Below are 128671 nucleotides of genomic sequence, written 5' to 3'. Positions count from 1 at the left end.
GGTTGTTTGTGGGCTGATTTTGAATATGGGTGTCAAATTTTCTGTTGCAGGGTTACCGTAAACCCCAAATCCATGATTTGGGGGTTTCGGATTTCCCTTGTGAAGTAGGATTTTGGTTACCTGGGGGGTTTTCTGTCAACCCCAATCCGAAAACCCCAAATCCATGATTTGGGGGTTTCTGATTCCCATCGTGAAGGGGGGGGTGGGTGCTCGATTTTGATTTCTTGCTCAAAAGGCGATTGGTTCAGGATGTCTAGTATAAAAGTTGTTCCATTAGTTCACACTGCTAAGGGTGTCCAAGTAGTGTGAGTTCCTGTTCGTGGAACTCTTGTACTACTTTTATAGTTTATTTCCCGGGCTTGTGTTTAGTATAAACCCTTACGATGCGGAAAGTGTGTATCCTTGTTTCGTTTTTGGATAAATCTTTAAACAATATCATGTTGTTGTGATTCTCTGTTGTCAATTCCACGTTGTTTTTTCTTTTTCATTTCATACACCTTATTTGTCTGGGGTTAGATCAATGAATCTTGTCCTAGTATGGTGCCTTCAGGTTGCAAAACATAATGCTTAATTTATGCTAACTGTTTCAACCACGACTACCAGTCATGGTGCTTGTCTGCTTGGTTATGTTAGATATGGTCCATGCTATCTACGTTTAGAATGCTTTCCTTTCTTGTATGGATCCATAGCATTATGCAAACCAAAAATGTTTATGAAAGCTTATGCATAGTCGGCTGGGATTGGTTGACAGGCTTAGTCAGTTGGACTGAATTGACTATTTAGCTAGGAGGATGGCGGGTCCGGGATTGGTAAGCCCGACCAACTTCTCTAGGAAATGTAGAATCATACACTTTTAGACAGGTGGAGATGCAAAATGATTATCTTGGCATTGCATCATTCTGATTATGCAATCATTAATGCAATCATGTGTTGGTTGTTGGTATTTTTGTGAGCATGTATGCTTGATGAGTATATGTAATTTATGTGCACACTCACACAGTCAAATGAGATATGCATTGGTGAATACACGTATGTGATGTAGGTAACACACATAATAAGAATGCATATGATTGAGAAATGACATGCATATGATTGGGTTTATTTTGCATGAGTGCACATGCATTTGGCATTTTGGCCTAGTGTTATGAATGAAACACTACTTTGGTTTAGTTATGTGATGCATTGATGACCTAAATATACCATTATCGGCCTAGAGAGTCGTGGGTTGATTCCTTTTCATATATGTTATGATTGCATCACTTAAACCACACAAGTCGGTATGGCACACTACTACATTGTTCTAGTTGTCTTCACGGGCTGGAGTCCTGCAAGGGAGGATGCAAGTCTTCACTTTACTTTTGCATATGGTGTTGCAGACTTAAAGAATTGACTTTAATAAAAATATAAGAAATAAGAACAATGTGATATATGTTTTAAGATATTCCATCTGGAGAATGGAGATCTTAGAGATCCGGTCTTGGGGAGACTGTGAGGATACAAAAACTCTATGTGCTGAAATTTTATCCCTTGAACCCGATATTGAGGTTTCTTCTCCTGGCCACGGTTTTAGGGAGAGTCCAACACTTTACCTGGGGGTGGTGTGTATGACACAACTATTGTTTTTAGTACCAAGGAAGTGACACTTGTGGGTATGAGGTGTCTCTTGTGTCCCCGACATTAAATGTGGAGGTTTAATGTTTCGAAGGTGATTCGGTTGAGGATTAAGTTTGGAACCCAATAATAAAATATAAATTATGTGTTAAGCTACCCTAGGAACCTAACTTGACCTCAGGGATTGTATCCGTTTGGTGTATCCGCGGACAATGGTAATTAAAAAAAAGATAAACTTAAAGTTGTATGTATTTAATAGGGCATGCATATGGAAAAAGGGAAACTTAAATGAAAGATAACAAAAGAAATTATGCATTGCACATAATCATGCATTTTCCTGCTATGTACTAGATCATGCATATTTGAATTGTTCTCTAAATCATGATATGATGGTCAGTGTATGTTATTTACTTCCTAAATGCATGTTGAAAGACTTTGTTACTTAGTTCTTGTTATATGCTAATGCTTTATTGTTCCTTCATCGTGAGTATACGAAACCTATTGTATATATGGTTACTTAAATTCTGCAAATTGTGATATTTTGCACTCACTTAAATTAGCACATAAAATCTTATCCATGTTCTTTGTCTCACTTGGTTTATTTAGAAGTAGCTGTGCTCAGAATTTTGGTTTTGACACCCTACTTTATTGGATTTTCGCAGGAACAGGTGATCAGTGAAGTCGACAGTTGTTTGGAGGCATGAGAGTCACACTTGGGTCTTGACAATTTCACGAGTGGACAGAGTGGCTCTTTCGTTTTGTCTTTCAGTTCTATTTTTGCTTTCCAATTCTTTTATTTCAGTCAGTTCTTTGACTACTTCCCATTGAATAAACATTGTCTGTGAAATTGATTCTTAATTCTTCAATAAAGAATTTGATTCGGTTCTTATGGATGATGATTGTAAGTTCATTTGTGGTGTGTGGGCTATCCAGTTGGAATTGAAACTGTGAGGACCCCGGATCTCTGGGAAGCTTTTCGTACTATAAAAAAAAAATCTGCATTTTCAAGGGGTATGAGTTGGGGTTGTTACAAAGACATACATGATAAACAAACAATAAATCATGCATTCAATCATATATTCATAGTATACATCAATCATGATAACATAATGCATTCATTTTAACATATAAGGGCAGTGTGCAATCATGTTAAATTACTTAAACAAGACCAATCTATAATCTTACATATGACTTTTATAGGAGTCTTTTAATAAACGTGTTTGACTCCGCATTTCAACATAATATCGAACGAGTGCAACTCTGCATTCCAACATAATAGCAAATGGGTGAAACTCCACATCCCAATATTTTATCGAACTTTGAATAACATGTCTTATATATCTGATCGGGTTCTATGAACCCTAAGCTCCAATATGAGCCAAAACATTTATCGCATGCATACATAACTTCACATCATGCATGAACACATCATAACATGCATTAACATCGCAGTCGAGTGTATCATCGTATTTCAACATGCATTAAATACGAGTATTTAGGTTTTTTGAAAAGTCAACACACTCGTATTTGAAAACCGACAAGTGTATAACTGAAAATCAGTGTTGTCAAAACATTTATCTTAAACAATACCCGAGCCTCAAGTCGAGATAATCCAAATTTTTTTAGATGCATATTAAAGGACTCAATTTACGTCCAACCTCGATCTACATAATCGAAGTCTGCAATTTCTCAGTCAAACTATACAATTGCATATTTTAGAATTGTTTATTGCATCAAAATTCATTTTTTAACAACTTAAAGTTTGAACAAGCATGATTATTGTTTTGCAACATGGCGCATGCATATCTAACATTTCATAACGTTCAAAAATCATGTATATATTCATCGAATTTAAGTCATGCATGCGTATTTCATATGTAAATTTTATAATTCAAGTCATGCATGCATATTTTATAAATATATGCAATTCAAGTCAAACATGCATACTTCATATATAAATATATGCAATTTAAGTCATGCATGCATACTTCATATGTAAATATATGCAATTCAAGTCATGCAAGCGTACATCATAAATAAATATATGTAATTTAAGACATTTTTATGTACTTCATACATAAATATATGCAATTAAGTCATGCATGTATACTTTATATATAAATATATGCATTCAAGTCATGCATGCATGCATACTTGATAAATAAATATATGTCATTCAAGTCATGACACACTTCATGCGTAAATATATGCAATTCAAGTCATGCATTTTGTCTTCATACGTAAATGCAGGTAATTCAAAGCATACTTGTGCACATCTTAAGTAAAACTCGTAATTAAATATTATGCATGCATGATTCATATGTAATTTAATAAAAAATCATGCATTTTCAGTATTGTATATATATAGATAGATAGATAGAACATATATTTTACGCATATAATTATATATTTTAATATTATATAATTGCTATATAATTGACGTAAACCCCTACACTAACTTGCAGAACTTTACAACCGTGAGTTATCATATTTTTCTTATCTCATAATGCAAAAAATGTGAAAAATACCAAGAGATTTTTCTACGAGAATGTACTATATGATATTTTTCTCTGTATTTGTGTGAAAAAACACAGAAAGAGAACATCGATCAAAACTGTGAAGAAAATATGCACACAGGACCTATACTATCGATCGTACAATTAGCAAGGCCGCCGACGTGAAGTGGCAGTAGTGGAATACATGCTGACCAGCGCGGGGCTCGACTAGACTGAGCCACTATCAGGTGCAGGTGGCAGAGGTACAAACAGGCAGCATCGACGCTGTCCTGGCAGCGTCTGCATAAAACCAGCAGAAGGAGCGAAGATGATGGTGCTGGGACAGGAGGCATCTGCAAAAAACTCGAAGAGGAAGAAGATGGATGAGGAAGGTGGGGGTGCAGGCGTCAGTGGCCTGGTATCTACAAAAAATAGGAAAAGAAGGAGAAGGTGACATCAGGTGTGGAGTCTGCAGGAAAGCAAAAAAAGGAGGGAAGATGGTGGTGTTTTGGTGAGTGTGGGTTACGCAGGGTGGCAGTGGGATTCTCAGGTGCTGGTGGTGCGACTGGGCTTCTGCAGCGAATAGAGGAGGAGGTCTGAAGGATCGATATAGAGAGAACAGGAGATTGGGATCGGTTTATGTAAACGGCTTGCTTCAAAGGGGGTTTCTACTCACGGTTCATTGTATCTGGTGAGTAATCCCTCCTCCTATATATAGAGAAGGGTTCCTGTGAGTTTACCTCCTTTTGAGTAGCCGTTTACCTCAACAACTGATATCTGTTTCACCTAGAGCTTATCCAGAATGAGGGGATCATTCTGGATAAGGCCCTGATTCAGGGCAGTTTCATCCGTCAAAGGAAGAGTGGGCACTCCTCTCTCTTTAACGGGCAAAAAGGTCTCCGTGAAACATGGCCACGGTTACTAACATCTCCCACTTGGCCATGTGAAGCAAAAAACTAGATCTAGGATTTGGCCTCCCACTATTGAAGTGTTTTCCTTGCATCAATATCCTAGAATGAGTTATATATTTGAGTTTCTCATCCAGACATATATCTATATTAGACATATCTTAGTCCCATACAGGATACATGTTTTGAAAACATTTCCTTTGATATACCCTTTGTTAAAGGATCAACAATCATATCAGATATAGGTAAGTAACTGACTTTGATTTCATTTCTTTCAATCATATCATGAATGTAATGGTATTTTATCATTATATGTTTACTTTTTGAATTATCAGCTCCACTCTTTATAAGTGAGATGAGAGCCTAATTATTATAATAAATCTAGACTGACCCGTTGGTTATTTTCTGCTTCAAATCATTAATGAAGCGGCTTATCCAAACGACAAATATGGCAGCTGCATTGCATATAATAAATTCAGCTTCTTGAGTATGCTGATCTACACAACCTTGTTTTTTATAAGACCAGAAAACGGCTCCTCCTCCCAAGAGGAAAACATATCTAGAGGTGGATTTACTATCATCCCTGCTGCCTGCAAAGTCAGCATCAGAATATCCAATTAATTCTAAAGAATCACCTTGAAAACATAATTTTATGTTTATAGTCTATTTTAAATATCGAAATATTCTTTTTACTGCTTGCTAGTATGGCCAACCAGGATTACTCTGGTAGCGACTAACGAGGCCAACAACAAAGCTGATATCTGGCCTGGTGCAAAGCATAGCATATATCAAGCTTCCGACAACTTGAGCATAAGGATCATTTAGTCTTTCATGTAATCTGGACTATCATTTTTACTCAACTTAACACCTTTTACCAGAGGTGTTCTAACTGGTTTATAATCACTCATTTTAAATTTCTTGAGTATATGATTTAAATATCTTTCTTGACTCAAGCTTAAAAGTTTGGAGCTTCTATCATGAGTGATTTTAATTTCAAGAATGTAGTATGCTTCTCCCATGTCTTTCATTTCAAATTATGAATTTCACCATAACTTAGTTTTGACAATCATATCATTATCGTTTTCAGTCAGAAAAATATCATCCACATATAGTGAGAGAATAACAAATTTATTCTCACTTTTTCAAACATAAACACAGTGGTCAAACTTATTTGCCACAAACCCTAATGACGTAATAGCCTTATGAAACTTTAACACTATAAGAAAAATGCGCATTAGCGACGGACACTATCCGTTGCTACACCATCGCTAATCCGTTGCTAAATATGTTAGCCATGTCTTTTGCGACGTATTAGCGATGAATAACGTCCATCGCATAACCCTAGTCGCTAAACTACGACAGAATTTATCTATCGCCAATCCATCGCTAAAGAGCGACGAATTGGCGACAGATCATGTTCGTCGTTAATTTGTCTCTAAATAGAGACTGATTTGGTTATGCGGTAGAATTTAATCTGTCGCTACTATTTAGCGAGGGATACGTATCCATCGCTAATGTCTGTCGCTAATTTGGCAACAAACATTAGCGACAGATTTAATTTTGTCGCAAACCCTCGACTGCTTCAATTTGGCGACAGATATTATCCGTTGCTAAGTTTAAAAAAAATAAAAAATAAAATTTTTTGAAACTCGAGAAAAATTTCTCGTTATACAGTCATATAACCTGCTTATAAAAACAAAATACACATAAAAAATACATATGCAGGTGGAAAAAATGTAACACAAGTTCTAAGTTAGGCAAACTTTAACAACCAAATACAGTCATTGCCAAGTTATAATTAGTTACAAGTATGTCAAAGAAATTAAACAAATGAATCTAATCCTCGTCAAGATTTTGGGCATCATCCTCTTCATTTTGTCGATCTGTGCCTCCCTCCATGCCGACATCAGCTCCTCTACGCTGATCATGTCTAGCATCCTACAAGAGAAAAAAATTGTTAGTATTTATAAACAAAATATAATGAAATAAATTATATGCAATGCACCTAATCTAATGCAACAAAGTAAATGGCTGAATGACACAGAGAATAGCAATAAACTGAAGGACATTAACATAATTCAAATATGTGTTCTAAGACTGAAAAAAATGTACAACGACTCAATCATGCAGATATGTGTTTTAAGTTTGTCAAAGAATTTCACAGTGATTCACGCATGCATATATAGTTTATAAGGCTGTCAAATAAATGTGTTATGTATCACAATCATGCATATATGTGTTGCAAGACAGTAAAAAAAATTTCATAGTGATGAAATCATGCTTATATGTGTTCTAAGGCAGTCAAAAAACTTGATATGTGATTCAATCATGCCTATCATGTTCTAAAGCAGTAAATTTTTTTTATAGTTATTCAATCATGCATATATGTGTTATAAGGCATTAAAAAACTTTCTTATATGCTAAAATCAGGCTCATATGTGTTATAAGGCATTTAAAAACTTTCATATATGCTAATATCAGGCTCATATGTGTTCTAAGGTTGTCATAGTGATGAAAGCATGCTTGTATGTGTTCTAAGGTTGTCAAAAAACTTTTATAGTGATTAAATCATGCATATATGTGTTATAAGGCACTAAGAAAAATTTATAGTGATGAATTCATGCATATATATGTATTGTAAGGTTGTAAAAAAACTTTCATAGTGATTCAATCATGCGTATATGTGTTATAAGGGTGTCAAAAACATATATAGTGAATCAATCATGCATATATGTATTATAAGATGTCAAAAAAATTTATAGTGAGACAATCATACATATATGTATTCAATCATGCGTATACTAGCTTGAAATCTAACGACATAAAACAAATAACATGAATCTTTATACCTGACGGGCACCGGAGCTCATGTTGAATGCAGACAAAGTTCCCCTGTCCTGAAAAAAGTTGCACAACTCATTACGGACAATGTTGGGAATGACTTCATTTAAAAAGTATTGCATTTTGTCCTTAAGACGCTGACATACACCATCCCAAGACATAGCAGGGTCAATCGGACATTGGGAGTTGATGCTGGCGGGAGAACTCTTAGAGTCGTGGCTGCAGAAGGCAACGACTGGTGTGGTGTTCATGTTACTTCCAAACCCAAACACAAGACCCTTTTTTGGGTTCACCAGTTGCAGTCACCCATGCTGCAGGATCAAAAGGCGGATGCTGAGTGGAGTCATCGCCATATCGCTATACCATTTACTGCTCGTATGACTCCTACAAAGTAATGATTAGAATATGAATTAATAATTTAGAATTACAATGTTTATGATAACGTAATTCAAAGTAACTTGTATATTACAATATTTATTAATAGAATAAATACATACCGATGTCGCTCTCGCCTTCTCTGATACAAAATCTTCCGTGCTCTTACATTTATGTGTTTTAACAAACACATCCTTGTAAGACACAATGTCTCATTTTTCTACTTTCTGTAATGTTAAATGATAAAAAAATTGATTAATAAGTATGCCGAAATACTTACAAATTTGACAATATATATATATATAGATGAGTTACCATTCTCTTTTGGTGGCTCCCAAAAGTCCTAGATCCACCTGTGTGTAGATGGACATCGAGCATCTTCACTCAGTTTTGTGCAACCTTTGCTGAGCGGTTTTGAAATTCATTGTTCACCCACTTGTTGCACATGCCCTCCCAATAATCTCTCCTGATAGTAGAAGGCCCATGGCCCTTCCACTGCAGTGGATCATCTATCTCACCAGCTGCTTTTTTTGTTGCAGTCTTCATATTGTGCAGCATGTTGGAAAATCGATTGGCAGTCACCTTCTGCCACACTACCCTCGCGTCTTTCTCCTCGTTTGCAGTTGTGAAGTGATGGAAAGCCTACAAATACTTTCAGAAAGTTAACACACATAAATATGAAACACTTCTTGTTATGATAAACGATTGCATACCATGAATGCAGACATTAATCTGTCCAACACCTCTCTCGGGTATTCTTTTCATTGCGCTACCGGTCCTGGAAGATGATGCAGTAATGACTTCGTAATTTCTCATATTATTTCTTGCTGCTCAAACCTCGCACTACACATGAATTGATACACATTAACAATCGACTGTCGATATACACTTTTTATAAGTTAAGTATTGGACAAGCGACAATGAAATACTTACGGTCGACTATCGATATACACTATTTGAATTACTCGTCATGTGTCACACTGAGAAGACCCTGCATCAGGCGTAGGTGGGTCATGTGTAGGCGAAACAACATCTACAAAACAATGAGTTAGAAGTTCACATAATATACATTTAAACTAATCAAGTATATAATTATTTAAATGATATATCTGTCGAAGCAGCCCGTGAAGATGAAGGCTAAAACTGACTACCACTAGGTGCTCGACGACTGTGACCTCCACAAACCATATTCTAACAAATAAAAAATGTCATGCAATACATTCAAACATTGCAATACATTTCAATACATTCAAATCATTCACATCAAATATTGCAATACATTAAAACATAAGATATCAAATATTGCAATACTTATCCTTAACTTGCAATACAATTGGATCAGTTACACAACTCTATATCTTCATGGATACATAATCAAATAAAAAAAACTTCATGCAAGACATTCAAATATTGCAATACATTCAAATAATTCTAACGCGTTACAATACATTCAATTCAGTAGTTGAAACCTATCGAAGATACATAATCAAATAAAAAATAAGTTCATGCAATACATTCAAACATTGTAATACATTTCAATACATTCTAATCATTCTAATCATTCAGATTAAATACAGGTATGTATAACAAGATGTATTTCACTAGCTCGAAAATGATTCATCATCGCTTGTTTGACTTTCATACTCTTCTTCTTCCTCCTCCTCCTCTTCATCATCATCTTCTTCATCTTCATTTAGCGTCCATCCACTTGGTATATCATTTAGATCACATTCTTTCATGCATGTGCCATTGGACAATAGAGATATGACATGCATACCATGTACGACATCGTGACCATAAGAGAAGTCATACATATTATCTGATTGATAGTAATCACCTTCTTCAGCAATCTTGTCTTCCTGTAACTGATCATACTCGGGGTATAGTTTAGACTTCGCCTTACAAACTGCCCACCATTCATTTCTATCTGACTTCCTTGTACTCGGATATGAAGTATAGTAAACTTGTTGAGCTTGCGAGACTAATATGAATGGTTCATATATTCCAAACCTTGATTTATGATTCACCTCTACAATGCCTGAGGCTTTGTCGACTCTTGTTGCTGTGGGATCAAACCAATGACACATGAATAAAGTTAAGCTATTATTTGTGCCTAAGTAAGTCAACTACATAATTTCTTCTATAACACCGTAGTAGTCATGTTTATTTTCACCGTAGCTGCTACCCTTGATGCACACACCACTATTCATTGTTGACTTGTTAACATCGTAGTCTTTTTTGTATGGAATCGATAACCATTTACGATGTACTCGTTGTAATATTGCACAACTTTGGATGAACCATTTTGTAAATCACATATTTTTTTATCTTTAACATCACAATGACGGACCTACAGGCATAAACAATGACTGTGATCATGACCAATTAAGTATCTTATTGTTGTTTACAGGGAAAGAATGTATACAATCGTCCTTACCAACTCTTTCAACCATGTCACAAACTTATTTGTGCTGGTTGAAAGAGTTACATATTAAGTATACTTACTCGATGTATGGGTTGATTGCTGAGCAATAAAAAAGGATATAGATTTGTGCTGCGTCTTTCTCTCAATCTTCCAAGAGTCTTGAGCGGCAACTGCCAAATGCATGCCCAAGTGGTTGAAATATAGACAATTTGTCAATTACAGTTAATTGTTCTCTATCATCATTACGAGGTGGGCATGTGTAACGTGTTGGAATGTGAGGTTCAAAGTACATAGATGAGAAATTTGAAATCTCTTCTAAAGTGTATGCCTCACAAATAGAGCCCTCTACTCTTGCTTTATTCCGAACCTTTTTTTTTGAGGTCAAACATGCATCTGTCAACAATATACATCTCAGATTATAATAAATTTCTTAATAGCATTGAAAATTTTTTTTTTTAAAAATATATACCTTTCAAATAGGTACATCCACCGATATTGCACAGGTCCATCAACCCTAAGTTCATATGGCAAATGTATGATCACATGTTCCATAACATAAAAAAATGCTGGTGAAAAAATCTTCTCTAGTTGACAAATAGTAGTTATGACAAATTCCTCAAGATTCTTTACCTCAGATACTACGACTTCTGATGCGCACAATGTTCTAAAAAATCTACTCAACTCCGACAATACCCCCCATATAGGTTTGTCTAACATATCATGGAATGCTAGGGGTATCAATCGTTGCATAATGACATGACAATCATGGTTCTTCAACCCATATAATTGTTCCTCGTCTATCTTCACAGCCCGAGCAATGTTAGAAACGTATCTATCTGAAAATCTCAACTCCTCAACCATTGACATACCAGCTTTACTTGATCTGGTTCAAACACGTACCTTGTCTTTGGTTTCAGTACTTTGTCATTGTACTCTTTGAGTTCCAATTCTGGTCTTTTACATATTACTTTTAAATTTATACAGGTCTTCGGATTATCCTTCGTTTTCCCTTTCACATTCATTACTGTATTAAACACATTTTTCTCCATATGCATGACATCCAAATTATGTCTTATCAATAAGGTCGGCCAATATGGTAGTTTCCAAAATATAGATTTCTTTGTTCAATTGTGATCCTTCCCAAATCCAATAAAAGGCATTGGCCTACGGGCATCTGTCAGTCCACATGGAAAGTATCACAATCTTCTTAAAATCTCTATGCCAAACAACCTTGTGGGTGGACCTTCCGTTTCAGTTGTGCTTGCTCGAAACACATTCTTTTGTCATCAAAATGGATGATCGCTGGGTAGAAATCGATGGTGACAATCAAACTAGCACGACTTCCTTCCATGCGTCAATCTAAACGATTTTATATCCTCCATGCAGTACGAACATGCCAACCTCACATGTGTGTTCCAACCAGATAACATACCATATACAGGAAAGTCACTGATTGTCCATAGAACAACAACCTTCATATTGAAGTTTTGTTTTTTGTGGGCATCATACATGAGAACACCGTCATCCCACAATATTTTCAGTTCATCAATCAATGACCTTAAATATACATCAAGATTTTGGCCCGGAGACGTCGGGCCAACGATCAATAGAGACAAGAAAAGATTTTGACACTTCATACACAAGCTTGGAGAAAAGTTGTATGGGTGACAAATACCGGCTAACACGAGTATGGGGTTGATCTACCCTCAAATGGATTAAATCCATCTGTAAATAAACCTAGCCTAACATTTCTCACTTTCAAAGCGAAGTTCTGATGAATACGATCAAAGTGCCTCCAAGCTTCTGCGTCAACAAGATGTGTGATCTTATCTTCATCATGTCGAACTTTATTTGCATGCCATATCATTTGTTTAGCTGTCCTCAAAGACATATAAAGTCGTTGCAATCTAGGGGTGAGAGGAAAGTAGCGGAGTGACTTATATTACACTTCTTTTGACCTTGTGCTACCATTGCCTCTTGTCTTTGGCTTGAACCGAGGATGCCCACATGACGGGCATGATATGTTGTTTTCCTGATCTTTAAAATACAACATGTAGTGATTGGGACAAACATCTATCTTTTGATACCCCATACCTAGAGCATTGACCATAACTTTTGCAAGGTAGAGATTTTGTGGCAATTTCTCATCTTTGGGCAACATACTCTTCACAATGGAGCACAGACGGTCAAAACATGATTGACTCAAATTATACTTTGACTTCAAATTCAGTAGTTGAAGAACTGCATACAAGATATTGTGACTCTCGCAACCATTCCACAGTGGCTCATCAGCATCTCTAAGTCATAAAATGTACTAGCTGCATTGTTTATGGCTTCTTCCTCTACCCCAGTTGATGTATCATTATGTCCCATAGCATAACCCATTTCTGGTCCTACGATATCAAATATCAAATCCATATATGGATTATCGTGCACCACATTTACCCGTACGTCAAAAATATTCTAAAATTCTTCACCATGAAGCGTCCAATTCTGATAACCACTAACAAAACCCTTCTTGTATAGGTGATGTCTAACGCCATGAGGTTCTGCAAATCGATTGTTCTTACACATCATGCAGGGGCATCTGATCCGACCGGTACGATCTACTGTACTGACACTTGTCGTTGTGAATTCAATAAAACTGTCAATATCATCCATATATTCATGTGACACCTCATTATCAACTATCCTACGGTACATTCATTCATGGTTTGCAGCCATTTTGTCCTATAATATTACAGATATTATCATCACCAGTTAAAAAAGAATCTTAATAATCCTATGATAAAAAAATATCTAATTTATCTATTAATTCTTGTTTGGTGATTGTTTGTTAGCAACTTTTTGAATTCATAAATTTTCGTGTGTAACACCATCATATCATTTTGATACACATCACGAGGATATTTAGAAATATGAAATCACATTTCATAAAATGATACATTTATTTGAAGCATGTTTTCAGGATACAATTTTACATGGAAGGCATAATCAAATGGAAAATAACTTCGTGCAAGCATGGATACAGACACATCAAATATTGCAATACATTCAAACCATTCATATCAAAACATATATCAAACATGTACCTGCAGAAAACACACTCTAATATCCCGCTAACTACTACCATGTTGAGCATGAAATTCGTACTCTAAAAATAAGAACACTTCTATTCTCATACATTAAAATCATGCTCAACATGATCTCCAAACTCCATCAAAGCAGTCCTAGATATTCACAACTAAGTAAGTATGTGAACAGAAAAGTGTTGCATCCAATAAATTAAATAACATGTGATGTGCTTGCATCACTTACTCACCACGGGTATTTACTCGATTTGAATTGCTTATATCTTTGCATTTTTTTTTCTGTTTGCATTGCATTTTTAGCCACATGTGATCCTTAGCACTAAGCATTACGCAATTAGCTCAGCAACATACCTACGAAACACAAATATATAATATAATACAGGGAGGCAGGCCAGAGAGGTTACCTGCGAGGTCGTCGAAGATGGGGGTACGACGTTGGGGATGTGCGGAACACGAGCAAAAAAGAGGGGAAAAGGGAATGTCAGGACGGGGGTGTTGGCCTAGGTCGGGTGCGCGGCGGAAAGGGGTCGGCAAGGCTGCCAGAGAAGGAGGGGGTAACAGTGAGTTAGGTAGGAGAGTCGACGGCGATGTTGCCGGGCCGGGGGGCGACAGGAGGCGGGCCGAGGGGCGACACAAGGGGGGCCGGGAGGCGACAGAAGGCGGGTAGGGGGCGACAAGAGGCAGGCCGGGGGGCGATGGGACGCGGGTCGGGGGCGACAGGAGGTGGGCCGGGGGCGACGAGAGGCGGGTCGTGGGGAGATAGGAGGCGAGCCGAGGGGTGACAAGAGGCGGGTCGGGGGGCAACAGAAGGCAGGCCGGGGGCGACCGGAGGAGGGCCGGGGGCGACGAGAGGCAGGCCGGAGGGCGACAGGAGCCAGGCCGGGGGGCGACGGGAGGCGGGCCAGGGGGCAATAGGAGGCGGGCTGGGAGGCAACAAGAGGTGGGCCGAGGGGAAACAAGAGGCGGGCCAGGGAAACACGATGGAGACGAAACAAAAAAGAGAAATAAAGGGGGGGAAATTAGGGATTTATGGGGAAATTAGTGACAGATTTGCGACGGCCAAATTCTGTCGCTAAGTCATCACTAATTGGCGACGACTTAGCGATGGAATAGTTCTGTCGCTGATCCATCGCTAAGTTGCGATGGATATAGAGACAGAATAAAATCCATCGCTAATCCGTCGTAAAGTAGCAACAGATTAATGACAAAATATTTTTCATCGCTAAAATTGTAAATAAATGATATTTTAGCGATGAATATCTTTCTTTCGCTAATCCGTCACAAATTTGTGATGGATTTTGTCTATCTCTAATTAGTGTTTTTTTTTTGTAGTGTAAGTACCACTGACATGGTGATTGCTTGAGACCGTATAGGAATTTTTTCAACCTATATAATTTATGTTCTTTACCTTTTTTTGTATAGCCTTCAGGTTGCTCAATAAAAATGGTTTCCTTAAGCTCACCATTAAGAAAAACGGTTTTAACATCCATTTAATGTAGATCTAGGTCATAATGAGCTACTATTGCAAGAATGATCCTTATTGAGGTGAATTTTACAATCGACGAATATGTATCAACATAATCTAATCCTTCTTTCTAAAAAAAACCCTTAACCTCTAATCTTGCTTTAAATTTGTCAATGCTGCCATCAGATTTGAATTTCTTCTTTAATACTCATTTACAACCAATGGCTTCCCTTTCTTCAGGTAAATCAGCCAATTCACAAACCTGATTTTTCTCAATGGACTCAATTTTCTCGTCCATAGCTTTTACCCAGTTTGTTGACTCACGTGAGTTTATTGTCTCAACATATGACAGGTTATCTTTCATGTTATCCATGTCTAAAGCATAACACAATTCCTCCGATAAATAGACATAATAGTCATCCAAGTAAGACGAAGAAGCTCTAGACCTTTTGTATTCAACCTGAGACTGTTGAAAAGAAGGAGTGATTTCAGAAGGTTCATCCTTACTTATAGGTTCTTGTATGTCATCAAAATCATACTGCAGATCAAGAGGATCATCTTCATTTATTTTTGGAATAACTTCTTCCATGTTTTGATCTTCCAAGAAGATAACATTTCTACTTTCGATTAAACCCTTATCTAGGTGATAGAATCGATAGCCGTTAGATCCTTTAGGATATATGATAAAAATACACCTTATAGATCTTGTATCCAGTTTATCCCTTGATCGTTCTATAACTTTTTGTATGAGCTACAGAACCCCATCTTCGAAGGTGACTTAGACTAGGTTTTCTTCCTGTCCATGACTCATAAGGGGTTGTGACAATAGCTTTATATGAAACTCTATTTAGAACATATGTTGTTGTATATAGCGCTTCTCCCCAAAATACTTTGGGTAATGAAGCGTTAGATAACATACATCCAACCATATCAAGAAGAGTCCTATTAAATTTTTCAGCCATACCATTTTCTTGAGGTGTGCTTGGAGTAGTAGTTCGCGGTCTAATCTCATTGACTTTGTAATATTCCGCAAATTTATTTAAGGTATATTCTCCTCCCCGATCAGACCATACAACTCTAATATTCCTACCAAGTTGATTTTTGACTTCTTGACGATATTCTTTAAATTTATCTAATGCTTCAGATGTATAAGTTACAAGATAAACATAATTGTATCTAGAAAAATCATCAATAAATGATATAAAGTACTGGATTCCTTTATGCGTTGGAGTCCTGAAGGGACCACATATGTCTGTGTGTATGATTTCTAATAATTCAGATGCTCTAGTGGCATTTTATGGAAATGGTTTTCTTGTCATTTTTTTATAAATACAAGGTTCACATTGATGAAATGATGATTCATCAAAAGTCAGGTATTAATTGTAATTCAACAAGTTTTTAAATCTTTTTTAAGTTAATGTGACCAAGTCTTTGGTGCCATACATTTACATCCACATTAAAGACAATATCAATATAAGCAGAAGTCAAAGTGATTTTATTCATATCGGAGTCATAAATTTTGAACAATCCCTGCTTCTGATCAAAGACCCCATCAAACAGGACTTGACCATGTTTTCCTATAGTGACCTTCCCTGATAAAAAAATGAACTTCAAAACCCTTAGCAATAAAGACCAGGATAAACACTAGATTACGTCTCATGGATGGTACAAGCAGGATATTAGACAATAAAACATTTTTTTAGAGGTTTCAATCTGATATGTCCCAGCACCCATAACATTAGAGTAGGTGTTGCCCATGTACACTCGATGTTCAACAGGTTTATAGTCAATCATGTCCACCATCCCCTTCTTTGTCATAGCAATATGTCGAGTTGCCCCAAAGTCCACCCACCAACCAGAAAGAGCTTGGTCCGCATAAGAGCATTGCAATATTAAGCAGATAATATCTCGCCTCTTCTTTTTTTGATTGCTTCCATTGTTTCTGCTATTGTGATTATTTGTCTGGCTCCTGCAATCTCTCTTTAAGTGTCTAGGTTTTCCACACTTGAAGCACTTCACCTAAGAGGCGACTGACTACGGCTTGCGAAATGTTGAACCATTTTTTTTATAAGATTTGTCATTTCCTTTAAAGTATTTCTTTTTGAATTGTGGGCGTCTTAAAGGGTTATAGCTCTGAGAAGGTCCATCTTTAACGAAGTGTAATTCACTCTTTTTGTCTTATTGCATGTGTTGTTGCTCAATTTTCAGTTAAGCAGGAAGTTCTTTGAATGTTAGGTTTTTTTAATTTAACCTAAGAGCAATTTGTACCATCTTCTAAGATGATGGTAAACTATGCAGAATTGTAGATATTTGCATCCGGTCATGAATCACATTTCCAACAATTGCCAGGTCCTTGACCATAACTAGCATTTTGTTGACATGGTCAACAACATTGTCATTCTCTTGCTTACGGCATGAATTGTATTGTTTCAAGAGAAGTTGAATGTGTGTTTCTAAGGTTGTGTCATATTTCTTGGATATAGCGTCAAACATAGATTTTGTTGTAGGGTAATCCTCAAAAACCCTAATGAGATCATCATTCATATATGTTAACAAGATGGTTGTGGCCAACATGTTATCCCTTTTGTATTTGGTGTATGAGGTTTTAACCTCGTCAAAAGCAATAGGACTAGGGTCACTCATCTCAGTAGTAAGGGCATTTTTGATGCCCTCCAGAGTCAGGACAAGAGGAATCCTCCTCTTCCAAATGTGAAAATTTATGCCATTGAGTTTATTAGTTTTAGCTAATTCAATAGCACAAACTCTACATGTTATTTTTCTGTTGTTGGTTTTTTGAATATGGCATAACATGATAAGTTTAAGTTCAACAATCAACAAGCAGAATAACAAAAGAATATAAGTCATGAATGCATAAAAGAACATGTTCATAATCAAAAGAAAATTCATGATCAATATCACTATTTCATGCAACAAAAAAAGTGTATGGCAATCAAGCTCTTTGATTTTAATTGAAATTGAGCCAATTTGCACACTTTGACCACTTTTTTGTAATTTTAGAAAAGTCAGAGGAAAGATTTGCAAGAATAATCCCTCAAAAATAGGAATTAAAAGAAACATGAGGTTTTCTGCAAAAACTGACCCTATTTCAAAAAAAAAAAATCTAAAACTGAGTCCTTTTCTGGAATTACTAGTAAAAAATTAGGACTACTGAAGTAATTAAGGGACACAAAGGTAATAATCAGGAAAAGTAAATGGTCTAACCGTAATTTACCACAGAGGGATATACAAAGAAATTAAACTAAAAGCAGGGGCTGTAAAGTAAATCAACTGCTATAGGACAGATCCATCTTTAAATTAAAGTACAGGGTCAAACATGTAATTCAGTCAATCAAGGACTTGATCGAACTTTCCAAAAAAGATTGGGGGTAATAACATCTTTTGACCTAAGAAAACGTTTATAAACATATATTTTTTCAAAAACTGGCAGAAGCTTCTCGATGAAGCTTCAGTTTTTTTTTTCTAGCCGGCGAGTTTGTTGTTTGTTCATTCGCCGGAGAGAAGAAAATCGGCGATGGCGTCGAAGCTGCCCAGAGGTCGCCGGAGCAGGGTCACCGGTGTTGCAGCGGTGGAAGACGCAGCGAAAAGAAGAGAAAAAAAAAGTTGAACCGTTCTCTGACTTTCACCAAAAAAACCCACAGCAACGTCAGACGGAGAGAAAACCTCCGGTCATATGCCAAAAAAAAAGAAAAGGAAGAGGGGCAGATTTGTGCTTTATCCCTTCTGTGTGTATTTTTTCTTCTTCTTCGATAGTGAGAAAAGATACAGTAGATCACCGAAAAAAGAGGCTGGTCTATCTCGGATCTTCAAAAAAAAAATGCCAGAAAAAATGAAGAAAAAGGGGCAGATCTGTCGGTCTGCTGAAACAAGGTTAGTTTTCATGTGTTTGTTGTTGTTTTTTAAAGAACAAGGGTCGCCAGATTTGGGCGACCCACTGTATGTCACTTTTTAGTGATCTGTTGATGAGGTTGCCAAAAAAATCCCCTTTCTAATGACGGTAGATGCAGGCCCCGGTTCGGGTCTGTGATCTACTTTAAAACCCCTTTTGTTTTTGTTTTTTATTTACCGAGGTTGCCGGATGCCGGCGACCCTTTTTTTTTTTAAAACGAAGACCCACTTTTTTGTTTTTCCTTCTCGAGATCGCACGAGACCTTTTGAAACCTGATGCAGATCCCGGATCAGATCTATTTTTTTTTTATGCTTTGCAGAAGAGAAGAAAAAAATGATCTCTCCTGCTTTGTTACATAGGTCGGGAACATAGACCTCCTTGAGAGATTTGCTAACAGGGGTCGCCGAAATCCGGTGACTTGCCTGATATCTAAAAAAAAAATAGCACTAACCTTTGATATTTTTTTTCTCGATCTGATTTTCCCGATGATGGTGATTCAGAGTCAGTCTTACGCACACCACCGAAGCTGACTTTAATTCCACTGAAGGATCAATATGAAGGAGAAAAGAGGAGATTGAGATCCGTTTATGTAAACGACCTGCTTCAAAGGGGGTTTCTACTCACGCTTCACTGTATCTGGTGAGTAATCCCTCCTCCTATATATAGAGAAGGGATGATGGGAGTTTACCTCCCTTTGGGTAGTTGTTTACCCCAGCAACGGATATTTGTTTCACCTGGAGCTTATCCAGAATGAGGAGATCATTCTGGATAAGGCCCTGATCCAGGGCAGTTTCATCCGTCAAAGGAAGAGTGGGCCCTCCTCTCTCTTTAACGGGTGAAAAGGTCTCCGTGAAACATGGCCACAGTTACTAACATGTGGTGTTGGTGTCGGCTCAAGGAAGAGATCGACCACCACAAGGATGAGGTTGATGGCCTCGTTTGTGTGTTATGGTAGCAGGGTGCCCCGACTGCGGGTGCAGCCGGGTGTCGCTGATGTCAGAGGAAAGGTAGCATCCGGGTGGTGCCAGCCACTCAGGCAGTGGTGGTGGTCCTCACCACCCCCTGCGGCAGTTTGGAGGAAGAGAGAGACTCGAAAGGACTTGGTGGTTGAAAGATAAGAGGGTGTGAGAGAGTAATGAAAGAGTCATGTGAAGGCAATATTTATAGGGGTGATAGGGAGTGATTCCATGCATAAATGGTGGGATGTGAGGGAGAGAGATTTATAAATTAAGGAAGTGGGAGGGGGCATGAAAGAGGGGATTTAAGTGGGTCTTAAATGAGGTTTGTGAGTGCATTTAATTATTTGGGTCCTTGGACCCAAATCCAAACCCACTTTCCTAACTTGTCCTCTAAATCCAAATAAAGATCTACAAAGTGTAAGGATCCAAATTATGGATCCATCCGAGCTAGGTCTAACACTAACTCCATATGGGTTGATCCATTAGGATCCCAAGTCAAAAAGGGTTTCGAGATCTAATGGGTCCAAGCATGCCCAATTGGATCTTTCTCAAAATTTCGTGGGTCTGTTTTTTATTGGATCTTTATTAAGATCCAAACTTAATTACTTCGTTCAAAACCTTGTAAAACCAATGTTTTAATTATAATTGGGTATTTTTTATTTTTATCGGATCCTTACTAAGATCCTAAATACCTCTTTCGATCTCTAAAAATCCAATGTTAATAATGGTATAATTTAGATTTACTCTCAAATCCTTAAATAAATTATTTAAATTTGTTAATTAAATAAAATTGCTGAATAATAGTTAATTAATTATCGAAAAATGACAATTTATGATAAATTGAACTAAATGCCGAAATAATGGCCACATCATCAATAAAATTTCTTTTTTTATTTATTTAAAAATTCTGAAAATTTTGTGAATGTTAGAATATACGCTCATGTTTATCACTTCTCTTTCTCACTTTCATGCGTAAATGTTCTTTTTATTGGCTTTATTGAGTGGTCACCTCCTATTGATCTTATTGAATGGTTACGGGTTCGAACAGGGCGCAACCATGCCCAACAAAAGGGTGAGCACCTGGATTCATCACGATGTAATAGGGAGACTGCGGGTCGGATGCAACCACACACAGACCCGGTTTGTGGAGTGAAAGTGGTCCGAAATCAAAACATGTGGAGGGATTACAAGGACCTAGATCTTGGAGCGGAAGTGGTTTGAGATCCAAAGACGTGTGACGGGACAGTAGGGCAGGCATTGGATGCCCTACATGCACGATGCACAAGGGCATTACGCTCCCATGTGGTGCGTCGTGCGCGGCTTTGGCGCACTCAGGCGTGGTATGTCCTTGCAGTGGAATGCACACGCGTATCATGCATCGTGTTGCACATTTGGCACAACAGGCACACACTTGCGCATCATACGTCGTTTCTCCCACCCATGCATCATACGTTGTTGCGCACACATGTGCTTCATACGCGGGTGTGCGTAGCCATGTTGCAGTGCAAAGGTTGTGCGCCCACATATTGTACGCCACACGCAGATGCAATTGTGATGCATGCGTGCTGCGAGTATCATGCACCCGCATGACAGGCGCATGATTGTGCATGTTTTGTGCAGCAGCTTTTTACGTCTTCAGCGATGACATGCGTGCATTGGTGGAGAGGGAGGGTTGAGGGACGACCTGGGGCAGGTCGTGGGACTCCCTTGTATATATTCAAGTTCCAAAAGCCATAAAAGGGATGTAAGCTCTGTTACTCAAGTCTTGTACTCTTGAAAGATAAATAAGAGGAAATGGGGGTTTTGGGGCCCAAAATTCATTGTGTGGTGAGCATGAGTGAACTTGTGAGAGATTGACTAGCGTGAGATTACTAGAAAGCATGGGGTGGATCCAACAGAGAAAAAATTGTCCCTTGATAGTTGGTATCAGAACAGAGATTCATGGCAGGCGGGACTCTGACGGAACGGGTGACGCGCCTGGAGGAGAAAATTAGAGCCTTCTACCCCTGGATTCTCTTGTTTGTTTGGGCCATCAAGGCTGGCCCAAGCTCAATATTTCTAATCGTTCGACCATCTTTATGGCTTTTTATTAATAGTTATTAGGTTGAGGCCTATATTCGGTTTGGTTTGACATTTTTTTGGAACTTGACAGTTTAATCAGAAGTTTAAAACTGACCTATTTTGATCTTTGACCTAGCTTTTATTGGATTCTTTTTGGACCTTAACCTGCCTAACATTGTTCCATGGGGCATTTATAGTCAAACGATCCATAGCCGCCTTTTTTGTTTGACCATTGACTCTGCTATTATTTCTAAACGGATTTAACCTTGATGTGTCCCTTTCTTGCTCTGTTGATCGAGACCTTCTACCCCTAGCTGTTTGGCCAGCACATGCTTAATATTTCTAATTGTTTGGCTCTCTTTATACTCTTTATGGCCTTTTATTGATAGTTGTTGGGTTGAAGCTTATATTAACCCCAACCTTCTCTCATTCTTCTTACTACTCACAACTCCCTTCATTCTCTTGCTTTCACCAGCTTAATCAAAAGGTTTTTCAAGGTAGTTCGTGTCGAATTACTCTGTCTCACCCAATGTAGGGTGTAGTCAGATCTTTGCGGAAAGGCAAAAACTCAATTGCATCCTCAAAGCATAGTTTCACAAATACACATTGCAACAAAGACTTGATCATAAGCGGGACAACTATCGCTTGAAAGATAATGTACGTAATCCGTGCCTCTGAGCTCGTCTAGTTCAAGCTCAGTTGTGTTACCCACTAAGTGAAGTATTTTTCAATGTGATATATGTTACTATGGGTCAATCGAAGTCACTCCTTATTCCTGTCCAGCCTCTAGTGCAAACCAACTCCTTGCCAAGGTCAAGTCCCGCTACAATGCAACCAAATACGTCTTAAAGATGCCACACAATCACTAATTGGCTGAATTTTGGCATATAAGACTATGATGATGCTCACCAAGACAACATTGTTTCTTCAAGAGCAATAAATTGCATCATCCAAGAAAGACATTGGAGGCCTTTCAATATTCACTTGATATGGACAAATACTTGACCATTTTCATGATATATTTTACAAAGGTGCCCCATGAAGAGGCTGATGCCAAACATTAGTTTTGTATTACTACCAAGAAACACACTGACAATGGTGAAAGAGGGTATGATCTATTTAATAGTAATAGGCCTGGTATTTTGATTTCACCATCTTCACTTATTACGTATTTCACAAAGGGGAGACAGGTTTTCACCATCTATGTTCCTAGTAGTAAACAGTACCATGACGTACTAGGGTGAAACAGGGTTTCACCATTTTCAGTCATTCATGCCTGTTTGGATTTGTGGAATTGTGGGGAATTCAATTTCAGAAATTGAATTCCTAGGATTCCCATTCCATTGGATCAGTTAATTGATTTGGAATTGGAAACTCATTCCATTCTCTTAGTAACAGAAAACCCAGCAAGCAGGTTACAGCTATCTCAGGCCATCCATTCCCTTAATCCACCATTTTGGCTCTTACAAGGCAGAACCAGGTCAAGCCCCACGGCGATGGTCTAATCCGGCGACAGCCCCGGCGAAAACCCACCCCCTCCCCGGCGACAGGTAAGGGTTTAAATATATATATATTTATTGTCATTGCCGGTTTTGCAGGTTCCTTCGGCGATGGGGTGGGTGATCCGTGGCACCGGCAAGACCACCGCTGTCACTTGCAGTTTTCCGGCAAAAGGCCCAGACGCCAGCCATCCTCGTCAACACCTCCGGCATATGCCGTCCACCCTGCAACCCGACGGTGCTGGGGATTACAGGTGACGGCTCCGGCGATGGGAAATGGAAGTCGTCCTTTAAGGTGACATTTGCTGGTGATGACTGTCGCCCCACAGCGACAGTCTGCCTGAAACTCAATGTTGTTTGCAAACTGTTTGCATCTGCCAGGATGTCACCCTAGGGTGACATGCGTTCGCAGAAATCAGGCAACGGGGTGAAAACGCCGAATGGGTCTACACGGCCACGCGCAGCGGAAATGCATGGCATAGTGGGCCCATAACCCATTGTTGGGCGAAACCCTGTAAAAACAACAAGAGAGGGAGCGTACCTGGATTCGCCATTGTCCGTGTAGGTAGTTCGGCGTTCTCCTCAGCCGGTCGACGCCCACAATGAGCCCAGACCTTATGTCGATGGTGAGGAGGACCCTATTATGCTTAAGCCTGAATGCAGAACTGAATTTTGGGCAGGGAAGTGTTACGAATCCTCATCAACTTAGTAACCCCTAACCCCTTATATAATGGAGGAATTGGGCAGTTACCTGAATGTGGTCTCTCCACATTCACGTAACTCCCACCCACTATCTCCATTAATCATCCACTTACATGACCCAGACTGTGGGTTGGACCCGTAACCCAAAATGTCCAACACAGGTGACCTTGATCATGCAAGTCAAGTGTGTGTTAAGGTGCATAACATTTCAATGATTGGATCAAATGGCCTTTGATCGATCTCTAGGGATGCCGAGGAGAGAGTGACCGTAAGGTCCGGTGCACGCGCACCCACCGCATGTCTGTATCCCGAACAGATCATTCATGAGCCTTGTCATGAATCAGCAGTGCAGGTGCCACTTGCCTGAGCCCACCCCGAGCTGGTAGACGAGGAAGGAGATGACGGGCTGGTGCGCCAACCCAGTGTGACCAGCACGTGCACGCGGTCATTCTTCAGCAGCCTGTCCACGCACATGCAAGTGAGGGAGCTCTCCCTCTAGTAAATGAGGGTGTGCCCCCATGTAGTCCTTCACCGCGAAGGCAAGGGCCGCCCGTATCTTCTGCACGATCCCCGGAGTGCCTGTGTCCTCTCGTGCAGTACGGGGTGTCCTGTTCCATTGATCCAAAACACAGACACAATGGATTTTGATCGTTGTATCAGAGAAAACAAATTGGATCGGAGCAACTTCAAGCTTTGAAGGGAGAAAAGGGAATTAGTCAAATCAGTTCCACTCATCCCCTATGTCTTCCCTATCTTCGTACCCCTCTTTGTGATTTCATTGATGTAAGTTGTTTTGATCAAATCGGACTCCATATATGTGATCTACGTCGCCCATTTAGTCAAGATCAACATTTAAAACACCCAAATCTGACTTGTGTGCAGGATTATTTGGCAACTCAACAATCAATGGTTGATAAAACACAAAATTTTGTGATCTAGAAAATCATATTTTTTTCATAGGATTCTTATTAAACTGACCATGTTGAATCCATCTATAAGGTCAGATTTGATCAAAACAACTTACATCATAAGATTTAAGAGGGATATGAAAATGGGGGATGAGCCAAACTGGACTCTAATTAGCTGCTACATTTTGTTTTCTTTCTCTAATGTGTTTGTTTATGTGGGAAAAAAATATTCTGAACTAGATTGGTAATTGAAATCTTTTCAGATCCAGTAGGATTCTTTTTTACAAGATCAAGCCATTTGGTCATGCCAGTCAATGGGTTGGGCAGTCCGAAGCAAAATGGATTCGGGTCGAGCCAGGAGCTCAGCACTTTGAGAGAAGACGGCCACCCATAGTATGGCTTAAGTAGGCCAAGCCTGGGCCTGAGTTTTGGGCTACAACCAAGCCCGTCCAGATGGATTGGGCAGTTTTAGGGGTGGCAATCGGGTCGGGTTGGCGGGTTGGCGTGTCAGCATACCTCAACCCGAACCCGACCCGTTTATTAAACGGGTCGGCTGTGGCAAACACGAACCCGACCCGACCCGCCAACCCATTTAATAAATGGGTTGGGTCGGGTAAACAGGTTTTCAGGTTGGCGGGTTGACGGATCGGGTTGGCAGGTAGGCAGGTTGGCGGGTTGACCCACCCGCCTAACCCGTTTATTAAATGGGTCAGCCGGGTTGGCGGGTTGGCATACCCCCAACCCGAACCCGACCTGTTTAATAAACGGGTTACGCAGGTCGACCCGTTTATTAAACGGGTTGGCTTAAGCCCAACCCGAACCCGCCTAAGAGGCGGGTTGGCGGGTCAGGTTGGCGGGTCGTGTCAGAAATTGCCACCCCTAGGCAGTTTGACCAGACTGCAGCCCCAATAGCCAAGCCAATCCGATGAAAAATAGGTTGGGCTAGAGTTCGGATCCCATCATACCCTACATCCAACCCTAACCGCCCAAAAAATGGCTAAGATTAGTTCGCATTCTCACCTGGATGTGAACTGATCCTAGCCGTCCAGATGCATCAGTTAGAATCAACATAGGATCATTTTTGGCTGGAGTGGGCCGTTGTGCATGTTACAGTTTGGATAAAACATAGAAAAACATGGGATGGTGTTAAAGTTCCACTTAAGGGTCTGTTTGGTAGGTGGCATTTGAGAGTAATTGACATGTCACAATAAATATCTCCTAAAAATCTCCTTCAAATTTCATGTTAGATCCAAAAGACCATCATGGTTGGCAAAAGGAGACAGACAGACCCGCACACAAGTTCAGCTGAGCCTGCTTTAGGGTCGTTTGAGCTCTGGCTGGTTAACAAGAGCTGCTCAAGTTAGAGTTAAACTAGAAGAGTAATACCACACTAAAAATTTTGGTCCCTATCGGAAAAAAAAGGTCAAAAATCTCGTTCTTAAGAAAATGTCAGGAATCGCATGATATTTTCAAAATTTTGGCTGTATATATTTAAAGGCAAAATAATAGGAGTGTCAAAATCATGATAATTTCAAAATATTTGCAAGATTTGATACCATGAGACTTACAAACCAAGCCAACGGAGGCATCAAAATATAAAGGAAACGTGGTTCTTGTTCTTGCCCACTCAGAATTTGGGCAGAAATATGATTTTACTACAAAAAATTATTGTGTACGGGTAATTTGATGTCTAAAATCGCAAATAGCCAACATTGAAATGTCCTTTTTACCCTTTGCATGCGCAAAACTGATGAAGTTCGAGTGATATATAGCTCCGCTCCTCGGGTGCTGATACGCCCACTTAAAATGAGGTCAGCAAGTTTTTTTGTGGACTTCATGAACTTTGCATAATTATATGTGAACTTTCTGTTAAACTTGAACAAAATGAAGAAATTTGCATATATTTTACGTGAACTTTCTCAAGTTCTCATATTTTATGCAGAAAGTCCTCATATTTTATGAGGACTTGAGGAAGTTTGCACATATTTTATGCAGACTTCCTCAAAACCACATATATTTTATGCTCCTCATATATTTTATATGGACTTTCTCATTCTCGTCTACGGTCGTTGTTTGCATGTTTAGGATAAAAAGTCTAACTTTAAGATGATGTTTATTCTCAACCGCTCATGAGATCTTAGTAGCACTGAAAAGCTAACGTCTGGATCTATCTCTTTCTCTCTTTTTTTTTTTAAAAAAAAATTCACCCTAAAAGGAGAAGAGAATGTTTTTATTTCAATTTTAGAATATAGAAATGAAAACCCTGGTTTTCATTTCTAACTCAAAACATAAAAATTATAAGCCTGTCTTAAAAACATAAGCTTCCGAACATTTGATAGAAAAGATATAGATATGACAACATAAATTGTTATGCAAAAGTCACATATTTGGAAAAAAGTTTGCATGTGTGAAAGGTAAAAATGTCTTTTTAAATCCAAATATTTATGATTTTGAATATGGGGAAAATATAAAAAATTGTAGGACTCAAATTATGCGTACAATACGGTCATTTTCCGATTTTGCGATATATGCGGGTAAGTCATGCTCATCTATGGAGCTCTCTTTTTGTTTCCTAAAATAGTTCTCAATCCGTAGTAATTAGTAAAACCAAATCTCTCCCTCTCATCAAAAGCAGCTAAATACTGCAAAAAGAAAAAGACAATGACAGAATAACCATAAAGATTGCATATAGAGATGGGAACCTACATAATGAAACATGCAAACAGGACTTTCGAGGTTTTTAGTTTTAATTTGACTATACAGATGAGATTTACATGTTTGATTTCGTAGGGATCAGCCCTTGGATCATCTAATTCCAACATGTGGGCAGGTTTTTATTGGTTTTAAAAACTCAATAGCGGAAAATTTTCGTAAATTTTTTAGGCTAAAAGTCTTTTTTTATCGAACAAACATTATCCAGGTGAGATTCTCAGCAAATCAACCGAACACATCTGCAGAGTCAGAATTGCAAAAGAAGTGAAGGAAAACTTATCTAGACTCATTTTGCATGTTCTTATCATTCAGGTTACATATACACAGCACTTGCATTTCTGTGGGGTTACCAACCTACGAGTTCTAAAAGTTAAAGGCCTCATTCATATGATTGGATGTTTTAAAACTTTTCAAAGCAGCAGCAACAAAACCTTCCCAATTCTACTCACGTAAAAAAACAAGGTTCATGCTGCACACTTGCCAACAGAACCAAAAGAAAAATGAAAATCCTACCTTATTTGCTTTTAGTGGTCAAGCATGGATCATGCCAGACCACTATAGGCTCATTGATGAAACCAACACAATTATGATTCAGCAATCAGATATAGACATATAAAACAATAATGGATTATAAGTCGTATATAGTTAATTCACTAAGAAAAAAGTTACGTAGTGCCAATATTTATCTCCAGACTGGGTTACTGGAACAACTGTGTAACTAATACAAAACAATTTGTTCTAGTGTGTGAATGGACTTCCAGAAGAAGGATGGCTTAATTCTTTTCAAATGATACCTAAAAATGTGGGCACCGTCCTCCAACAGGTTTTGTAAAAGCCTTCCTCGTTCTTGAGCAAGAAAACATATCTTGCCTCTTTACATCAGAGGGATATTACCTCGTATTCATGATAAATCTGCAGGGGAGCATTTTCTGAAACTGGCCTTCCTACAGACAAAAGCTCCAAGTTACAGGTACCATGCCCCCAGTGGATCAAGCATGTGTGCACTTCTCCTAAATCAAACCTATTCACCAGACAGAAACCCGCACATCGGTCGACCAACATCCATTCCCCTGTCGAAATTGCAGGAGTAATTAACAAAATAAACATGAAAGTCTGCAAGTTGTGGTCAAAATAATGAAGGGTGAAGTTTAATAAAAGAAATGCACACAGGAAGATATCAACATTCAACACACAAGGGTTGCACAACAACGTACATATAGAATTCCATGCAACAACGTTCGAGGTTCGACCCACTTTATGGTTACAGAACTCAAATAGGAACAAATAAGGAGAATGGTTAAATATTTACATGAACACCCTTAATATGATTATGCTTTACTTCATACTCACTCAGAAAGTTTTACTGTAGTTTCAGCCATTCACAGTTTGACCTTCAGGTATCAACATTTTTAGTTTATTTTTCATATATCTAAAATTTGTTCTTTTGCACTAATATCTCAAATAGATGATCAATATTTTTTTCCACGAAGCGCTGGATTCATTTCATTGGTATTGGTTCAGTGTGTTTATTGAAACATAACATGGCTAAACTTTGTGCAACATGATTGACTATATTGTTCATACAAGTAGCATTTGAATTAATAATTGTCATTCTTATCAATTTTCTACTTTCTGTTATACAATAAATCAAGAATGCTTCTAATAAAAAACTCAAGTGTCAACTAATCAAACTCCTGAGAATAAAAGATGAGAAAAGAAAAAGTGGAGAAAAAATAAAACTTTGGTCCATGCCTACTGTAAATAAAAGGTAATTTTCAAATAAGGAACAAATTTTTTCATTTTACATTTTCAAATACCCTGCTAACACCCCCCCCCCCCCCCCCCGAAAAAAAAAACTCAGCCATACGACACTAGCACTAGACTAGTATATTGAACTGGCTAATTTATCCTTACTAAAGCCTATTTTCTTCAACTCCATAACTTGTCCTTGTCTTGATTTCTTCATGTCAAACAATCAAATATCAATAAATGGAAGAAAAAAAAAACTTAAATTGCTCTAGTAAATTTGACACTTGACAACAATGAATATTTTATATTGTTAACGGTAGAAAAATAAATTTATAGAGCACAAAGAACAAAAAAACTCTACAAGCCTTCTATCATGGTAGGATAGCATTTTTACTTGTACAGTCAAGATTAACTCCAAGATTAAACTAAGGGTGTGCTTGAATATCTGAGGGATCTGCTTGGACGAAAGATACTCTTATCTCTTGTCCGACCACCTAGGTCGGACAAGAGAACCAAGTATCTCTCTCGCTCTTCCTTTGTTTCAGGGATTTGAAATCCCTGAAATGGCCCTCGCCATAACAGTGAACCCAACCCCAGCTCAGATCGTCGGATTTGAGATCCAAGACATTCAAATGCACTGTGACAGTAATAGAGACATAGAGGTATTTGCTTAGGGACAAAAGTGCCATTTGCAAAGTAACTAGATTCAATAATAACCATTTCATCCGAGTGTTCTTCAAGACAACAAATCAACAAGTAATGTGGGAAATGTGATGAATATACCATTTGGACGATTATTTCCTTCTAAAGTTTGTTCACCAGAGTCTGGCCAAATATCACATTTAGAGCCATTCACAGAAGTGAATGCAATGTAAACCTCTGTTGGATGAAAAAGAGTGAACGTTGGATGCACGCGCAGACAAACCACCCTATTGTCAAGAAGGAAATTGTTCATTATTTTGGTGCCATTGCTTGAGTTAGTCCACGCTGTTATCAATGGGAGATCAATTTTCTCATACCTTGAGAAACCTCCAGAACCAGGACCAACACTCCTGGCTAAAATTCCAGATTCAATTCGAACAACCTCTGGCTTATCCTTTGGAAGTGAAATGCATCGCTGAAGCACCAATCCACCACCAATGTCCCCTTCTAAACTGACGAAATCTTCCTTCCCAGGATGCTCAAGCTTCCTCCTAATAGGATATAGGAACAAAAAAGTAAGCAGTCCGATTCAGCTAAAAAGGTCTATCCACATGAGTAAGACTTTTGACTAGCGTATCAAACAGGCCATTTTGAGCCTGATTCTGACCAGACCTGACGTTATATGTGGAAGTGGTTATAGATCTGAGTCCGACATTACTTAACCATGTACAACCTTTATTCGGATATGAACTACCCATATCCAGTAATATAGTCCAGAACCAGTTTAGACACTGGCCAGGACACAAATACCCAATACCTGCGGCCCTTCATGTTTCCAACTAGGAAGTTAAATAGAATAAAGGTTGCCCTGAGGGGGTTGGTATAGGGGGTAGGCTGGCCCAGTGTGACCAGGTCTTTGATTCTGAACATGGTTTCTTTGAGTTATATATATATATATATATATATATATATATATATATATATATATATATATATATATATATCAAAGTTCAGGTTATGTATCAATTCAGTGGAATAAGGAGCCAATAGGAACAACCAGGATTAGAGTCAAACAGCAGAAACCACTGGGCAGGTTCATCAGATGTTTAAACATACAACTTGTACATTAATACACATTTTGTAAAATGTTAGCTACTATTGGGATTTGATCATTTGAGACATATACAACAAAATGGCAGTCTTTGAATTACAAGTAGAAGAGGTAAGACAACTTCAACTCACTCAATTACGGAATATTCCTCTGTGCAGCCAGCAGACCGATATTCAACTCCGCTGTATTCTTCATACCCATTAATTTCAAATCTGCTGTGAAGCCATTGTGTCCCTGTAGCAAAAAGATAATTTATCAGAAGCCAAATAGGAGCATGAATTTCATATCTCTGCAATATTACCCACAGTTAAAAAGTAAAATGCAGTGAAATGTCGAACAAAATTTTCAGAGGCAGAGAAATGCACTAAAACGTTTGAAGTTGAAGAACAAAAATATTCCAGCTCGACAAAAGTAAAAATTATGCTTAAAACACAAAGAACTGTTACCTAGAACTAATTAAATAAAGAACTAATAACACTATCAAAATATAAATGAAGAAGCAAAAGTAGAAATAAAAACCAAAAGCAAATCAGATATAATTGCATAATTTTTACTTTTCAGTTGAAATTTAGCTGAATAAATGATGTATTCTAAATTGGATAAAAGCTACCCCTACAGATACTGAGTAACTGGCAATAAAATCAATGTTCATTTTGATACAAGCAAAACCCTTAAAATCTAATGATGAACACTTGAACTTTTCTTCTCCATTTCCTTTAATATTGAACCCCCAGCATAAAATGTATTTTTAAATAAATATAAACAAAGAAAAAACCAATTAAATTTATTAAAAAGGGTATAAAGAATCTGTACCCTTCTGTGATCATACAGCATCAGCTTTGGCATGCAAGCTCATACAAGGTATAGGAATGCACAGTTCACAAGTTTTCAAGGGAAAAAAAATTCTGAAGCCTTCCTGTGCCTACACAAAACATGAATTCATGGCAACCCTACTTCATTTTTGAGGCATGAAGCACCAGGAATGAACCTTGCCCTTGAAACACAAATCTCAGCCTTTGATGTGCTGATCTGAGAAAAATGATGAAGCATCACAGGGCCAGGTTGCACGAAATCAGATGAGGGTGATCTACCGTGACCCAAGAAATCTACAACAATTTCACAGGACGGTCATTTTTAGTAGGATTACTTAAAAAAATTCTGCAGAAGTTTGCATCAGCAACAGGTTTTCAAAGTCATTAATTGTTGTGCTATCCATGACTTGAGAACTGAAAAACTGTAATCCCTGCCTACTACTTCTTGGCCGAAGAAATGACAGCACTTGTTCTGTTTTCTTTCTACATTATTACTAGTCTTCAATGGAACTTGTGGCTAGGTGTTGATATTTATGCAGTATCACCAAGTGTGCATCCAGAATAGGTACTTAGATGAACGATAACAACATGAATATGCAATATGGATATAATCAACAATTAATATACTGAATGTACCAAAAAGGAACACCCAAACAGCAGTAAAAATGCAATATGGATATATTCAGAAATTGATGGATATATGAACATACCAGATGGAATGTGCAACATAGAGATTATTCTGCCCCCAATCCAAGGCACTACTTTAAGAACCCAATGGGTGCCCTTCAATTCAACAGGAGTCCTTAAGAGGTCTGCTCCTTTGTGTGTAGGAAGGACAAGTGCATCTGGGATTTGTTTGGCATTTTCTGCATCAAGAGCCAAGTTCAAAGTTGAACTCAAATAAAATAAATAGCTACAGTGTCAGGCTTCAAAAGAAAAAAGAAATTGCAAAACATGTTCTGCAGGTGCACAAATCTAGTTCAGCATGAAGCACATTAAAACAAGCATGAGCTGTACAAACCTTAAAACATCTTTTGTTCTTTTCTGCATTGTCATTGTGTTTTCTCTGCATGTTTAGGGTTTTATATCATGTGGATTTTTTTGTCTTTCCCAAGTGATCTTTCTGTGCTCTCTGCATATTCTGTGTTTATTTTTGTTGTTTTCATGTTTTATCTGTATTGTCTCTGAATTTTCTGCATGTTTAGGGTTCCCTATTCTCCATGTTTTCTCTATGCATCATTATGGTTCTCTGTGCATCTATGAATTCTCTACACGTTTAGGGTTTTCAATTCTCTGTGGTTTGTCTGTGCATGATTATGGTTCTGTGCGGTTCCTTTTTTGTAAAATCTCATTAATAGTTTCTGACCTTTTGAGAAAGGCTGTGCATGGTTAATACAATGCCAACAGTGATAACTACTCTTGTATATTACATTGTAATGCCCATGTCATTCAATGAAAGGAGTGCGCAATGAGGTCAAATAAACAGAAGTGCTGTTAAGTACTTTTTTTATATGAATTTGGTGGGTTGACTGTGTGATGAAATGTGGTCAACATAATTAAGTGCCTCTTAAGGGTAAGAACAACATACACAAATGGAGACCACTTATTGGTCAAGATAGAATCACAAACACATGCCACTTATGGGCATGAGAAACAACATAAAAAAAATATAAGGATTTTATTGAGATTGCATGAGAACAAGCTTAACATACAGGGGTTACACCCCTACTTATACACAAAAGGAAGCAAAGTCATTAGAAAGTGCTCCCAACAAAGCTCTTGGGAGCATTCCCAACAGCTCTATTTCAAGAGCATTATAAGGACTATAATGCCCTTGATAAAAAAACAAATTACAAAAATAATAAAAACCTAAAGCGCCCATAATGAACACAACTAATTATATAAGAGAAATGACTAAAATACCCCTAGTAAGTTTTACTTATTACATCAAGAAATATATATATATATATATATAAAACAATAAGTATATATACATATGTTAACATATATATACTTTAAGACTCCCTTTCAGACTTACGATGTAATCACCAAAAGTTTGTCAAGCAAAAAATAAAACCGGAGAAAAGGAAGAGCTTTCATAAGAAAGTCGGTCAACTGAAATTCCGACGCTACATAAGGCAGGATGATGGTCTTCTTAAAGTACTCTTCACGAACATAGTGGCAATCCATTTCAATATATTTGGTTCACTGATAAAACGTATGATTGTCGGCTATTTAGATAGCACTTTTATTGTCACAACATAACCGTGAGTGATTGCATATGCACCCCATGTCTTTCAATAATCTTCTCAACCACACAATTTTAGATGTGGTGGTCATGTCATAATACTCGGCTTCGGTTGACGACAATGACACCTTTTGTTGCTTCTTGCATTTTCAAGACACCAATAAGTCACCTACAAACACATATAAACCGATAGTTGAGCATCTATCACTAGGATCTCCTCCCCAGTTGGAGTCAGTATAAGCAATTAATTCGAGTGAAGAGGAGGAAGACAAAACAATCCCCTTAGAAACAAAATTTTATAAATATCTAATGATAGCATAACGGCACTCATGTGCACAGTGGTAGGGGAATGCTGGAATTGACTGACAGTATGGATTGCACGTGAGATATCAGGTCTGGTAATGGTCAAATATGTGAGGGCTCCAATCATTTGACGGTAAGGAATAGGATCATCCATAGGTGTGACATTATCTATCTTCATTTTTGCATTTATCACTGAAATGAAGTGAGGATCTTCCATAAAAGTACTTAGATCTGCAAGAGAGAGTGTCTAGAGAGACACTTGAACATAGCCCTTAAAAAAGGGTATAATGGGAACAAAAATAAATAAAAATAATCTTTATTGAAATGATAAAATGCTTAAGAAGCATTGAGTGTGTTTACAAGAGGGGATACACCCCTTTATATACAAGTGAGAAAGGAGAGCTCTTAAGGAGCTCTCCTTGTAGCCGTTAGACTAGTCCAACGGTTATAAATGTAACTGTTGAACTAGTCCAACGGTTACTTTACTAGTTAAGTTCCAAGTGAAACTTAACTAGTTAAAGTTGTCTAGTTCTATTAGAACTAGACACTAAAAAACTAAAAAGAAAATAGAAAAAAAATACAGGAAAAATAAAGAATAAAAATACATAAATATATATAATAATAATATGAATATTATTATTATTATATATATATATTACATTTTAACACTCCCCCTCAAACTTACGGTACAATGAGCGAAAGTTTGTCTAAGAGGAAGTGAAATCTGAGAGCAGTGAGAGTCTTTGTAAAGAAGTTTGTTAACTGATATTCAGAAGTAACATACGGTAGATCAATTGTCCCATGTAGATATTCCTCTCTGACGTAGTGACAATCCATTTCAATATGTTTGGTGTGTTCGTGGAATGTTCTATTGCTTGCAATGTATATCGCACTCTTGTTGTCACAGCACATTCGTGAAGCTTTTGTTGCTTCAGCTCCCATGTCGGCAAGCAGACGTCGGAGCCAAACTACTTCCATGGTCGTGGTTGCCATGGCTCGATATTCGGCTTCGGTGAATGAGAGAGAGACCTTTTGCTACTTTTTGCACCTCCACGAGATTAAAGATTCACCTAAGAAATCACAGAAACCAATGGTCGAGTGTCTGTTATTGGGATCACCTCCCCAATCAGCATCAGTATATGCAATTAAATCAAGAGAGGAAGAGGAAGACAAGAAAAGTCCTTGTAAAAAGAGAGGATAGAGGACTTGATGTATCTGATAATACGCATGACTGCTCCCATGTGAACAGAGGTAGGAGCATGTTGGAACTGGCTTGCTGTGTGAACAACATGTGCTATCTGGTCTGGTAATGGATAGATAGGAAAGTGCCCCGACAAGCTGTCTGTAAGGAATAGGATCTTCAAGAAGTTTTTCATTATCAATCTTCATTTTAACATTGACAACTTCTAGAGTATCTACTTTCTTATCATCTGTAATTCCAGACCTGAAAACAATGTCAAAAGCAAATTTAGTCTGAGATAATAAATATCCCCTAAGAGAATAGGCGACTTCAATGCCCAAAAAGTATCTCAATAAACCTAAATCAGTCATTTCAAAGTGAGATTTGAGAAGTGTTTTGATGGTTTCAACTCCCTGTTTATCGCTTCCAGTGATGATCATATCATCCATATATAGAAGAAGCACAATAATTCCTACATCAGAATTCTTAATAAACAAAGCAATGTCAGTCAAACAGAATTGAAAACCAATATCAAGCATAACACGACTAAATCTATCATACCAAGTTTTTGGTGTTTGTTTAAGGCCATAAAGAGCTTTTTTTAAGCGAAGAATTTTACCCTTAGGAATACTAAGACCTGGAGGGGCTTCCATGTACACTTCTTCAACTAGGTTTCCATTTAAAAATGCATTTTTGACATCTATCTGAAATATGGACCATTTCTTGATGGAAGCTAAGGCAATTAAGGTTCTAACTGTTGTCATACGAGCAACAGAGGCAAAGGTTTCTTCATAATCAATGTCATATTCTTGGGCATAACCTTTGGCTACTAATCGGGTTTTATATCTTTCAAGAGTGCCATCACTCTTGGTTTTAACCTTATAAACCCATCGACATCCTATAGGTTTCTTGCCTAGAGGAAGGTCTTGAATAGTCCATGTAGAAGCCTTTTCAAGTGCATCTAACTCAGCTTTCATGGCTTCTATCCATTTGATATCATTTTTTGCTTGAGAGTACGAAGATGGTTCCTCGTATGAGTGAATTAATGCAATGACTGCCCTATATGTAGGTGAGAAGGATTCGTATGACACGAATTTTTCTGGAGGCCTCGAGACTCGGGATGGCCTTCTGGTTGGAATGTCAGAATATCTTTCAAGTGCATATGGAAGATTAGGTTCTCTTCGTCTGGAATATTGTATATTTGTATCTCTATAGACTTCTTCATTGTCAATATTATGACCAAGATCAAATAATACCTTGATCATTATCAAAGCTATAGTCAAGATCATATTCATCAGATTTAGATGTCAGATCTAACAAAAAGGAGTACTCAGTAACTTCCTTTGGTTTTTCAAAATCAAAGAAGCTTTTTTTTCTAAAAATGAGACATTTCTTGATACATATAATCTATCATTCTTAAAGTCAAAACACTTTTAACCTTTTTTATTTTCTGCATATCCTAAAAAGGCACAGGGAATCGCACGAGGAGAAAGTTTATCATTTTTGTCCGTAAATATAAAACACTTGCATCCAAATACTCAGTCTAGAGTAATCTGGAGAAAAGTTCACAAGTTTTTCAATTTGAGTTATATTTTGCAAAGAAAATGATGGCATTCAATTAATCAGCTAGGTGGCAGTTAAGGCAGCTTCTGCCCAAAAATCTTTTGGGACTTGATTTGCTATTAGTAAAGTCCTAGTGGTTTCCATAATATGGCAATGTTTAAGTTCTGTCAGCCCATTTTGTTGAGGTGTGTATGGGTAAGACTTTTGATATGTGATGCCATGTAAGTTAAGGTAATTTTTAAAATCTGTGGACAAAAATTCTCCCCCTGAATCTGTGCGAAAAATAAAAATATCATTTTGAAACTTATTTTTAACAATTTTATGAAATGTCTGAAAGTATGAAAATACTTTAGACTTATGTTTAAGAAAATAAATCCAAGTATGTCTGAAAAAATCATCGACAAAGATAACATAATAGGCAAATCCACCTTTAAAAATTATTGGTGCAGGACCCCAAACATCCGAGTGTACTAATTCAAGTGGTCTTGAAGAAACAAAAGTTCTGTTCTAAAATGGTAATCTTTTTATTTTGCCAAGAATACAATCTTTACAAGTAAATTTTTCAAAATTACAAAATTTTCCTAGATTTAGAAAATGTTGGATTTTGGCTATATATGGATGACAAGTCTTTTGTACCATAACTCCAACTTAATTTTCTTAATGTTATAATTAAAGACATTTTTCGGCATTTCCAAAAAATCCATGTAATAGAGTCCTTTTTCTCTATGGCCTTCCCCAATCAGCTTTCCTGATTGGCGATCCTTTACCCAGCAACTACGAGAAGAAAAGGAAATATTACAACCATGGTCGGATATTTGAAAAACAGATAAGAGATTCAAATTTAATTTGGGAATATATCTAACTTCTGGGATAAAAAAATTTCTCAATTTTATGGATTTTTTCAAAATTTCCTATTCCTTCTATTTTTAGAGAAATTCCATCAGCTATAAATACTTTTGACACACTTGTTTTATTTTTAACACATTCGGATAAACTTTTATTATTTGGAGTCATATGGAATGAAGCACCAGAGTCAAGAAGCCAAGGGAAGTTACCTGGATCGGAAAAAGATGAAGCAACTGCCCCAGTCGAAGCTTCAAATGAAGAGGAAGCTCCTTTGATGAGTGGTTGGAGAATCTCCATTAGTTGAGCCATATAAACAGGTGCACCTTGATCTTTGGGCTCCAATCTAGCAATTGCAGCTCTCTTTTTCTCTGAGTTCTTTAAGCTTGGGACACTTAGGCCTATAGTGTCTTGGTTCATGACAATGATGGCAATAACCTTTTTCTTGTCATAGTCACTACTTTGTCAGTTAAAGTGAGGTGGTATGTACGAACGTACATGATTAGCCGGTCTAGATACTGCTAAACCGGAATCATCTTCAGACTTTAGAGTATTCTTCTTCATTTTGTTTTCCTCCATAGTTAGTTCCTCTATAGTATCGACAATGGAGGAAACTTTTTCCCGATGAAGGAGCCAATTTAGTCGACTCGAATTCCGGTCTTAGACCGTTTACAAATTGGTAAAAATGTTCCATATCAAGTTGCCTTTGACGGAGCTTAATGTCCTCAGGACAATGCCATTTTGGCTAAAAAAGAGCCAATTCTCCCCAAAGTTCGGACAATTCATTGTAATACTCTCCTATGGTTTTGTCACTTTGGGTCATAGACCTAACTTTTTCTTGAAGATTGCACACGTGTGCAATATCTTTGAAGGAATACATATTTTTTAGGTATTCCCAAGCCTTATCAGCATGCTCAAACTTAGCAAGACTAGAGCATTTTTTTATGTCAACACTATTGATTAGCCATGACATGATTTTGCATGCCCTATCCGCCGTTCCTTCCAACTTTTTTCATAGTTGGCCAAAACTTTGCTTTTCTCTCCTTCGGTTAGGAGAACCTCTTTATCACCTTCCATTTTGGTGAGGACTAGTTTTGGTTCCGAATCGGAACCATCTACTATTCCCCAAAGCCCCTTTCCCCATATGTGGTGCTTCATTATTGAAGCCCACATTACATAATTTGTGTCATTTAATTTCATGGGTATGATGGTGATTTTATCATGATCATCAATCTCTTACAAGGGTGATAAAGAAAGAAAAAGATGAAAAATAAGATAAAGAGAGAAGAAAAGAGAGGGTAAGAGAACACAAACTCAATATTTTGGTGCAACGAATCTTCCTTTCTTCAAAAGGAACTTTAGGAGCCTCAACCAAGGTGATGAAACACCTTTGCAATCTTGACACGGAAAACAAGGCAAGAAATCTTCACGATATAGGATGAACCTTGCTTTGATACCATGAAATGAAGTGAGGATCTTCCATAAAAGTACTTAGATCTGCAAGAGAGAGTGTCTAGAGAGACACTTGAACATAACCCTTAAAAAAGGGTATAATGGAAAAAAAATAAAAATAAAAATAATCTTTATTGAAATGATAAAATGCTTAAAAAGCATTGAGTGTGTTTACAAGAGGGGATGCACCCCTTTATATACAAGTGAGAAAGGAGAGCTCTCCTTGTAACCGTTGGACTAGTCCAACGGTTATAAATGTAACCATTGGACTAGTCCAACGGTTACTTTACTAGTTAAGTTCCAAGTGGAACTTAACTAGTTAAAGTTGTCTAGTTCTATTAGAACTAGACACTAAAAAACTAAAAAAGAAAATAGAAAAAAATACAAGAAAAATAAAGAATAAAAATACATAAATATATATATATAATAATAATAATATGAATATTATTATATATATATTTTTTACATTTTAACAATCACTTCAAGAGTGTCCACCCTTTTTCATTAGTAATTCTAGACTTGTCTATGATGTTAGAAGCAAACTTAAATTGAGTTAGAAAATAACCACGAGCGGAATATGCATCCTCAAACCCTAAAAATATCTAAGAAAACCTAATTCAGTCATTTCAAAACTTTGTTTTAAAACATTCTTAATAAAACTAATTCCCTATTTATCTCCTTCAGTGATGATCATGTCGTCAGCATAGAGAAGGAGGATAACAATACTTGCATTAAATTTCTTAATAAACATAACAGTGTCATTATAACAGGAAGTAAAGCCTAATTTTACCATAACATAACTAAAATGATCAAACTAGGCTTTAGGTGCCTATTTCAAACCATAAAGGATTTTTTATAAGTGAATCACCTTTCCAACAGAAACCTCGTATCCAGGTGGTGGGTCCATATAAACTTCTTCCTTCAATTCACCATTGAGGAAGGCATTCTTGACATTCATTTGATAAATAGGTCAACATTTAATGACAGCTACAACTATAAGAGTTCAAACGAAAGTCATCCTAGTAACGGGCAAAAGTTTCATCATAATCTATACCATACTCCTGAGAGTAACCCTTGGCCACTAATCTAGCCCTATGTCTCTCTAAAGTTCCATCACTCTTGGTTTTAATTTTAAACACCCATCTACAACCTATTGTCTTCTTTCTATGAGGAAGACTTCTTATATCCCAGGTTTTTTATTTTTCTAGAGCTTGTATTTCAACATTCATAGAACTTTGATTGTGTGAGGAAGGTTCAAAGAAAAAATACTGGCTAGACAGGCTCTATATTGAGGAGTGAAGTTTTCATAGGATACAAATCTATCTGGAGGCCTATGTATTCTAGTGAATTTCCTAAGAGTGTTTGGTTCTATGCTAGAATATTGTTCTAAGGCATTTGGATGTCTATCACCGGTTCTTCTTCCATATTGGATAACCGGAGGTTCCTCATTAATGTCATTAGACTCACCATATTGGATGTTGGACAGAGGTTCATCATTAACAACACCAATGTTATTTAATATATCAATATTAAATTTAGGAAGTAACTCAAGAAAAGAGTAATCATTTTTTTCTTTAATAGGCACATTTAAATCAAAGAAATTCTCTTGCTCTATAAAGGAAATATTCCTTAATATATAGAGTTTATCATATTTTAAATCACAACATCTAAATCCTTTTTGGGTTTCTCCATAACCAAGAAAAACACAAAGAATGACTCTAGATGAAAGTTTATTATTTTTATTTATAAGGACAAAACATTTGCATCCAAAAGTTATTAGTCTAAAATAGTCAGGAGTAGTTTTATAAAGTTTATGAGAGGGAGAAATATTTTGAAGTTTGATTGAAGGAAGTCTGTTTATGAGGTAAACCGAAGTAAGCACAACTTTAGCCCAAAAGTGTTATGGAACATGTTTAGAAATAAACAGGGTTCTAGTGGTTTCCACTTTCCACTATATGCCTATGTTTCCTTTCGGCCAAACCATTTTGCCGAGGCGTGTTTGCACAAGATCTTTGATGTAAAATGTCATGATTCTCCAAATAATTTACACATACTCTCCCCCTGAATCAGACCGAGAAATATTATTTTTAAGGAGATTTTGACCAAGGTTGTGAAAAGTTTTGAAAGTTTCGAAAACTTTATATTTGTGCCTAAGAAAGAAATTCCAAGTGAAACGACATTAATCATCTACAAATATCATATAATAAGTAAAACCTCATTTAGAAGCAACAGGAGCAGGACCCCAAACATCTGAGTGTATTAATTCAAGCGGTTTGGAGGCAACAAAAGTTCTCTTGATAAGGAATGACTTTCATTTTCCCAATACAGTCAGTACATTTTTTCATTACAAAATTTTCTCAAATGAGATACATTGGATAATTTAGAAATGTTATGATGGCCTAGTCTCTAGTACCATAGAAAAATATTCATTTTTTGTAAATTGAAACAAACAGAATCTTTGAGAATGATCAACTGATACATGTAGTAGAGACTTCCTTCTCTATGTTCTTCCCCAATCTGCTTGCCGGATTGGAGATCCTGTATTAAACAATGGTCAGTTGTCAAGGAGACCTTACAACCATGGTCGATTATTTAAGAAACTGAAAGAAGATTTAATTTTCGGAACAATTTTGATTTTTGGAATATAAAATTTTGAAGAGTTTGAAAAAATTTCAAGAGAGGATCCATCCATGGTAAAAACATTAGATCTACTTGAGTAAACAAGATAATCGGAGAGCATGATACTGTTAGAGGTCATATAAAATAAAGCATCGAAATCTAAGAGCTAAGAAATTTTACTGGGAGGTGAGCAAAAGGAGACTACGGCACCAGTTAAAGAGGATGAGCCTTTGAGGAGCAGTTGTAGAGCTTTCGCAGGTTGAGACAAGGACATGCCTTGGAAATTGGAGTTGAAGGCTTTCTTGTTTTCTTGAGGAGCCTCTAGGGCAGCTACTCTTTTTTCATCCTTTTTGAATTTTGGGCAAAAGGTTTTATATGCCGGTTCTCCACAGTTATGACAAGTAATTTTTTTTTTGTATCATTTCACTCATCATACCTTTTATCATTGCTCCTTGACTTTCAATAATTATTATTATTATTGTAGAAGTGAGGAGGCCTATAGGAATAAGTATTGGCACAGAGTCTAGAAACCGTTAATATATTGTCCTTAGAATATCTAGATTCGGCAATGGATTTTAGCCTTTTTTCATGCAAACTTGGGCTAGAATCTCATGTAAAGGAGAAAGTTCCTCTTGATTTTTGTTCCGGTAGATGATAGAACCACGAACATGTTCAAATTCGGGCCAAAGCCCTCTCATAAATTGAAACAATTGCTCACCATGTATTTGATTTTTCCTACGACGAGCATCATCAAGGGTATCCCAAATAGGCTCTATTTTAGCCATTTGGTCCCAAAGTTTTTTTAGGGTACCATAGTACTCTCTAACACTTCTTTCTTTCGGCTTGAAATTGTGAATCTTATCTTGCAAGTCTCATTTATGGGCACCATCATGTTGGGTATAAACCCATGTTTCATCGGCCCTCTCAAATTCCAATATATTTTCGCATGATTCTTCACAATACTCTCCATGTATAGGGATAAAACTTTGGCATGTCCAACATCCCATGTTTTTGTTAAAATAAAATCTATATATATCATATACTTCTTGTAATACCCTATAAGGGTAAAACTATCATTTCCTATTATACGCATATTCCCTTTTGAATATGCTTGTAATTTTTTTTCTTTTGTTTTTTTATTTTCTTTTTAATTTCTTTCTTTTTCGGCCTTGGGCCCACTATATAAACGTTGGGCCCCTCCAACGGTCACAATTGTGACCGTTGAGCCCCTCCAAGGCCTCCATTTATGAGTGTATAAATAGGGGTCATACCCTTTTGTAACCTTTAAGCTTTTCAGCAAAAGCTCTCTCCTCTTTAATAAAGATCCTATATTATTTTTATGTCTTTGTGCATTTGTGATCTCTTATATGTGTTGTGCCTTTGTGCATACTTGTTCCAAGTGTTCTTCTTGTGCCTTTGTGCACACATCACACATTGAGAACTTAGTCTTCTTGTACATATAGTCTCTTTGAAGACATTTTCACATGGTATCAGAGCAAGGTCTCTAGAAGAAGAGCTCGGGTATTGCGTCATCACAATGGTCACCTCGAAGAACATGCTCATTCCTCATTCTCATTCTTTTAGCATAAAAGCTCTTCCAAATCAATTCAAGTGAAGCGCAATACATCAAGTAAGCTCAAAGAAGATCTATTGTAGTAAGATTTCATATTTTGAAGACTCTTTCTTTCTAATAAAGGCATTTCTATGGGGGTAAAGGATTCTCATTTTTCCCTCGAATTTAAACTCAATGGGTTCAACTATCATGTTTGGGCCAGCAATATGGAAGACCATATTAAGAGAAAAGGCCTTTGGGGCTATGTCAAAGGCATTATTCCCGAACCCAAACCAAAAAACATCATTATTGAAAAAGGTGAAATCAAGGTTCTTGATGAGGAAGAAAGAGAGAAGGCATTTGAAGAATATAATAAGAAGCATAAAGAGTGGGAAAAGAAGAATTACAAAATCCTTTCATGGATTTTTTCCACGGTGGAAACAAAGATAAATGCCAATATTTTGAAATTTAAAAAGGCATTTCAAGTTTGAGATTATCTTGAGAGAATGTATACCTCAAGAGAGTTATCCCATAAATACTATTTTCAAAAAAAGGCATTGACCCTCCAACAAGAGAAAATGTCCATTAGAGAGTACTTTGCTTAATTATCATCCATTTGGGATGAATTTGCACTCCTTGAACCCAAATGGAGTGGAGAAGCTATTGAACTAAGGCATAAGCAATTAGAAGATGATCACTTTTTCAATATTTTGAATGTGCTTAGACCCGAATTTGAACAAACTAGATCTTTGCTTTTATCTTTCTTTACATCACCTCTAGAACATATTCTTACTAAATTAAGTGGAGAAGAAACTAAATTGGGAATGAACAAAACCAATCAAAGTGTGTTGGCCGTTCCTTCTAAAGATGAAAATGAAGGAGCCTATGTCGTCTCTAGACCGGGGAATAATGTAAAAACATACAAACCCCCTCATTTCAATAAATTTCAAAATCAAAATCAAGGAGCAAGAGAAAATGGTGGCCAAAATGGAAGATACCAAAGAAGAGACTATAGTAAAATTATGTCATTTTTGTAAAGAACCGTGATATATTAAACCAGTGTGTCCTAAATGTAAGAAGATGGTGGCTATGTCGACAACATTTCAACCACATAAAGAGGATGGTTCATCTACCTCCAACAATGGAGCGTTGTCTCTAAGTCAAATCATGGAAGCTCTTCAACCACTTCTCAAGGGATCCATTTTCGGGGCCGTCATGTCAACCTTCTCTCATCTTGGTAAAACTCCTTGGCTTTTAGATTCGGGTGCCTCTTTTCATATGACTCTAAATATTTTGGCAATTTCCGAATACACAAAAAATTTATCTCATTTTGTCTCAACCGCGGATGGTGCTTCTCTTGAAATTAAAGGAATTGAAAATTTTGAAAAATAAAGTTTTTTATTCCTAAAGTTAGATTCATTCCTAAGTTAAATTTAAATTTTTTTTCGGTCTCTCAACTATCGGACCATGAGTGCGATATCAAATTCTCATCAAATAAATTTTGGATACAGGATCGCCGGTCCGAGAAGTTGATTGGGGAAGGCTCTAGAAAAGGAGATCTATATTACATGAAATTTCTCCAAATTCCAAAACACTCTTTTTGTAACATTGCCCAATATAAAGATATAAATGTTTGGCATAAGCGTCTTGGGCATCCCAATATTGTCAAGCTATGTCACATGAGTGCGAGTGCGAGTGCGAGTGCGAGTGCAGGGGTGCGGCACTTTCAAAAACCTTGGGTGCGGGGGTGCAACAACAACAACAACTACGCCTTCATCCCAAAATAATTGGGGTCGGCGATATGAACCAAAAAAGAAAATCATTATGGGTCTTCCACATGAACCCTTCTCCTCCAATCATTTCTATCCAATGCCATGTCCTTGGTGAGGTTCAAAGCATTCATATCCTTTCCTATCACCTCCATCCATGTCTTCCTAGGCCTACCCCAACCTCTTTTAACTAATATATTTTCCCATTTCTCCATCCTTTTAACTGGAGCATCATTAGGCCTTCGCCGAATATGTCCAAACCAGGGTTACCGGAAGCGCCTAGCTAAAAGGGGAAGCGCGCTTCCCCGAGACGCGCTTCGGAAGCGCGAAACACGGTGCTTCCGAAACGCACAGGGAAGCGCACATAAAAAAGAAGAAGCGCGTCCCCCTTTAAAGGGAAGCGCGTCCTCCTTTAAAGGGGGACGCGCTTCTCTTTATAGGGGGACGCGTCCCCCTTTAAAGGGGGACGCGTTCCTCTTTAAAAAGGGACGCGTTTCCCTTTAAAGGAAAACGCGTCCCCCTTTAAAGGGGGACACGCTTCTCTTTATAGGGGGACCCGTCCCCCTTTAAAGGGGGACGCGTCCCTCTTTAAAAAGGGACGCGTTTCCCTTTAAAGGAAAACGCGTCCCCCTTTAAAGGGAATCGCGTCCCCCTTTAAAGGAAATCGCGTCCCCCTTTAAAGGGGGACGCCTTTACGAAATACCAAATTTACCCTTTTTTAAAACGAAAATTGACACGTGAAAAACAATAAAAAAAAATCTGAATAAGGGTAAAACAGACATTTTACAAAAAATCGTGAAAACTTAAGGGCGAAGGCAGGGTTTTTCTTTTTCACCCGACTCCTCTCTCTCTCTCTCTCTCTCTCTCTCTCTCTCTCTCTCTCTCTCTCTCTCTCTCTCTCATTTTCGGCCACCGGCGACCTTCGACGACCGGCGATCGAGCAATGTCTCTGTTCAGGTATGTTCCTCTCTTCCACTGACGTCCGGCGACCTCCTCCATTGCTTAGCAAGGTTGTAAATGCGCAGGCTTAACACCTAGCTTCGCCTCTGAGGCTCACAACACTGCCCCCCACATGAATCCTAGCTACGCCACTGTACTGAATCAATGAGGCGAAGCACCTCGCTTCGCCTCTGAGGCGTACGCCTCAGGTAATGAGGCGCACGCCTCAGGTAATGAGGCGCACGCCTCAGGTAATGAGGCGCACGACTCAGGTAGGTAATGAGGCGCACGCCTCTCACAACACTGCCCCCGAACTTCGGGGGCAGCGTCCCCGAATTTTTTTTTGACATAAAATAAAAAATGGCTACAATTATTAATAAAAATCTATTTCATATGGACAAATCGAACTATTTGCTGCAGTCAGGGCTGGGTAGGACTGGGCTGGGCTACAAAAATGAATAAAAATCTATTTCATATGGAATCAGGGCTGGGCTAGTCGGCTAGGACTGGGCTTTTAAAAAAAATAAATAAATAACTGTTACGGTAGCCTCCCGAAACAGTTATTTATTTATTTATTTTTAAAAGCCCAGTCCTAGCCAAGCCCTGATTCCATATGAAATAGATTTTTATCCATTTTTGTAGCCCAGCTCAGTACCCAGCCCTGACTGCAGCAAATAGTTCGATTTGTCCATATGAAATAGATTTTTATTAATAATTGTAGCCATTTTTTATTTTATGTCAAAAAAAAAATTGGCGGATTCACAAATTTTGCTATATTCATTGAGTCTTGGACTCTTGGCTGATTCATGTACTGATTCGTTAAATTTGATTTGATAGGCATATTCTGATAAAAATAAATAGAACTAGTCTGCAGTTCTTTTTAGATTGGATTTATCAAGCTTCTACCTATTTGTGATTTCCTGGGTTAAATTAAATCTGTGGTGTTTCAAGTTTCAACTGTCATGTTTGTTTGAGATTTAGTTTGATTAAACTTGAATTTTAAGGCTTGATGCTTTCCTCTGTATTCATTACGGGTGTTAATGCTATTAGAAAAAGGAAATCTGATTGGTTTCATAGTTCTGAAATTTAGATTGTGACTGCGAAGCTGTGTGATACATATTGTCTGGATTATTTTAAGAAATGAGCATGATTAGTTTAGTAAACCCCACGGTATTTTACGGGAATTCGATTGCAAGTGGCGTTCATGGTTCACTTTGAGTCTTTTTTTTTCCTTTTGTTTTCGCATTCCACTCTCCATCTTTTGCTGTTAATAATAGTTTTTTTAAAGTGTTCTAAAATGATTCCTATACTTTTATGATGCAGATATATTTGCCTGTTCTTTGCTTCATTAATGACCATCACAAGCTATGATCTAGATAATTATGATGACGATGATGATTCTTTTTACAATTTGGAGCATGAATCGTCTAGTGGTGTTGGGAAGGATAATGCAAGAAAGGGCAAGATTCCATATGAGTTTGAGAACAGAAATGAAAATTGTTTTAATGGGGAAGATGAAGAAGAATATGACTACTATTCTGAAGATGACCAAGATGATGAACCACCTAGCATGTATAAAACAACAGTGCTATGGCGCCATGTATTGAAACAAAAGAAGAGTGGGCAAGGAAAACAAGGTGGAACCCAAGTTTTTATGTGCAGGCACTGCAAAAATATTTATCATGGGTCATATACTCGAGTTTTTGCACATCTCATGGGATCTCCAAAGGGACAAAGTGTTGGGATTGTCTTTTGCCCTGTAGTTGCAAAAAATGCAGAATTGGCAAAAAAAAAAATAAGAGGCAAGTTCGTCGAGTGGAGGTTTCATCAAGTGCATTTGAGTTGAAGAGATCAAGAATTGATACTCCGAAGAAGCCTATTAGTATGACTACATCATCTAGTGGAAGCCGACAAACAGTTGATATTCGTGATACCTTTAAAAAGGTAGAAAGAGATGATGTAGATCACAAAATTATCAGATTTTTGTGTGCAAATGGCATACCTTTCAATGTGCTTCGATCACCATATTGGGAAGAGATGATATCTGCAGTTAGTAAAGTGCCTGGATATAAACCCCCATCATATGAAAAAGCGCGAACAACGTTGCTTGACAGTGAGAAAGAGTGTGTTCACAGGGAGTTAAATGAATTTCGAGAAAAGTTTGAGGAGTTTGGAGTTTCCATTGTCTCAGACGGTTGGACAAATATCAAGAACAAACACTTGATAAATATACTTGCCTCAAACTGTTTTGGCTCGATGTTCTTATATGCAAGCGATTTTTCTAATGTGCAACAGTCAGCTGCAAACATTGCCGAGTTTTTGAAGACCGGATTTAAACTTGTAGGGCCTTCTAATGTAGTGCAAGTGATTACAGACAATGCAGCAAATTGCAAGTTAGCAGGTTAAGAATTAAAACAAACGTACAAGTATATTTTTTGGTCACCTTGTGTTGTGCACACACTTAATTTGATCTTCAAGGATTTGGCACATGAGTTTCATTGGTTGGGAAAAACATATTTGCAGAGTAAAGAAATTGTGAAGTATATCACAAATCATTCAAAAGCACTAGCAATCTTTAGAAGTAATGAAAAATTAGAATTAATAAAGATTGCAAAAACAAGGTTTGCTTCACATTATACTACTTTGAAACGCTTGCTTGATGTGAGGGAGAGCTTAAGGCTCACAGTAATTTCAGATAGATGGAGCGATTGGAAGCAATCATGCACGGATGACACTATGAAAAAAAGGGCTGTTACAACAGAAACAACTGTTCTTGATGAAGAATATTGAGATTCTGTACGTTTAGCATTATTGATTACAAAACTCATCTATAAGATGATTAAATTTTGTGATCAGGAAGGCCCTATAATTGGTGAAGTGTATGAAGGCATGGACAACATGTTGGGGGAAATCAAAGACAATCTAAAAGGACAACCAGATTATATGAAAAGATTCATAAGATTGTCTAAAATAGATGGGATAGAATGAATGTGCCTCTCCATAGTCTAGCCCACATGCTTACTCCAAAATATTACGAGTCGGAGTATCTCAAAATCCCAGCAGCAGGAGGGGTCAAACGAGTTTCTCCTGGTAAAAATTTTATTCTATCAATTTAATAAAGTTTAATGATTTAATTATTTTATTATTTCAATTGCATTTTCTTGTTATAGTTACTAAACATTTTTTTTTGCAGAAAAGGATAATGATATCTTAGACGGTGCAATGCTCGCGCTTGAAGTCATATCTTCTGGAAATGAAGAGCTATCTACACTTTATAGGTCACAACTTATGGCTTTTGCATCAAGAAGTGGAAGATTTAGCCGAAATACAGCAAGAATAGATGCACTGAATCCTACAATGTCGGTGCTTAATTGGTGGCGTTTTTATGGTGGTGATAAACATGAGTTGAGAGCATCAGCCATTAAAGTTTTATCTCAACCTATTAACACATCTTCTGCAGAAAGAGTGTGGAGCACCTATAGTTACATTCACAATGTTAAAAGAAATAGACTCAATGAAGATCGTGTTGATACCTTAGTGTATATTCATTCCAATCTTCGATTGATTGACAGGTATAATTAAACTGTGTTGTACTTTTGTTTTGGTATTTTTTTTCTCTTTTTTTATCATTGATTGTTTATTAACATTCATATTTTATATTCTTGTTATAAAAGGTGCAACGATCGCTACAAAGAAGGGCCTAGTCGAAAATGGGATATCAATCCAGAACTTCCTATTGTAGAAGAAAATACGTTGAGATTAGAGGATATGCGATGGAGAGATTTGGATGATAGTGCACAACAATCAAGCATTATTTCCAAATCCAAACATAAAGATGCACAACCAAGAGCTCCATTACCTCCAATAATCATACGTACAAATGAAGTTAAAGATGATACAAATCAATCCAAAAGATCTAGTAGAACTGCAGATATACAAGAGCGACCATCAGTTCCTCAAGGTCGGATTGATCGTTTCTTTAGCAGGAGACCTAGGCAAGGTATGTTGATATTGTGTTTTTTATATTTTAAATTATGGTTTTTGAACATTTTAATTTTTTAAGGTATTCATTATAGGAAATGAAGGAAGGAGCAGAAGACATGGTCGTGGAGGACAAGACGCACGTGATGATGCAGAAAGTTCACGATCTATTGCTGACTTGAAGGGGAAGAGAAAGATGACAGATTAATGAACTCTTGAATTATTAATTGTTTTTTTTATGATGTAGTTGGAGTAGTCCAACTTAAAAACTTTTATTTTACTTTTTTGTCATGGTCTTATAATACTTTTTTGGTATACTTTTATTTTGAATCTTGCATGATGAAGTGAAGTAGTGGATTATGTTAATTTTAAGGTTAAACTTAGAGTTTAGAACTTTGTAGCTTATAATTTACAATTTAGAAATTTATAGCTTCTGAGGTCGTTTTCGGTTCGCTTCCTATGTCGCTTCCGAGACGCTGCCAATGTCGCTTCCGAGACGCTTCCCGGTTCGCTCCTAAGTGGTCCCACGCTTCCCGCTTCCTAAAATTTTGAAAGTGCCTTGCTTCCCGCTTTCGCTTCCCGTATCGCTTCCCGCTCCCGCTTCCTCGACTGGCAACTCTGGTCCAAACCACCGTAAACGATTCTCTCTCATCTTATTTTCAATGGGTGCAACGCCTACCTTCTTACGTATCTCCTCCTTCCGAATCTTATCTTTTATTGTATTTCCACACATCCATCTCAGCATACGCATCTCAGCTACACTCATTTTTTGAATATGATGTCTCTTGGCAGCCCAACATTCCGTACCATATAGTAAAGCAGGCCTAATAGTCGTCCTATAAAACTTTCCCTTCAACCGCAATGGCATTCTACGATCGCACAACACTCCAGTTGCACTTTTCCATTTCATCCACCCAACCTTTATCCTATGATTTACATCTCCATCAATTTCTCCATACTTTTGAATGATAGATCCCAAATATTTGAAACAATCATCCACCGGTATTTCTTGCTCACCAAGCTTCACTACACTCTCATCATTACTTCGTTGCTTACTAAACCGACATTCCATGTATTTTGTCTTACTCTTACTCAACTTAAAACCTCTTGCTTCCAATGTCTGTCTCCATAATTCTAACTTAGCATTAACCCCAGCTCTAGACTCATCAATCAAAACAATATCATCAGCAAACAACATACACCACGGCACATTTTCTTGAATTGATCTCGTAAGCTCATCCATCACTATAGCAAATAAGAAAGGGCTTAAAGCAGATCCTTGATGTAACCCAACCGTTATAGGAAAATTGGTTGTCACCCCTCCACAAGTGCGGACATTGGTTACTACTCCTTCATACATATCTTTAATTATTTTAATGTACTTGAGAGAAACACCTTTCTTCATCATTGTCCACCAGAGAACGTCCCTAGGTACTCTATCGTATGCCTTCTCTAAATCAATAAAAACCATATGCAAATCTTTATTCCTCTCTCTATTTCTCTCGATAAGTTGTCTAAGAAGATGTATAGCTTCCATAGTTGATCTTTCAGGCATAAAACCAAATTGATTCTCCGATATCATGACAACCTTCCTCAACCTAGACTCAATCACCCTCTCCCAAAGTTTCATAGTATGACTCATGAGTTTTATACCACGATAGTTTGTGCAATCTTGTATATCACCCTTATTTTTATATAGAGGCACCAAAGTACTCTTCCTCCACTCATTAGGCATCTTATTTGTCCGCCAAATCTTATTAAAAAGATTTGTCAACCATTCTAAACCTTTCTCTCCCAAGCATTTCCAAGCCTCGATAGGAATACCATCTGGGCCAACTGTCCTTCTTGATTTCATTTTCTTCAAAGCCTCTGCAATTTCTTTCTTTTGAATCTTGCGCATGAAGTCACGATTCATCTCATGAAAAGGAATAGAGAAGTCTCCAAGATCCTGAGCATGACTTTCATTAAATAGCTTATCAAAATAATTTTTCCATCTCTCCTTAATCTCCTCATCTTTGACTAAAACCCTTTGTGTTTCATCTTTGATACATCTAATCATACCCAGATCCCTCGATTTCCTATCTCTCATCTTTGCAAGCCTATAAATATCCTTCTCGCCTTCTTTGGTATCCAACTTGTCATAAACCTCCTTATATACCTTATCCCTCGCGTTCCGAACTACTTTTTTAGCTTCCTTCTTTGCTATCATATACTTCTCCAAATTCTCCTTATCACGACTCTTACTTAGATTTCTATAACACTCTCTTTTAACCTTAATAGTTAATTTGACATCCTCGTTCCACCACGATGTATCCTTACCTAGCGGTGCATCGCCTTTAGACTCACCCAATACCTCCTTAGCCACCTTTCTCATGCCACCCGCTATCTTATTCCGCATTGATTCTGAATCCTCCTCGAGACACCAATCAGCTTCCTTAACTACCTGCTCTACAAACATTCTTTGTTTAGCTCCTTTCAGTGCCCACCACTTAATTCTAGGATCTATCATATGTCTATCCCTTTTGCGGCATTGTCTAATTCTAAGATTTCAAATTAAGACTCTATGTTGTGTAACTACACTTTCTCCCGGTATAACCCTACAATCAATGCAACAACCCCTATCTCTCTTTCTAAGAAGGAAAAAATGTACCTGACTCGTATTAACCCCACTTTTAAATGTTACTAAGTGAGACTCTCACTTCCTAAATCAAGTGTTTGCTAAGATCATATCATAGGACAAACCAAAATCTAAAATCCTTTCTCTACTTTTGTTTCTTTTTCCTATACCATAGCCTTCATGGATACTCTCAAATCCATCCCTACTAATACCTACATGTCCATTAAGGTCACCGCCGATGAAAAGCTTTTCTCTATAAGATATCCCTTGTACTACTCCATCTAAATCTTCCCAAAATTGACGCTTAATGGAATCATCTAAACCTACTTGAGGTGCATAAACACTAATAATATTAATAATATCCGTACCTAATACTAATTTAATAAGTAAAATCCTATCACCCTTCCTACGAACCTCAACTACATTATCTATAAACTCACGACTCATAACAATCCCTACTCCATTCCTATTCCTATTTATTCCTGTATACCAAATCTTATATCCCTTTTGCTTTTTCACCTACCCATTTGGTCTCTTGTAGACATAAAATATCAATCTTTCTCCTACACATAACATCTACTAACTCTACCAACTTACCAGTTAAAGACCCTATGTTCAAAGAGGCTAACCTAAGTTTATGGTCTAGCAAAAAAAATTATATATATATAGGAGGGTCCGGGTGTTCCCCCGTCGCGGGTCCCGACTTCCCTGTGTATTTTTTACTAAAATAAAATACAAGCAGACACGACACGGGAGGTTAATTTTTTTCGGACCAGACTTTGGTTTGGACACACAGTAGCGTACGGACCGTCCGGGGGGTAGGAGCCGAGTGGCGCCGAGCGGGAAGGACAGCAGGCAGTCACGTGACTCAACGGTCACATCAACAACCACAGTCCCTTTAATTTCCGAATGCGCCAAAATTCCCCCCCCCCCTCGCAACCCCGCCTCTTTGTTTCTCAATACTCAATAGTTATTATTCTTGTTTAAAGTTAGGAACGTCATTTCACTGACTTCCTCTGACATCCATTACCCTTTAAAAGTTAAGTCATGACTGCTCTGAAGCAAAAATCGAATGGCTAGATTTATTTCGAAAAGGACTTTTATACCAAATTCAATAAAGGTGGCAGTTTACGGATTAAAGTCTTGACTTTAATGTTCAATCATTGTTTACCGCATCACTCACTCGACGCCATAAAAAAATCCCTCGATCACGACGCCTACCTGACCCCATATAATCAAGAAAGCGCGGCCTCCTAAATTTTCCTCCAAGCCCTAATACTCTCTCTCTCTCTCTCTCTCTCTCTCTCTCTCTCTCTCTCTCTCTCTCTCTCTCCTGGGGTTAGAGGGATGGCAGATTTTGCTCCTAATGTGGAGGGCGGAGAGCTCTGGCTGCCGTCTGATGTGTTCACAGACGAAATCTACTACTGTCACCCTCCCTCCAAATTCGAGTCGGAGTTCTGCGAGCTCACGTTCTCCATGGAGAAGCTCGCCCACCAACTTGCGTTTGCCATTCTGGACGATTCCCACCACCGTTCTCCCCACCTCTTCCCCACCACAACCCCTTATCTCAAGTAAAATCCCAACGTCCCCTCTCTCTCTCACACACACACTATCGTTTTTGTTGTTTGAAGGTATTGATCTCTCTCTCCCTCGGGTTCAGGTGAAGCCCCAAAGGAGCAATAAAGGGTACGCGTTTTGGCTACTCCAGTTTTCAGGTAACCGATTTTGCCAACAAACCGGTTCAGCAGAGCGTCTCGAGGCCGGTTCTCGGTTCTACTCAGCTTCTGATCAAACCGGGCCATAACCAGGTAAAAGAAAATGGACCAAAATGACCCTGGGTGCGTTGACCGCACCCAGGGTCGAGTTGACCGCACCGGGTGCCGCACCCACACCCGCATCCACGTCGCGTCGACGCGGGTGCGGCACCTGTCTGGCCGAATCCCTGTGACATAGTTGTCAAGCTTTCTTATTTGCATTTTGCTAAAGATCTATGTAAAGACAACTTCACTTATAATGATTGCATTCTTGAAAAAATAAGAAGCTTACATTTTGGACAAAGAACTATGTTTATAACCAAACCTTTTCAAATTAAGCATTTGAATGTATGGGGACCGGCACTTGTTGTATCTAAAAGAGGATTTTCTTACTATGTTATTTTTGTTAATGATTATTCTAGATTTTGTTGGATATACTTTCTCAAGCATAAACATGAGGTTTTTTTGCAGTTTAAGACATACTACATGATGATAAAAAATCAATTTAATGGTAAATTAAAAATTCTTAGGACCAATTCCAAAGGAAATTATCTCTCAAATGATTTTAAAAATTATCTTGAAACTAATGGGAATTATTCATCAAAAATCATGTCCCAAAACACCTCAACAAAATGGCTTAGCCAAAAGAAAACATCGACATATAATGGAAACCACTAGGACTTTACTTATCTCTCAAAAAATTCCTAAAAGATTTTGGTCCGAGGCGGCTCTTACATCATCCTATCTTATAAATCATCTTTCTTCAAAGAACTTGAATAAAATATCACATTTTGAAATCTTGTATAAAAAAAACTCAATTATAATAGACTAAGAATTTTTTGATGCAAATGTTTTGTTCTTACCGACAAAAATGATAAACTTTCACCCAAAGTCATTCCTTGTGCATTTCTTAGATATTCGGAAACACAAAAGGGATTTAGGTGTTATGACGTCAAAAATGATAAACTATATGTTTCTAGAAATGTAACATTCTTAGAAAACTTAAGTGGTTTTGAAAAATATAAACCCCATGAGGATAATACCAATTATTCCTTCTTATTTGAATTATTGTCTAGAAATGAGGATATTTATAGTGATAATGAAATGATATTTGATGCTTCTAATGATATTCAAGAGAGTGAGCATTTTCCACTTCTTGAGCACACTAGCAAAGAAGGAATATCTAGTGAACCAATTACATATACACATAGAGATAGAAGCACTTTTAGAAGCTCAATTGAAAAATATAGTGAATCTAATGAACCCTACTCAATAAACAATCCTCGTAGAATCGAGAGAACTAAGAGAAATCCTTCTAGATTTATATCCTATGAATCATTCTCATCTAAACATAGAGCATGTCTTAGTGTTATTCATTCATACGTAGAACCTAAAAATTTTGAAAAAAGCTAAGAAAATGATAGAATGGAGGGATGCAATGGATAATGAACTTGGAACCCTTAGGAAAGCTAAAACTTGGGAATTCCAAAATTTACCTAAATGAAAGAAAACAATAGGATGTAGATGGGTTTTCAAGGTTGAAACTAAGAGTGACGGGTCACTTGAAAGATATAAAGCTCGTCTAGTCGCCAAGGGATATAGTCAAGAATATGGTATAGATTACGATGAAACATTTGCCCCCGTTGCGCGGATGGTTACTATTAGGTGCCTAATTACAATTGTCTCTATTAAAAAATAGAACATACATCAAATGCATGTTAAAAATGCATTCTTAAATGGAGATTTAAATGAAGAAGTCTATATGGATGCTCCTCCGGGTATGGATGTGCCTAAGAGTAAAGTCATGCACTTACGAAAAGCTCTCTATGGTTTAAAACAAGCTCCCAAGGCTTGGTATGATAGATCTAATAACTTAATAATAGAAAATGGTTTTATGTCATGTTATACTGACACTGCTCTATTTGTCAAGAAATTTGATATAGGAATTGTGATTTTGTTATTATATGTTGATGATATATTGATCACAGGTGATGATGCCAAAGGGATCAAGAGTATCAAGTCTGCATTAACAGAAAATTTTAAAATGTCGGACTTAGGTTTTCTGACATATTTTTTAGGCATTGAAGTTGCCTATTCTCACAGGGGTTATTTTTGTCTCAAACTAAACTTGCTTGTGAGGTTATTGACAGGTCAGGAATTACAGATGATAAAATCTGTGAAACTCCTCAAGTAGTAGGAATAAGAATGAAGATTGATGATGGGATTTCCTTAGAAGATCCTACTCCTTACAGGCAACTCGTTAGATCATTGGTGTATCTTATCATTACCAGGCCAGATATCACTCATGTAGTTCATGTTGCAAGTCAATTTCAGCATGCCCCTACATTGATTCATATGGGTGTCATTCTTCGAATTATCAGATATATAAAGGGGACCATAAATACAGGATTATTTTTATCTTCATCCTCTAATTTAAATTTAATTGTGTATACTGACTCTGATTGGGGAGGTGACCCAAATAACCGTCACTCTACAAATGGTTTTTGTGTCTTTTTAGGTGAATCATTGGTTTCTTGGAGATGCAAGAAACAACAAAAGGTGTCTGTGTCTTCTACCGAGGCTGAATACCAAGCCATGGCAACTACAACCATAGAAATTGTGTGGATTTGGCGTTTGCTGAAAGATATGGGGATTCGTGTTCAAGGACCTACAAAGCTGATACAGGGCAGGATGGAGACCAAAAATATACCTCGTGACCTGCTGGTGGGCGGTCTCCTCGATCTGCATGCGTAGGGAAAGACGATGGAACTCAGCAGTGTAATCCACCACAGTATTAGTGCCATGACGCAGGGTCAGGTATTTCTTGTAGGCTCTTTCGACGTGACCGGACGGCACAAACTTAGACTGCATCAACCGCTACATTTCTTCCCAAGTCTGTACATGCTCTAATCCCTGTCGCTCCCTCGACCTCTACAACTCAACCCACCATGTCTGTGCTAGACCTCTCAACCGAGTAGAGGCTAGGGAGACACGACGGTGCTCGGCGACATCGTGGTAGTCGAAGAAGAATTGGGCGGCATATGACCAATCGAAGAACTGCTCTGCATCGAACCGAACTGTGAACTCTGGAAGCTCCAACTTCACCTCATACGTGGAGGGGCGCTCTGGTGCTCTCTGCTGTCGGGCCTCCACCATTCCTGTAGGATGCTCGTTCCAGAAGGTGTCATCATCCCATACTGCTTCATCATCATGGTATTGTTCGCCTGGCTGCTGAGGTTGATGAATTTCGACGACCTGTTGTTGGCGCTCTGGTCACGCCAACAACAGGTCGACTTCAGTTGTATCACAGTCGAGTCATTGGATCAGGTCAGTAGTTATGCCATGAATGTGGAGGAGAAACTGAAAAAGAAGCAAGAACATAGGACATCCCGTAGTGATCAGTCCAGTCAACCCAAGTCGAGTTTCCCAACCAAAGGAGCGAGCTCCCCTAGGAAAGAAGACTCAAAGTCCACCCCAGGAGTCGACCCTAGCAAAACCGATTCGTCTGAACCCGCATACCACACCAGATCCAAAGGTAAACCCAGCGAGTCCACCGTGCGATGTTTTAGATGTCAAGAGTCGGGTCATATTGCGTCCAAGTGTCCCACCGTAAGTAAGAACACCCATTTAGTAAAGGGCATTGTCGAGTCTGCATCCGATAGTGAGAGTGAGGGTGTCACCTGTTGAAGAAAATGACGGGGTGACAGTCGTAGAGTTCGATGGCAGCCTTGAAAATTTGTTAACTACCCATCATGTTTTCACCACCTCCCGAGAGTCGACCCCGACAAAATGGTTGCGGAACAATATTTTCAGAACCCGGTGCAATTGTGAGGGGCGTGGATGTAATGTTATCATTGATACTGGGGCGTGCGAGAATATGGTGTCCGAGGGTCTTGTGTCCGCCTTGAACTTGAAGACAGAAAGATTGTCACAACCCTATAAAATGGCATGGTTCAAAAAAGGGAACGAGGTACCTATCACCCTGTGTTGCATAGTTCGATTCTCCATAGGGGAGCATTACCATGAATAAGTGTGGTGTGATGTGGCCCCTATGAGTGTGTGCCACATCCTTTTGGGGCATCCCTGGTAGTTTGATCGTAAGACCATTCATGATGGTCGTAGGAACACGTACACATTTGTTTTTCAGGGCCACAAGATAATTCTTCTTCCCACCAAAGAGCCCGGGCTTTCCCAGCTCGCGAACCTATTAGACCAATCTTACCTCCTTGAGCTGCCCGAAAATTGGCACTTTCCTCCTACATTTACTGTGTATGATCTAAATGCTTACTGTGAGAACAAGTCGTCGGAGCCGACTTTTTCCCAACCAGGGGAGAATGATGCAGGGCAGGATGGACCCGGGTTCAAACAATGTGATTCACGTAGGGGACTGGATTTGCACTCCGGGAATCGGATCCAAGCAGTGGATCCAATTCCCATATTGGTTCCAAAACATGGAGGGGAGGTTCCGCTATGTACCAGTGCTAGGCAAGCGAAGAGAGTACGGATCGAACAGCTCCAGATCCAACATCATGCCCCGGACCCGCTACCCGGATCTAGCCAAAGTCTTTAAAAACTCAGGGGTTTTATGCGCAGGCAGAGAATATTGAAAAAAAAAAACAGCCGCTTTTCATTTTCTGAATTCTTCTTTTCAGTCGTGTCCTTTCCATTCATTATTCCTTTGTTTTCATTGTTAGTTACTTTGATCTACAGTTGTTGCATTGCTCATTGAGATTTAGATTGAAATAAAATACAAACTCATCCTTTACGGTGGGTATTATTATTCCTCCTGCATAACACACGACCGTGAGGGTCGTGCCTTCATCAGCCAACGTCAAACGCAGAGGTCCCTCCTCCCTCTCCACTATATCAAAAGTGCAATATACATTGCAAAAAATCACATATTTCATGAGCGCATGAAGCATATCAAGATAGACTGTCACTATATTAGAGAAGAATACCTAAAGTCATCGATCTTCCTTACGTGACATCAGAATATCAACTGGCTGACTTCTTTACTAAGGTGCTTTGTTCTCCTACATTCAATTTTCTTCTTGGCAAGCTTTCGGTCATCACACTGTAAGTTTGAGGGAGGTTGTTCAAATGTAATATATATATATATATATATATATATATACATATATACACTTCTTGTAATACCCTATAAGGGCAAAACTATCATTTACTATTTTATGCATATTCTCTTTTGAATATGCTTGTATTTTTTGTTTCTTTTTTCTTTTTAATTCCTTTCTTTTTCAGCCTTTGGGGGGGGGGGGGCACTATATAAACGTTGGGCCCCTCCAACGGTCACAATTGTGACCGTTGGAGGGGCTCCAACCTCCAAGGCCTCCATTTATGAGTGTATAAATAGGGGTCATACCCCTTTGTAACCTTTAAGCTTTTTAGCAAAAGCTCTCTCCTCTTTAATAAAGATCCTATATTATTTTTATGTCTTTGTGCATTTGTGATGTCTTGTATGTGTTGTGCCTTTGTGCACACTTTTTCCTTTGTGCACACATCACACATTGAGAACTTAGTGTTCTTGTGCATATAGTCTCTTTGAAGACATTTTCACAGTTTTAATAGACTTTTTGTAGTATAAAAGAGCTTTTTCTCTCTCTTTATCTTTAAGAGGCTCCTCTTTGGTAATATTGTCTTCCCCACAAATAGATTTTGTGAGAATAGGTTGAGGTTCCGATATGGAGCCATCAACATAGTCCCATAAATCTTTACCAACTAAAATTCTTTTCATGAAAGTGGCCCACATATTATAATTTTTTCCATCAAATTTTAAGGAAACAATCGTAACCACTTCTTTTTTGGCCATTGTACCAAGAAAAGAAAGAGTAAGATAAGATAAAGATAGAGAGAAAAGAAGAGAAGAAGATTGTAAGAAATGTATTGAAGAAGTTTGATAATGCTCTTTTCTGAGGCAACGAGCCAATGCTTCACCAATCTCACGATCCACCGCTTGATCTTCATGTACAAGTTACAACCTAAGAGCACCAATGCTCTGATACCATGAAATGAAATATGATCAAAACAAACAAGTGCCTCTTATGGGCAAGAACAACATACACAAATAGAGACCACATATGGGTCAAGATACAATCACAAACACAATGCCACTTATGGGCATAAGAAACAATATAAAAAATATAAGAATTTTATTGAGACAATGCTTGAGAAAAAACTTAACATACAAGAGGGGTTGCACCCCCTATTTATACACAAAAGGAAGCAAAGAAGAGCCATTAGGAAGTGTGCCTAATGGCTAAAAATATAGTTATTAGCAGCAACGTTGTTTGTATCGTACGATACTTATCGTATTTATGAAGAAAATTGATATGATACACACTTGTATAGTGATACGAGTGTGTACCATATTGTATGATACGATACGACTTGTATTACATGATACGACCTATAACATACGTTACCGTCTCGGTGCACTTTAAAAGGGCCAAAAGTCATTTTTCTTTTTTAGGTTTTAAAGACCTCTTGAGGGACGACTCCCTTATTTGTGTAGAGACCATTAGAGAAGTATTCACGCATTCTTAGCCAAACATGTAGTGCAAGTGGATGCGAAAGAAACTAGAGTATCTTTGAGTAAAATCATACCAAAAGAAGAAATAGATTGGAGCACAAAAAGCTCAATGACCTTGTCTACGTTCGCTACAACTTACAACTGAGGCAGAGGTATATAAAATTATAAATTTTATTTATCATTTTCATTCAAAAGCCAACTAATTTTAACTTTTTCATGTCATCTTTTTAGGCAAATCAAAAAATTATCAGCAATGAAGTACAAAGAGCAATTTGATCCCATCAATTTGGAACATTTTGATGAATTGGATGCATAGGTTGAAGAAGAAGCAAAGACTCTTTTGAATTAACATGGAAGGAGCACAAGAGGTAGATGATAAAGACCCGTAGATGATAAAGACGATGTGAATATCGAAGGAAGACAAGAAGAAGAAGAAAAAGATAATGATGATGAAGATGATTATGATTATTGAGGTTTTATGTAATATGTTTTAAAAAAACTTAATTTGCTTAACACTTAATTGTTCATAAATTTGGTTATTTTGTTTTTGTTTATGTAATAGGAAAGTATGAGTCTTGTGTCATGTTCTTAATTGCAAGATAATTAATATTTTGCATTGCTCTTGTGAGATATGCATGCAATATTATCTATAATTCTATATTAGTTGATGTTTGATGATGTCTTATACGGCTCATAGAGACATAAATAATTCATATATGATTTTATGGTTGTGTTTTATGCAATTCATCATTGTTTCATGTGATGTGACTTTTTTAGAATTTTGGCTAAATTTTTCTGATTTTTTTGGATTACGTTTATGATACGATATGATATGATACGGTATAACTATGGGCCCGATCGATATGAGTTACGATATGATACATACAACCTTGGTTGGGAGCACTCCCAAGAGCTCTATTCCATGAGCACTATAAGGACTATAATGCCCTTGATAAAATGAATAAATTACAAAAATAATAAATACCTAAAGTGCCCCTAATGAACACAACTAATTACATAAAAGAAAATGACTAAAATACCCTTAATGAGTTTTACTTATTACATCGATATATATATAGAAAGAGAGAGAGTGGGTGATAGCTGCGCAACCCTTAGGTGTGCAGCTACCTGCACAACAATGCTGGTTGTTCATCACAGACTGTGATGGACGGCAAAAGAAAATGCGAAAAGGTGCAAAAATGCGCTTTTTCACGTTTTTGCCCCTTTAGCGGAGGTCAAAAACCTATCACTAGAAACTGAGGCCTTTAGTGACAGGTTTTCAACCGCTAAAGGTCTCATTCCCCCATTGGGACCTTTAGCGGCGGTCAAAAACCGCCGCTAAAGATGCTAAAACGCACTTTTTAACTTTTTTTCCACTGGCCGTCCATCAAGCCCTATGATGGATGGCCAGCGTGATTCTGCTGCTGGCTGTGCAGCTACCACTTTTTCAGCATATATATATATATATATATATATATATACACTTTAACAGATTGAACCAAAGGAAAGGCTGCAATTTGGACTATTACCCATGCCAAATATAATAAGTATCTGTGCCAAAACCAAGATGTTGTTCTTGTCTTGATCTTCAGTTAGTACCCTTCAGTTGGTTCCAATATGGTAAGTCACAAAGAAGTGCAGGCAAGCTAACCAAGGCCAATGGTCGCCAAGTATTGGCAGCCATTACATAGGCCAACAGATTTTCTTAGTTTTTTTTTCCTTTCAAATTGCTAATTTTTTTCCTGTAAATGCTAGTCTCACCTTCCATTGTATTACTCGATGGCTCAAGAGAAGGCAAATCTGCCCATTGGTTATATTTTCTGCCCTTGTTGAACTGTCATCATCATGCATTTCTAAGAGGAGCACATTGACAAATTTTCTTTTGTACTGCATGCAGATAACAGAGTAGGAGAGTTCCAGAAATATGTTCACTATTGGTGATATCTAAGAGGTTATAGTGGGAGTGGGAACCCAGGCCCATTAAGATGCTGCAAGAGATAGTTTGTGTTGTCTGTAATTCTTGATGAATGAAAGAATTGCTTTTGTTACCGAGTATGCATTACATTGTAAATGCCATGACATTTTTGGTGAAAATTACTTGTACATGTAATGAAACATAAAGTGCACAACAATATGCCACTAAGGGATTACAAGATTACAAGAACGTGCACAAAAGTAACAAGCCTCTTATGGGCCAATACAAACAACCACATAAGCCACCTATGGGCAAGAACACATTTAAAATAAATATAAAATGTTATTGAAAATGCTTAAGAAAAGCATTAAGAAAAATATGGGAAAACTCCCATATTTATAGAAGTTACAATGTACACAAGGGCCCAGGGGACTAGACGTTGGGCTAGCCCCAATGGCTAAAAAGATTCAAAAAGATAAAACATAAAAATAAAAATGAAAGGACAAAAGTGACCCTAATAGGCACAACCTATTACATAAAAGAAAAAGACCAAAATACCTCTAATGGGTATTACCTATTACAAATACAAAAAATATAGATACATATCTATATTATATATACATACACATTATATATGCATATAGCTTATGTATATACAACTTTAACAGTACAAACAAATGCAAAATTGTCACAAAGATTTCAACTTTTTTCTCCGAAATACTTTAATGTGAAGTTACCTATTATTAGCCTTTAAAGGGTTAACATTGTGATGCTAGCAAAATACTTTCTTAATGTTCAAATACTTTATTGGCTTGCATGTATTTTCAATGAAATATTTCTATCAGATATTAAGAAATTTATACACCAATTTGTTGTTTGAAAACTCTTCCTCTTTCTTGTTTGAATTATTTCTAGTCTTATTGTTCATGCATGTTATGTACATGTTTGAATTATCTCTGATCTTCTTGTCATGCATGTTATGTAGTTTCCCACACTCCTTTCCTCATTGTTTAATGTGAAGGACTTCCATGAGTTTGCCAAGGCAATTCATGCAGTTAAACACAACGGAGTTGTTGCAGTTGCATCTACAAATGTTGTTATAACAGCATTTCAACTGACCAATCATATGCCCTGGAATAACATCATACATACATACATATATAATATATATATATATATATATATATGATCAGACAGTAAAAACAACTTTTTATTAAGAATGGTTAATGAGAAACAAATCATCCTCTTTTTACTGGAAAAGTGTCAAAAATAAATTGAAGGGTAAATTTGACTTTTTACTAAAAATAGAGTCATTTGTGATGGATTTTCCAATCATCCTTATAGGATTTTCCAAAGACATTGTTATGTTAAGGGCATTTAACTGACCATTGACAGTTTCCATCAAGGTTTTTGACACGAGTTAAGCTGATGGGCTATTATGGCCAGGTTAAACACAAGACGGATGATTTTGGAATTTGAAATGAGGCAGAGACAGATTTGGGATTAGCCTATAAGACGGACTGATTAGGAAAAAAAACTTTTTAAATATTATGCATTTTTAAAACATCTCATGAAGCTAGTAAACTATGTCACATCGGTGAGGGTGTGGGTGCGGGAGGGTATATATATATATATATATATATATATATATATATATATATATATATATATATATAACTTGGGGGGCAATGTGGGGGGGGGGGGCTCGAGGTAACTCCCCCCTCCCCTTGAGGTACCCCCCCCCCTATTTTTTTAATGTGGGAGGGGACTCGAGGTACCCCCTTTCATAGGTTTTTTTTTAGTCCAAAATGGACTCGGTCAGAGTTGATCGAGTTCATTTTGGACAGATATGATCTTGGTGGTTGACTGCACCCAGGGTCATTTTGACCACACAGGGTGCCGCACCCGCATCACCTCAATGCGGGTGCAGCACGCTATTGGGTGAATCCCTGTGGCATAGCTAGTAAACCTTAAAAACTGCCATATACTGCCATAAAAGATTATAGTTGAAAAAACACTTTCATAAATAAGCAAAAAAATGCATACAAAAACAATGAGACCAGAATAGAAAATTCCATCATTAAAATAACAAAATGACAATAATGCAAAGGAAAACAAGAAGAAGAAAGACATAAGACAAGGATCAATTTCATAACATCAAAAGCCTAAAGGTCATCGTTGAATCATAACCTCAAGAAACTTAAGATTGTATGAAAGTAGAAGCATACCAATAGCTGCTTTATACTGATTTTCACTTTCAGCTAATAAATTTGACACCTCGGATAATGATGGCATGACAATTTGCAATTCCTCTCCATCAACACCAACAGCTTCAACCTTCAAGGAAACAATGGGGGCATTAGGTTTCTTGAGATAAAAAAAAAACAAAGATTTTGTACCAATCCATTTACTGCTGTTGACAAATGGTCACTAAATACCTTTGCTCCACAACCCAATAATAAATGCACATGCAGAGCTCGTCTTGGCCTTTTCCATGATCCTTCGCTTCTGGATACTTTGATTGTAGCAACTGAAGATTTAAGTTCAGCTTCATAATGGGACAAAAGATATCCACCCTCATAGAAATCATATCCATCGCCATCATCCTCAAATAGAACACCCTTTGCTTTTCCTGTGTGAAAATACAGTTACATTCAATAACTATAACAAGTAATCTTAACAAGGCAGAAGCAGCACATATGACCAAACACGCACAGATAAAACTATGCTCCTGAATGCATTCGTCTGATAAACCATCCTGGGCTTTCTCAAATCTTTCTGGATGAAATATAACACAGTGATTCTAAGACCAGTAGCATCCATTTATACTGTTTTCTCCAATCTTTCTGGATGAATAATAACAGTGATTCTAAGACCAGTGGCACCCATTTCTAGCCTGAACATCTTGCTATGATGATATTCACAAATGGGAAGAACAACAAAATCAAAATTTTCAATAAGCAATACATAAACAACAATGCAAACTATAAATTAAATCCATAAAAATGACCTCAAAGAGATCTCGAGTTTACCTAGTTCATCTAACGCTACAATAAGAGTCAGGTCATCAGATGTCTTTGCTTCCCCCACACTTTGAACAGGAGAACCTACAGGAATAATTGATCCACCTTGCAAATACAGGACAGGCAAATCCTGCATTGTTCAGACAAGGCCAGAAAAATATATCACAATTATCCATGGTGATTTAAGACATATCAACTCAAGATGACTAGAGATGCTTACAGGATGTGAATCTCCAAAATCAAATCTCAACCAAATTCCCTTTGGCAAGACAAACTGTAATTCATCTGATCCTTTGTCTGGCACAGTGCTGAAATTGTTCCAAGAAAAATAATGGGTATAGGATGTCAATATATACTCTATTTTTCTAGAGAAACAATGATGGACGGGACCATTCAGCATATTATTGAAGCTGAAAAAGGGTTGCCATGTGTAAAAGAAGCATTCGAGCCAAAAAATAAATTGCAAATCTGTTCTGAGAGCTTCCCAAAAAAATACTAATCTATTATCAAATATCAAGGAAGACCTTATTTTGTCAAAATAATCAAAGAGGAGTACCTAGCACACACTAATATAGATCCCAAAAGGAATTCATTTTCGACTTTCCTCAAATTCTGATCCTTGGAGTCTGCAACAGAACCAACAATTGATGAGATAGACATTCTCTCTGAGCACCAATAAGTACCAAGAGAACTCTTTAGATTAAAGGAGCATGCCTGCAAAAAAAATGGGAGCAGCCACAGGAGTACCCATTTTGTGAGCCATATAAAAAAGAGTATAAATGTATGGTATAAGCCGGTAGCGTCTCAAAAGTGACAAACGGCACAGTTCTTCACACTAGAAGAGAATTCGCTGAGTTAGTATTGAACATGAAAACATAGGAAACTTATTCCACTGAAAAAAGAAAGCACATAAACATAGGCATGGATACACACACACACAACAAACAAGTACAGAAAGGAGGAGAGAGAAAAGGGTAGATCGAACAGAACTATAATGAACTTTCGTAAAGGTCATTATACAACGCAACAATGACACAAGCAAAACTATGATGCAGGACAAAAATATGTACTAATCCAATATGACTAAGAATAAAAATAGATGTCATGAGAGTTGCTGCACCAAGGTTATCTAGGATACTCAGCACCAGCAGATATATTTATTTGTTTCAACCAAGTTGATAGCAATTGGGTCAGCTTTGATGTTATTTTTGACAAGTTACTAACAAGGACCATATATAAACTGAAAGGAACCCCTAGCTGGTTCATTTTAGTGCAGACATAATTCTAAACTAATCCAAATGATATCACATCTGCAGCCAAGTGTTTTCACCAGCCACAGATTGTAACAAAGACAATTTAATTATTTTATTTGGATTTGAGTCTATAGAATTTTACAATACTATGTTGATTGAAAGGTGTGAACTTGTGATAATCTAGTTTTAGAGTTTTCATAGTTATGCATGAGCAATCATGGAGCCAATGCGTTATGATTTTGATAGGTGGCTGAAGCATTAGGTAAAGTACTTGACAGGCCAATAGACACTTGTCAAGGATGAGCCAAGCAAAGGCAAGTTATGACTGAATCTAACCAAACGCAAGTCTGATCGTGCCTAATAACTAATCAGTCTGGGTCAGGCCTAGATAAAGATCCTTTGCAACAGGGCCTCGTTTAGAAACCACCTAGTGAAAACATGTCAAACATATATTAAAGCCCCGTAACTTGGGAATTTAAATTTTAAGCTTCGGGTTTGTTTAATTTTTCATATTAGGGAAGTTTTCAGGTGTTTTGTTTTTTCCTTTGTTTTTATTCCTCAAATGATCCAATGCATCTTGAACATGTGCATTCTGTCTAAATAGAATATCTTGACTTCACTTGCGTGGTACAATCTGTCCCTTAACAATGAGTTTGTACACATAAAGATAGACACATTTAGTTAGTTTTATAACTCTCCATGTGTCCAAACAATGGAGAAATGGAGAAACAGGACTCTTAAAGCTGACCATATTGATGATTGATGATTGATGATTGATGATGATGATGTCCAAATCCGACCATTTATCGATATGCAACATAGGTTTAATTTTTATTCAATAATCTGTTAGGAGATGAGAGGGGTGATGGGAGTGGAGAAGAAAATGGGAGATGAGGCTGGGGTTGTAAACATCTTTGTGAGGATGTACTTGAAATGGCCTATCTCCACTCCCATCACCATTCTATTCTCCCAAAACGGGGTTCCCAAGCACCTGTCAGGGTAGGTGGCATTTATTAAATCTTCATTAAATAACATCTCCCCTCTCATCTCCAGCCCCCAAACAGAGCCTTAACTGCATTCAAATCAAATCCTACCAACAGACCTACACTATTCCTATAGGCACGTATGTACAATTTAAAAAGGAAAGCAAGAATAGTAACAATATATACTAATATATTGAGATGAGGAAACCTCTTCGCCGAAAGCCCATGGCTCATGATCGACTGTTCCTGCCTCTGAATGTCCACGGCAGAATGGAAACATAGTACCGATTCCCATCCATCTACCAAAAAGCTTTGGTGTTGCATTCCCAGCAAAACCACCGATATCTGGTCCTGACAATGGCTGTCCACTAAGACCCTAAACAAGACAGCGAATATTAAATAACAGTCAAAACACTAAAAGCAATGGCTTAAATAACAATTCTGAGAATAAGCATGCAACTATTCTGAGAATAAGCATGCATAATAAGATACCTCACAATTAAAGGCCCAGTAAATGAAATGCAGGAGATATCTAGTAATGTTTAAGCTCCCAAAAGAAACAAGATATTAACATGAAGATTGCAAATTATGTGATCTTGAAGGTCTCTTTTAGCCTGTCATAGAATTCTTTTCTAGCACTCATTTTTTTTCTTTTTTTTAAAAGCCTTTAGCATGTTGGATTAGGTGGGAAGAAGAGGAGGATAGATTAAAGCTATGTCACATGGATACTCCATTTTGACTCTTGTTCCCAGTCCCCTTATATATACAAGTCATACTAGAACCTCATAAAAATAGTCATATCCCCAGATCCACAGCCCTATCCATGTGACGTAGGACTAAAGTTGGTAGGGCAAGCAACTTCATGGTTTTCATGAACTGAAACAAATTATGAAACAAAAGTACAGTAGAGCATCCTGTCAAATCTTTTTTCTTGTTTTAGGATATATATATATAGACTCATAGAGAGAGAGAGAGAGAGAAAGTGGTGAATAGTTTGAATTTCATGGTTTAGAGAGTATTTTCCTGTGGATAAGCCCTTGCATTTCCTGGTATCTTATGTGATGGCAAGCTACTACAAATCATAGGAATGAGGCACCAGAAGCATGCATGCACAAGTTTCACCACACTGAATGGATCAATTTCTTAAAGTGGGCTAATGGTGTGGGAAATCAGAAAAATCCTTGTCTGGCAACAAGGACAACAGGGATGAGCTTTCAGCAGTTCCTCCACTAACATGACAGGCATAGCTTTGCAGCATTGATGGTAGTGCAGGACTGGCTCATCTATCATTCTCCCGAAGCAAATTTTGTTCTTCATGATGGAACAACAGTACAACAAAAGGAGGTTGACAATCATTCCTATTTCAGAGATTAAAATTGTTGAAATTGAAAAGTAGAACTTCAAAAAGGAACTACCTTAAGAGAAACTTGAAGTTTAGATTCCATATTGTTTGTTGCAGTATGCTAGAATTCAAGTATATCTGTATATGTGAAAGGTCAATTGTGAAATTATTAATACAATAATGTTAGTTTAACTTTAATCTTCTGTTTCTGGATTACTTTCTATCATAATCATTGATGAAAATCATGTGAAAGTTATATGATAACCTTTCAAATGTTGGAACTTTGTCCTAGGACAATCATATTGCCAGATATCACACTAATGCATATAAAAAAACTACTTATGCTTGAAATGCTACCCAATAATCTCATATTTAGAAGAGTATTCCATGAGACAAAACATTGACTTCTCATAATGTCATTACTAATAAAAAATAACATGAAATTTATAGAATTGGACTAGTAATTGTGACACATGTGCCTTACTTACCAAGGAAAGTACCATTGGTATACTCATATGCAAGTGCTCCCATGTTGACAGATTGTCTCCAGTCCATGTTGCAGCATACCTTTGGCTGCCGATGTAACCAGCTCTTGTGAGAACAAAAGGGCGTCTCTTTTCAGTAGCCAACTTCATTCCTTCATATGTAGACCTTGCCATCAGCATCCCATAAACCTATAAATAACTGGCTTGTCAAGAAAAGAGAAATAAAAAAAAAACGAAAAAGATCTTGTACCAGCATTAAAATTCATCTGTGAATAATTATTAAATGTCAAACGAATTCAGAAACATATAAAACAAATGAATTGGTCAGCATATAAAGAAATTAGCCAGTGCCTCTCAGTGCCACATATTGAATAGCACAGACAGAAAACAAGTAGATGGATCATGAGATTAGAGAAAATTACATTGTGATAATGTGAGTGGTTTTGGCATCCACCAAGCTCACTATCCCCTCTATGAATGTTGCTCTCTGGCATTGTTTTTGTTACAGCCTGAAGGAAAGGCAAAGTTGATTTTATGAGAAGATAACATTCTGAAAACCAAAAACCAGTGGAGAGAAAGGACAGATTAAAAAACCTGATGATCCATATTACCTTAAAAATGGCAGGTTCATTCATATCGTTCCAGATACCATCAACACCATTGGATATGAAATCCTTGACCAATTTCGCCCACCAGAGACGAGCCTTTTGTTGTGTGAAATCAGGAAAAACACAAGGTCCAGGCCACACCTCCCCTAAAATAGCACGAGAAAGGGAATTTAGAAGATTAGCAGTAGAAGGCTTTCCAATGTTTCCATCCACTTAGTACAACAATAAATTGTATTCTTAAGAGAAGTTACCAACAAAAGGTTTCCCATCTGCTTGTAGAATCCAGACATCACTCTCAGAGCCGCTATCATAAACGAAGTAACCATTTTCATACTTAATGCCAGGATCAAGCATCCAGATAGCATTGAAGCCATTCGAATGAAGATCATCAACCAAAGATTTTGGATCTGGGAAATTCTCCTGACAAGAAAATTGGAATAAATCAACAATTTAGAAATTGAAGCTTCGTAAGAATTCCCTCATAACTACAACTTAATGGATCCAACTAGAGTATTCATTTGAATAAAATAACTTATTCTTATTTTCCACATGCAAATATATGATTCTGCATTAGAACATGGATATCTTTTGGGAAAATTTACAAGAACACCTTCATAAACTCCACATATAAATACCTACTGAAAACAAATACCAGACACATTCTTAAAAGTAAAAAGCAGAATTAACAAAAAAGGCCCATCACCCAAAACTTCGCTATTAGTAATGTGGTTCACATTTGGGTTGCTAAATTGATCAAATGATACTAATGTAACATGACTATCAGTGCCAGAATGAATGATGGCTTGTCCAAGCTCATATGCAGAGTGATTGAAGTCAGATATTCAGATATGACTGGCATTAAGAACATCCTATATGAAAGTAGGATTTTGACATACTGCTATAGAATTTATCAGAAACCATTCAACATTTTAACAATCTTGTACATGCTATAAAGGGCTGGAAAGTGAATCATTCTAATTTTGAAGCTGCTGCATTCTATAGTCTGAAATATTGTTGTGTTGTAATATTTTTCCTTATGATGTAGTTTACACACTCCTGTTTGCTTTGCACAACTTGGAGACTCATTCATACAGAAGGACAAACCTCCACACAGGGAGGGTGTATGATCATTTTTTGCAGTGTTGATCTTCAAACAAATAATGAAATCAAACAGCAGAATAGAATCCAAGCTGCTAATTGAAAGTAAAATCAGAAAAAAAAGGTAAGAAAAAAAAAACTTTCATTATTAGACCTGAATGATTGATGCTGTTATCTAACAGTAAATTGCACATTAGGCTCTGGTGGATGAACTCCATAGACTGACTTCATTGTCAAAAATAAGAAACACTATTTTGAAAAGAAATCATATGAAAAGAATGGCATACTTGATCAAAGGTGAAACAGCGGAAGCCATCCATGTAGTCGATGTCCATCCACATGACATCACAAGGTATACCCTTTTCACGAAATGTTTTACCCACCTGTGCAAACAATGCCAAGAGGTGAGTGAATATGTTAACTATTCTAATAATTAGACATAAGGAAGTCCAATCTGAAGACAGACTTGTGGTAGGTTAAAGATAAAGACCAAGAATATGCACCCAATGAAACTGCCAGAAAGCATTATCTGAACCAAGACCAATAGTTACTTAAAATGGTTTCAGAAAAGTAGGTGGGCTGAGCATGCTTCAGAAATGGTTCATACTAGATGTCTAATACATAAGAAGCATAAAAGCTTGCCTACCTTAAGAACTTTTTCAGCTGAGTCGTAACTCCAACGGCATTGATGATAACCTAGCGACCATTTTGGTGGCATAAACACGGTCCCTGTAAAAATGGAGGGGTAGTGTGGGGTTTGATCAATTGGAGAACTTGCACACAAAATTGAAATGAAAAATTTATCTTCTGACCAGATAAGCCAAAAATCAAGCAGGTCCCCAAATTCATTAGTATAGCAGGTACAAATTCAACATTGACTTCAGCAAATTAGACCAAGTTTCAGGTGAATCCAAGTTCAAGATGACCTAATCAAACCTACATCCAAACAGAAGTGGTAAAATTCCTCAGGTGGTGTGGTTACAACCATCTGAAGGCAGAGAGCCAGAGAAAACCTATGACTCAACTCATGGTCAAGTCAAGATAGGTTATCATCCATGGCATTTATTAGTTTACCAAGTTCCCAAAGATTGATTAGAATAATGAAAGAACAACCATATTTCCAAAGGCATGTTATTGAAGAACAACATAATTTCTTCAAATGTTTCATGCAAAATCATAAATCATATTCAAAGAGTACAATCATGTAAGAGGTATTGAGTAACTCATAGAACAATATATGCCTTGAGTAAAATCATGGAAATGATTAAAGATTAAAAAACTCAAGGATTTACCAATTGCAAGAGAAAGAGATGCCAAAACTTCAGAAGGAGAACGAAACGGGCCAAATGTCATGACAGGATACACAGGAGGAGCTAGAAATCTTATTGTTGACTCTTTGCGCAGGTCAACCTGCTAAGAAAATTGTACACCAACTAAGAAATGTGTATCTGAAGAAAGGACTAAACCAATGGATATGATTCTTATCTACAATCTTGGGAGGAACAAAAGGACAAATAGACCTCACAACGACGGGTTGTGTCAGCAAGAATCCCTAATGCATCACCATTTGGCAGAAGAGCTAGAACCCAAGGATGTGATTGGTACAATGATGTAGTTCCAGGTCCATAACCCCAAGCATCAGTATTCCAAGTAAACACCTGAAACAGAACCAAATGGGTTTAAATACATTACACAAAGTCAAAAGTATGATCCAAAAAAAGAAAAAAAATTGTTTACTTACTCTTGTGCCAGTCCGTTCAAGTTGCCCACTTACTTCTCCAGTCCCATAGAAAGAAGTTCCTGGAGGAAGCTAGAATAAAATAAAACAAATTAAATCTCATTAAAGCATACAAGCATATATAGTCTGAAAGCAAATTCAGTGACAAATAACTGATGAATGAGGTTCAATTACTAGAGAGAATAATTACAAACCTCAATTACAACAGTTTGCTGACCATTTGTACATTCACAAGAAGGAATATATTCAGGTGACCTGTGGGTTGTGACAGCCAGATCTCTATCTTTAGCACTTGAAAATGAAAGACTGGGATATGTTGCATGCCTTTCATCCCCAGAACAATCAAATCTGAAAACTCCCTCCTCAATAACAGGCTGAAAAGTCATCTTCTGAGTCTCCATTGTGCATTCACGTTCAGCCATCCTGGACACAAACTGATCCCCGCTCATATCTTTAACAGTCTCCTTTTTGCTCTTTTGAAATTTGGTTCTGCACGCCAAAATTCATATTAGGATCTTTCTTCATCTGTCATGTATCCTGTTGTTTGAGATTTGATCACGTATTAGTAATGTTAAAGCATGAAGCAAAATGACACACTTTGACACATGACAAGGGATAAGCCACTTTAAAAAACACAAGGCATTAAGAACCCAAGATATTAAAAAATTTAAAAAGGTTCTGCATGCTTTCCCACTTTCGAAAAGTAACTTAGAGAAGTCTAACTTATGCTTCAGAAGTCAGAACAAGTTCCAGGATTTCATTCAAATGACAAATTCTTCAATGAACTGTTGATGGCAATGCCAGCTAGTTGAAACAGACTAGGTACACATGCATCTTTAGTCTAGGCATCAGCAACAACAATAATCTAGATTCGCTTATGTACCAAACCAACTTGTCTTTTTCTTTCGCAGTCAGATGGCTAAGTTGGACCCAAAAAACTAATTTTAGCAGCTTGTTGTATAAAATCAATATCAGATAATAGTTATGATTTTTGAAGTGTTATACCACAGGCTCAAATTTCAAACATGGCAAACATCCTAACAAAGCACCACACACAATACATATGATAGATTGTGTTCATTTGTGAATGTGTACACATAAGTGTGCATGACTATATACATATCCTTGTACCATTATGTTTTATTATATAAATTGAAATTTTGTCTACAAGGTTATACAGAATTCAACTTAATGAAAACTGTTAGAACAAGCTGTTAACAACCTATGAGCAGCTGTTCGGCAGTATCGTATACAAGAGAGATAGATATAGTCTATACTGTCAATATTCCATAAAACAATCCTACAACTCATGAATCAATTGCACTAGATTGCATTAAACAGTGCCTGACATATGGTTTCATATGAGAACCCTGATTTCATTTAATGTGATTTGGAAAACACTAAGTGTTGAGCACCTCCTTGCTTTATTTAGTAAACTAACCTCTTTACCAATTTTAAGCAAATGGTTGAAGTTTTTGGGTGGTAGCATTACTGGATTGGTGCCTCATCGACCTGTGGTAATTTGCCTCCCTGCATTTGCATCACTGCTAGCTGGTTAAGGTCAATTAGAGCAATTCTGTCACCTGGAATGATAGGCTGCCACTGACAAAGGCTCACGACAAACACAACCCTACCTCATGGCCTCTTCATTTTCTCATAGAAGCATTACATTGCCTCAAGTCTACAATAATCAACATAATAAGGAATAATCTCTCATACAACAGATCCTTTTCTCAGAAGGCTTATCATGATATATGGCATGTCTTGGCACAACTATGAACTAAGATGCATCAAATGATAGTTCATCTCATCTCAAAGCATGCAGATGATTTCTTTTGGAGTGCCTGATACGTCATAACCTATTTTGATCCTCTTTGAACTTAGTCCCATTTTTCAGGCTGCCCCACCAGGGCTGTGGACAAAGAAACTTATAACTGACTAGTCATATTCACGGAGAATAATTTGGCTATTGCCCATGAAAAATAGTATGGATGTAAGAGATTGTAAAATCTCTAAGTGGTTTATTGCATATAACTCTGACTATGCATGTTAACAACCTTGTTGCCCTCTAAAGAGTGAGCAGAACATAGTGCAAGAACACAGCGTGTCCAATTTTGTGGATAAGTAGATGAGGTATGAAGCCTTCCACGTTAAATAATACTCTCAAGATTAAGAACTTCGGATTGCATGAATCAAGCCAATTTAAAGTCCCCTCACCGTCTTGGAAAAACTGAGTCTTTACTCATTAGTCATGCAGGAATATGTAGCTTGATCCTATTCTGACTCATAGGCTATCTGTGTTCTTTTGCTGAATATGGCCCAAGTCAAGGCAGGAGGCAAAGTCATCCACTTAGCCAGATCAATGCAACTAGGCTTCCAAAGAGAGGTGACGATGTTCAATCATTTGATTTCAACCTAAGTAGTCCTTTTGCAAATCACATCACTATGAAGGCCAATTACATCAAAAGAATGACAGATGATGAGAGCGGCTAGTCCACACAATTCACTCCTTTTGTTACTTGCTCCACATAATGGTATTCTTCAAGGCCAACATCACCAGATCTCATTAACGAGATTTGTTATCATGGGAATATCTCACTACAAATTTGAAAAAGAATTGTTTTCTCCGGAAATCCAGGAAAATTATTGTCATATATAAAAATGTAAAAAAAGTAGGAAATATATGTAATATAAATAAAAAATATAACTAAATATAATTTTTTTGAAAGATTAGTCTCAATAAAGCCATGGTATGCTAAATACCTCCTGAAAATATGGCAATCGTTCAGTTATAACCATAGTCACAGATATCAGCGGTATTTTCGAAATATCGCAATATTATCATCGTATTTTCGGCAAATGATATCATAGGTAAAATATTGCAATATTTTGAAAATATCACCAATTTGATCATATCACGATATTAGCAATTATTGTTACTGTTTTTATTGATTTTCTACATCTTAAATGTGTTTTTTCTTCTTTATTTTGCAGTTTTTACTTATTTCTTTTATTATATATGTATTTTATTATCTAAACATGATACTTTCTTACTTATTTTTGTTATTTTTTTTATTTTTTTTAAGCCCTGAGAATTTTTGGAGATTTATCACCAAACCTATAATATCGTGAGAAATAGCCTCACGGAAATATAGCCGATACTGATATTTGTGACTATGGTTATAACATTGGTTTCTGAAAATACTGCCATAAAATCGCAATTTTTTTCAAAATATCATTCGATATTTGTTACTATGTTCAGAAGGTTTCAAGGCTTCGCTCGAGCTAAATGAACCTTCAGCTTCATGAAGTTCATCTCCAAGGGTTAGAACTTACCAGCAACCTTACACCAACGTTCCTATAATGGGCAATCAAGGCATAATATCTCTAACACACCAACATTGTGGAACTATTATATCAATCAATGAGAACGGTATAATTAGTGCTGAAAGACCACGATATCTTTTGTTATGCAGCTGGTTGCCTGGTGCACAACTCCAAATTCATCACAAGCTTAAAATGCTTGTGAATGAAAGTGAAAAAGCACCTCAGTTTTGCACCAGTCGTAGCAACGCACAGTCAACAAATTCTTCCAAACAGGCAGTGCCATAAATAAAGTACAAGTTGCAGAATCATCTTTTATACAGAACTGACTCGGACTAGAAAAGTAAAATATAAACAATAAAACGAAACTAATCCATCAACCGATGATCTGAACTGCTCGAAACCAATCGGACAAATCGCAAACTACAAAAGGCTAAAAAATAAGCTAAAATGCACTTCTCCAATTGATTTAGGCAGACTCAGACGGACCCCTAAATTCTTCCAAACGGACGTTACCATACACAAATGTATAAGCTACAGAACCATCTTCAACCAAAACTCACTCAGATTACTAAAAAAAACTCATAAAGAGGAAATCGGTCCATACTGATCAGAACCACTCGATTCGATCAGACCAATCCTAAGCTTCAAAACCGCACCCTTCACACAGTAAGCCGGAGAAAAAAATCCACACAAACAGCGAAGAGTAACTGTTTTGGAATGCAAAAGTACACACCAGAAAGATCATAATCTCCGGGAAAAAAAACAGCAAAATCGAGAAGATACAAGAACGCGAATTCACGCAACGATACCAAACAAATCGAACACGAGAAAACCGGCGACTCTTTCCACGGGCTAAAGTTTCTACCTGAAGTGCGGAAACGGAGTGAAGGAACGACGGAAGAGGCCGATGAGTCCCCCCGAAGAAGAAGATGAGTGTGTGGAGTTGGGGAGTAGAGATCGATCGACGAAGATGGCGACTCCAAGGGATTTAACGACGCCCATTTTCCGATTCCAAACCGAACCGTCCCGAATCGAAGCGGCTTTTTTTCCGCTTTTTTGGCTTTTTCTTGTTTTAATTCTGATTTGTTTGTTTCTTTTCCTTCCCAGTGCTTTATTTTAAGCAACCATGAACGCTGATTGAAGCAGAGCTGCCCACTTCATAGCTAAACAGACGGCTGTCCATACGTAGCACTCTTTTATTGCTTGCCATTTATGAGGACGAAATGTGGGGCCTACGTGACCAAAATTTTGGGCTCTGTCGTTCCTTGGCAGGGTCGCCTTGAAGTCGATGTGTGCATCTTGGTTTTCAGTTCTCCATTTTGTTGTTGTTGTTGTGTGTGTGGGTGTGGGGGGGGGGAGAGCCTGGCTGGAGAAACGAGTTTTTTTTTCTCTTGCTGGACTGCGAATGACTTTTTAGGTTTGTGGCTTTATTCAAAGCTTCTTTGTTATTTTCTTCATCGAAAGTAACAGTGATGGGAGGGTGTTGTGTGTTTCCCGGGAACACAAATTGTCTGTTTAGGTGTGTATTGAGGAATATTTTGAGACCTACAATAATTCATATGTCAATGTTGCCCATGATGACTTTTATTATAAAATAACATATAAAAAAGGTAGATTTGCTTTTTGATGGAAATGTTTTCTCATAGGATAGATATGCGTTGGACGAAAATGTTCTTCCGCTCCCCGTAAATATATTTGCATGTTTCGCCTTTGTTTTAATTTTTTTTACAACACATGGCTGCCTTCTCGTTCCTGCCTTGTGTTAGATAGAAAAATTTTTCGGGTTCTTCCTACCTCATGGAGATAACTATAAATCGAACGACTGGTTCGATCATTGGTGGGCGTCATAGGGGGATTTGTCGGTCATCTCTTTTTACAGTTTTTTCTTCTTCTTCGTTTTCATTAGGCAATATGAAAAAAAGCAATGACGCACAAACATTCCAACAAGTGTCATTAAGGTCACATCGTGAGTATCTTTCCATGTCATCATGCTATTGTTGAATAACGTATGTCGGCGTGAGTGTCATTAAGGCGTTGTTTTGTTATTGCAGGTAGATTTTATCATTTCAACAGTTCGAAACTTGAAGACATTTGTAAGACGTTGGGACCTGTTGACAAGAATGCTTGGTTACAGATGCGAGCAAGGGCCTTTACCCCATCCGGTATCGTCCATTCACTCAGTATATTCAATATAACGCAAATCGCGGTTATAGTAACATGTATATCGATTTGTGAGATTTTTTTTGTTTATTAATATTGATTTGTAATATATTATGCTGAAATGTCGTATATTGATTTGTAATATATTATGTGTTTTCTAGTGTCGAATTGTGAGATATTTTTTTTTATTAATAATATCGATTTGTAATATATTATGTTGAATTATCGTATATGGATTTGTAAGATGTTATGTATTTTCTCGATTCATTTATGAGATATTGTTTCGGTTGAAAATCTTGATTTGTAATATATTTTGTTGAATTTCCGTATATCGATTTGTAAGATGTTATGTGTTTTCTAGTGTCGATTTGTGAGATATTGTTTTGTTTCTTAATATCGATTTGTAATATATTATGTTGAATTGTTGTATATCGATCTGTAAGATATTATGTGTTTTCTAGTGTCGATTTGTGAGATATTGTTTTGTTTGTTAATCTCGATTCGTAATATATTATGTTGAATTTTCGTAAATAGATTTATAAGATATTGTTTGTTTTTCAGTGTTGATTTTTTAGATATTGTTTTGATTGTTATTAGCGATTTGTAATATATTTTGTTGTATTGTTGTAAATGTATGTGTCGGCTAACGCAAACTGATGTTTTTCTCATGACAGTGTTGAGCATATCAACTGGTTGTAGTGAAGATGATGTGTCTCAATCACTAGAAAGTCATGGAGCAACGAGCATCCGTACTATCGACGCACCTGAAGAAGTGAATATGTGCACTATTGATGCACATGATAATAATGGTGCAGGCATTGGATTCACTCTAGACTTGAATATTCCAGCAGACAAAATGCAATTCGATAATGATATTTCATCAGACGAAATGCAATTCGATAATGAGGTAGACGATCATGACAGTGCACTCGACAAAGGTGCAGGCACCTCAAGTCTACATGATATTACACTTGACTTTGTTCCCATAGAGGAAATGCAATTTAATAATGAGGAAGCTGCATACAAATTTTACAATGATTATGACTTAAAACTTGGATTCAATGTTCGAAGGTATTTTTGGGCAAAAAATGCACAAGGTATCATGGTGAGAAAAGCATATGTTTGTTCTAAGTAAGGTTGGAAGAAGTCAAGTGGAAATCCAATAAGGAGCAAGTTAGATTCAAGATGTCGTTGTCCAGCGAGAATGGTGTTAAGAAGACTTCCGAATGGGAAATATGTAGTTCGTACTTTAATTAATGATCATAACCATGAATTAACCCATTATTTTGTGACTCCTATGTTAAGGTCGCATCGTAAAGTAACCTAAGTGTATGCTACAGTTGCTGAAATAGTTGGTAGCGCCAGCATTACACCAAGGAAGACATACAATTTGTGTGCGTGTATAGATGGTGGTCGTGAGAATATATCATTCACACCTATGGATCTAAGAAACCATTTGAGAAGGAATATGTCAGACAACATGAAGAATGAAGGAATATGTTCTTTGGTTGATTACCTACAAAAGAATTCAAGCAATGACCCTTATTTTTTTAGTGCAATGCAACTGGATGAAGCTGAGTATATGCTCTGAATATGTTTTGGGCAGATTCAAAGTCAATAGTATATTATGAATGTTTCAATGATGTGTTTATTTTTTATACGACAGTGAAGATTAATACGAAACAGTGGCCATTTGCGCAGTTTGTCGGAGTGAACCATCACTCACAGAGTTGCATATTAGGCGGTGTTTTTTTGTATGACCAGACCAAGGGAACCTTTGAGTGGTTGTTCAGAATATTTACACAAGCAATGAATGGGAAGCACCCTCGAGCTGTACTTAAAGATGGTGATCATGCAATTGTGGCTGCAATGACTCATGTATGGCCATATGCACATCATCACTTATGTTTGTGGCACATCTTTCAAAAAGCAGCAAAGAACATATGACACATTTTTAATCAGAAAACAGGGTTTGATAAAATGTTTAGAAAGTGTGTACTTGAGAGCATGGACAAGGTCACTTTTCTGTCTGATTGAGAGCAAATGATTAAGATGTACGATCATGAAGATTGTGTGTGGTTACAATATTTACATGCAGACAAAGAGAAGTGGGCATTGACATATGAAAGATAATACTTTTGTGTAGGTATGATAAGCACACAAAGAGTTAAATCTATGCATGCCACACTGGAAAAAAAACTTGTATTCATGTTTAATAATATTTCGCTTTATGAAACAATATGAATTATTTGCAGTTGGTCTTAGACAAAATAAGCTTGAACAAGATGTGAAATGCTTCTACACCCGCCCTGTAACTTTGGGCATAAAAATATTAACGCTACCTGCAAATCTGTATAAACTAACTGTATTTGAATGGACTAAGAAGAAAGTTATACAAGTCATGAATTGCAACATAGAAGGACATGTGCAATATGAAAATATGCACAAATATCATCTTGTATGGGAGGGCGAAGAGCATCCAAAATGGCAAGAAGCACATGTTACGTAAAATGTTGACAGCAGAACAGTTGAATGTATGTGCAAAATGTTTGAATTCAAAGGTATTTTATGTTGTCATGCATTAAAGACACTTAATCAAGAGAAGATACAATAAATACCTGAGTCATATATAATGCGGAGATGGACGAGACATGCAAAGATTGAATTGCTGGATAGAAATAATGTCAGTCCATCTGGTGTTAATGAGAAGTGTCACATAGCCTCCTGTTACCAACAACTATGTAGGTCACTTATGCATGTTGCAGATTTGGCATTAAAAAGCGAAGAAGCCTATGTATGTATGAGAAAAGTGTCAAGGGAATTGCTTGAAAAAGTGCAGTTAATTCACTATGAGTTTGTTGCAGCTCGTGAAGACCAATCTAAGATAACGGGATCAAACAGCGTAGGTGAAAATCATGCTTCCCCTAACCCTTGTGAGAAGTTGCGCCAAAGCATAAACATCATCTTCGACAAGTTAGGAGTAAATCTTATAGATTATGATAGAAATATTCATCTAGCGAAGAGTATTAAAAGGAAACCTGCCTCTGATAGCAGTCGGAGGAGGACAAAGGGTTCACTGGAATTGGTTTATAAGAAAATGTCTAAGAAACAACCAACCCTTAAGCAACCAAGCCCTTCACATGAACAAGTATGTAATACAGTATATTGTTTCTCATATAAATTATATTATGTGCAACCTATCAATATCTAACTTGTGTAATTTTTAATATGCAGCAATACCATACAAACATGCATTACAATGTTGAAACCTACAATCCGTCTGACCTGTTTGAGTAGAATGATGACATGAGTTTGACAAGTCTTTTGGTATGTAACAATTTTGTGATGATGTTTGCATTTCTTGTTGAACTTATTGTAGTGCCTGATATTGTTTTGTTTAATGACAGGCTCAATTCAATTCAAAAGTGAACAACACAACACAGGAATTGCGTGTGGATTCTTTAGCTACAAAATAGTTGTAGCATTTAACTTTTATTAGTGTAAATCGTTGTAATGTTTAACATTCTATAATTCTTTGTTTTAAATCGATAATTCTTTATTGTAATTCTATAATTCTTTGTTGTAAATCTATAATTTTTTGTTGTAATTCTATAATAGAAATCATACTACAAATATCATAAAACTCGTCCCTAGAAAACATATAATATCTCACAAATCGATATACAACAATTATGCATAACATCTTACAAATCAATATACGATAATTCACCATAATAGCTTACTAATCGATATTAACAAACAAAACAATATCAACAAATCGATACTATATCGAGATGCTTCATTCTAAAAAAGGCGTGTTGCGGATGCAATTTTGCCTCATTAATTTCCTTGAGAGAAGAGAGGGTGTGTTGACAAAAACAGTAATCAGACTGACATTAAGAAGCCAAAGATTGATCCCGTTGATGAACCTTTCCCTGTTTCAACAATTAATGACCTAAAAGTGACCATTTCTAATAAAGCTCGTAATTCTTATTGGCTTGATATCTTACAAATCGATTTACGACAAATCAGCACAATATCTTCCAAATCGATATACGGTAAATCAACATAATATATTACAAATCGATATTTACAAACAAAACAATATCACAAAATTGACATTCAAAAACACATAATATCTTACAAATCGATATACCACAATTCAGTGTAATAGCTTATAAATCGATATTAGCAAACAGAACAATATCTCACAAATCGACACTATAAAACACATAATAGCTTACAAATCGATATATGACAATTCACCATAATAGCATACTAATCGATATTAACAAACAAAATAATATCTCGCAAATCGATACTAGAAAACACATAGCTTACAAATCGATATACGACAATTCAACATAATATTACAAATCGATATTAACAAACAGAACAATATCAACAAATCGACATTATATCGAAAAAGCTTTATTCTAAAAAAGGCATGTTGCATATGCGGTTTCACCTTATTAATTTCCTCGAGAGAAGAGAGGGTGTGCTGACAAAAACAGTAATCAGACTGACATTAAGAAGCCAAAGATTGAACCCGCTGATGAACCTTTCCCTATTTCATCAATTAATGGCCTAAAAGTGACCATTTATAAGAAAGCTCATAATTCTCTTTGGCTTAATATCTTACAAATCGATTTACGACAATTCAGCATAATATCTTCCAAATCGATATTTGAAAACATATAATATCTTACAAATCGATATACTGCAATTCTGCGTAATAGCTTACAAATCAAAATTAACAAACAGAACAATATCTCACAAATTGACACTAGAAAACGCATAATATCTTACAAATTGATATACGACAATTCACCATAATAACTTACTAATCGATATTAACAAACAAAACAATATCTCACAAATCAACACTATATCAGTATAATAGCTTACTAATCAATATTAATAAGTGTCAGGTACATAATTTTGTAAGTTGTTTCAATTTTTAAGATATTTGTATTCTGATTTTGAAACATGTGCCTGTGTAATTGACATTGTTGTGATTTGTGTGCTTGAAGTGGCGATTTGCGTATTCAACACACATGTGCCAGTGCGTAATATTGGTTTATGGATCAATATGAATTTTGAACAGTCCTACAAAATTTGTATACACAGTCTACAAAATCTATTACAAATGTCTGTACACAAAAAATTTCTCCTTTTCGGGAAACTGAATGTTGAACCAAAAATTGCTATCTCTCTCTCTCAGCAGTAGAACATAACCCTCTTCACGTTATCCTTGAGAACATGTAGACGTTTAAAACAACTTCCTCTTACTTCTTGGGGCCTCGGGTCCTTCATTGCTTTCTAGGTATTCCTGCAGTCTGGGGTTTTGTATCCATTAAAATTAGAAAATCCATCAGTTTTTTGCATAGTTCCGTGCGAAATCCAGGAATAGCATCCTGAAAAAATAAAAACTAATAGTCAGACCAATATAGAAATGTAATCAGCAATAATATAGGATAATAAAACATGTTTAAGTGTATAGCATATAGTGGTGAATTATGGTACTCGTTCATAGTATATTGCTTTAATATACTTTATTACAAAGATGTCACAATCGACACCATTATTTTGTAAAGGAGCATCCTCGACGACGTGAATCCTCCACGGGCCAATATCGACACCCAACATGTCTCTGAAAAATCCAACCTGTGGTATATGCAAAAGCAAGTAAATTTTACGCCACAGTAGAAGATACAACAATCTTATAGATAAAAAATTACCAAATGCACAATGTCACAGTCTACACCAATGTTATAGTCCAAGTAGTTGTATAACCATATTTGTTGTTTTCGTACATCCAACACGTATAAGACGCAATGCTTTTTCGATTGCCATAATATAGGTATCAATATTTGAAAATCGATGTTAAGAAACAACATAGAAATCGATATTAAAAATCAAAACAATATCTTAAATGGATATTAGGATTCAACATATAAATCAATATTAAGAATCAGAACAACAACTTAATTCGATGTGTAAATTTTTATTGATATCTTAAAATAGATATTAAGAATCAACATATAAATCAATATTAATAATCAAAATAATATTTTAAATCAATATTAGGATTCAACATATAAATCAATATTAAGAATCAGAACAACATCTTAAATCGATATGTAAATTCCTATTGATAGCTTAAAATAGATATTAAGAATCAACATATAAATCAATATTAATAATCAAAACAATATCTTAAATCGATATTAGGATCCAACATATAAATCGATATTAAGAATCAGAACAATATCTTAAATAGATATGTAAATTTTATTGATAACCTAAAATAGATATTAAGAATCAACATAGAAATCGATATTATGAATCAAAATAGTATCTTAAATCGATATTAAGATCCAACATATAAATCGATATTAAGAATCAGAACAATATCTTAAATGGATATGTAAATTCCTATTGATAACTTAAAATAGATATAAAGAATCAACATAGAAATCAATATTATGAATTAAAACAATATCTTAAATTGATTTAACATCTTGTAAATCGATATGGTTATAAACTTTTTTATTTGACGAGAAGTATGCCATTTGGTCATCGTCACCCGAGTATCGTAGTCTATTTAGAAATTCAGCCGTGTATGGCATTCAATGGACGATACTTTGTTGAACGAAACAGTAATAATAGTAAGTTTAAAACATGCAGGTACATTAGTAAATCAAAAAAGAAAATTAATATATAAGATAACAAATATACCATAAAATAAGGGGTGATGACGCATACCGGCATGAATAATCCCTTGCTTTGAATATACATGATGAAATAGTGTATAGTTTGTTTACAACAAATATGCACTTATTAATATACATGACCATGACATACATAAATGTATAACGGATAGTGCTTTTATACATACAAATTTACTGATATTGTATCCTTCTGCAAATTCATTTCGCATCCGGTTGATGTTCTCTTTGAGCATTTTGTTGAGTTTTCAGGCACTTTGTTTTGTGGATGTTGCATTGAAATTAGCTGAATATTCAGTAAAGGAATCGTTGCATTGTATTCAGTAAGCGAAATGTAAACTACATAAAAAAGATGAAGCAGGATAAAGCAATCAAAGGTACCCTTTTTTTTGGACGATCGACTGAATCATAACTTCCTTCTTCGACATCGATACAGTTTTTACGACGACGATGGTTAACTGATACGTCGGGTTTTCTGTTCATTGTTCACAAAGCAGGAAAATGAAACATCGCATGTTCCTTGCTCTTAAAGGAAACGTTGTGTGTTCCTTGCGGAACACACTACTGAAGTTAATAATTTCATGTCATTTCACGTCCGGTCCATTTTCAAAAATACCGCCTCTAAAGATTATATTAAATAAATTAATTAAATTATGCATTAAATAAAAGACATTGTTTCATTTGCTAGTATCATCGCATCAATGTTAGTACGTGTAAATGAATGACATGTCGCTTAACATCAGTAGTGTGTCAGATGACGTTTACCTAAACTCTAGAGCCTAAACCCAAAACTAATCATATGTGACGCTCCTTGCACTTAAAGGAAACACTACAAATAATAAACCCTAAACCAGAAATCGCTTAACGGTTGAGCAAACCAACGTACAAATTGTGGTAACTTCATAATCGCTCTACCTTGTAATCGCTATCACATGAATCGCTATACATAATAAACTCAAAATTAATAATCGCTATATGAGTTGGCAAACGTAAGTACAATTCGTGGTAACTTCATAATCTATATACTTATTAATCGCTATCATAGAAAACACTATAAATAATAATCCGTAAACCAGTAATCACTATATGATTAAGCAAACGTAAGTATAAATCATGTTAACTTCAAAATCGCTATACTGACTTATCGCTATTACAAGAAGCGCTATAAATAATAGATCCTAAACCAGTTATCGTTGTACGAATTAACTACTTGTAAGTAGTAATCACTAACTTCATGATCGCTATACTGAGTAATCGCTATTACAAGATTCGTTATACATAATAAACTCAAAACTAGTAATAGTTATACGATTGACCAAATGTAAGTACAAATCATGGTAACTTCATAATCGCTATACAAAGTAATCGCTATCACAAGAATCGCTACAGAGTAATCGCTATCACAGCAAACGTAAGAAAAGAATTAAATAATTACACTTATTAATCGCTACTTGTGTCACACTTATTAAGGAAAGAATTATATAATTACAACAAAGAATGAATGAATTACAATATAGAATTATCGGGATACACAAATCACATAATATGTTTATTCACTGGCACTTGACGACTCAGATGGACCTACAAACCATCTCTTTCTTTCCCTTGGTAGAGTCTTTTTATTCGGTGGCCTCTTTGTTTCCTTGATCTCATTAAACCCACTGGTAATCATCTCAACCAGCAACCTAATTTGTCTCCCCAAAATATGCACGTCCTTCCATAACTCCTTATTCTCCCTCTTCAGGATCGTGAACCTTTTGTCGGACGATACATTCTCTTTTGAGAGTAGTGTTTGCTCCCTATCGTGTACTGCAACAGATAGAATCATAGAAAGTGCCAAAGGGACACGAGGGGCGTTACATCTATGCTGGAAGACGACATGATTAGGGACAAGAGTGTCCTTACTTTTAGGTTGTTACTTCTCAATCTGTCGATTTCGACACATGGGTTGCCAATATTGTTTGAAATAGTTGGGGTCATAGTGTCACTCTTTATAATCATATGGTATGGCACGAACACCTCTTTTGTTCCAGTTATCTAATTGTTTCATGAAGCGTTTATGCCAATTCACGTTCTTGCCCCCCCCCCCCCCCCCACACACACACACACTATTCATTTTCCTTCTAAATAGCACAAGCTCTTTTGGTACCGACTATCACAAGCCAGCTTGTAAGAGTACTTGACTGTCATGTTACAACTCGGCTTCACATTTGCTAAATAGCCAAATATCGCAGACAGACAGTCTCGCAACCACAATAACAACCTCTTTGTCCTCGTCCTCCATATCTACATAGGGTCTCCAAACAACCTGTGCATTCGAGATTATGGTTTAGATATAGACATAATTATTCATGTAAAATGCTAAATGTGATAACGATTTGTACTAAGAAAGACAAAATCCTAAAGCAATTATTACTAAAGAATACTAAACATTATAACGATTTACGTTAATGAAAGTTAGATGTTAAGGATATAACGATTCGTACCAAGGAAGACAAAATCCTAAGGCGATTATTACTTAAGAATACTAAACATTATAATGATTTACGCTGATGAAAGTTAGATGCTAAGAAGATAACGATTTGTACTAAGAAAGACAAATTTCTAACGCGATTATTACTAAAGAATACTAAACATTATAACAATTTACGCTAATAAAAGTTAGATGTTAAGGATATAACGATTTATACTAAAAAAAGACAAAATCCTAAGACAATTATTACTTAAGAATACTAAACATTATAACGATTTACGCTGATGAAAGTTAGATGCTAAGGAGATAACAATTTGTACAAAGGAAGACAAAATCCTAAAGTGATTATTACTTAAGAATGTTAAACATTATAATGATTTACGCTGATGAAAGTTAGATGCTAAGGAGATAACGATTTGTACTAATTAAGAATGCTAAACATCACAAAGATTTTAAACCATTTACCTCATTTAGTTGTAGTCCATCTAAAATAAACTAAGCATTTTCTTTCTTGACATTTATTGAAGCCCACTGGCCGATCCTTGGAAAACCACAAAATGCAGGGCCACACAGAGGATGCAAGGCGACAATATGCTCCCACGTCCAGGCCTATAAAATCAATATATTAGTAGGACTATAACTTTCAACGAGCTTAGTCCACAAGTACTAAATATTTAATAAATAAATACCTGAACAAATGGCCAAAACCCATCGACGGTTTTTGTAGCATTACTTGCACGGTAAAGTTGATTGTATAAGTGTGCGAGCATAGTAACACCCCATGCCCAGTTATCAATTTCATCGAAGTCTTCCAGAAACTGCAGCCACAAGTAACTTATTCTCGAACCAGAACAATAAAAAAATAAAGTCCAAAAAAATAAAGAAGTAAGTAGCGCAACTCTTGGTCAGCTGCTTCAGATGCATATGCAGCAAACCGACCTTCCCATTTATTACGAAAAAAATGAACTTTCATCATTGAGGAATTGCCTCCACCAAAAATACACTCACGTCATTTTTTCATCGACATTCCTAGAAGGGTCAAACAATTGTTCCTTGGGTTATAGTTTGAATCTCTTATTAGGACAACACTTCCATGGCACTTGAGACCCGTAATTTGTGCCACATCTTCTATGGTCATGGTCATCTAAAAAACCCCAAACTGAAACATGTTCGTCTTATGATTCCACTTATTGACAAGGTGGGTCATGGTGTTCCAACAATTTTCAAAATAATGTTGGTCCAGAAGGTCGCCGAAGTGCATAATTCAAAATCGGTCCTTCTGATATTCACTCAGCTTTTTGTACCACAACAGAACTACAGGCCACTGATACCGCCCTTTTAGTTTTTCACTTGTTGCTCTGTTTCTCTTCTGACCAATTTGTAACATAAAATGTTAAATCACAATTAATCACTATACATAGTAATCACTATAACCGTAATTGCTATCGTAGTAATCGCTATACATAGTAATCGCTATCGTAGTAATCACTATAACAGTAATCGGTATACAACGTAATCACTATTCATAGTAATCACTATACATAGTCATCACTATACATAATAATACCTACAATAATACATCGCTACATCCAGTAACAATTAACGTACCTTGGTCACAGTTGTCTCCTCTTCATACCCTCCCTTCCACAACTTTTGTACTTCTTCTTTCCTTCGCTCTTTCACGTCCATCCTTTTCTTTTTTCTTTCCCTTTCCCTCTCTTCCTCCTCTTGCTTATTCTTTTCTCTTACCTTCTCTTCCTCGTCCTCCTTATCCTTCATTTGTCTTTCATTCTCTTCCTTGTCCTCCTTCTTCCTTTCTCTTTCCTTCTCTTCCTCGTCCTCCATCTCCTTCCTTCTCTTTCTCGTCCTCATTTTCCTCTCTTTGCCTTTCATTCTCTTCCTCGTCCTCCTTCGCCTTTCTTTGTCTTTCTTTCTCATCATCGTCCTCCTTCTCCTTCCTTTGTCTTTCCTTCTCTTCATCGTCCTCCTTCTCCTTCCTTTGTCTTTCCTTCTCTTGCTCATCCTGAATTTGCTTCATTTGCCTTTCTTCTTTCTTCTTCTTCAATTGTCTGTGCTTCTCTCCCTCCGCCTCTTTCTTTTTAAATTGTCTTTGCTTATCTTCCTCCTCCTTCCTCTTCTTCGAATTCCTTCGCTTTTCTTCCTCCTTTATCTTCTTCAAATTCATTTGCTTTTCTTCCTCCTCCTTATTCTTCCTTTGTTTTTCCCTCTCCTCCTCCTCCTTCTTCTGCCTTTGCTTTTCTTCCTCCTCCTTATTCTTCCGTTGCTTTTTCCTCTCCTCCTCCTCCTTCTTCTGCCTTCACTTCTCTTCCTCCTCTTTATTCTTCCTTTATCTTTCCCTCTTCTCCTCCTCCTCCTTTTGCCTTCGCTTCTCTTCATCCTTATTATTCTTCATTTGCTTTTCCCTATCGTTCACCTCCTCCTTCTTTCGCCTCAATTTCCTTTGTTTTTTTGCTTTATCCTCCTCATTCCTTTCCTTTTGCTTCTCTTTGTCATCAATCTTCTACTTTTTCATTTGTATTTCTTCTTGAGCATTCTTTGTTGGATCATCATCTTCAATATTTAACGGATTAGGCTCTGCTCTATACTTTCGCAACAATTGGTTCCTTTATTTGTCATTCTCAATCGTCAATATTTTGTAGTACGTTTCTAATTGCTCATACAAAGCATACTATTCAACAATTTTAGTTACAGATTTTCCCTGGAATGATGAAGTGTTTCTTCGCTTATGAATGTAAGCCATTGGTAACTTGCACAACACAAAAAATCACCAAGACGACAAAGAGAGCTCCGGGGAAGAAAATAAAGCGTTAGATTTTTTGTAGATCATTCATGGGGTAATATTGCGAGGATCTCCTTTTATAGCAGAGGAGTTCAATGCTTATGGGACCCATCAAAGATTTTATAATAAAATAACATATACCTTTTAGCGGTTCATGTTTTAGGCGGTTTACACAATGACGTCTTTGTCAGCCACAAAATGATACAGAAATTCCTGTTGATAGCATATAAATCAATATACAGAATCACGATAGAAATTGATATTACGAATTAAAATAATATCTTAAATCGATATTAAGAATATTATGCTGAATTGTCGTATCGATGATTAATATATTATGTGATATGTATATCGACGTGTAAGATATTAGGTATTTTCTAGTATTGATTTTTAAGATGTTATATCATGTATTATCTTATCGCGATCTACACAATAATGTTTATGTTGGCCACAGCTGGATGCAAATTGCAATTTGCATGAGTACAAATCGCGATATAATTGCACGAACAAATCATTGTCTCATCTAGCCTTCAAATTCACACATCGTTTAGGGTTTAGGTATAATGTTTAGGATTTATGTTTAGGGTTTAGTGTTAGGGTTTAGTAAGATATGACACAATTTGTAATATATTTTGCCATATGTATATCGATTTGTAAGACTTTATGTGTTTTGTAGTGTTGATTTGTAAGCTATTAGGCTAAACTTCCGTATCGATTTCGTTCACAAAGAAAGAGTTTTGGGATGAATCCATTTTCATGAATCGTGAGCCACAAAAACAGAATTGTTAATATTTTTCTGCATCACCATTCATGAAAATGGCTTCATCCAAAAAGCACATGAATTATGTTTAATAATGTATCATTCACATGTACAAATCATTATAATTGGTATCATTCATATGTATAAATTGTTGTCTCATTTAGCCTACAGAACAACAATTTTGAAAGTCTTGTTGATAGCATCATACAAATCGATATGAAAAGTCCTGCTGGTAGCTTATAAATCGATATACAGAATGAGCATATAACTCGATATTTAAAAGCATAAAAATAACATATAAATCGATATTAAGAAACAAAACAATAACTTAAATTGATATCAAGAATCATCACAAAAATCAATATTAATATTCAAAACAATATCTTAAATCGATTTGGAACACTAGCATAAATATATATAAAACCCTACCCGACCCCACCCCTTGTCGAGGTGTAAAACCCTAGTCTATTTAACCTATCTTTCTCTTTTCTGCGGCAACACAACTTCTTCTTCTTCTTCTTTCTTCTCCGCCTTCTTCTTCTTCTCCTTCTTCGACATTTCCGTCAAACACATATCTATCTTTTAGAGACTCCCATTTTTACAGAAGAGATCACCAAAACATCCATAGCGTTCATCGTCAAGTTTATTTCCTGCTGCAAAGCGATTCTATATGCAGCTGCGGATAGATACTCTCCAAAAAAATGAGCTCGTTAGTAATGGCAGCCCACTGCACCATTTTCCTCGGGCTGAGACTGATAGAGACTCCAACAATGGTGCACTCTTAAGAATATGCTTCACAAACTTCAGCTCAGACACTGAACCCTTGAAGGAGCCGATGGGCTACATCATAAGTCACTTTTACGTATTTATCTTTGATATACTTTATGACAAATATGTGAAAGAGATTTATGATGTAGCCCATTGGCTCTTCAAGGGGATAGTGCCTGAGCTAAAGTTTGTGAAGCATATTATCAAGGTGCATAATTGCTCGAGTCTCTATTAGCCTCAGTCCAAGGGGAATGGTGCAGTGGCATGCCATTACTAATAAGCTCATTTTCTTAAAGAGGATGTATCCGCAGCTGCAAATAGAATCGCTTTGCAGCAGGAAATGAACTCGATGATAAACAATGCAAATGTTTTGGTGATCGCTTCTGTAAAAATAAGAGTCTCATAAAGATAGATATGTGTTTGACAAAAATGTCCTCCCATAAATAGCTTTTCACATTCCTGCATTTGGATTGCATTAGAAGCTTATCACTAATTTGGACATGGGTTTCATACTTGTGATGATATCTGTTTTTTTTCTTGATGATGGTCATGTATTGTATCTAAGCCAAACCATTGGTCATGATGTATTGTATCTAAATTTTAATATTTTTTGTATATGAATGTGGTTTTAAATCATGTGGATTTGTAGTTACGAAATTGCGGCGAGAACGATATGTGCTTGTAAAAGCAAATCTTGATAGCACATGGCCTTCATACGTCATTATGTAAATTGTGATGGTACGTGTCATTCACTTAGACAAAGCTCGTCGTCTAAAAGACAAACGTCATTGTGTAAATCATGATGGTATAATGATTTACACAATGACGTCTATGTCGGCCACATCTGGATAAAAATCGTGGTGTATGAGTACAAAACACGTTTGTGCAAATCCTTTCAGTCATTTATCAAAATTTATGCAAAACAATTCATTACTAGTAGATTGCTTTTACGTTTCATAATTCACTGTTTCAGACATTTATTAACTCAACTGTGTAAATTGCGATAGGAACAACTTGTAAAAGTAAACCAGTTGCATTTTCATTATACACAACGCTAAATGATTGTTTGATTTTTATTTACGAACGTCGATCATTACAATGATTTGTTCAGTGATAGTGGTTCAGTCCATTTGCCTTTGTTACGAAAATATTGTCATAGCATCATGCAAATCGATATGAAAATTCTTGTTGATAGCTTATAAATCGATATACAAAATCAGCATATAACTCGATATTTAGAATCATAAAAATAACATATAATTCGATATTAAGAATCAAAACAATAACTTAAATTGATATAAAGAATCAACACAAAAATCGATATTAAGGTTCAGAACAATATCTTAAATCAATTTGAAAATTCGTTTTGATGTCTTAAAAATCGATATTTAGAATCAAAACAATATCTTAAATCGATATTAAGAATCAAAACATTTTCTTAAATCGATATGGCAAATCCTATTGATATCTTAAAAATCATTGTAATGTTTAGTCAATTTGCCTTTGTTACGAAAATATTGTCATAGTATAACACAAATGGATGATCAAATATCATAAAACTCGATATGAAAATTCTTGTTTATAGCTTATAAATCGATATACTGAATCATCTTCATAATCAAGGGTTTAGTTATAGGGTCTAGTTTATAGGTTTCAGGGTTAGGGTTTAGGGTTTACAAATATATTATGGGTTTATGGTTTAGCATTACAGTTTAGTAAGATATTAAGGGTTTAGGGTTAGGGTTTAGTAAGATATTAAGGGTTTAGGATTTAGGTTAAGGGTTAGGGTTTAGTAAGATATTAAGGGTTTATGATTTAGGTTAAGGGTTTAGGGTTAGGGTTTAGTAAGATATTAAGGGTTTAGGGTTTAGGGTCTAGGGTTATTGTTTAGTAAGATATTAAGGGATTAGGGTTTAGGTTAAGGGTTTAGGGTTAGGGTTTAATAATATATTAAGGGTTTATGATTTAGCATTACAGTTTAGTAAGATATTAAGGGTTAGGGTTTAGGGTTAGAGTTTAGGGTTTAGTAATATATTAAGGGTTTATGGTTTAACATTACGATTTAGTAATATATTAAGGGTTAGGGTTTAGGGTTTAGTAATTTATTAAGGGTTTAAGATTTAGGTTTAGGGTTAGGGTTTAGTAAGATATTAAGGGTTTATGGTTTAGGGTTATGATTTAATAAGATATTAAGGGTTTAAGGTCTAGGGGTATGGTTTAGTAAGATATTAAGGGTTTAGGGTTAGGGCTTAGGGTTTAGTAATATATTAAGGGTTTATGGTTTAACATTATGGTTTAGTAAGATATTAAGGGTTTAGGGTTAGGGTTTAGTAAGATATTAAGGGTTTAAGGTTTAAGGTTTAGTAATATATTAAGGGCTTATGGTTTAACATTACGATTTAGTAAGATATTCAGGGTTTAGGGTTAGGGTTTAGTAAGATATTAAGGGTTTAGGAATAGGGTTTAGGGTTTCGGGGTTTAGGGCTTAGGGTTTAGGTTTAGGGTTTAGGGTATATGATTTAGGTTTAGGTTTTAGGGTTAGGGTTTAGGCATTAAGGATTTTAGGGTTCTTGCTTTAAACATACAAATCATTGCTTCAAACATACAAATCGATGTAGATATCACAACGTTCATAAGTACATATAGTTGTAATGTTTGAACTTCAATATTAAACATTATTGTACGATTTAGCAAACTTGATTACAAATCTTGGTAACTTTATAAATCATAAATCTCTATTGCATTAAATGTATAAATCATTGTTGCTTTAAATGTGTAAATCATAAATCGCCACAACGATTTGCCTTTGTTACAAAAATATGTGTCATTCATTTGTAAAAGAAATGTCATTTCACACCCGGCTTATTGTAAAAAATTGATATGCCTTGTGAGACCTGGATTCTGGTTGTGATGTTTGCGATTTAAGCAATGACGTCTATGTAAGCAACAACGTTTTGCATTTATATAGAAAATATTAGAATAGTATAACGCAAATCGCGGTTGTAATAACATACTATCGATTTGCGAGATATTGTTTTGTTTGTTAATATCGATTTGTAAGTTATTATGCTGATTTTTGTATTGATTTGTAATATATTATGCGATATGTATATCGATTTGTAACATACTATGTGTTTGCTAGTATCGATTTGTATGATATTTGTATTTAACATACTATTTACATTGTTGCATGATTGCGGTGGCAATGTGTGTATTCAGATCGTTGTTCATTTAACGATTAAAATTGAAATCGCTTTGCAATGTCGTAGATGTCAATAAATCGTTGTCACTTGAATCGCTATTGTCAACACACATATACGATAAGTCATTTCTTTTATTGGCATGATAAATTACAACTCGATGCATAGTATAGTGTGATGCAACTGACGATTATGACAGATAACATGAAAAAAGATGTCCATCTAGATTTAATTTTGCATGGTTGGCAAGAAGAAATCCTTTTGCCTTATAAGTGCATGTAGTTTTTATTTTCCTCCTCTTCCTTCCTTTTCTTTCCCTTCTCTTCGTCATCCTTCTTCTTCTTCTTCATCTTTAGTTCTTCCTCATTTTTCTCATTTTCAATATCTAAAGGATCAGGCTTCGCATAATAAATATCCAACAATTTATTCATGTCTTTATCATTCTCAATGTTCTTTACGTAACCCTCACATATATTAGATTGGTGGATGATTTCTCCAGGAGTCATCCCCTCAAACAATGAAGGTTTTTTTTGTCTTAGGAATTATAGTCATTGCTAACCTGCACAACACATAAATTTAACCGCATCATTATACGTGACGACCGCTTTCCCAAGTATATATTATTACAAATTATCACATTCGTTAAACAATCACCAACATTACAAGCCGTCATAATATTTGGCTTCATAAATAAACATCGTAGTACAATTCAGCAAAATTAAGTACAATTCGAGGTAACTTCATAATTACACATCGCTATTGCATCAAACATATAAATCGTTGTTGCTTCAAACGTATAAATTGTTGTACAAATCGCACCCTTCATAAGTATATATCGTTGTAACGTTTTGGCTTCCTAAGTAAATATTATAGTATGATTTAGCAAACTTAAGTACAAATCGTGGTAACTTCATAAATCATAAATACACATGACTAGTGCTTCAAACATATAAATTGTTGTTGCATTAAACGTATAAAGTGTTCCTTTAAACGTACAAATCATTGTAGAAATCAAACCCTTCATAAGTACACATCGTTGTAAATCATAAATCGCTACTGCATTAAATGTATAATCGTTGCTGCTTTAAATATATAAATCATGAATCATAAATCGTAAATCGCTACTACTTCAAACGTATAAATCGTTGTTGCATTGAACAAATCACTACTATATTAAATGTATAACTCTTTGTTAATTTTAAACTTACAAATCGTTGTAGAAATTTAACCTTCATAAGTACATATTGTTGCCTTTCACGACTCTTGTTTCAGTATGAAAATAGGTGTTATTTAGAATGTATAGTACAACCACTTGTAAGATTTAGCATTCAGATTTACAAATCGATTTGTTTAGACAATGAAAACTTACATAAAACTCACCTTCTAGGACATAAGTTTTGCTAGTCCGACAGTGGAGGAGATACACTGTAATAAAAAAATAATAATTTAATTTTGGATTCGGGTCGGATTCGGACTCGGACCCGACCCGGACCCGAATGGAGGCACCGCCTCCCGTGTTTTTAAGACAGGGAGTCAGGGGTTTCAAAGAGAACCCCCGCCCCCTTCTTCCTCTCTTGTTCCCTCTCCCCGATTCTCCCTCGTCTTCGGTGATTTGCCGAAGAGGACTGTTAGGCCGCCGCCGGCGACAGCACCACCGGAGCCCACCCTCGCCGACAACAGCCTCCCCTCTACGACCACGTCGACGCTGCCGCCACCTGCGACCTCCCACCGCCGTTGCCGATGCTGCCGTCGATGATTTTCAGGTACGCTCCTCTTTCGTTTTTCTTCTTCGTCTCCCCTATTTTTCTCTTGCCTCCTCTTCTTTTTCTCCGGGAGAGATCGGCCGACAAGGGGCTGCGCCCCTGTCGTCGGCAGAGGGACTCCCCCAGCCTCTCTCTCTTTGGGTTGACTGATAGGGGGCAGAGCCCCCTGTCGTCGCCATTCGCCGGCAGGAGGCTTCGCCCCTGTCACTTACTGTGTCGGCAGGGGGCTCCGCCCCCTGTCGCTTACTGTTTTGGCAGAGGGCTCTGTCCTCTGTCACTTGTTGGTTCAGCAGGGGGCTCAACCCCCTGTCACTTGCCATGTCGACAGAGGGCTCCGCTCCCCCTGTCCCTCTTGTTTCGCCAGCAATGAGCAGAGCTCCCTGTGTCGGCCCATCTTTTGGGCAAGGGCTTTTGCCCCCTGCCTTTTTGTGGATTTTTCGGCAGAGGCGGAGCCCCTGCCTCTTCGTGGTTCTTTCGACAGAGAAGGGGATCGCCCCCTCCTCTCTGTTCTCTCTATTCGGCAGGGGAGGGGCACAACCCCTCCCTGCTTCTATTACGGCAGGCAGGGGCGTAGCTAGGGGGGGCTGGACTGGGTTGTAGCCCAGTCCTGACTCCCGAAACAGTTAATTTTTTTTTTTTTAAAAGCCCAGTCCTTGCCCAGCCCCGATTCCATATGAAATAGATTTTTATCCATTTTTGTAGCCCAGCCCAGTCCTAGCCCAGCCCTGACTGCAGCAAATAGTTTGATTTGTCCATGTGAAATAGATTTTTATTAATAATTGTAGCCATTTTTTATTTTATCTCAAAAAAACATTTTTCGGGGGCGCTGCCCCCGAACCCCCGACTATGGCACAAAAAATTTTTTTTTTTGCTACACCTCTATTTGCCCCCCCCTCACATGAATCCTAGCTACGCCCCTGACGGCAGGGGAGAGGTCGAGCCCCTCCTCCCTGCTCCCTACGCCTCATGACGGCAGGGGAGGGTTGAGCCCTCTCTGCTGCCTCTTTTGGTCAGGGGAGGGGTTGAGCCCCCTCCCTGCACCATCATCCTCTTCTCTCCTTTTTTTCAGTCGGCAGGCTGGCAGGGGCGACGCCTCCTTTCGCATGTGTCTGACTGGTTGGCCGGGGGTGATGCCCCCTCTGGCGCCTGTTGTTGATCGACTGGCAGGGGTTTGCAGCCCCTGCCCCTCACTCTCTCTGTTATCGTTGGCCGGTAGGGGTTGTGGCCCCTACCTAACGTCTTTTGACAGGACGACAGGGGCATTGACCCTGTCGCCTGACACTTTGGATCGGCAGAGGCTAAAGCCCCTGCCTGTCATTTCTAGGAGGTCGGCAGGGGCTGGAGCCATGCTTGTCCTTCGTCGACAGGGGCGACGTCCCCTGTCGCCTGCATATGTTCTTCAGCAGTAAGGGTCGTTGGGCCCTGCCTCACATTTCTTCAAAGTTGGTGGGGACCGTTGCCCCCTGCACCTTGTTTATTTTCTGGTAGGGGGTTTCGCCCCTCTGCCTTGATCTTGCTGCCTTTGGTGCTCTTCTGCATTCTGCAGGGAGTTAAGCTCCCTGCCTAACCTCGTATCGGGGTTCGGTACTACTGCATGTCTTATCGGACCCACTTCTCATTTGTATTTTAGCATGCTAACCTTTTTAGCATCACAGGTTGAACAGTGGATCTTGCTCGCTCTTTATGGCTTGAGCTTGTGCTTACCTACGCAACTGACATACGAGGACCGTCACCTCTTAAGGTAAGAGAAGATTGCACAGTAGACTTGGACAATTGAATTGAGTTCAATTAACTAAAAAGGACAATTAAATAAATATATGTATATATATATATATATATTTTTTATATATTTATACAAGTATGCATTTAACTCCAGGATGCGGTTTTGCGATCCTTGTCCTTTACCTTGCCGTCACGCATCGCGCAAAGGTTCTGCGTTGCACCCCTGCTTACGGTCTTTACTTTGTCGTCGCGCTTTGCGCTTGGCTCTTGCTTTTGCATATGTGTTGTTACTGCCTTGCTATTGCAGATGACACTCAGGTTCTCACTCATTGCATACGCGTTTGAGGCATCCTCATGGAGGATGCAAGAGACATCTATCACTCTCTCTTGCGACAAGAGTTCAGTCGGGAGCGAGCGACACATCCTCGTCTAAGGAGAGGGATACCTCGCAAGGATCTTGGCTCTTCGTGTGTGCAGTCCTGCAGAGTCGACTTGAAATTTCAGAGAGCTGCACAAAAGCATCAAAGACTGCTCCAAATCGAAGCATTTGGAAGGATGTGACTGGCTGGTTCTGCTCGCCTTTTGACATATCTCGGGTGATCCCGAATTGGAGGTTCGAGCGAACTTTTTAGCAGGTGTTTTATTGAGAAACCCGTATCCCGTCTATCGAGGCCGGTATCGAGTCATGCGAGACATGTAGATACCCCGATAGCAGATGTGATTCGAGATATTCACATGCATCACGTTGGCACAAGGTACTGCTGTTTCAAAAGATAGAGTAAAGTTGATAAACTTTACATCTTTATGAAACACTCCTGTTGAGGCTTCTATTGACGAGCTATACCCCCTTCATCCTAGAGTACTTGTAGTCGTGCACGACACGTCTAGTACTGCGATGATCGGATGAGACGGTCGTGCGACCTCGAATAACGGTAAATGCAAATTGTTGTAATCACATAAATGGCCTCACATTCGCCTTCACAGGCAAGATGCTCGAGTGGTTTAAATACCACAGCATAGAATGGGTCGTTAGTTAAGCAACCCCTAACGTACCTATTCGCTTCTTTGTGTCTGTCAAGGGAGAGGACAGAGCGGTACAAACTCCAATGGATAGGTTGTTAACAACTACCCTACGGGCAACGATCTGGCCTCCCCAGTCATTAGAGTTAGGGGAAAGGGGCTACATTAGTTAGCTCAACACTTCTGCAGAAGTTGGATGCGTCTGTGGCACAACCTCCTTTGGGGAATCCTCTCTTGGCTAAAGTCGTCCCTTTGGAGCGAACTCAACTAGCTATTCGGGTTATTGAAAATACATAGAATAACATACGCTCGAACTAGTCTCAGTTGGTTCTACGTTTTGCCTGCGCGTACCCGCAGGTTCGTAATTATCGAAACATAAGGTTTGTTCACACTGGTCGTTGAGTCGTGAGCTTCGCTTGCACTACTGTTTCACTTGCACTACTGCTTTGCTTGCACTACGGATTCGCTTGCACTACTGCTTCACTTGCACTACTAATTCGCTTGCTTGCTTGATAGTTCAGTATGCTACTCGTTGAACTATGCACGCTTGTCAAGGCATTACTCTAGTTGGTTAAACTGCTTACGCAGTTATTTGTGGAGTAATAAGGAGTTTCTCATACTAGTTAAATGCTTATAATAATAGCATTATACCAGTTGCTACATAGTAGCATGTGACTTGCTTTATCCCTTTGTCGAACTGTTTGGTGCTTATTGTAGCGTAACACTTGTTGGCTTGCATCTCTTATGATTGATGTGATTGCATACAACTCGTAATCTACGAACTGGTGGCAACTAGGATTGATGTGGCAGCTTGTCTTATAAGCTGCTTACATATTGTGATATAACTGTTGCCGTATGATTGCTTATGGATGGCTTGTGAAGTAATGGTTTATGCCTCACGATTAATTTAATTACTTGTTGATGGACTGAGCTATTTTATGGTAATTATATGTTTTACGAGCATTGTTATGAGTGCTTGTCTTATTCAGTTGTTTGTTTGGCTGACAGGTAGAGTTAGTTACCCTTCGCCCATAGAATCAACTGAATTGTCATATTTGCGTGTTCTCAGGTGTCGTTTACACATGCTTTGAGGGCCTATTTGAGGATTGCAATATTCCTTGTGACAATAACACGATGTGTAGGATTATATGCTTCTAGATGAAGTGATATGATGCATATTGCTGATATGCATGCTTGTGCCCATATTGTGGCTACCGACCCCGAGGCGGTCAATGGTTCAGAGCAGTCAATTATTGATGCATGTATCACTGAGTGGGGTGTTTGTCGAGCACTTGATCTCCAAAAGATTATCTGTGAGGGGTGTATGATCAAGACGAGGTACCCTGCTAGAGTGGTAGATTCTCTATGAGGATGTACACTGTCCACGAACGGGTAGCCGCAAAGGCGATGAACTCCTGTGAGGAAGTGTATGGTCCAAGACCAGGTATACCATCTAGGGCGGAATTCCTTGTGAGATTATACATTTCCCAGACCAGGTGATCCGGCGTTGATCTTGTTGTTTGTATTAGTGGATATCGACCCCGAGAGCGGTCATTTGTGTTGATGCGTATATCCCAATGATTTTCATTGAATATGACATATGTTGGGGACCGGTTTTCCAAAGGTTTCACTGTGACGATCTTCTGAGATTGTTTGTGATAGCTAACTATGAATTCATAGTTTCGACTCTCTGTTTTAGCATGATTACATGCAGGACTCAGATGTGAGAATCAGATCATTAGTGATTTGAGTTAGTGTTTATGTTTTGGACCTTCTACGGAAGGGTGGGCTTTTCTAAGGAAGTATGACGCCCTAGTGTGTCATAACCGGTGACAGTTAGCCGCGTAAGACTCTGAGAGATAAGAATAGATTAAGGTTGTTCAGGACAAAGCGTTTGTTAAAAGTAGTGAGCGACAAACGATGTCCTGATGGTGATTAGATACATAGACCTCGTTCTAGGAACGAGAACAAGCTAGTTGCGTTGTAGTTCACAGCCTATGATCAATTGAATCGTATGTTGCGTTTGTCAGTTGCACTGCTTACTTGCTTTGAACTGCTGCCTCGTTTGCACTACTTATTCGCTTGTACTACTTACGTGTTTGCACTATTCACCTGTTTGCATTGCTTACCTGTTTAACTGCATGTCTGCTTTAAACTGCGTAACCTACTGAATTAAATGTACTTAATTCAGTTCCTTGTAGTCTCTCTTGTGCACCTACTAGTTTTTCGCGAAACTAACCCATTCTATGGGTACAGGTGATGATTTGGTACTCTACAGGCGATGGCGCGATTGCAAGATGGCTTCAAGACTTCTTCTTCCTGCTCTTAGCTCGCGTCCTGGACACTATGGGTTTGTATCGGATTTTCCTTGGGATATCCGAATCTTGTGAGTTTTGGTTCTTTTAGCTATCATGCCCAAAGTTGTCAGCTTGCCTTATGATTTATCAAAAGAAAAATCTTCCGCTGATTTCATAAAACAACTCTGAAGAAAAGAGATATTTCTAGTCTCTTGCCTGTTTTTCTGAAAAGGTTCGCAAGTTTGAAATTTGGGGCGTTACAAACACCTAGAAGGTAGATGCAACCGATGGTGGCAATAGTGCTCTGACTATGCTCTAGCGGCAGCAGACGATGGCAAAGGGTGCTCCGACGGTAGCAGACGACAACAAAGGGTGCTCTGACGGCAGCAGATGACAACAAAAGTTGCATCGTCAAAGGGAGCTCCTGTTACAGTAGATAGTGCATCGTCAAAGAGTGATCAGAACGTTTAGGGCGACATGTTACGAGGAGCTCCTGTTAAAGCAGAGGAGTTTACTTCTTAGGGCAAAAACGATGATGATTTTAACCCTTTCTGGCGAGAGGACATTTTTGTCCTTTACTTAAAACATTGTTTTATGGCGTCAATGGCGGGAAAGGGTACTTAAGTATTTGCAAACTCTGACAGGAGGACATTTTTGTCCTTTACTTGAAACATCATTTTATGGCGCTAATGGCGGGAAAGGGTACTTAAGTCTTTGCAAATGCACCAAACTTCGATGCTAAGTGATGCAGACACACATGGGGAAACGAGCCCCACATGCTTACATATGTGGTGCTCATTCAGACTCGAGAACACGCACATGCGTGTTCCGGGGGGGAACATACAACATGCTTCAAATAGTGATGGTCGTGCATAAGTCAAGGTAACCTACCCAACTTCGGCCACATGGGTGCCTTTCACTGGTGAGTTGTCTAACAGTGTCGGTGACCCGACCTAGAGATTGAGCCAAAATCAGATGTCATCACATGGTGCACCTGGATGCCCAACAGCTGACAGATTGTCAGCCAAAGATGGAGGGCAGCCAAGTACAGTGATCAAAAGTACCGCAATCCTAGCCAACGCGACTAGTTCTCTGAGCTTGAATGCGGTTCCTCCGTGTAATAAAAAAAAATCAATGAAGAAATTCTGGTGTACCTGACATGGACATGGATACAAACACTGACTTGAGACATGAAATCATGATTTCTCCAAAAAATGTTATATAAGGATGCATATTTTTTTATATATTTGATATAAAATACTTTTCTAAAGATTTTTTTATATTTACACAAAAAAAGATCATCAACCTAGCTTTGCCTAATGTACTTAGGTTAGCTATCCTTGTATAGTAAAACTCCTTGGGCTTACATTTTTTAAGATGAAATAGAAAATGATCAACATGTTTCTCGAAATGCCCTACAAAATCTTTGATATTATGTCAAAAATCACAAATATCTAGATTTAAAAAGATATTTTTACCCTTCACACATGCGAACTTCCTTTCAAATATGTGACTTGTTTTTTTGCATAATAGTCTTTCTTGTATTCGATCCAACATAAAAAACTTGTGTTTTTATAGTTGTTGGAAAGTTGAGACACATAAATGTAACTTTTATATTTAAGTCAAAGTTGAAAACTCTTTTAGGGTTTCTATTTTTAAGTTCCAAAATTGGAATATAAACTCATTGTGCAAACTAGAATAACCCAACAATCTATCTTCATATGATATTTTGACACATAAAATGAAGCATTATAAAAAAATGCATAAAAAAATAAACTAGACAAAAATATCTTTCTAACGACACCTGATTCACTAGAAAATGACAAACAGACATTGAGATATAACCCTGATAGCGTTCATAAAACAAAAGATAAACAGGCATGATTGCACATTTTTTGTTTGTTCTATGATATTTTTTGACCACCTTTGCCCGAATTTTAAAAAACAACAAAAAGGAAACAGACCGATCGAAACTTAGCTTTTCAATGCCACCAAGATCACCTTGATCTGATGAGTGATTGAGGAGAAACGTTATCTGAAAGACAAACTATTCAATATAGGCAATAATGAGGAAGTCTGCATAAAATATATTTAAGGATGAAAAAGTCTGCATAAAATGAGGAAGTATACACAAAATATACGCATAAAATGAGAAAGTTCGCATAAAACAAAATACAAACATCCTATTAAAATCAAACCTCGAAACTTCGCATATATCTGACTAAGTTCGCATATACCTTAGAAGTTTGCATAAAATAGGTGTGAAACATCCTCTTAAACTTAGAAAATCTCATGTTTAGGAGGAAAATCACATGCGTAAGAGGAACTTTGCATATATTTATGAGAAAAATTGCATATATTTATGAAAAAAATTCTACATATATTTTTTGCGTAACAGTCTCTGTTCTAAAATATATATCTCTCTGATCCGACATTAAAAAACTATACTTTTATAATCATTGAAAAAGTTGAGACACATGCTTATACTTTTTCTATTTTGGGTCAAAGCTGAAAACCCTTCTAGCTTTCTCATTTTTTAGTTTCAAAACCGGAATAGAAGCATGCTCTCCAGGCAAGAATAACCAAACAGTTTATCTCCTATAGATTTTTTCTCCCCAATCGCTTATCAGATTAAAGTAATCTTGATGGCATTAAAAAGCTAATATCTTGATCTGTCTCTTTTTTTTTCTCGACTTTCAATGTAGGTAGTAAAAAAATATCATAGAACAGACAAAAAAGGTACAATTGTGCTTGGTCTAGTCTCTAGAGTATGCTTTTATTTTGGTTTTGGAACTCATAAACGAGAACCCTAAAGGGATTTTTTATTCTAGCTCAAAACTAAAAAGTTACAATCTTGTATCTCAATTTTCTAATGATTATAAAAATGCAAGTTTTTGACGTTGAATCAAAGAGATACATGTTTGAGAACAGAGACGGTTCTGCAGAAAATAATAACATATTTGAGAGAGAATTTGCATATATTTAGAAAGCATGCATGTGTGAAGGGTAAAAAAGACTTTTTAAAATAAGATATTTATGATTTTAAATATATGAAGAATAGTAAAAATTATAAGGCATTTAGAAAAATGTGTCGCATTTGTCATACGATCATTTTTCAGACTAAAAAGGTAGTTCTACCAAAAAGCTTCCAAAACTTATCAAAAGCATGATTCCACCACGCAGTTGTTGTACCACTCTGATTGGTTAGTACATAATTAGTTTAATATCAAATCAAATAACATATTATGAATAAAAATTGCCTAAAATGGTGTTGGACACGTACAATAGCATGTTACAACCCAACCAACGTGTCCCTGGGACATAGATTTTGGTTTGGACCTGCCCTCACAGATTACTCTTTACCATATTAGGATAAGCCCTTTCTAGGCCGAATAAATTAAGTGGTAACATAGGGTATGGGCTTTCTTCTCTAGATCCGATTAAAACACGAAACATATAGAGATTGGAATCCATTCACATGCAAGTTCCTGATTAGTGTAAACAGCTAGTTGAATCCCAATCTAGCAAAGACCCTCATTTGAGTCCACATCTGAATACAATAACACATGATCCACTAATATTGAGATCCCTACCGAATCCAAATAGTTTACGCTCCTAATCTTGCTTAAGACATAAGCACAAAGTAGATCAACCTGCAGTCAATTTACAAAGTATGGATGTTAATCGAGTTTTATATATCAAAAAAGCATGAAAATCACATTTTAAAACATTTTATATATGTGACTTTAAGTTTTTTTTTCATAGGGATATATGGGAAACTAGAATATTCTTTTACAAATTTGGGTATTTTTTATGGCGTAACATGCCATTAGTATTTTATAAAAGTCAAATAATTTAAACACCATCATGACGTTATTTTTTTAGGACAATATCACCTTGAGAAAGTAATTTGACATCTCATGAGTGACTCCCTTGGGGTGAGGGGTAAGCTCTCGGAGTTTTATGCTGCTAGGACAACAATTATAAGTACGTCAGGCAGAGCCAACACGACTAGGTCTATGATCTTACGATGGTTTTTCGTATTAAAAACAAAAAGTAATTTGACATCCCTACCGTCCATGACAATGATCAATGGGCACCATTAAAACTGTCAATAATGATAGAGATCTGATCTGATATTTGTAAGGCGTGATTAGGTGATTGGGGCTGAGTACTCTATAAGGTATTCAGGAGCGCACAAAACACCAACAATCACTATATGTGCAGTGATTTTTGTGTAAAACATAAAACACTGAAAACCACTACAATCAAATTTGTTTTATATGTTTCGTGTGGTCTGAGTACTATGTAAAACACAAAATACATAAAATCTCTACAAGCACGATGATTTTTTTGTGTTTTTATGGCCCAATACATTTATTTTTCAAATAAGTCAATTTGAGCTTTGTTCAACCACTTTATGGTGCAATTATATTAGCTTCAACATTGAAAAAATGCATTCTTTTTTTTGTAAATGAGTCAGCTCGAGCTTGGGCTCTCCATGTGCTTAAGTTCAGCTCGGCTAGGTGCAAGAATGAACCAAGCTTGAACACACTCTCTTCAATTCATTCATCCTGTTTACCAACCTTATGTTGGATTTTTTTTTTAGGTCGAATCATATCCAACCTAGATGTGTCCCGTATTGACTTGAGCACATCAAGGGTCTCAACCATAGAGGTTGCAAGACAGTTATGAGAATGTGAAAGGTCTCATAAATGTTCATGCATTGAAACCTCCCATTAAACCCATTAAGAGCTTTTCCACTATAAGTAAGATTCTAAGGGAGCTTGATGAGAGCAACAAGAGTGATACCTATATCTCTCATTCTATGGGATTTAAGGGTCCTGCTCACCTCTTGATATAATGGTCAAAGCTTATCAAAGGCATCGATTGGCTGAGGATATTGCTGACAACCCACATCCACCAAAGCATCATTTGGATCGACTATAGTCAGTAAGTAGCGTTCTCCTTGACTTTTTATGTTAACATTAGGTTATGGGCTCACACATCATACTTTTACTGCATGTATAATGCTATATTGTGTTGTGCATGAAAAATTTAAATGTAACGCCCCAAAATCTTGACTTGTTGACTTTTGAAAGATATTTAGAAAACCCTTCAAAATTTAGAGTTTTGGTTTTGAAAGTCAGCGGAAGCAAATTTTTCTTTGAAAGATGGACAAGTTGATAATTTTGGATACGCTAGCATAAAACCAGCAAAAGCAATTTGGCAAAAATAGTTGGAGGACAAAAAATGTGTATATATATTTGACAAAGTTTAGTTGGTACAACTTTGGGGGTTTACCCGCGTGAGCAAAAGTATAAAAAGGCAAACAGAAGCAGGTAACCAGGATGCAAGCAGAGAAGGGTGAGATCTTGAGCCATCCTGCATCACGTCATTGGCTGTGAGGGGTACCTACTTGTCACCTACCCATAAAATGGGTCATTTCACGAAAAACCAATATATGCGCAAAGAAAGGTTGACTATGCAGGCAAAGAGTAACTAAATATAGAAACTAACTCAACAAAGCAGTCTAGCATACTAAGCAAAGTAACGGAATAAGTTGAGCATTCATAGTAGAGCTCACAATGCATGCAATTATCAATAAATTCAGACAAGTAACTAAATACAGAAAGTGGTTAGGTACAGTAACAATCAATCCCTCAAAAGTTTACAACTAACTTGAAGTGTGGGCAGGTTATTTTTAGTGTCGATATTAACTGACCATACGGGTACACACATGGTACAAAACATAGAAACAACCGAGACCTGTCCAGAGGTTTATTATGCTATATAATTTATGATATCTCGAATAGTTGACTGAGTCCGCTCCTAAGGGGACAGTCAGTGGCCGAGAGAGTAAGTCCCCAAAGGCGTGTGTGGCCCATGAATGCATCCAACTTATGTAGAAATGCCTGCAAGCTACCTTTTGTAGCCCATTTTTTCTAACTCCGATGACTGAGGAAGCCAGGTCTTTTGCCCGTGGGTTGGTCATTAATGACCTGTCTATCGAAGTTTTGTACCATCAATCATCTCTTTTAATGAACCGTGAGAGGCGAATGAGCACAACAAGGGTTTCTTAACCGCCACTCCAATCTATATGCTCTGGTATGTTAGATCCATATGAGCATCTAGCTTGTGAAGGCACATCATCACATTTTATGTGGTTCCAGCAAATATGCTCATTGCACGTTTCAAGGTTTCATTTACCTCTCATACTACCCATCCTAGTGCAACCGTCCTTCTTTAAAGACACAACTACGATGGTAGGCAATGGTATCTCAAAGAGTAACCCAACATCATCATCTGGTAAAGTAATTTATTATATGCTCAGTGTGTATAACAGAATCATACATGATTTAGGATCTTCATGGATCCCCATATACCTCCCAAGTGTCTCGACTTGGGGTAAAACTAACTGCATTTAACAATGCACAGAGAAAACTTGCTTAGCCAACTCGAGATGGCAGGATTTTTCATAGAAGAAATCTCCTATTTGAGACTGAAGCACCCGTATAAGATTTTGTGTCTTTCAAAAAGAGAGAGAATCGGTACGTGCACCTGCACGCCCTACAATAGCAGGGTCACATAAGGCAAGGCCTCACTCCGGGAGTGGTGGCTCAGTAAGAAATAGTAGCATGCAATAACAAAAATAGAAAGTGAAAAACAAAAGCGTAAGATTACAAATAATTCACCAAAAACCAATACAGAATAAGTATTGAAAAGTACATACAGAAGGAAATATGTAAGGTAAATGCAAACAAATAATCTTTTTCATTTTTATAATTACATATTTTAGCATTTTGTTCATTTCTAGCCTTTTTGCACAATTTGCCCCTACCTTGGGGGTTTATGATCCTATGTTCGTCTGCGAGCGTAGGTATAAATGGCCTCGGGCCATGGGGTGTGAGCGGGCTCCATTGCTCACACTGCAAAGATATAATGAGTTAATATGATATTAAAAAGACAAGAGAGAGCCAGGGCAGGAGCACAACGCTCTGCCAGAAATGTAAATCCGGCATGGGTCCCGCCCCTACATGCCGAAAGGGTAACAAAAGTAGGAGGAAAACCTGCAGCCAGACCGAGCCCAACCCCGCCAGATAGCCCAAAAGGAGGCAAAGGCTACCCTTGCCTGCGCGCTAGAAACAACTCTTGCCGACTCGACGGGCAAGCCGTGAGTGGCAGGGCCTGGCCCCTGTCGACTTGCAGAAAGACAGATAGGGGCATGGGATTGGCCCCTGCCAACTTGTCGAAACACAGAAGACATCAGGGGCTCAACCCCTGGAGACTTGCCAACAAGAAGTAACAGGAGGCGGCAGGGGCTCAGCCCCTGCCGGCCCACAAAAGCCCAGGAGACAAGGGCTTGGTCCCTGCCGTTCTGTCGAAAAACACCAAGGCAAAGGGGAGGGGAAAAGCCCCCTCCTTTGTCTGTCGAAAGATCACAGAGGCAGAGACGGAGCCCCCCTGCCTGACTGAAGCAAGAGGCAGAGAGGCTCCACTCCCTGCCTGCCAGAAAGATTATAGAGGCAGGGGCAGAGCCGCTTGCCAGAAGATTATAGAGGCAGGGGGCAGAGGTGGCAAGGAGGCTCCGCTCCCTGCCTGGCGAAAATCTTGAGTGGCAGGGGCTGAGGCCCCTGCTTGATAGAAAAACGAAGGGGAAGAAGACAAAGAATGAAGAAAACGAAGAAGGAGAAGAATAAGAAGAAGACGAGGGGGTATGGCCATCAGGCCGAAACCCCGCGTCGCCTGCCGGACAAATAGGAGAATGAGGAGAAGGTGCAGGGAAGGGGTCGAGCCCCCTCCACTGACACTCGCACCCTGGGCGAGAGAGGGAAGAGGGCCTGACGCCCTCCCCTCTGTTGCAGACGGGGAAGAAAATGAACAAGTTGAAGGAGACAGCGAGGTGAGCGAGAGAAAGAGAGGTGTACCTTAGAGGGCCGGCGGGGTCGTCGACGCGATCACTGGAGAGGGGAGCAACATGAGGTCGTCGGTGAGGGCCTCGTTAGGGAAAAAACTCAGGGAGGGTGAGAGAAATCGGGGGAGAAGAGGGGAACACAGGGTGGTCCGCAGTGCTGCCAAAAAAACAAAGGAGCGGGGGAGCGACGGTGCAGGGGACACAAGGAAGAAGGAGGGCGACATGTGGGAGAGGGGGGCTGCCGCCTGCCCTTCTCCCCCTGTGTAACCTATTAAGGTTACGCAGGTCAGTGGGGTGGTGCCCCGACCTCGATGCCCTGTAGGATTCGGGTCAGGTCTGAATCTGGCTCCAACTATTTCTATTTTTTTTATGTAGATTTTACATTAAAACTATATTTTCATTCAGAATTTTTTTTTATAGAGAAAACATGTAAGTATTCACAGTTCAAATCCTAAACTCAAATGTGTCATGTATTGAGATATTTCCTCTGCAAGTTAGCACAAAATTTTTGTCTTGATAATGAGTTTGTACTCAGACCCGACCCGGATAATGAGTTAATACTCAGGATTTGTGTGGCTCAGATTTTAAAGTATGTTAGTCTAAATACGAACACACTGTCAAAAATCTTAAAGGTTAATTCCTCATAATTTGGAAACAAAAATTTATGAAAGATAGTCCAAAATTTATAATTTTTTGAAACACGTTATGTCAAATAACATAAACAATGTGTTACGAGCTTTTTAGCTCTATGCTAGAATAAAATTAAATTTTAGATATTTTGTCAGCTTGAATATGACGTATTAAGTCACTCATCATAAAAATCCCAACATTTAAATTTTTTTGAATGATTTATATTGTACTATATATATATATACATTGCAATATTTGAAAGCCTCAAATTAATATGACTAGATTTTTTCTTGCCCGTATTTTTTTTCCAAGAACAAGATTCGTCACTATGAAGTCTACCACACGAGGACTTGCATCAAGGGTCAGCCGGCTAGCTCAGTCGAACCGAGTCTGTAATAAGATTCCCCATCGCCCGAGACAAAACGAACAGTGTCTAATAAGATTCCGGATCACCCGAGACAAGACTAACCGAGTATCTTTCAAATCACGTTTTTTTTTACGTCACCCAAAAGATTCAGTGGGTAAATAACCGCGGTGAAAAAGAGTTTGCCCTAATTACCTTTCCCCATTTGTTCTTGTGAGTCTTAACCCTAACCCTAGGTGGGGCTTCAAACCTCTGGTTAAGGAAACATACCCAGCCCCAGGGCAGACCATCCCTTCCCCTTCCCCCTCTGCCCTTCTCACACTGCAAATCTCGTGTGCTTCTTCTGCACCTCTGCACATCTCCGAAAGTACCCACGAGGGAACAGGAAGAGGAGCGAAAGAAGCAAAAAATTTGAAAGAAGGCATAAATCTCGTTGGGAACATGTTTGGATCTCGGGAAACATTGCACCCATTATGAAGAAATCCCGGAATTTTATGATTTGGATGGTTTTATCAGGATTTCGCAACTACCCACATGGAGAAAACGAGTGTACCGGTTGGATTCCGAAACCCTAGTTCGTGAGCGATTTGTGGGTTTTGGGACAACTATGTGTTATTTTCATGGGTTCGATGGAGGTTGAGCTGATGGGAGGTGACGATTTGATCAGATCTGTGTGCATGTGAGGTTTTTTTTTCTTGGTAACTAGTTTTTTTTTTGTTTGTGGGTGTTGGTCGTTTTGATCGGAAGGATGGGAATTCCGGAGGACGAGGCGGTGGATTGTGGCGTGGGCACCATAGTGTGGGTGAGGAGGAGGAACGGGTCATGGTGGCCTGGAAGAATTCTGGGGCAGAACGAGCTTTCGGCGACACATTTGATGTCGCCGAGGTCAGGGACGCCCGTGAAGCTTCTTGGAAGAGAAGACGCGAGCGTGTAATTTCTCTCTCTCTCTCTCTCTCTAACGTTTTCATGCGGTGGTTGAATTTGATCATATTTATTTGTATCTGTTTTTTGTTTCTGATGCATTTTCATTAAGTTTTGGCTGCGTTTTTTACTTTCTCTGTGTGGTTTGCATGAGTTCAGGCAGATTGTATATGGTTTCTCTCTCTCTCTCTCTGTGGTTTGCATGAGTTCAGGCAGATTGTATATGGTTTGTATGTATTTTTGTCTCTCTCTCTCTCTCTGGTTTTCATGAATTCAGGCAGATTGTATATGGTTTGTACTTTGTATTTCTCTCTCTTTCTCTCTGTGGCAGATTGTATATCGTTTATACTTTGTATTGTTGGCGGAACCGTTTTCCTGAATGTTGTGTTGGTTGAATGCTGAAAATGGGTTTAGATGCTCATTTTGTTGCCGGTTGGAATTGGGTGTCATCTTTAGCGTATTTTTCCATATTCTAGCTTGATGTGGGTATGCGTGAAATAAAAAATGATGTGAAAGATGACAAGCTTAAGCAACTAACCCTTTTCTGGATATCGTACTATTTGCTCTGAATCATAAGATCAGCAATGATTACACTATTGGAACATGATGAAGGTTTTGCTATTCATGTAGTTTGATGGCCAATGTCAAGATACTTCTCATCCACAGCATTCCGACACCTTGAATTGGTTGCAGAGAAAACTCTACCAGACATTCTTTCTATGTCTACTTGTTGGATGTGCTGGATTTCTCTTTTTTGTTTTCCAGATTAGTTGGAGTGGGTTATTGTAGGAATAATTAGAACAATGCTGATGCAACCATGTAGTTGTCTATTTAGTAAATGATTCTGAAGTCATTCAAGCTTCATGTGGCAACACTTAGCTGCTTCCGCCACAGCGCTTGGGTAGTGATCTTGAAAAATAAAACACAAGGACTTCACGGTTGTTGGACTAATTTGCTGATTATATGGGCCATTCAGTGAAAGTTATCTGTTATTTTTAAGGTGTTGCATGATTCTTTGTGAGGAATCATAAGAACTGCATCCGAGTGTACAATTTGTCACTGCTTGGCTTGGATTGTTGTGGGAATCATTTGAGCATGGATGCTGGTGTCTATTCTGTGGTTGTCCCTTTAACTAATGTTTCATGTGATTTAATCATCCTTTTGGTTTGTTCATGAAGCCAAACACATAGTAAACACTTTCAATTTGACTCCGTGAACAATCACTTATATCCTAATCTTTTTGTACCATGCATATTTTCATTTAAGTAACACTATATATGCCGTGTGGATTGATGAATAAGTCTTCCTTTTACGGAAGTTGGAGTAGACCATATTCTTGATATTTTTGTTGGTGATCTTTTCCCTTTTCTATCTACTATTAAGAATAGTTATGTAAAGGTTTAGCTAGAGCTGTTGAGCAATGTTGCATATGTGCTTTGTCTCTTTTTTTTTGTGCTCAGGGTTGACCTTGTAGCTTGTGTAGCTATATCCTTTTCTATTATGAATGTAAAATTCAGCCTTGAAAAAATGGGGCAGTTCTGATAAGAACAGTATTTTCTGCTTTTGAATGTTTTTATTGGTCTCTATCTATTTTCGTTATATGGCTGCTTTGAATTTGTTTTCTCTCATTTTCAAGTTCAGTTTCCATTTAGTTTGGCTTTAAAAGTTTCTAATGTTTTCAAAAGATTACGTTGCCTGAAAGAAAAAAGGCCAGGCCTTGAGAGTTTTCCAGAGGCCTACAGGCATAGCTTTCTTGCTCCAGTTTTTTGTTGAGGTGTACATTTGATAAAGTCTACCACTGATATTGTCTGTGTCAAATTTTTTGAAAAGTATGACATTTATAAAACCCTGTTTCTTGGGTAAAAAATTTGGCAAACACTTCATGTGGTAATTGGATCAAAGAAAGAATGCAAAAAATAATTAATGTCTGATCATTCAAAACCAGTTGTGGTAAAAAAAGTGAAACAATTGTGGTCTCTAACCAATTACTATTTCTTTTCTCTTAATTATTTTGTTGACAAGAAAATTTTCTTTTTCTATGAGACTTTGTTCTCATATGTTGATTTTTTTTTTGTTGAGCATCTGTTGACTTGCCAAATCAGCAACCTTTGTGACTGCAAGTGGTCCATCTCGAGTCAGTTGAACCTTTACAAGCACAAGATTTGAATTTATTCAATTGGTCAAGTAGCCTTTTAATAAAAGATAACAGGTAAGAACAGTGTAATATACGTTTTAAGATCTCCCATCTGGAGAATGAGGATATTAGAAATCTGATCTTGGGGGAGATTGTGAGGATACAAAATCTCTGTGTGCTTTATTTTGTCCTCTGAACCCGATATTGAGGTTCCTTCTCCTGGCCACGGTTTTAGATAGAGTGCGCTACTTTACGTGGGGGTAGTGTGTTTGACACAACTGTTGTTTTGGTACCAAGAAAGTGACACTTGTGGGCGTGGGGTGTCCCTTGTGTCCCCGACATTAGATATGGAGGTCTAATGTTCCGAAGGTAATTCAATCGAATAATAAGTTCGGAACCCAGTAATAAAATACAAATTGTGTGCTAAGCTACCCTGAGAACCTAACTTATCCCCGAGGATTGTACCCGTTTGGTGTATCTGCGGACAATGGTAATTAAAAAGATGAACTTAAAGTTGTATGCATTTAATAGGGTATGCATATGGAAAAAAGAAAACTTAAATGAAATATAACAAAATGATTCATGGATTGCACAAAAATCATGCATTTTCCTATTATGCATTAGATCATGCATATTTTAATTGTTTCCTCAATCATTACATGATGGTGAGTGTGCAATGATTACTTCTTATTGCTGTTGAAGTTTTGTTACTTGCTACGATTTTAATGTTTTTGCATGCTACTACTTATAATTGTTGTATGAAAAAATTCTTAAATGCTATAAATGTCATGTTTGCATTTCTTTCAGAATATTGCATGATATCTTATCTTAACCTTTTGTCTCACCTGTTTCACTAAGAAGTAACCGTGCTCAGGATTTCGATTCTGACAACCTACTTTATTTGTTTTTCACAGAAACAGGTGACCAGTGAAGTCTAGCTACTGGGAGGGCACGAGAGTCACACTTGGTTCTTGATAGCTTCACTTGTAGGCAAAGTGACTCTTTCTTTTTGTCCTTTAGTTCTAATGTTCTTTTCAGTTCTTTTGTTTCAGTTAGTTGTTTCGTTACTTTCTGTTGAGTAAAACATAGTCTCTGAAATTGATTCTTGATTCATAAATAAAGAGGTTGTTTTGGTTCTTATGGATGATAATTGTAAGTTTCGTTGTGGTGATTGACTATCTAGTTGGAATTGAAACTGTGAGGACCCCGGGTCTCTCGGAAGTTTTCTATAATTGTTTGAAAAAAAAAGAATTTCGCATTTTCAAGGGGTATGAGTTGGGGTCGTAACAAGTTTGGTATCAGAGCCACCGCAACTTGCAATTTTATTATCTTTTGATTATTAAATTTTTTATTTTTGGTATGCGAGCCCTGTCCTGAAGCGTCAATAAGTTGTGACTTGTCCTCCAAAGCAGTCTTCTTCACTGGTAAGGCTATTTAATACTTTTATTTAAAGCATATGAACTTTGTATGATTGATTGCATTCATAGTTAAAATTTTATTTTATTTAGTGTGATGGTACGAACGATTATTGTTCGTGATCAATTCCAAGGGAGTGAGATCGGTAAGGGTCTAATTTGTGAAAAATATGTGTTGTATATGTCGTATTCACGTAGAGGTGCTCTGTCTTTCATTGCTGCTCCCGCGAACTGGCAGTAGCAGAGGGACTTTATGATGGAAGTCATCCATACCCTAATCGAGACCATGACGACACAGGCGACGCAAACGACTCAGGTTGCGCATGCAACACAGGTGGCGCAGACAGTAGCGCTTGACCCTCCTGTCGACGTTGTTTCAAACGCGGACGATGTTTTCTTCGAAAAGTTCATGAAGTTGGACTCGCTTACCTTTTCAGGCAAGGCCAACCCAGAGGCTGCAGAGAGCTGGGTCGAGGAGATTGAGCGGGCGTTCGATGTCCTACCTGTCCCTGAGGACAGAATGACATTGTTTGGCATGTACCTTCTGAAGGGCGATGCCAAGTGGTGGGACACCATGCGGAGGGCGAAGTATGCAGATATGGAGGTGATCCCTTGGGAAGTGTTTAGGGAGGAGTTCCTAGACACTTACTTCCCTCCCTACGCATAGGAGCTGATGCAACAACAGTTTTTGGACCTCGCTCAGGGGAGCATGAGCCTGGTGGACTACGCCATCAAATTCAGGAGTTTAGAGAGGTATTGTTCGAACTTATTTCCCAGTGAGAAGGCAAGGACGGGCAAGTTCGTGCGCGAATCGAAGGAGGGGTTACAGACTCGTGTGTTTGTGAGTCATCCTTTTACCTTGGTCCAAGCGATAGAGTCGGCCACATTTCTGACCGAGGACTGGGAGCGATCCAGGGGTGGCTCTGAGAAGGGAGGCGACAACGGAGGGGGTTCTTCGGGCAGGACAAGAAAGAACTCACCTGCAGGAGGGAAGATGCAGGGCGACAAGAAGCAGCAGACCCATGATGGCGCGCAGCAGGGTCGACCTCAGTCGTAGGGACAACAGGGGAAGGCCCAACCGGCATGTCATAAGTGCAACAAGAACCATCCATTAGGTTTTTACCCATCGTTTAAGGGGGTCTGCTATCAGTGCCAGCAGTCAGGGCACATTGCTCCCTTCTGTCCGAACAAGCCTGCGGCTCCGGGAGGACAACAACAGTCACCGCAGCAGCAATAGAGGCCTCACCAGCAGCAGGGTCAGCGCAAGACCAATGGGCGGATCTACGCGGCTACAACAACCTCTCAGGGCGATCAGACTGATCTGATTGAAGGTTTATTCTTAGTTGCTGAACACTTTGCATGTGTGATGTTTGACTCGGGTGCAACACGCAACTTTATTTCTTCTTCGTTTGCAAAGTTGTTTGATTTGGTTCCATCTAGCCTTGAAAGGGCTCTTGATGTGATGTCACCTATGGGTGCATCTTTTTCCTGCGAAAAGTATTTCCTGACAGTATGTGTTGTGATAGAAAGCCATGAGTTGTTCACCGATTTGGTCATTTTTTGATATAACCTTCTATGGTGTCATCTTGGGTATGAACTGGTTGTCCAAGCATAACATGACTCTCTAGTGTCGGGGGCAAGAAAGTAATCTTGGAGCGCCCCGAGCTGTCTATGTTGTTTTTACATTTGCCGAGACCGACCGATGGGATAAAGATCGTCTCAGCCTTGAAGGTCTCCAAGTACCACAAACAGGGTTGCATGGTGTTCCTGGCCAGTGTGTCCGCTCAAGATAGTCAGGCGACACCCTTGGTTCAGTTAGAAGTTGTCCGCGAGTTCCTGGATGTCTTTTTTGAGGACTTGTCGGGTTTGCCGCCGCATCAGGATATTGAGTTCTCGATCGAGTTAGTGCCTGGGACGACACCTGTGTTTCACGCTCCGTATCGCATGACGTCTGCTGAGTTAGGAGAATTGAAGAAGCAATTGCAGGAGCTTCTTGACAAACGATTTATTAGATCGAGTGTGTTCCCTTGGGGTGCACTGGTCCTCTTTGTTAAGAAGCTCCTGCAATTGCTTCTTCAAGGGGTATGAGTTGTGGTTGTAATAGGTTTGGTATCAGAGCCACCACAAAAGCTTGCAATTTTATCATCTTTTGATTATTAAAATTTTTATTTTTGGTATGTGAGCCCTGTCCTGAATCGTCAATAAGTTGTGACTCGTCCTCCAAAGCAGTCTTTTTCACTGATATATTCTCTTATGCATATTCTCTTTTGAATATGCTTATAATTTTTCTTTTCTTTTTTCTTTTTAATTCCTTTCTTTTTCAACCTTTGGGGGTCCCACTATATAGACGTTGGGCCCCTCCAACAGTCACAATTATGACTATTGGAGGGGCTCCAACGTCTATATGGAGCCCCTCCAAAGCCTCCATTTATGAGTGTATAAATAGAGGTTATATCCCTTTGAAATCTTTAAGCTTTTTAGCAAAAGCTCTCTCCTCTTTAATAAAGATCCTATATTATTTTTATGCCTGTGTGCATTTGTGATCTCTTGCATGTGTTGTGCCTTTGTGCACACATTGAGAACTTAATGTTCTTGTGCATATAGTCTCTTTGAAGACATTTTCACAGTTTTAATAGTCTTTTAGTGGTATAAAAGAGCATTTTCTCTTTTTATCTTTAAGAGGCTCCTCTTAGGTAATATTGTCTTCCCCACAAATAAATTTTGTGAGAATAGGTTGAGGTTCCGATATGGAGCCATCAACATAGTCCCATAAATCTTTACCAACTAAAATTCTTTTCATGGAAGTGGCCCACATATTATAATTTTCCATCAAATTTTAAAGAAACAATTGTAGCACTTTTTTTTCGGCCATTGTACCAAGAAAAGAAAGAGTAAGATAAGAGAAAAGATAGGGAGAAAAGAAGAGAAGAAGATTGCAAGAAATGTCTCTCTCTCTCTCTCTCTCTAGTCTCTCACACACAGTCTCTCTCTCGGCCACGCAAGCTTCTTCATTTAGGTAATGCTCCTTCCCCTCTTCATTTACAAAATTTCTTTTTTGTTATTTTTCTGTCATTTAGATATGAAAGAAATTTGTATATATTTTTCTTTTCTGTTATTTTTCTGTGTGAAATAACAGTCTGCAGTTCAATTGAGTTGTACTCTCCTTTAGCGTTAAATTTTGGGCTGGTATACAACATGAAAAAGATAGAATTTATGTTGTACAACATGCATTGTATATACATTTATATGTATGTGTATGTGCATGCGTGCATGTTTGTATTGGCAGCTACTGCTTATGTTAAAAACTCGGTATAACATAATGATTATTTGTGAATGTCTGAGTTGCTGGTTTGGCCTTACTGTTGGTCATAATGTTTATTCTTAAAACTGATAAAGAACAACATTAGTGGTTGATTTTTACTATATGTTGTTTCTAAATTATTTTTGTTGTTTTCTTATCTTGCTAAGTATGCTTGACACCTTATTTTCTTATAATTTTAATTGTGGCTTTAATGTTACTCATCTTCAAGCCATTTTATTGATGCCTCTTTACTCAAAGACCACTGCTTGTATTTTGCATGTCACATAGTAGAAAACAGAATTAGATTGAATTTCAAATTTGTGTATTGCAGGTCACATAGTAGAAAATAGAATTGTTGGTTGAGATTACTTTTACATGTTAATCTCATATTTTTTAGTATTTACTTGAGATTTTTTTATTTCTTGTTGGTTGTTTCTTCATAAATAAACATTTTTTATTTATTTGTAATTTTAGATATTTTTTATAGTTTTTTTAAGTTTTCAAATTTTTTTTGAGGCTTATGCCTCGCCTCAGGTTTTGGTAGAGTGCCTCGCTACGCCTCATCACTTTTCACAACACTGATCAACACAAACAAGTGCCTCTTATGGGCAAGAACATACACAAATGGAGACCACTTATGGGTCAAGATACAATCACAAATACAATGCCACTTATGGGCATAAGAAACAACATAAAAAATATAAGGATTTTATTGAGACAATGCTTCAGAAAAAACTTAATATACAAGAGGGGTTGCACCCCTTATTTATACACAAAAGAGAGCAAAAAAGAACCATTAGGAAGTGTGCCTAATGGCTAAAAATATAGTTGTTAGGAGCAAGGTTGTTTGTATCGTACGATACTTATCGTATTTATGAAGAAAATTGTACCGTGAAAAGAGTGTGTATCATACTGCATCGTACGATATGACCTGTATCGCATGATACTACCTATAACGTACAATAGAGTCTCGACGCACTTATAAAGGGCTGAAAAGTCATTTTTTCATTTTTAGGTTTTAAAGACCTCTTGAGGGACGACTCCCTTATTTGTGTAGAGGCCATTAGAGAAGTATCCAAGCATTCTTAGCCAAACATGTAGTGCAAGTGGATGCGAAAGAAACTAAAATATCTTTGAGTAAAACCATACCAAAAGAAAAAATAGATTGGAGCACAAAAAGCTCAATGACCTCATTTATGTTCGCTACAACTTACGACTGAGGCAGAGGTATATAAAATTATAATTTTTATTTATTATTTTCATTTAAAACCCAACTAATTTTAACTTTTTCATGTCATCTTTTTAGGCAAATCGAAAAGTTATCAGCAATGAGGTACAAAGAGCAATTTGATCCCATCAGTTTAGAACATTTTGATGAATTGGATGCATGGGTCGAAGAAGAAGCAAAGACTCCTTTCAATGAACAGGATACTCAGTGGATTAACATGAGAGGAGCATAAGAGGTAGATGATAAAGACTCCTCGTATCTTGGATACGATGTGGATGTCGAAGGAAGACAAGAAGAAGAAGAAAAAGAAAAAGATAATGATGATGAAGATGATTATGATTATTGAGGTTTTATGTAATAGGTTTTAAAAAAACTTAATTTGTTTCACACTTAATTGTTCATAAACTTGGTTATTTTGTTTTTGTTTATGTAATATGAAAGTATGAGTCTTGTGTCATGTTCTTAATTACAAGATAATTAATATTTTGCATCGCTCTTGTGAGATATGCATGCAATATTATCTATAATTCTATTTTAGTTGATGTTTAATGATGTCTTATACGGCTCATAGAGACATAAATGATTCATATATGATTTTATGGTTGTGTTTTATGCAATTCATCATTGTTTCATGTGATGATTTTTTTTAAAATTTTGGCTAAATTTTTCTGATTTTTTTGGATTATGTTTATGATGTGATACGTTATAAGTTATAACTATAGGCCCGACCGATATGGGTTACGATATGATACATACAACCTTGGTTGGGAGCACTCCCAACAGCTCTATTTCATGAGCATTATAAGAACTATAATACCCTTGATAAAATGAATAAATTACAAAAATAATAAATACCTAAAGTACCCCTAATGAACACAATTAATTATTACATAAGAGAAAATGACTAAAATACCCTTAATGAGTATATATATATATATATATATATATATATATATAGAGAGAGAGAGAGAGAGAGAGAGAGAGAGAGAGAGAGAGAGAGCTACCTGCGCACCAACGCTGGCTGTCCATCACAGACTGTTATGGACGGCAAAAGAAAATGCGAAAAAGTGCAAAAATGCGCTTTTTCACGTTTTTGCCCCTTTAGCGGAGGTCAAAAACCTGTCACTAGAAACTGGGGCCTTTAGTGACAGGTTTTCGACACCTAAAGGTCTCATTCCCCTACTGGGACCTTTAGCGGTGGTCAAAAACCGCTGCTAAAGATGCTAAAACGCACTTTTTTTTAACTTTTTTCGGCTGGCCGTCCATCAAGCCCTACGAAGGATGGCCAGCGTGATTCTGCTGCTGGCTGCGCACCTAAGCATTGTGCAGCTACCACTTTTTCAGTATATATATATATATATATATATATATATATAGAGAGAGAGAGAGAGAGAGAGAGAGAGAGAGAGAGAGAGAGAGACTTTAACCAATTGAACCAAAGGAAAGACTGCAATTTGGACTATTACCCATGCCAAATATAATAAGTATCTGTGCCAAAACCAAGATGTTTTTCTTATCTTGATCTTCAGTTAGTGCCCTTCAGTTGGTTCCAATATGGTAAGTCACAAAGCAGTGCAGGCAAACTAACCAAGGCCAATGGTCGCCAAGTATTGGCAGCCATTACATAGGCCAACAGATTTTCTTAGTTATTTTTTCCTTTCAAATTGCTAATTCTTTTCCTGTAAATGCTAGTCTAACCTTTCATTGTATTAGTCGATGACTCAAGAGAAGGCAATTCTGCCCATTGGTTATATTTTCTGCCCTTGTTGCTAACTGTCATCATCATGCATTTCTAAGAGGAGCACATTGACAAATTTTCTTTTGTACTGCAGATAACAGAGTAGGAGAGTTCCAGAAATATGTTCACTATTGGTGCTATCTAAGAGGTTATAGTGGGAGTGGGAACCCAGGCACATTAAGATGCTGCAAGAGGTAGTTTGTGTTGTCTGTAATTCTTGATGAATGGAAGAATTGCTTTTGTTACGGAGAATGCATTACATTGTAAATGCCATGACATTTTTGGTGAAAATTACTTGTACATGTAATGAAACATAAAGTGCACAACAATATGCCACTAAGGGATTACAAGAATGTGCACAAAAGTAACAAGCCTCTTATGGGCCAATACAAACAACCACATAAGCCACCTATGGCCATGAACACATTTAAAATAAATATAAAATGTTATTGAAAATGCTTAAGAAAAGCATTAATAAAAATATGGGAAAAACTCCCATATTTATAGAAGTTACAATGTACACAAGGGCCCAGGGGACTAGACGTTGGGCTAGCCCCAATGGCTAGAAAGATTCAAAAAGATAAAACATAAAAATAAAAGTGAAAGGACAAAAGTGACTCTAATAGGCACAACCTATTACATAAAAGGAAAAGACCAAAATACCTCTAATGGGTATTACCTATTACAAATACAAAAATATAGATACATATCTATATTATATATATACATACACATTATATATGCATATAGCTTATGTATATACACATGTATTTACAACTTTAACAGTACAAACAAATGCAAAATTGTCACAAAGATTTCAACTTTTTTCTCCGAAATACTTTAATGTGAAGTTACCTATTATTAACCTTTAAAGGGTTAACATTGTGATGCTAGCAAAATACTTTCTTAATGTTCAAATACTGGCTTGCATGTGTTTTCAATGAAATATTCCTATCAGATATTAAGAAGTTTATACACCAATTTGTTGTTTGAAAACTCTTCCTCTTATTGTTCATGCCATTGCGGTTGAAGGAAAAGTTTTATAGGACGACTATTAGACCCGCTTTACTATATGGTACGGAATGTTGGGCTGCCAAGCGACATCATATTCAAAAAATGAGTGTAGCTGAGATGCGGATGCTTAGATGGATGTGTGGAAATACAATAAAAGATAAGATTCGGAACGAAGAGATACGTAAGAAGGTAGGTGTTGCACTCATTGAAAATAAGATGCGAGAGAATCGTTTACGGTGGTTTGGACATATTCGGCGAAGGCCTAATGATGCTCCAGTTAGAAGGTTGGAGAAATGGGAAAATATATTAGTTAAAAGAGGTCGGGGTAGGCCTAGGAAGACTTGGATGGAGATGATAGGAAAGGATATGAATGCTTTGAACCTCACCGAGGACATGGCGTTGGATAGAAATGATTGGAGGAAAAGGATTCATGTGGAAGACCCAAAATGAATTTCTTTTTTGGTTCATATCGCTGACCCCAATTGTTTTGGGATGAAGGCGTAGTTGTTGTTGTTGTTGTTGTTGTTATTGTTCATGCATGTTTTGTACATGTTTGAATTATCTCTGATCTTCTTCTCATGCATGTTATGTACTTTCCCACGCTCCTTTCCTCATTGTTTAGTGTGAAGGACTTCCATGAGTTTACAAATGTTGTTATAACAGCATTTCAACTGACCAATCACATAAATCCGTTAGGTAATGGATAAAGGTGCAGCTAGGGATTTCTCAGGCACCCTGATATATATCAGCAACCAGAATAAGAGTGAAGTGCCTACAGCTGCAATTGGTGCCAAAACAAGGAGTGTTAAGATGAAGCACTCCTACGAACCAGGCAACAACTTCAAGAAGCAACAAAGTAGATTGGACCAGAGTTCTTCAATGAATTCTTTGAGTCCGCTTGGTCCGTTGGCTTATCTAGGACAAGGTTGCTATTAGTTCTTTCAGGATCAGGGTGCCTGAGAAATCCCTAGCTGCACCTTTATCCATTACCTAACGGATTTATTTAAAAACTGTTGATGGAATTTATGGTGGTTTTAGTTGAGAATGTAAATCTACCCATTCTTTTACTGTTAAAGCTGCAAATTTGCAATCAGTTTTCCTGTTAACCATCGAGTCCATTTGGATCTGCAGTCTAGTGCAGTTAAAGAAATTGGCAAGGAAGCTGTCTGTCTTCTTGAACTTCGTACAACGCAAATGAAAACAGTGAAAACATCAAAAGCAAGACAGTAAAAACAACTTTTTATCAAGAATGGTTAATGAGAAACAAATCATCCTCTTTTTACTGGAAAAGTGTCAAAAATAAACAACTGAAGGGTAAATGACTTTTTACTAAAATAGTCCATTTGTGATGGATTTTCCAATCATCCTTATGGGTATGTTTGATGGCTTGTCCAGGGTTGGACGAAATGAACAAAAAGAACCAAACCGAACAGAACATTGGTTCTGTTGGCTCCGTAACAACTGTTCCAAGTCCAACGTTTGTTTGGACCATACTCAAATGCTATGTTCCAAATGTCCGTCGTTTGATGACGATGTGCAGACAACTTGGACAGTCATCAATAATGGGTTAAATTACTTCGTTTTGGATCGTATGACCCTATCCATCCACCATTTTACATGTTTTAGACATTATAGACTAACAAATGAAAATAGTGAATGGGACAGAAACTTCAGCACCATGGAAAACTTTCAGGCCAGAAGAAATAGTTTGGAAGGGGTGAAAACGCTCGTTGAAACAATGCATATTCAACCCATACCCATTGGGTTGTTAGCTGATGATGGAAATTTGGCAAGGTTTAGCAAAGTTTAACCTGCAGACTTGCAAAACAGCATTTGTTAGCCAATCAAAATATAGGTTTTATATGCATTTTTAACCCTTAAATGTGCAGAATGCAGTAGATGGAAGGATGGAAAACATCAGGTCAATAAAATTAGTATCTGAATGCATGATATCAGAAAAACATTAAAAAGAAAGGCTATCCTTCCAAAATTGCTGCAGTCTGAGCAAGCTGGAGAGGCCTTTCAACTGCATCCTATACTTTGGTAAAGTTCTCAATGCTAGATATAAAACTTGAAGCCTGCAGAGATGAACAACTAGTTATAAACATCAACAAGAAAAACCATGTGCAAATATATTAGAAAATGAAAGAGTAATCATTATGCCAAAACAAAAGGAACATCAATTTAGATCTGTGACAACAATTTTCAACAAAAAATTCAACCTTCCACTTTGATGAATATGTAATGAAGTGCCAAATGAAAAGAGCAACGTCTCCAAGCGAAAGCACGGAAGCACGCACATACACAAGATGCCACTAAAGGGCAAAATAAACCACAAAAGTGGTCAAGCACAAAAAGAAGATAAAAAATATATCTCACTTCATAGAATGCTTCAAGAGAAGCTTAGCAAATACATGGGGCTGAGCCCCTTATTTATACACAGCAAGGGACCCAAGGAGGGGCTCCCATAGAGTCGTTGGAGCCCCTCCAACGGTCATATTTATGACCGTTGGAGGGGTCCAACGACTCTATGTGGACCCCTCTCAAGTGAATAAAAACAAAAAAGAAAAAAGCAAAAAAAGGAAAAAGAACAAAGGAAAAAGAAAAGGAGAAAAGCATATCAATGATATGCGTGTACAGGGTGAAATTACAGAAATACCCCTATTGGGTTTTACAAAATAAATATATATATATTTATATATATAGATAGACACATAGACATATATATTATATATGTGTATGTGTCATAATCTATGTATATAGATATATATATATATATATATATATATATAAATATACATCATATTTTAACACCCCCCCTCAAACACATGGTGAGATCACCGAGAGTTTGCGTAGAAGCGAGGCGAAGGCAAAGCTTTGGTGAACAAGTCCGCCAACTGATATTTGGTAGGAACATATGGAAGTTGAATGGTGCCTCGTAAAAACTCGTCTCGAACATAATGAAAGTCCATCTCAATATGCTTCGTTCGTTCGTGAAAAGTGTGATTGCTAGCGATATAAATGGAGCTCTTGTTGTCACAGCATAGCTTTGAGGGAGTTGAGAATGAGACACCCATATCTTTAAGTAAGCTTCTTAACCATATAATCTCAGTTGTGGTAGTGGCCATCGCCCGATATTCGGCTTCAGTAGATGAGAGAGAAACTTTACGCTGCTTTTTACACCTCCAAGAGATAAGTGACTCCCCAAGAAACACACAATAACCTGTGGTCGAAATACGATCATCGGGGTTACCCCCCAATCAGAGTCAGTATACGCAAGTAAGAGGTGAAGAAGAGGATAAGAATACTCCCTTAGTTATGGAATCTTTTAGATATCTGATAATCCTCATTACTGCTGCCATGTGAGTGGTGGTAGGAGCAGTCTGAAATTGGCTTGCACTATGAACAACATGGGAAATGTCAGGCCTGGTAATAGATAAATATGTTAAGGATCCAATCAATTGACGATAAGGCGTGGGATCTGCTAAAGGAGTGCCATCATTGGCTCTCATCTTGGCATTGATCACTTCTGGAGTCTCCACCCTTTTGTCATCTGTTAGCCCAGACCTAGCAATAATATCAGAGGCAAGCTTCATCTGAGATAGGACATACCCCTTGGGGGAGTATGCAACTTCAATTCCTAAGAAATACCTCAAAAAACCCAAATCAGACATATCAAAATTTTTCTTAAGAATATTTTTAATAAGATCAATACCTTTCTTATCATTACCTGTGATAATCATATCATCAACATATAATAACAAAATGGTTATGTATTCATTAGAGGATTTAACAAACAAAGCAGTATCAGTGTAACATGAGGAGAAACCATTATCAAGAACTACTTTGTTAAAAAGATCATAGCAAGCTTTTGGCGCTTGTTTTAACCCATAAAGAGCTTTGTTTAATTTTAGAATATTGCCTTTCCCAATTTCAAGACCCGACGGAGGATCCATAAAAACTTCTTCACATAAAGTTCCATTTAAGAAAGCATTTTTAACATCAAGTTGGTATATAGGCCATTGTTTGATGGATGCTAAGGCAATTAAGGTTCGTACACTAGTCATTATGGCCACGGGAGCAAAGGTTTCTTCATAATCAATCCCATATTCTTGGGCATAGCCTTTTGCTACCAAACGAGCTTTGTATCTTTCAAGAGACCCATCACATTTAGTTTTGACTTTATATACCCATCTACACCCAATTGCCTTCTTCCCTAAAGGTTGAGGAATAATGCTCCTGGTTTGGGCCTTGTTAAGAGCCTCTAATTCGATTTTCATGGCTTCAATCCAATGTGGGTGATCTTTAGCTTCCTTAAAAGAGGAAGGTTCGTGATACAAATGTATTAACATAAGACAAGTCCTATAATTCGGAGAAAAAGATTCATAGGACACAAACTTTTGTGGTGGCCTACTGGTACGAGAAGATCTCCTAGGTAGATGGTTGTCAGTAGATTCTTCTAAAGAAAAGTCTTGAGAGTATCTGTCAATAGCAGGTTGATGTTCATTTCCTATCCGCCGGGTATAGACATTTATATCATTAAGGTTTTCATTTTGGAAGGTATTATCATGTTGTTGTATATCATTATAATGTGAAATCCCATCACAACTAGTATCACAAGAAATAGCCTCAGGAGACTCAATTCTAGGAGCTAAGTCAAATAGAAAAGAATAATCGATGTCTTCCTTAGATGTGTGGATATCGAAACCATTTTGTTCTTCAATAAAGTTTACATTTCTCAACACATATAATTTATTGTTTCGAATATCATAACATCTATAGCCTTTTTTATTCTCACCATAGCCAATGAACACACATTCAATAGCTTTAGGTGACAACTTATCTTGTCCTAGACTAAGTACAAAACATTAACATCTAAAGATTCTTAGTCTATTAAAATCGGG

At 37.5% G+C, this 128671-nt stretch overlaps 1 protein-coding gene across 2 annotated transcripts; it reads right to left on the bottom strand.

Annotated features, from left to right (window-relative positions):
• Nucleotides 1–28588: 28588 nt before the first annotated feature.
• LOC149822545 (uncharacterized) lies at nt 28589–78504 on the bottom strand. 2 transcript variants are annotated; one of them, XM_089981624.1, is made up of 23 exons: nt 78279–78504; nt 74281–74575; nt 74090–74158; nt 73869–74006; nt 73641–73758; nt 72995–73077; nt 72636–72731; nt 71502–71670; nt 71254–71396; nt 71065–71151; nt 70646–70831; nt 69024–69191; nt 67294–67414; nt 67136–67205; nt 66800–66887; nt 66589–66709; nt 65995–66188; nt 65785–65893; nt 32985–33140; nt 31594–31696; nt 30729–30902; nt 30493–30638; nt 28589–29030 (listed from the first exon to the last, which is right to left on the bottom strand). In XM_089981624.1, the coding sequence occupies exons 1-23, from the start codon at nt 78413–78415 to the stop codon at nt 28840–28842; spliced, it is 3162 nt and encodes a 1053-aa protein (XP_089837750.1). In that variant the 5' UTR covers nt 78416–78504; the 3' UTR covers nt 28589–28839. The 2 variants fall into 2 exon arrangements, with proteins under 2 accessions (XP_089837750.1, XP_089837751.1); XM_089981625.1 differs by having other exon boundaries at nt 74281–74623; nt 78279–78376.
• Between the last annotated feature and the right edge of the window lie 50167 nt (nt 78505–128671).

This window comes from Nuphar pumila, chromosome 11 (genome assembly GCF_984573655.1).
Source record: "Nuphar pumila chromosome 11, dmNupPumi1.hap1.1, whole genome shotgun sequence".
NCBI classification, from domain to species: domain Eukaryota; kingdom Viridiplantae; phylum Streptophyta; class Magnoliopsida; order Nymphaeales; family Nymphaeaceae; genus Nuphar; species Nuphar pumila.
Note: the sequence above shows the minus strand (reverse complement) of the source record. Positions and strands in the feature narration are given on the sequence as shown.

Excerpts from the sequence above, each read along its gene's own strand:
- LOC149822545 (XM_089981624.1), bottom strand. The coding sequence starts at position 78,415 with ATGGGCGTCGTTAAATCCCTTGGAGTCGCCATCTTCGTCGATCGATCT. Across the intron at positions 71,671-72,635 it reads GCTGTTTCACCTTTGATCAA|GAGAATTTCCCAGATCCAAA; the intron begins GTATGCCATTCT and ends TTTTCTTGTCAG. Across the intron at positions 31,697-32,984 it reads TATGTTGCACATTCCATCTG|GGACACAATGGCTTCACAGC; the intron begins GTATGTTCATAT and ends TTTTTGCTACAG.